At 35.8% G+C, this 120,427-nt stretch overlaps 3 protein-coding genes, 2 long non-coding RNA genes and 1 pseudogene across 9 annotated transcripts; 2 read left to right on the forward strand and 4 right to left on the reverse strand.

The window, feature by feature from the left end:
* The first annotated feature begins 4,786 nt into the window (after positions 1–4,786).
* On the forward strand, positions 4,787–10,659 carry LOC138328132 (heat shock 70 kDa protein 12A-like). 2 transcript variants are annotated; one of them, XM_069274781.1, is made up of 5 exons: positions 4,787–4,868; positions 6,371–6,647; positions 7,265–7,483; positions 8,712–8,847; positions 9,380–10,659. In XM_069274781.1, the coding sequence occupies exons 2-5, from the start codon at positions 6,378–6,380 to the stop codon at positions 10,435–10,437; spliced, it is 1,683 nt and encodes a 560-aa protein (XP_069130882.1). In that variant the 5' UTR covers positions 4,787–4,868; positions 6,371–6,377; the 3' UTR covers positions 10,438–10,659. The 2 variants fall into 2 exon arrangements, with proteins under 2 accessions (XP_069130882.1, XP_069130883.1); XM_069274782.1 differs by lacking the exon at positions 4,787–4,868 and adding an exon at positions 6,002–6,115.
* On the reverse strand, positions 8,839–84,900 carry LOC138328134 (uncharacterized). Its single transcript, XR_011209167.1, has 3 exons — positions 84,763–84,900; positions 84,139–84,258; positions 8,839–9,018 (listed from the first exon to the last, which is right to left on the reverse strand). It is a non-coding gene; the product is annotated as an uncharacterized lncRNA (long non-coding RNA).
* On the forward strand, positions 12,454–19,081 carry LOC138328131 (heat shock 70 kDa protein 12A-like; annotated as a pseudogene).
* On the reverse strand, positions 19,230–80,141 carry LOC138328130 (protocadherin-11 X-linked-like). 4 transcript variants are annotated; one of them, XM_069274776.1, is made up of 9 exons: positions 79,990–80,141; positions 79,373–79,466; positions 76,806–77,118; positions 51,480–51,577; positions 29,322–32,155; positions 25,864–26,019; positions 21,358–21,508; positions 20,265–20,483; positions 19,230–19,872 (listed from the first exon to the last, which is right to left on the reverse strand). In XM_069274776.1, exons 5-7 carry the CDS (start codon positions 31,362–31,364, stop codon positions 21,380–21,382), a joined length of 2,328 nt encoding a protein of 775 aa, XP_069130877.1. In that variant the 5' UTR covers positions 31,365–32,155; positions 51,480–51,577; positions 76,806–77,118; positions 79,373–79,466; positions 79,990–80,141; the 3' UTR covers positions 19,230–19,872; positions 20,265–20,483; positions 21,358–21,379. The 4 variants fall into 4 exon arrangements, with proteins under 4 accessions (XP_069130877.1, XP_069130881.1, XP_069130879.1 ...); XM_069274780.1 differs by lacking the exons at positions 76,806–77,118; positions 79,373–79,466; positions 79,990–80,141 and adding an exon at positions 64,279–64,436; XM_069274778.1 differs by lacking the exons at positions 51,480–51,577; positions 76,806–77,118; positions 79,373–79,466; positions 79,990–80,141 and adding an exon at positions 33,234–33,400.
* Positions 84,901–97,409: 12,509 nt separating the features above from the next.
* On the reverse strand, positions 97,410–105,983 carry LOC138328135 (uncharacterized). The gene is made up of 4 exons (XR_011209168.1): positions 105,830–105,983; positions 105,189–105,617; positions 97,684–97,747; positions 97,410–97,471 (listed from the first exon to the last, which is right to left on the reverse strand). It is a non-coding gene; the product is annotated as an uncharacterized lncRNA (long non-coding RNA).
* Positions 98,559–99,665, reverse strand: LOC138326756 (uncharacterized). The gene has a single exon (XM_069272764.1). It carries the CDS (start codon positions 99,663–99,665, stop codon positions 98,559–98,561), a length of 1,107 nt encoding a protein of 368 aa, XP_069128865.1.
* Positions 105,984–120,427: the final 14,444 nt, after the last annotated feature.

Consider the following 120,427-nt stretch of genomic DNA (forward strand, 5'->3'; position numbering starts at 1 on the left):
ACATACATGGGAGGCCGTCCTTACACGACCCTGGCTACACACCCACATACATTGGAGACCGGCCTTACACGACCCTGGCTACACACCACATACATGGGAGGCCGTCCTTACACGACCCTGGCTACACACCACATACATGGGAGGCCGTCCTTACACGACCCTGGCTACACACCATATACACGGGAGGCCGTCCTTACACGAACCTGGCTACACACCACATACATGGGAGGCAGTCCTTACACGACCCTGGCTACACACCACATACATAAGAGACCGTCCTTACACGACCCTGGCTACACACCACATACATGGGAGGCCGTCCTTACACGACCCTGGCTACATAAGCGAAAAAGTGTACGTCGCGAAAAAATACTGTTCTACAGTAAAAAGTTTAAGCGTTCTTTATTTGACTTGACATTGACATTACTAGTAATTCTCCTAATGAAGTGAAGTATACTTCTATATTCATAAAACAATACCAACCACCAATTTACATTCTACTCACCCTAACACACCACATACAAGGGAGGCCGTACTTACACGACCCTGGCTACACACCACATACATGGGAGGCCGTCCTTACACGACCCTGGCTACACACCACATACATGGGAGGCCGTCCTTACACGACCCTGGCTACACATGAGGCCGTCCTTACACGACCCTGGCTACACACCACATACATGGGAGGCCGTCCTTACACGACCCTGGCTACACACCACATATATGGAAGGCCCTCCTTACATGACCCTGACTACACACCACATACATGGAAGGCTGTCCTTACATGGGAGGCCGTCCTTACACGACCCTGGCTACACATGAGGCCGTCCTTACACGACCCTGGCTACACACCACATATATGGAAGGCCCTCCTTACATGACCCTGACTACACACCACATACATGGAAGGCTGTCCTTACATGGGAGGCTGTCCTTACACGACCCTAGCTACACACCACATACATGGAAGGCCGTCCTTACATGACCCTGGCTACACACCACATACATGGAAGGCCGTCCTTACATGACCCTGGCTACACACCACATACATGGGAGGCCGTCCTTACACGACCCTGGCTACACACCACATACATGGAAGGCCGTCCTTACACGACCCTGGCTACACACCACATACATGGGAGGCCGTCCTTACACGACCCTGGCTACACACCACATACATGGGAGGCCGTCCTTACACGACCCTGGCTACACACCACATACATGTACATAGGAGACCGTCCTTACACGACCCTGGCTACACACCACATACATGTACATAGGAGACCGTCCTTACACGACCCTGGCTACACACCACATACATGGGAGGCCGTCCTTACACGACCCTGGCTACACATCACAAACATGGGAGGCCGTCCTTTCACGACCCTGGCTACACACCACATACATTGGAGACAGTCCTTACACGACCCTGGCTACACACCGCATACATTGGAGACAGTCCTTACACGACCCTGGCTACACACCGCATACAAAGGAGGCCGTTCTTACACGACCCTGGCTACACACCACATACATGGGAGGCCGTCCTTACACGACCCTGGCTACACACCACATACATGGGAGGCCGTCCTTACACGACCCTGGCTACACACCACATACATGGGAGACCGTCCTTACACGACCCTGGCTACACACCACATACATGGGAGGCCGTCCTTACACGACCCTGGCTACACACCACATACATTGGGAGGCCGTCCTTACACGACCCTGGCTACACACCACATACATGGGTGGTCGTTCTTACATGACCCTGGCTACACACCACATACATGGGAGGTCGTTCTTACACGACCCTGGCTACACATCACATACATTGGAGGCAGTCCTTACACGACCCTGGCTACACACCACATACATTGGAGGCAGTCCTTACACGACCTGGCTACACACCACATACAAAGGAGACCGACCTTACACGACCCTGGCTACACACCACATACATGGGAGGCCGTCCTTACATGACCCTGGCTACACACCACATACATGGGAGGCCGTCCTTACATGACCCTGGCTACACACCACATACATGGGAGGCAGTCCTTACACGACCCTGGCTACACACCACATACATGGGAGGCAGTCCTTACACGACCCTGGCTACACACCACATACAAAGGAGACCGTCCTTACACGACCCTGGCTACACACCACATACATGGGAGGCCGTCCTTACACGACCCTGGCTACACATCACAAACATGGGAGGTCGTCCTTACATGACCCTGGCTACACACCACATACATTGGAGGCAGTCCTTACACGACCTGGCTACACACCACATACAAAGGAGACCGACCTTACACGACCCTGGCTACACACCACATACATGGGAGGTCGTTCTTACATGACCCTGGCTACACACCACATACATGGGAGGTCGTTCTTACACGACCCTGGCTAAACACCACATACATTGGAGGCAGTCCTTACACGACCTGGCTACACACCACATACATGGGAGGCCGTCCTTACACGACCCTGGCTACACACCACATACATGGGAGGCCGTCCTTACACGACCCTGGCTACACACCACATACATGGGAGGCCGTCCTTACACGACCCTGGCTACACACCACATACATGGGAGGCCGTCCTTACATGACCCTGGCTACACACCACATACATTGGAGGCAGTCCTTACACGACCTGGCTACACACCACATACAAAGGAGACCGTCCTTACACGACCCTGGCTACACACCACATACAAAGGAGGCCGTCCTTACACGACCCTGGCTACACACCACATACAAAGGAGACCGTCCTTACACGACCCTGGCTACACACCACATACAAAGGAGACCGTCCTTACACGACCTGGCTACACACCACATACAAAGGAGACCGTCCTTACACGACCCTGGCTACACACCACATACAAAGGAGACCGTCCTTACACGACCCTGGCTACACACCACATACAAAGGAGACCGTCCTTACACGACCCTGGCTACACACCACATACAAAGGAGACCGTCCTTACACGACCCTGGCTACACACCACATACAAAGGAGACCGTCCTTACACGACCCTGGCTACACACCACATACATGGGAGGCCGTCCTTACACGACCCTGGCTACACACCACATACATGGGAGGCCGTCCTTACACGACCCTGGCTACACACCACATACATGGGAGGCCGTCCTTACACGACCCTAGCTGTTAGTTGGACTTTAATTAATCAAACAAACATACAAGTTATTTATGCACATTAAAATGTAGTATAGAATTTTATTCTAGATGTCAGTACAAACATCATGATTACATTTGTAACACTACAGCTCATTTGTATAATCCACGCTGTGTATATTTATAAGGGTTTACTTCTAATTACTTCTACTTGGAGGAAGTATATAAGAAATGCGCTATTGTTAAGGAGAACACACTTTAACGTTATCCTAAAACTAAGTAGTGACCTTCGAACAAGTGTTGAGTGTAGACTTATAAATAAATATATTTTAAGGAGTTCCTTATTCAGATTTGATAACATGGACGCCTATCTCACCTAAGTTTGTATCATTATCAGTTATCCACACTGTTATATATAAACATTAACCTTTGACCACGACATACGCTTAAATACCGAGAACACTCTGGTTACATATTATTTTGAGATCATCTTTTGGGTTATGTAAATCGAAAGTACATTTGTATATCTTTCTACGCATTATATTTTAAACATTAAAGATGCTACACCACTGAAGACTGGTATTTTAACATTTACACCATTACCACCATTGAAACGTTCGAGCTTCTTATTTTAGTTTAATATCAAAATAATAAAAATACAATGTGAAATTTTGCGTCCCGAAAATATTCCATGGCACTATGCCCCATATGGAATCAAGTACAGATTGCGCTTTCATCAAAAGCAAAACAAATTATTTTGCATGTATTTTTTGTGTTCATTATGAATATATATACATGAGTATATATCATTTATTGTTTAAATGATGAGTATAGTTTATGCTCTGTCGGCGGTGGTGCGTCTTTAAAAAATTCTTTCTTTTTCCGTCGTTCTGTGTACTGCAATTTAGGGCGTTGGTATCTACTTCTATTACCACGATATCCTCGATTATATAACGTGATTATTGAGTATATAATTTCAACCATAGGATTGATTTGTATTGAGGTACAATACCCCAAAAATTAAAGAATCGGCTGTCCTTGAAGCGTTAGCGGTCTCCTTCTCAACGAAAACGAAGGGAGGACACTCTGGTAAAATGGCAGAATGCATGGCTAAGCAAAGGCAAAGTGACAACTCTAAATGAGAATTGCGATAACGGACTTACAAGACGTATGAGAACCGGTGGATACCTCTGACATGAATTCGCGTAGGGTAAATAACGGTGGTTATATTTATGCCGACCGAAAAGTTTCCAGCAGTTTCTATTAAGACGTCTATTGAATTAGTTACAGACCAAAGGCTCTACATCCAACCACCAACAGTTGACATTTACTGAAGGTTACTATTCAAAGATTTCACAGATGATATGTTAGATAGTCAATATCACGAAAACGAACACAGTTTAATTCCGCCGCTCATAACTTATCGCTCAAGTAAGAATTTTTAATTACTTAATTTCAGAAAACTGGTCATATTAACTTTGAAGAACGACCTAGCTTAGGCCCACTTTGACTCGATTGACTCTTTGCCATGTTAAAGGTTAAATGTAATTGGTTTATTTATAAATGTATGAATGTTCAAATGTCCCTGATAAAATGCACAAAGGTAAATAGCGTGCCGTGTAGACAAATATTTACTGGTGCCAAACCTTTGATAAGTCGGAGAGAGAGACTGGTCTGGTGGACGGCGTGGAGCGGCAGTTCAGGTAGGCTGCTTCACCATTTCAGTTTTCCTCCTCCTAATTATTAGTGAGGTGTATGAAATATGTAATTTTGTAACTGAAACTTTCTGAAACAATTTCTTTGGTATAAATGTCTTTTAATTATCATAGAATTTTCGATACATTTTTACATGCTAGCTTTTCTCCATGTCTTGGTAAATTTTTACATCTGTTTTATCTGCTTTAGCGTTTTGATATGTTTCTTTCGTAAAGTAATGAATTATGTACAAATCCGAATTCACATAATTGAGCATATAAGCTACATGTATAATAATTAGTGTCAAAACTACAGTTAATGATGTAAATATATATATACTTATGTAGCAATTGTACGTCTCGATTATATAAATAATTTGTCATGCGCATAGTTATTGCGCGAAGGGTATAGATTGTTCTTGTACGAACAACAGCTGATGATATACTTTCACATGTAGGCAACAGAAAATTTTGATTTATGAAAGTATAAAACGTATTTGTTATATTTCCAAATAAAACAGATGGTACTGTGTTTACAGAAAGTTGTATGTGGGGGGAAAGTCACGCTTAGGTCTATCGTTTTAAGTGAAATGTCCAACATACACATACATACTTATTTGAGTGTATTGATTTCAAGGACGGCAATTAACTATTTCAACAAGTTTCCCTGGGTTTAGCATTTAAATGTTATTATTTGATAGCATGAGCTTATATATTTAACATTTGGTAAATATCATTGGCTACAATTCAAGTACAACCAATTAACAATATAAACACTTTCATAGTTTTTCTATACACAGAATATATATAACATTTTTCAACTTAACGAAACAAATGTGGTGTCGATGCATTAACCCCTTAACTAAGTATTCAATATCAAGAGTTGCTATTTACACATTCATCATGTAAATCATTTTAATAGAACATTTGAACATTAGATATTTCATTAATTGAATGCTTCGTCTTCTAACACATATTTGTAAATTTGTGTATGATGGTGACTAATAGTTCTATGCAGATATAGCATGTCAAGTTGCATTATCATTGACAATAAGTTAAATTTAATATGCTTCTAGAACTTTCCAATCATTAATGTACCATAGATACATGTAAATACAACAATTATCAGATTACCACTATACAATGAACTATATATTAATGACAGGGATTTATATAAATATTTGCTTAATTCGACATGAAAAATGATAAAACTAGTAGACATTGTAGCGATTGATTAAAAATCGTCAACCCGATTGGTGAGTAATACTCTTTTGGCACTACAGAGTAAATATTTTTTCTTTCTTTTTTTTTCATTTTGTTTCATTTATACTAATACCGTTTGGTTTTATCATTTTATTCAGAAAACATAGCTTCAAATAAGCTTAATGGTATTATCGAACTTAATCATTTGAGCGTTTGTTAGAGCGTTAGAATCATTTATTGATCAAACCAAACTATGCTTAACGTTTGGGATACAATAGGATTTTACCAGCACCTGTTCAACATTTCAGAGACAAGATGGCTTCTGATCAGTTTTCCCTGGTTGCTGCGATAGATATCGGTACTACCTACTCTGGCTATGCATTTTCAACGGTCAATGATTTCCTACAGAATCCGACAAAAATTGACGACGTTGAATCCCAGACGTTCCAAACATGTGTTCTCTACACCCCAAGTCGATCGTTCGACTCCTTTGGATATGACGCCGAGGAAAAGTACATCAACCTCGAGGACCACGACGAATGGTACTTCTTCACACGTTTTAAAATGAGCCTTTATAATTCTACAGTAAGTACAAAATAGTATCTAGTATTATAATTTAATGCAGCCAAACCTTTCTTAACGACTTCCAGTATTCAACGACATCTTGCCTTATGCGACCAACGCTAATCCTCCCGACTCCAAATATACATGACTTGCATGGATGATAAAAAGTAAATATCATAACCGATTTTCACATAAAAATATACTTTTGCTGTCCCAATAATTTCAAATATTCTTACCTTACACTGAAATCGGATAGATATGGTCCAATGTAGGATACAATATCTTTATTACGTTCAAGAGGACCACCAATAAATATTTAAACATGCAAATACTATGCAAAACGCCTGAAATTACCAAGTGGTATAATTTTGACTGAAAAATGTGATTATCATTGTTTGATTTAAAAGAAAAGATCACTTTTGGGCAATCCTGTAAAAGAGTTTTATCAAAGCATGATATATATAGAGAGTAGATAAACTACTGAATATTTTTGTTTAACATCATTTCACAAATCTAAAATTACACAGGAATTTATAATGGGTTAAATGATAAAAATAATGAAAACTTGCGTATTGGAATATTCTTGTAAAATTTCTAAATTTGTACATGTCAATACATTTTCTTTTTCTTTTATCAAGCTTGACAGAGATGTTCAAATAACGGATTTTAGCGGGAAGAAGAGGATGCCCCTGAAAGTTATCCTATCTGACACAATTAACTACCTGAAGTTACAAGTGCTGGGGAAATGTAAGGAGAGGAATATAACAGTGGATGGGCCAGCCATCAGATGGGTTCTGACTGTACCGTCAATCTGGAACGATCAGGCAAAGCAACTGATGAGAGAGGCTGCACGGAAGGTAGGTGGTATAACACAACTGATGAAGGAAGCTGCACAGAAGGTATGTGGTATACAGTTTAACAGATCTGCACGGAAGCTAGGTGGTATAACACAACTGATGAAGGAAGCTGCACAGAAGGTGTGTGGTATACAGTTTAACAGATAGGATAACGAAGCTATCAATACGTACTGTAAAACAACAAAGTTTCACGTGCGATTTAATTTCGCGTATTAAGTCGACAAGTAGAATCGCGGAAATAAAATATACCCTTTGTATGGATACAAAAGACAATGATGACCATTTAAATCGCAAAATTAAACCGCCGGGGGAAAGTAGTAAAACATCAAAACGCTAAATTAAGTCACCGCGGGAATTAGTTGGTTACAATATATTGAACAATATTTAAAAAAAACAAGGGAAGATATTTGTACATGACGGCAATGACAGTGTCACATAGTGTATGAAATTCGGATAAAAGACATAAAAACTAAACTGTAACTCACGTTCAAATTCGATTAAGGAAAGACGTTTTCGGTTTTTCGGAGTTTGAAGTTTTGTTTCATTGATATCTGTAGATTTTGAAACTTCTTCGTTACACTTCGTATACGTGGATCTGGTAAGAGTGGAGATGATGGAGCATTTACTCCAAGTTTTCCGTGCTTTAACCAATTCTTCATCACGTCTACACGTCCCAAAAACTTACATAAAACTCAGACATAACACAACTCACAATTGTAAGAACCTTTACTTCAATCATGAACACAATTCACTCTGTAAACCTTACCTGGGATAACCACGGGTTCCTTCGTGCTATCTCGCTGGTTTACATAGCAAATAATATGAATCTACGATATTGCCCGAGGAATTACGAAATGTTTTAACAGTTTGTGATAAATTGATCGCTTACAAAGAAAGATAACTCGTACTAGTTTATACTTTTCTCCTCGCGAATTTACAGTACTTAATACCATGGTAATGAAGTGGTAACTTATTGTTTTTACGATTAAATATATTTAAGATCTTGAAAAACAGTTCAACATTACCCCTTTAATATGAACTACGATATAATAACCCAAATTGATATGCAATCTTAAGTTTATATCAGTTTTTGATATTCAGACTTTTTACCTGTATTTTCCCTTAATTATGTCCTCATAGAAGTTTGAACGGTTTTCGTTGTTGAAGCCTTATTTGGTTTAGTTTTTCGGGTAGAGTACTTTGATTTACATCCAAATCTTTGAAACAGGTGGGGATACGTAAACGACAACTCATTCTGGCACTGGAACCGGAAGCTGCATCCATCTTCCATAAATACGAAAATCTGGCGGGAGAGTATGGTGCAATTCAAGCTGGCATAGAATACATGGTGGTCGATGCTGGCGGTATGTTGTCACATTTTAAAGACTTGTAATAAAAGCAAGATGTGTCTTACCGCTCACATTGCTTAATTATATCATACTGTGACGAAAAGACATTAACGTTACGTTCGAGGCGTCTTGATCGGCCTAAATCTTCTTCCTTCTACATCTTTGTATAAGTGTTTTCCGTTTAGTCTGAAACATAAAAAAATGGTTTATTTGGTTAGGGTAATGCAAAAAAACGAATGCAAAACACAATTTTAAAAATATTTGTCGACCTAGATTAGGTTTGCATTTTGTCAGAACATCGAGCTAGAATGCATTGAGTGTCGATTTGTTTGCTTAATCTGGTGAGTCTCATAAAAATCTTCAGGGTTTCCGGTCGATTTTGCTTGCCTATACTGACGAAACGCGAACATATCGGTACCGAAAAAAATGGCTATGTCTATTATGGTATTATGAAAGCTTAAGTTAGAGATACATGTACTGAAACTTTTCTATTTATAATTATGCGAACGGGTCAATGTTCATAATATGAATTGCTGTGTTTTTACAGGTGGAATAGTAGATATTGTGGTACACGAAGTTCAAAATGATGGAAAGCAGGCAGAAGTGGTGGCGTCGACCGGAGGGGCCTATGGTGGCACCGTGGTCAACGATGCGTTTGAATCTTTGCTGGAGGACATTGTAGGGAAACAGACATTAGATCAGTTTAAATCGCATCATATTTCCGACTTCTTCAACCTCATGAGAAGTTTTGAAGTGGAGAAGATGGCGATTGGCGAAGACCCGACAGATATGGTGAAGTTCAATATTCCAGCAAGTCTCCTTTCAACCTACAACAGTGTGAATCCTGGAGAAAACATTGAAGAAAATATCAACAATCAAAACCTTTCTTCTCACGTTGGCTTTCATCGTGGACAACTTTGGATGTCGGGATCAAAAGCTGAATCGCTATTTAACGAATCAGTTGAGAACATAACAGGTCATATCAAGAAACTTTTGGAGGACCCAAACATCAAGGGGATCTCGTTTATAGTGTTGGCTGAAGGATATTCAGAATCCCCACTGCTCGTGAATAGAATTCAGGCTGCTGCACGTGGCATTAAACTCCATGTTATCGGGGAGGATATGGCTGTGCTGAAAGGAGCGGTGATATTCGGACATTCTCCGGGAACCATTTCCGAGCGGATATCCCGGTTCACGTACGGCGTGGACACTTGGTCACGATTTGTGGAGGGAAAACACAAGGAGGAATATAAGGTGACAGCGGCGGACGGTTCACAACGATGCAAATTTGCATTTTCTACCTTTGTGAGGAAGGGAGACTCGGTAAAAACAGACAAGATTTCGATGGTCAGGAAATACACGCCAGCAGCATCGTCTCAAAATGGTATGAATTTTACTATATATGCTTCCGAAGAAGAACCTGTGCACGTCACAGATCCAAGCTGCAAGAAAATAGGAAAGTTCACTATAGATCTTCCGGAGACAACCGGAGGACTGGATAGGACAGTGTGCGTTATGATGCGTGCTGGAGGTACAGAGATAGACATAAAGGCTATTGAAGAGGACACAGAGAGATGTTGTTCAACGTGTGACTTTCTTATATAGTGGAGCGTGTATATATTTCACGTATAACACGTGCAACTGTGTTAAGTTATAACTAAGTTAGAGGAGTTGGTACAGGGGATTAAGATAAATACACTTCTTATAAATATCATGGAGAAAACATCATTAAATGTGCATCTCTTTTTTAACTTTACAAATGAGTTTTACATTAAATTGTCTTAATATGACATATATGGTCTATATTGATGCCAAAGCTTCACAGACAATCACATATTGCTCAATGGTTTTATGTTTATTTTTGCTCATTGTGATTGTCTTTGCGCATGCGATTTGAAATTAAAACAAGACAGCTTTATGATGTCATAGGCGGGACAAAATATCGACAGTGACGAGTTGACGCTTCCATAACGACTTTTGTGACGTCATACATGTCCTTTCTTTGGACTTCAATTCGGCTTAGTTAGTTTATATACAGGGATATTAACAGGTGGTTTGAGGTAAAGTAAACCCATTTTCGATTGCGGCTACTAAAATAAAGGACAATGTTTGATTGATTTGTGCACGTTTGTCCTTAATCCAATTTCTAACTTGTTATCTGAAGTTTAAATCGTTGAATTTCAACGATCAAGTACATGCCTGATACAGCTAGATATGCATAAATGACGCAAATCCGAAACTTTTGTTCATTTGATATTGGCCAATTTTAGCTTTTCATGTAAAAACATAGAACTCATACTTGAACAAACTTTGTATTTTTACTAAAAATGACTTTTACACATATAATAATTAATTAAATACATCGAAATTCTTTCATGCATTCCTGTTTAATAAATATGGTGCGAAACCCTGTTTTAGTCTGCTTGTGTTGAAGCCACATTGACTGTTCTTCAAATACAAATACATATGTACATGCACAACGTTGACCCTAATTTTGAACTTTTGCTATATAAATGACCATTGGTAAGTTGAGTAGTGTTGAGCTCTATTAACAGCTAAGGTCATTTGACGACGACCTCCCTCTATATGCAATCTATATGTTGCGTGTATGGATGTCTATGTTTTTTGGTCTGTGGTATATTCGTGTTGTGTTGAACACATCTAATCCGGCCACGTCATACTGACAACAGCCAAAGCAGTCGTCTCACTCCCGTTATGCTGAGCGCAACGCAGAAGCAGAAACTACGAGGTATGGATATGTCAGAAAAAGTGTAAAGCATAAGTTCGCCGTGGTCATTTCCCAAGTACATAATTAGCAATGGCGCCTACTAGTTTGGAATAACTACGTGTTACGAACCTACTGATGAGTGCCTTCCAGACCCCGAGGTAAACCCAAAGAGTGATATATCCCAAAGTCGTTCGAAAACATCACTACCATCACACTCTAGTATGTCACATTGATGGGAAACCTTCTTACACTAGCTGTAGTAATTAATAATCGGTGTAAATTGTAATGGATAAAGGGAAGAAGCATGCTCACAGAACTTAAAATTGATCACTGGCACAATCCAAGTGCATGTATTGATTTTTATCAAACATAAGTGTGCAGTGATTCGACGGGTGTTTGATGATTTGTGTGGACATGCATACCACGTCCATACAATAAGTATACATCGTATAAAACATAGGTATACATGTTTTATCTGTCAAAGTTATTATTGTGTGCTGGTCCAGTATTTGGGGACATGGAATTAACATGGTGAACCGATGAAGGTAATTATTCGATTTGTTACTGCATATTAGACCAGTATACTGTAAACCGTCTTTCTTTCGCGTGCGATTTACATTTGCGAATTTCCCGATCATAGTAAATTTGCGATAAGTTTATCTTAGCAAATTGATATTTTCATCATTTATATTGAAACGAATTTTCATTTATCAACTTTCATTTCCGCGAATGCTAATTTTCAAAAAAATGTTTTGAAATGGAAATCATGAAATCATAATAGCGAATGAAAGTTGATTTACAGCGAATGAAAGTTGATTTACAGTAATAAAAGCCTTCTTTCTTTTTTTCTTTTGCAATATAAATACACTGCTATATGTAAAATAAATAGATAATGGTAATTCACTTCATCTCATGTGAAGTTATTGTGTCAAAACGCAGTTGACAGATCGAGTAACGTTGGGTCAACACTCAATTTATTAGAAAACGATTGAGACATATTTTTGTACCTCCCCGAACAGTTATATGGGCAAATCCTAACATGTTTTGTACTTCTACGAACAGTTTTATGGGCAAGTCTTCTAGCATTTATGTGCTTCCTGGAATATGATGCTTTCTTGATTTGGGGATTTCTAAATTTCAAATAAGAGCGATTAGCTTTGCATTTACAGCTGTGTAGCTAACTTAGATATAATTCTGTCAGAAGCAAAATGACCACCGATAATTATCTCCTGGTGGCTGCCATAGACTTTGGGACGACCTACTCGGGATATGCATTTTCCACGATACACGATTTTAAACGAGAACCAACGAAGATGTCCCTAGCACAATGGATAGCAGGAAGTGGTTCTATGATTTCTCAAAAAGCCTCTACGTGTGTTCTCTTCAAACCAGACCGGACGTTTCATTCGTTTGGTTACGAAGCTGAAGACGCATACCTGGAACTTGCACTGGACAACAAGCAGACGGATTGGTACCTTTTCAGACGCTTTAAGATGCATCTCTATAACTCAAGAGTGAGTTTATCGCTTCTGTCTTTGATCAGAGATATTTAAAGTTTGTTTTATTTATATCCGTTTGAATTGCAATAATGCGTTCAATAATGCTGCTCGCTTTCCTGAATTGACTTACGTAAAAATCAGAATTTTTATGTAGAAAATAATTTATATATGGTAATATATGCTTACGTCTTTTTGTTTGAAAGGTCAGATGCCACATTTTCTTAAGCAAACGAACACAAACCAGAAACACTCTGAGCAACAGCACGTGTAATGCCAAATATATAACGGTTAAACCAAGTATATCTGTTCTGTTTCCGTTAGCTGGAAAGAGGCGTTCATTTAAAGGACTTCAGTGGAGAGAAGAAAATGCCTGCGATATATGTTATATCTGCCACCATAGGATATTTGAAATCACATTTGACTCAGAGGTGCATGGGTCAAGGAGTTGAAGTAGAAGATTCCGACATCAGATGGGTTCTAACCATCCCAGCCATCTGGAATGACTCGGCTAAACAGATGATGAGGGAGGCAGCAGAAATGGTAATACTAAACATCTACAAAGGAATGTAATCCTATCCACGGAAAAGTCATAACAAAAAGTGGCACTTTTTAAATGTAGCTGTTTATATGGAGTTTTATTTTGTATATTTCCCCATTATTCTGAACATTTTGCCTTCTGTAACATATTTCACATTTATTATATTACTCAGTAAAAGACCAAAAATATATGTCTTCTGTCCCCATTTGTTTTTGTATGCGAATTGCATACCGCCTGAATTACTTTTTAAAGCAGTAACTTCAGGTTATTGTATCATCATGAAATAATGAGAAAAAACAACAACATTATTTTGTAATTGTTCTTTTCATAGAAGTTTCATTGACTCCTGTAGGCTGGAATAAAACAAGACCAACTGATTTTGTCTCTGGAACCAGAAGCCGCCTCTGTTTTCTGTAAAAATGTGCCACTAGCACAACTGAGAGATGGAGATCAAGGCAGCTTTCAGACAGGAACAAAGTACATGGTCATCGATGCTGGGGGTAAGTCACACACACTCACACACACACACACACACGCGCACACGCACACACACACACACACACACACACATATATATATATATTTTGTTTTTACTTTAAATAATTATGTTTGGGATTTCTGTAATGTAATGTTACGAAGTCTGAACGCGTCTGATCTAAAATACCACACACATACTGCAATCTTTGCCTTACATACCGGAATGTACTGTTGTATGCCTTATCCATATCTGAAGTAGGGTTTTGTGTGCACTTCCTAAATATTGACGATCGAGTTGATAAAGTGCTTCAGTATACTATTGATGTGACACTCAGATTTATATCAGCTAATATTTGTGTAAAGCAATTCCACAGCCCTTTTTCTGTATTAAAACGTTTTATTTATTTGTTGTCGTCAAATCCGATAAAACCTAGAGAGATAAAGCAAGATGTATTCTAATTTATGATTTGCCAACAGGTATTTTGAGATAAATCCTCGGTTATCTCCCTTTCCCCGCGTTTATGGACATGCAAATCCTTTGCCGAGACTTGTCTGCTTTGCATAATATCAAGGATATTATATTTTCCATCAGTTTTATAAACAAAAACTGATTTGCAGATGTGCAAAGTTGATTTTAAAAGACCTGTATTGTATCAATTATTATTTTGTAGACTTGCTCTTTTGTTAAAATTGGTATTGATATGACACAAATGGACTTCTTCCTACACAAGTGTGTCATATGAAATGGTTTCTAAATTCAACGGTAATATATTTTTTATTTATTTGGTTTTTTAAGTTTTACAAATTATAGTAGAACATAATAATACATAATATTACATAATAAAACATAAAGACAATGTTTACATTGAATATTAAATGACATACATTTTCACACCTATTCACACAAAATTAATAAATACAATGTACATGCACACATTTTATATAAAATGACCATTACATTGTGGTTTAAACCGAAAAAGGTGTTCGGAACACAGGTAAACTTAACAATATAACTCTTAATCACAAACTGAAGTTGGCCTAAAGTAAATGATTACAACAATACGGAATAACCTTTTTTTTATTTCTGGCTTGATCATCGATCAGTTCAATTTATTCAATATCTTCCTGATATCAATTGAAATCCAGAAGTCTTTACGCTAAACATGCAAAGATACATTGACATTTTATGTGTCGTCAAAGTGACCTCGGGTTCTGGACGATTATATTTGACCTAATAGAACAAGAGTAACTAATTGGAAAGTGCAGACTTCAAGACTAGAATAAAAAGAATTGACTTCTAGCTATAGCACTGATTCCAAGCTGCAAACTCTAACTCAAGTGTGCATTTTCAGGAGAGAATGTGTCGCGAGTACGGTAACGTTTTAGAAATTGAATAAAATACGCCCCAGATTTCCAAGGAATCACATTCATGATATAATACAGAGGAAGTGACATCCTCGATATTCCAGTAGTTCCTATCACTGTCGTTATATATATCCCTGGAATATGTCATAGCAAAACTAAAGGCAGCTAAGGAGAAGGAGAAAAAATAAATCTTAACTAATTTGCCTGCAGAAACTCCCTTTGAAGATCACAGAGAGCGATATCCCAATTCAAAACCACCATACAGTGTACCGTTATTTAACTTTTGATGTACATCAAGGGATTAAACTGCCTGCCTCATCTCCATTTTTGCACACGCAACATTCTGTTTGTCCAGGGACGGATTTACGAGAGTGAGTGTAGCCCGTGAAATATCGAGGATGGATTATCTTACTCTTGAAATACTTTGTGTAGAACCCGAGCTAAAACTGTATTCAGACGCTAATTCAGTAACAAAGAGGCGAAGAAGAGTAAAGAACACCGAAATAATTAAGATAATCGATTTCATGCCCAAAATGAATAAAGACTGTTTAAGATATCAGTATATAAGAAAACTTAAATCTGATTATGTTTACACTATTTCTGATGCAAATTTTCTTACCACCAGGTGGAACCATTGATATAACTGTCCATGAGGTGCAGAAGGAGGGACATTTGAGAGAGATTGTAGTGGCTAACGGTGGTGACTGGGGAGGGACCAGGGTCGACGATGCGTTTGAATCCTTACTGCAAAATATCCTTGGAGAGCAAGCGTTCAGCCGCTTTAAGTCTGAGCACTTATACGACTTGATGGATCTCGTAAGAAGCTTCGAGGTGAAAAAGAAGTTGATCAAAGAAAACCAGACAGAGAGGGTGACATTTAGTATTCCAGCGAGCCTTCTATCAACTTACAACAACTCCAGAACAACGCATTGCAGATAGCATTGCTAAAAACAAAGAATTTGTCTCTCATGTGGAATTTCGTCGAGATAAACTCCGATTATCACAACCAAAAGCTATTGCACTTTTTGACCAATCCATTGCGCGCATAACTTGTCATGTGCGAGCACTTCTCTGTCGTCCAAAAGTTAGAGACATATCAGCCATCTTGATGGTCGGTGGGTATTCGGAGTGTCCGTTACTCGTTGAGGCAATTCGACATATCGCATGTGGCGTTAGAGTCGTTGTCCCGAACGAGGCTGGTTTGGCCGTATTGAAAGGGGCAGTGATTATCGGACATTCCCCTTCTACTATATCGGAAAGGATATGCAAATACACATACGGCGTCGAGGCGCATCTGCCGTTCATAGAGGGAAAACACAAAAAGGACTATCGTGTACTTGGCGATGGCGGTAAAGAGCTCTGTAAACTTGCGTTTGACAGCTTTGTAAAGAAAGGAACATCAGTGAAAATAGACGAGCATTCCAGTGCTAAGAAATACGTACCACTTACAGCATCACAGAAGATTATGAATTTCAGCATATATGCTTCTACAGACGACGACCCAGCACACGTGAATGAGATAAGTTGTCAGAAAATTGGAAAGATTAAAATTGAACTACCAGACACAGCCAAAGGCCTTGAGAGAAGGGTTTGTGTGACCATGTTCTTTGGTGGAACAGAAATTCAGATCAAAGCTGTGGATGAGGACACTGGTCGGTATGTGCGCGCAGCTTGTGATTTTCTCGGATAAGCGTGTTCTTACCGGACAAAGTTACTAAGCGAGAGAAAGAAAAATCCTCTCAACACTTAAAAAATCCTAATTGAAAAATACCCCTTCTCAACTTAAGGTTTGACTAAAAGCTATCTAATATTAATTAAGCATCTTGGAACCATTATCATTCATATACATGCTGTTTATGTGTAATTATTTCCTTTGTTTAATTTATACAAAGGGGCAGAGCATGCTTAAGTTGTATTTTATTTTAATTTTACACATAATCATCAATTAGAATAAGATTTGTGGGACCATATTCATTGTGTATATCTTTACATTTCAATAGTTTGCTTAAACTATGAGACTTCTTTTATCATCATATTGTTCTAGTAAACAAATGTATTCATAGCGTGCCATTATTTTCCCTATTTGTGAAAACTTTTATGATTTTTTAATACTTATTTTCATCACAAAGTAATTTAAAGATCTTTTATAAATACAGGAGTGCATTATTGCAACAAAGGAAACATTTGAGTAGTCTCCCTTGCACTGATCAGTCGTTCAGCGGCAAAACCCCAAAACCGTTCTATGTTTTTATTAACATTTACATATAATTTCAATATTTTCCTGTAAAAATGATTTCAACGGGAGAGGGAATAGTCATTTTCGTGTTGAAAATTACATAAAATTTTTTAGCATTTTTTTATAAATCGTCTATTTTTATTGATTTGTTATGAAAATGTTCGCCTTTTACATGACATAATGTCTATAACGGACACTGAAATGGTGTCCAATTTATGGACAAAATCTGTATGATATGGTAGTGTCATTCCTTGACCGAAAAGTATGTATGTGTCTTTAAATATGTTGGTACCAATACTATATTGATCTTCTTGAATAACTTTGTTAGGATTTCATTATGGATTCAAAACCACATTATATCAATATTACAAAGGTGACACATATTTCTAGTAATTTGCAAACCAATTTTGAAGACTGAAAGTAAAAATTTCTATTCTCTGGACATTATATTTCTCTTCAATTTCTGGAAATAGCATATCATCGTTTTTTGCTTTTTTAAGCAAATTAAGTTTGTTTAATATATTCCTTTCATCAGCTACGAGGCGTATTAAGTGAGGATATACTGTCGCTAGACCTTATGAAGACCCAGAGTTAAAGGGCCATCACAAAATGTAATTAAAAATTTATTTACATGAAGAAATGGAGACTCACTATGCTGCTTTTGAGCAATTTATGTTAAGTGTTTTCGTTATATTGAATTGCAATGCTGCATTACTAAAAGGTGACTAGTACTTGTGTATATGATTGATTAGTACCGTTGGATGACCAGTATGCCATATGTTTGGTATCTGACAGCTTCTATGTATAGATACATTTGTATATATGTTTTAATTACAAAAAAATATGTATTATTTATTATCGAGCCAATTTTTTGATAATCTTAAAATCCAACTACTGTTCATATTCATATATTTAAAGGTTATATTATTTCAACGTTATTTCTCTCCCAAATTGTTATTTGTCGAATGACTTATTCCATGTGGGTTTTTTTTAAACTAAGAGCGTATACTGTTTTGACAACATTATTCAAATTCCAATTATAGTACTTTTCATCACATGTCAATGTTTCTATGATATGTTGTTATACTGTTAACCATCTTTTTTTCCCCTACTAAATATCGTGATTTCCGTGCCAAAACATTTTCGTGGAAATAAAGTTTCGCGGATTTAAAATTGAATACAGTGTACCTTTAAGTTTAATGGTGCAATTGAATTCGCGGAGATAAAACTAACGCGTAATTACCTTGATCGCAAAATTCCCGAAAATAAATTGCATGCGAAAGAAAAATTGGTTTACAGAAGTGCATATAACCAACTATGGTTTACCTGATCTTCGGTCTGTATATAGGCAACAATACCTCTTGACCTCCTCAACTTAGAATTAAGTCACTTGAATTTTCCTTGGTTGCACATACATAGATGAGTCACACTCATAGATGTCCACATACTTAATAAGGAGTTAAAAATAACTGTCCATGCTTATGTAAAGTGAATATGTTGGTCCCCAGGGATTCGTAATAATCGTTTTATTGTACATAAAACCACACAACATGATTATGTTTACTTTTTTGTTTATTACTGTTGTATACAAAACAATAACAAAATAAATATCAGTACAAAACAGGTTTAGTCGCGATAATAAATGTGTACAAAATGGTATTTTTACACGACTAGAAAATAAATAACATTTTATTGTGATAACAATACAATTGACAAATCATAATTTGTCCAAATTCATGAGCAGATCACTGATTGGATAATGATAGATGAGTAATGATTGGTTGGTGAGAAAAATGAAATATGACTGGTTGGTTTATGAGAGATGGGCTTTGATTGGTTAATGGATATTAGACCCTGGTTGGCTGATGACAGATTGGATATAATTAGAGAACAAATGTGAGATTTTAAGGCTTGAGATCATAATAATTTACATTGTGTCATTATTTTAGTAATAGGACGTAGTCATAGCATTTTGTAGAAAATCCTTTAAGTAAGAAAATATATTTTCATCACAAGCAGCGTCTATGGAAGTAAGTCATGTGAATCTCATGAAAAAATATATAAAGTTCTCCTTTTGAAGGAATATTTAAACATTTACGATGTACAATACGTCATTTTGACAGTGGTAATGCTTTGAGCATAATGATAAGCACAATCAGTTCCTGAGTTCTTTATAACATGGCAAGGCTTGACCAATCTGCAATGATACAAAGGTGGAATCATTAATTTTTTTATCATTGAAAATATGTAAAGTGTTAGTAATTGTATATGTGATACACGTACTTTCACTTTTACTTTCATTTTGGTATATTAAAAAAACAATAACACAATACTGTTCTGAGAAACGGTTTAACATAAGTTTGATAATGCATTCCTAAATCCTGTGTATATCTATAACACATTTAATTCCTTCACCCCTGGTGACACATTTAGACTCTCCTAAATCTAGGACTTAAGACCAGTCTATTATGAAATTTCAAACGTGAATGAGTTAAATAAGTCTTGTTACTGATTTATGCATATGACGGCTAAAACAATTGTAATTTTGGAAAATAATATTTGTACAGGTGAATAAAAGATGATAATTACCTGTCAAACAGACGTGAACCAAAATAACATCTTTGTGTCGGTCAGCAGTGGTCAGGTGTGGTCAGCTGGGGAGCTAGTCTGTAGGAACAGTACAGTAATGACCCATCATTAAATGATCTTTATCCCCAATTTTTGTCTGCCCTGACCTTTAGCTGTATTGACAGCCAGCTCATAAGTTCAATATCTCTGTATCGTCACTGCCATATAATATAAAATTGCCTGAAAGAAAAAAAAGACGCATGTAGGAAAATTGATGAAGTCATTTTGCCGGTAGGGTTTTACTTCAATTATTTTTTTAAAGTCAATTTCACAGACACATCCCTCTGGCACTATACATACTGTATACCTTATGTATTTTTGATAGTCTACAGATGGGATCTAGGAGAAAGTACTCAGATATGATTTTATAGTTTTACAGTAGTCTGGACCTACAGATGAGATCAAGGAAAAAGTACTCAGATATAGTTTTACATTGGTCTGGAACTACAGATGAGATCAAGGAAAAAGTACTCAGATATCATTTTAAAGTTTTACAGCAGTCTAGACGCATTTGTTTTTATTCAATAAATTTATCTAGTAAGGTTTTTGACACTACCTAATTGGGAGTGGAAGTCTATGATTCCAATCCTAGGGGAAGTAACCACAAATGTAGACTATACATGACCAAACAAGTTATAAGTGTGCTAGGGATTAAAACTTTAGGAATCAATTAAAGGTTGATCTGATTACAATTAGGGAACATATATATATATATGTTATGAATTTAACATCAAACAGACATTTTCAGGAAATGGCAAAATCTTTAATAGACAGGAGCTGTGTAACAATCGAAAACATTAAGGGTTAGAAAGGCCTCAGCCTTAGTTCTGATGATTATTTATTGCAAACCTTAATATCACCAGATGGACAGACATTGGTGTAGACATGTAAAATGGAATTAGAAGAAGTATGAACTTAGCTCATTCACACCTGAAAACACATTTAGGCTCTTTTAAATCAAAGACTAGACCAGTCCATTATGATAATTCATGGGTGAACAAGTTTAGTGAAGGTGTCATGTTTAATTTTAAAGTTCATTTTCTGTTGTATTTACCTTCTCCTATATGCTCTCCTCTTTAAATCATAATGCTTGCATGATGCATATCTTCCTCACTGCCTCCCCTTCCGCTGTCTGTAGTTATCTCCCCTGAATTATCACTGCGAGAATCTTCTAATCCTTTTTTCAGCAATAGTAACTGTCGATTCTGAAATAACACAAATAAAAATGCAAAAAATTTAATTTCGTTGACTAACATTTACTATAAATAACAATGGGATTTACATCTTACAAAGGTTTCAGTATCCAGTAATATTATTATTTTGCTACATATAGAACTTTAAAATACTGCAATTACAGCAATTTTATTGATTTTTCATTTATCACTTGTAATTGATGTTAATCTGAATAATTCAATAACGTAATTCCTAACCTATGTAAGCTGATATTTATCTTTTTCATATATTATGCAGATTTAAATACCCAGCCTGCCACAGATACCTGTTAAAAGTAGCATATAATTAAACTGGAATTCTGTAAGATCATTTGACAACATTTTCTACATCAAATGTGTAACTAATCTGATTCAGCTTCAATTTATTTGATAGATGCCTCATTGATAGAAATGTTTGAGGGAAATTTAAATGAGACGGAAATTAAAAAATTCTTTGGTTGTTTATCGAATTCATCTCCATATTCAATCAAGAAGGGGCGGGTCTTTGCTATTTAGGCTCGAGTCAGTCTGGAGTTTATTGGGTATTATAATAGTAATAGTGACTCAATCGCTGACACATGTATATATAAAGAACGATGTAGACGACCCAATCCCTATGATCAGGATCTGGCTGAACAAATATATATCTCCTGAATTTTCCATGTAATAATTTTTTATTCAAATCCATTTCTTCTTATTTTATGTAGACTCAGGCCCAAAATTATATTTGCTACAAACATTGTTTCTTTTTATCTCTTAAAGCTTTTAAAAATGTTTATGTCATATATTTAGAAAACAAAAAAATACTTAAAGTCTCTATCAACTCATCCACCCCTGAAAAATCTGAATGAATTATTCCAGCCATTGAAGCGGACAAGTTCAAATGCATCTTCAGGGGGTGAATGAGTTTAGTTAAAAGATGAGTATTTCACATAGATGCAATGCCTGGTTAAGGTGACAGGAAACATTAAGTAATCAATTAAAGAGAGGAATTTTAGAAATCCGGAAAAAAATCTGGAGAGGATGTTCATGTCCAAATTGACTGATCATCCTAGATTTGTTATGGACATATTTCATCCTGTCAAAAACCAATGCCTGTTGGTCAAGTTGCCATAAATGGAAAATGTTGGTTAGCCATGTAACTCTTCCTTGCTGGTAATATTTCATGTTTGGAGTGAAACATATCTAAGAACACTGGTTTCTGCATGTTAATACAAATAACTTTTGATCAATGTCAGATTTATAAGGGGCTTATAACCAAATGTTCTCACAACATTGACTTATTTCTTAAGAAATACATTTCTTATGGCCAGCTAGATACAAGGCTATGACTTAAATCATCGGTAGGTAAATTACAAACCTTAAATAATATATCATTTGCCTTCACACAGAAAACAGATTCACTTATTCATATTTATAGCATATTCACTTTTGACTTTTTTCTTTAGTTACTATACTGTTCTATTTGTTGCCATTTTTATATTATTTAAAACATATGTAATGGTATACGTAATTCAATACCTCCTTATGGTTAGAATATTGTATTTGTTATAAACGTGAGAATTGAATTTCTACCCTGAGACCTGTCCATTTGATCGCGATAGTAGCCAGTATTATTTTGGCCAAGCTGTGTGAACTTGACTTTTTTATTTGTTAAGTAGGTGGTGTGTCCGGGTTAAGTGCCAATGTTTGAGGACATCTAATCGGCAATGAAAGACGATGTCATAAATGTACAAAAAAGCAACAGATTGTAGCCGATGGGAAGTGGCTAGAACTAAAAATTGAGACCTCTGATTAAGCCCACTGTAACATTGTACCCCAATAGAGCTGTCATGTTCAGTGGTCAGTAGTGTCAGAGTCCTGGTCAGAGGTGTCGAGTGGACACTGGTCATCTCAGCAGTGACCGTCCCTGATTAGAGTCGTCCAGCAGGGTCACCACCTTTACTGTGTCCGCGGCCTCAATAACCGTTTTCATCCGGACTCAGTCGGAAATTATAACTTCTAAAAACTACAGTCCACCCCTATATAAGGTGGACATTGAAGTAAATTAATTACCCTGACACTTTCCCAGAGGGAGGCACAGAGCCAGAGAATTATTCGCTATTACATTATAGGACCCCTTACAGTTGTCATTGGTTTGCTGACTCGATAGCTATAGAAATATGACATTGCATATCTCTGTCTTTCATGCTGCCAACAATTGTCCAAATTCCAATCGGATCTAAGTGATTAGACTTTTCTAAATCATATTTGACCTTTCATATTCCTACCATCTGGTGTCTCAATGCTAAAATGTTAAAACTAGTCAAGATGTATTCCATTTTTTATAAACATTTTCATTAAAATTTTAGTACATCACAGTAAGAGCTAAGATTGCCATCAAAAATTATCATAACAGGTCAAGGTCATAAGTTGTATTCATATTTTTTTCAATCACATGAAACATCACAGATTCAATCCTGAAAATTTGTTTCAGTTGAGTGATAGCTGTGTTAAAAATAACCGAAATAAATTATCCGTAAAAAACAAGATTTCATATTTGAGATGTTGATCCCAATCACCAAAATGTTTGCACTGAACCTAGATGTTTATCAGGCTTTAACAGACCATGATTTCAAAGCATTTTTTATACAATCTAAATTTACTCAACCTCAAAAGACCGACTAATACTTTCATTCAGAACCTGGTTCCAAAGTTCACACAATTTTATATCAAATTAAATTGAGCATATTATTGAAAGTCTCAAATCATTAATCATTTGTGATTTTTTTCTGTGATTGAAAATTTCCATAAAAAAAATTCTCTCAATATTTTATAGTCAAATTATGTAAATGTTGATGTACTTAGGAAACTAAAATTATCAAACTAGGAGGATCTAGCTAAATTTCAAGTTTTGTACAATGAAGAAAAATTAGGTATTTATAACAGATTATTTTTTTAAACCATTAACTAAAATTTTAAATTTTAAACATTATAAGGCTATATGATTTCTATAATTTATTTTCTAACAATTTTTTTAATAATGTATATACGGTATGTTTATAATCTTTTTTTATTTTCTGATGTACTTAACATTCTCCTTTTTAAATTTTGCAGACAATATAAAGACTCCATATCAAAGAATTTAAATTGATACCAATAATCTGATTTAAATTAAAATTCTTTAAGATATTTACTTAAGAAGTCCTCACTTTGATCTTGGTAAAGATTTTGTAGGACTCAGTAACTCCCCCTTAATCAAACCACGATAATTGAATTGTGTCCAGTACGAGTCAAACACAATGAAATGTAGGTGGGGGTCTTCTGTATCGTCACACTTTCCCCTTGATTTTAACACATTTCAACAAAAGCAAAGCCTTGATTTAACACAAAGAATGACATTCTGTCTGTTTGGGAAGCAAAGCCGAGATTTTTATTCAGAGACTTGCGATGACTTCACAACAGGACTATCCTTACGTAAAAATAATCCGATTTTAATCCCGCTATTATTCCCAGTCCCCAAAAAACACAATAGAAACTAAAGGAAAGGAATTCGGTATTTTACCTCAAAGTGTGTCATTTTCACAACAAGGGTTTAGCTTAATACATCTAGTACTATCCACATATAGGTAGTGTTTACTGTTGGTTTGACAGTACAGCTGACTCACCGTGTCACGGACACGTAATTAACAAACTTACCCTCCCCAACCTGGCACGTACCTATACCAGGAACACAACTTATTGTTTACCTTGTGAAAAATATTGGCCCGATTATTAGCAGTTATTGGAAAACTTTAATCCTTCATTGAATTCAGTGATCAAAAATGATATCTCTTAATATTAAGTTTTTCCAATATGATCTTTTAAAAGAATTAATTGACAGAAAATTCAATTTCAAAAAATGAAAAAAAAAATGTAATTCATTACTAATCAAATGATTATCATTTTAATGGCAGATGAGTACTTCCAGACTTATCTTCAAAATGTTTACAATTCACCTTTGAATGATTTCAATGGATTGTTTTAACTCCAATTTCGGGATCCCATGAATTATCAAACCTTTATAATTTAACAGTATTTTTTCTTTATGAAATAGTGATTTTTGTCAATAGTTTAAGCATTAATTTAAAGGACTTTAAATATTTTATTCTTTGTTTTTCATTATTTTGAAAAAAAAATTTTTTTAACATTTTATATCATATGAACATTTGAAGAAAAAGACAAATTTGAAGCTCATGAAACTAACCCAGAGTTCCAAGAGGAAAATCAGAAACTAATTTCCCGTATACTATACCTCTTAATGTATAAACACATCTATCACTATTTTCAGTCCCATAAAATTTTTCCTTATGATAATCAATTAAGCATACCTCGTCTGGGTGGTAGACTAAAGGTTTGTTGTAAGAATGCATCAGTTTTTCGTGTAATCGTATTGAAGCCATGCGATGAAGCTCATCCTGTGCTGCGTCAAAATCTCCCCGCCGTTCAGGAATATCTCGATTTGAATTTTGTTGGGACATAAATGTCTGAAAAAATTTTTTAAAAAAAATAAGTACACTTTTCGGAATTCTCATAAAAAGTTTGTAAGTCAAGTAATAACTGAAGCATTCTCTTCTTAAAAAGTTTTTTTTTTTAATAACAATTCATATCAATCAACAAATGCCAGCTCCTGTAAAGTTTTATCAATATTTCTACTTAATTATTAGAACTGGAATTATTTTCAGCATGTAGCTGTAACTGCGACATGCGACATGAAGTAATCAGCATGAAATATCTAAAGTAGAATATCACTTTTCACACCTGTTTGTTGGTGTACATGTAATTAACACCCTTATTTTGAAGATAAACACATTTTATCTCATTTCAGAATCTAAACTCTTTGAAAATATTTTCATTCATTTTGAAACTTAATTAAAAAACAAACTCAAAAGTTTTTTGGTTGTTAACAGCATGTGTTAACTTTAAATTCAATCTGTTAAAAATCTGTTTTAAAAACTTTGAAAAAATTATAAATGTTAGATGTACAGTTTTGTGTAAAAGAATACGTTTAATACCATTACTGTGATGTAATATAACTTAAAGCTTTGAAAATACTCTCAAAGAAATAATTTGTCATACATATATATGAACAAAAATATATTCTCTTTTGTCCTACTGGCCCTGATATGTAAAAGGGTGTACTTTTGTGGAGTGAAATGTTTTTAAAAGTAGAAATGACAGTAGGAGAGGGTTTTTTTTAACATTACACCTCAGATTACCTATCGATGTCAAAATCACACCTGAAATTTTAACCTGTGGATGAACAAACTTCCTGTATATACACAATAATAACTGACATAATATCATTTTTACGGCCTTCAATCACTTAGCAAAATATCAGTTAACGAAAAAACACACAAAGGATTTAGGCTATCGCTATAACTTCTATTATCTTCCTTTATTTGTATAGACAAAGAGTGTTTTCGTGTGGAGGTTTTTAAGAAATATTTTGAAAATCATGCACAGGTCTGAGAACTTGAGGAGTCCATTGTTTACTTTCCTATAGACAAAACCTGTGGTGAGATACCATCATATCATCTTTGTCTGTCTATTATTCAACTATTGCTTACAGAGCTATAGAATTTGAATTATTCATATCCTGCAACGTTCGCTCTGCCCTGCTGTGCCTTGTTTAAAGAAGGGTAGGACTTTCCGTCGATGAGATAATTATTACGACAGAGATATTTATCCAAGCCTACTTCGCGTTCAGATTTCAACATGCCATCCCCTAAATGTTTGTCATTGATCAGGGATTAATGTTAAAGTTTGATGTCTCCTACTACATGATAATATTAACTTTAAACAACCCTGGTTACAATGGTGTGGAAGTTTGCCTAAATTATTTTCTATTTAGCTTGTTTGTCTATGTTCAACGAAAGAATTATCACAGAGTACTTTCCTATAGCTCCTCAATGTCAAACTTTAACTTCTGCCCATCCGATCTCCGGGCCGTCGAGATGTGTCCAAACGATAGAATCATGACCAAGTTTGTTTACTAGTGCTTTGCGAGTGTCAGTTTTGAACGATCCTTGGTGTTGGGTTTGTTGACAGGGAGATCCTCTGTCACCGTTGATAAATACACTTTTAATTTATTCATAGGGACTTAGGCGATGGGTGTTAGTTGTCAACATTAAAATCATACTCAGGGTATTTATGTAAACTGTATAATTTACAATCTAGTTCTACATCTAGATCACTAAATATTGCCATGTTTACATTTGTAAATACTCAAAGTTTTTATCTACGGAAGGTGAAAACTAAAGTTTGCAGAATAGGTGAAAATTAAAATTATCACAATTTTCTTCAGGTAATGGAATAAGCTTATAGGGAGCTATCAGATCGAAATGAAGGAAATTATTGCATCATTTTAGTATATAATCATTTTAGTAAGTCACAAAATAGATGTTTAATTTTTTTAAGTGATTCAAGACAAATTTAATGACAATACCGAGTTGAGATAGTACTTAAGACTGAAACAAAATAAAATAATGATAAAAAAAAATTCAACATTACAGCTCCATTTGTATCTTTTCAGAAACTGAAAAAATGACAACTACTCAAAAATTCAGTTAATACAACTGTACTGGTAAAATATTCACTAAGTATAGGAATTTTCCTGATTTTCTTTCTTTGTTCCGTCAGTGTGACAGAACAACAGATGAAATCTTAATGAATTTGTTGAAAAGTGTGTGTTTTTGATGAAATATTAATGAATCCAATTAACATTGGAGCCTGAGACTTTAACATCTGTAGCAATTTTCAGCAATTTATCATATATTAATAAGCATATCATGTTGTCATTTTCGCTTGGCTATGTCGAGCAACGAAATCTACATCTGATAGAAGCATTATGTAACACTTAAACGGACACAATATAGCTGATTACGAATATTACCTTAACTATCCCACATCTAACGATAATTAACAAAATCTTTAACGATGTCTCTTTGATTTATATAATGACCATCCAGATATTTAATAACCAAGATCAAATCATAATTACGATCTTGATGTTGACCGAGATCCAGACCACAGAAATGGTCCATTAGAACTACGATAATCACAAAGTTACGTAATTCTTTCAGTCACAATTTAAACACATGTTGATTTTCTGATACATTTAACTACTCAGAATACAGAGATATTGATGACAATAGCCCCTAGGGATTTCTGTAGCCAGTTCCCCATCTATCACCTGTATCTCGAACGATCTCTCACCTGGTACTAACGAGATTAGTATATATCTCACCTGTCGAGGTGATGATGGGTGATGACAATCATAATAGATACTTTTACGTGTAATACTTGGAGACAGAGAATCAAGATCTAGGTACAGCTTTGTACCAAGTACTTACTGACAACTGTAAATATAGCCTTGCGGTAACTAATTACATCAGTTAAAATGTTACAAAATGGAAAATTCTGTGCCCCTCAGTGTAACATCCTGTTTATATATATATATATGAATGAAACACCTGTTGTTTTTGCTTGTATTGGAGCAAATTTAGTTTTTTCCACTATTGTCATGGTTATCTCCCTTGTTCTCCACAATTTTTGATCTCATTTTCCTTTGATTGTTGGCTGAATTATCAAATATAACTTAAATTCTCTATGTTCTAGTAATGACTTTTGAACCATCTGTAGCTAAATAATTTTTTATCCTATATAAAAAGAGTTTAAAAATGTTTATGAATAAAAACAACAAATGCCACATACCCCCTTAAGTATGTGTCTGGAAACTATAATCACTCAGATAACACCAAACTTCTTCATGTTTGTAAGTACTCACCTGAAGTTGTCTTGTTTTACTCAGCTTTGTCATCGGGACGGGACTAGAATGGTCATTGGCAATCATAAATATCCCAGAATCCCTATGATCGTGATCGTCCATTGAAAAACTAACTTCCTTTTTCACCTCATATTGAACACTATTATTATTTTCTGGGAGAGGGGAGCGCGCCCCATCCCTGGCTAAGCATGGCTTTTTTGGAGGAATATGTAATGTCTCTGTCACTTTCACCTCCTCATGTTCTGTGAGACTTCCTCGCCCACTTCCTTTGGACGAATCTGCTCTCCGAATTAAAAATATTGTCACTAAGATCGCTAACGATAGCACTATAGTTACACATGCAATCGTTATGGCGATGAGCACATTTTGACCAATGCCTGGCTGTGATGCCTCCTCTGTAACTGTGAACTCAACTCTCAGCGTAATATCGGCACCACTTTTTTTCGGCACGATGCCCTTGTCACTGACCTCTATCATGAGGTTATAGTCTTTTATATCCTCTTTATGGATTTCTTTTGCCAGATAAATTTTTCCAGTTGTCTCTTCTATGTAAAATAAGTCATTAGCACTTGATCGGGACATTGAAAACACTAAAGCACCATTACGACCTTCATCAAGGTCATATGCGTCTATTTTTGTCACCTCGTTACCTGGAAGTGTGAGATGGGACACAATAACTGTACCATTGTTTTTAACAGGATAAATTATTTGTGGATAATTGTCATTTTCATCAATAACTACAACTGATACTTTGGCAGTGCTACTCAATGCTGGCACACCGCGATCCGTCGCCATGACAATGAAATCATAGCTACTTTTTAGTTCTCTGTTCAGGGGACGATTTGACTTAACAGTTCCGTTAGGAAACACAACAAAGGGCAAGGTCATCTGGTGTTGAGAAGGAAGTGAGTATGTCACCTGACCATTCATTCCGATATCATTATCGGTGGCGGATATATTCCCTAGTAGAGTATCTGCATTCTTATTTTCAGCGATCGAAAAATTAAAACTTTTTTGTGTGAATTCCGGGTATTCATCATTGTCATCGATGATGGTAAGAATCACTGTTGCGTTTGAAGTATACTGGATGTCAGCACCAGAGTCCATGGCCAAAACCTTGAATTTGACCTCACTGACCTTTTCACGGTCGAATCGCACGTTAGCTTTCACCACACCAGAAGTTGGCTCCACATAGAACATATCTGCGAAATCACTCTCTACAAAATATCGGACTTCTGCATTGATTCCCTGGTCCATGTCAGAAGCGGAGACGCGTGTCACCATTTTACCAGCTTCGTTATTCTCTGTCAGATTGCCATAATAAACACTTTGCATGAAAATCGGCATGTTGTCATTTTTGTCGAGAACTTCCACGATGAAGCTGGCGGAGTGGTTCCTCCGAGGCTGACCGTTGTCCTCACACACCACTGTGATTACATATTCTATTTTTTGTTCACGGTCCAGCTGTTCACCCGTGACTACCGTATACTCTGAATCTGAGATACGAAGCAAGTTAAACTTGGGACTTTTTATAGAACAGTTCACTTTTCCGTTATTGGAACTATCCTTGTCTTGGACCGAAACATATGCCACCAGAGTGCCAATGTTGGAGTTCTCCTCAACTGTTGCAGAGTTAGAGTTACTAAGAAGACGGATGTTAATTTCAGGGTCGTGGTTGTTGATATCAATGATGTGCACATCTACGACCGTGAGGCTAGTTTGCTGAGGGGTTCCCAAGTCATAAGCCCGGACGGACAACTCTAAAGGGGCAGCAGAGTAGGTGAGCTGCTGTATGATCGATATTTCTCCAGAATTTTCATCCAGTTTGAACAAAGTCTGGGGGAATGTGAATTCATACTTCACCTTTCCGTTATCATCAGCATCCAGATCAGAAGCGACAACAGTCTGTATGACGGTGTCCACAGCAACATCCTCACGAACCGTAGCGTTGTACCGATTTTGTGTGAAGACAGGCCTATTATCATTGTAGTCCTCAACAGTGATATCAACCGTCAGTGAACTTGAAAGCGGTGGGATACCCATGTCCGTGGCAACAACATAGATTTGGTAACGATCAAGTTTTTCTCTGTCCACTGTCCGTTTCAGAATAAGGTTGACATCTGTACTTCCCTGAGTGCTTGAGACAAGTTTTCAGGCCAAATGTCTCACTGTTGGGGTAAATATTGTACGATATTCTGGAGTTATTTAGTCCGACAGCATCCATATCTGTAGCACCAATGATTGGGAAGGTCAGATTCACAGATGATCTTTCAGAAATTGGCACCGATATTGAACTCCTCGAGAATAGTGGTCTGTGATCGTTTGTGTCCAGAACAGTGACATTGACTTTAATAGATGTGATGAACTTGTCAGATGAAGCTACAGCGATACTAAGCTGTAGTACACAGGTTACAGCAGAATTACACAACGCCTCGCGGTCCAGCTTCTCTCCGAGTTTAAGTACACCTGTACTCTCTTCGAGGTCAAAGTTGTTGGTGAAGCCCTCCGCCGTGTTTAGGATGCTATACTTCAGGTTCTGTTGTTGGTCCGTGTCAATTAGATTAAGAACAGAGCTGTCTGTTTCGACATTTCCCAGAATGACCGGCGGCGTTTGTTCTTCCTGTACACTGTAGGACAAGTCAATACATCCCGATATTGTTACAGCCGAAAACACCAACAGTATTCTCACAACAGTGTCTGCCATGTTTGGCACGGGTTGATAAATATTGCTATCAAATCATTCCATAAGTCACACTAAAAATCCCTCATAGAGATGAATTCAGTTCCTTCACTCTAGCTAGTCGTTAATGTTCAGTTACCTGACACGAAATGTTCTGAAAAATATAAGAAGACGCAATATTTAGATATATAGACAAGCCATGTATACTGTGTGAAAGTAAACTGGATTTGATTTGTCCAGCTTAGTCACTAATCGGTTGTGAATGTATACTGGTCAAGCCTAATTCTATGTACTGGTCACCTTCTGGTCAGTTCGGCAGAGTGTTAAATGCCTATTGTTACAACAAATCCCACGGTAAGTATTTGAACTCTTTCTTGACAAACGCTAGTCACCATTGTTAAATTAAGGAGTTTACGATGAAGTGTTTTTGATACGTTATATATTATTTTGGATAAACGACTTAACGAAATGGGATACAATTACACATATACTGCCTAGGGACAAATTCAGGTGACGGAAAACATGATGGAATCAAAGAAACTAAAAACTTTAAAGTTTTAAAAGTCACCGAACATTTTAATCCATTGGGTAACCTGAAAAGCACTTTACAACAAATCATTGCAATTCCTTTGTAATATTTCAAACAGGAAGGATGTGTATTGTTAAGAAATATTTTGAAATTCAACTTCAAAGGAAAACTCATTGCTAATCTGTAGCACTTCAAACCTTAGAGTAATTACATTATTTCTTGGTTCATTGATTTAATTAATTGATATCACTTTTTTTTAAATGTACTCTAATGGACTATTACTTTAGATTTTAATCAAATAAAAAGTATCTATCAAAGACATCAAACTAATAGAATTTAGCTAAAATATTTTTAAAAAATATTTTGAAAAATAATTAAAAAAATATTTAGAAGTTGCAAGCTTATATTACTGTAAGTACATGTATGTAAAGTTAAGTTTTTTTTAAATAAAATAAAAATGAAAATTATGAAAAAAATATTATTCAGACATTGCAGGTATATAAATTGAAAGTACAAGTGAAGGTATCTGTGAGATATAATATTTGTAAAGATTATAATGAAAATATCAAAACATGAAGAAATAAATCAATACACTGATAACTGTTCAATTGATGATTGACAAAGCCTTACTAATACCTTGATTTTGTGGGGTATCAGAGAAGAGCACATGTTATATCCCTCGAGTATCTGATAAACGTTTTACCTTGATCCGACTAGCAAAACCCTGCCACTCCATGCCTATGAGAGCGGTGACTTTAAAGTCCCCCAACACCTTCCTTCTAAATACAGTATAATCACAGTGTCAGTATAGCTGTGCTGTCAGTAACTCTACTGATCAACCTCGAAATACCCAGACAAAAAGGCCCACTAATCTGTCCGGATCTACCTTTCTAGTATTGATTACACACAAGAAGATAGAAGAGTGCTACACGGGCGTGAAATAATGCCCTCAGTCAGTCGACCAATCACAGTCAGCCGTGCGACACGCTACGCTAATGATATTCTTTCAGATGTAACACAAGGGGAGGGATCATGAGCAGTTAGATGGTTGTCACACGTAAAGCTGATTTTTTTTTTATCCGATGGCACCCAGCAATCCCAAACGATTATTCAGTAGTGCGGACGTCTCAAATGTGGTATGAAATTGTGTCGACGGAACTGGTATTTTGACACGATTAGGGAAAGAAATGTGAATTTAATTACATTAAAAATCAGTTATAGCCTCCAGGGATGAAGGATAAATTTCTGTGATTGTAATGTACGTCACAAATACATTTCACAATAAAGCGAGAATTATAGTACTTACAATGTGTACGCTCTAAAATGTGTATCACTTTTAATTCACAAGATAACGTTCTATATCTTTATGCCTCAAATTCCTTAAATTCTTTCAACAAACTTTTTTGTACAAGAGGTGAGTAGATCAAAATTTTAAAAAGCTTTAGAAGAAATTCTTAATAATGTTTCACATGCAAAATACAGATAAGAATCTTGATAAGCAATTCAGAGAAAATAAAAATCAATCCAATTAAAACTCAAACATTTTTTTGCATTTTAAAAGTTAAAGTTCATATAGCATTGATTTTGATTTCAAAATATCTAAAATCACAATTACTCACTCACCAAGATCCTTAAAATCCATATTGTTCCATAGCTTTAAATGAGAATAAAATGTTACCCCTGAATTATTTGATATTTGACACAATGATCTAGTTGTTTGAATCCTTTGTAGACACAAATGTTTTGAAACGGTGAAATTACAATCGTGAATTGAGGATCAATGTTCAATGTTAAACAGCAGGTGCTGTGTTTCATCACTCATCACCGCGTCCTGGTAAATATTGACTGATCATTCTGTAATTACCTCCCCTTTTTTACCTTCCTGAGTCTCTAATTGACACAACTCCAATTATACAAGTACCTGTCTGATCTAACAATAGTAACGGTCACTTTGTAGTAGTCAGTTTCCTGGTTCGAGCCTTATACTACCTCTTTAAACATACCTGCTGTTGACATGGCCAGAGGGTCCACTAGCAGAACTGACCAGTCAATATATTGTTAACACCAAGAAAGGGTCAAATGACCAGCCATTGGACCAATTCTTGACCAGGTTAAGAAATATTGACAGTCAGCAAACATTGTAACAAACAACTGTTAAAAAACCAATCAGTGTACAAATATACATTATCAGTAAATGTTTAAAATCAATAGGCCTTTTATTCAGATCTAAATTCAACAGCTAAGCCTAAATTGACATTAACATACAGGCCCTAATTACCACATTTGTTTAGATATTAATGTCAGGATCGGTAGATAAGTATATTTTATCTACCTGACAGAAGACACCCCCCTCCGGTATACCTACCCAGCCCCCAGTCCTTGCTATCTCCCCCCATTCAGTGACCTGGGCAGCTTTTATACCACTTTAGATAGAGGGACAATGATCTGTCCACAGAAATTACAGGTTTCAATGGGTGTCAGTTTGTGTAAATACGTCTTGTATCAGAGCAAAGGGAATTAGCTACCAAGTAGATACCACATGTAATTCGGTTAGCTACTGAGTAGGCATAGTAAATGTAAATCTCTGACGACACTGATCGTTGTCAGGTAACCTTGTGATCATGACGTAATTCTGGACATAAAATCTGACAGCTCATTGATTCTATAAGACATATTAATCTCTCATACACACACATGAAAAAAAAAAGATTTAAAAAAAAATGAAAAATACTGTTCTACTTTGTAATATTAAAACTTATCAGTCTTAAAATAATTTGATTTAATTTAGTTTAGATTAAAATGAACATCCACAGGTACATACAAAGTTTTGGTAGTGATGGAAAAGCCAGAGTAGAAAACCTAAAAAAAAACTTGACCATATTACTGACCTTAGCACATATGCCGATCATACAGAATTAACAAATAATTTATGCATTTGCATCTATATGAATTAATGCCCTAGAATAACCTTTGGAATGCATGAGTAACTGAAATATGATAACCTTAGGGGGTTGGGGTTGTGGTTGTGGTTGTGGTTGTGGTTGTGGGGGGGGGGGCTCTTTCATTTCAGCTCAGAACATAATGTACAGTGCAGAAGGCAATCATAAAGATGTCCAATTCACATCTCAACATAAAACTTTTATCAGATTACATCAGGAATCTTTTTTTTATAATAATGCTATTTTAATGCAAATTTTCATTTTTCAAACTTTAAATCTTGATAGATGTTCTATATCTTCCATTTTGGAATCCATAAAGAGATAAAGAGATCTTGTTGGGTTCTATAGCTATTGAGGTAATTTGAATATGATTACAAACTATACAAAGTGCATTTTTGTTGGAAAATACAACATTTTTTTCAATGAATTTAAATCAATGAATTGATAAATTTACATAAACAAGTCATAAAGCTTCAGCAAAGTTATTTCTTAAAAGATATTTTAATCTACGGGTGATATTCTATTCATTTTCATAAAACCTATTCTCAAACATATGTGCATTAATTTTGCTATAGAAAATTATTTTTGATAGATATCTCTATGAATTTTTTTTTCTGGTTTGACAATATTTTTAAATTGGAGGGGGTTTAATTTCAGGAAATGTTTTTATATGTATCTGAAGATAAATAATGTTTAAAATGTATACACACAGTCACTTGTCCACAAATCCTGTATACCGACAACTTCAACAATGAGAACAGGAACTCAACAATGTGACATGATCCATAAAATCTAAAATTCATATTAATTTACAATTTAAATTTACGTAGCACAGATATTTTATATAAAGAATCAAATAAAAGAAAACCACCACCATTTTCTGTCAATTACAAAAGTTCTTTCACTGGATGTCGACTATTTTTCACCAACTTTTTGAGATAAACATCTGTTTTTTATGTAATTTGTAATTGATGGCTTCTAATACAGTGACATTTTAAAACTTACATTAAGATCTGGGAAGGCTTCAAATTACTTTTTCACGCTTATCTTCAAACGTAATATATATTGGTTTTAAGTCAAAGTTCATATTCTTATGATAAATATCAAATATAATTCTACTTTTTTCATTTTAGATCAATCTTATTTTCGATAAATTACAATATGACATCATTTCAGCTATAAATCAGTAGTATGTCACAATCTATGCATTACACTCTCGTATATAACCAGATAAACCGTTACGAATGTAACAAATCTTCCCCCAAATCACACCCGAACAATACTTTATCCAATAGATCAGCCAGAGTTATATTTATACCAATACAAATTAAGTCCCCTTGGATCGACAATGATTACAACTTACCGTTAAGAATTCAATAATATCTAAATTCATGAATATTCATGAATCAAAAAATCCAAGGCAGTGGAATTTTAACTGGAGTAATTTGGCAGATGCTCCGTTCAACTGATTCTTCGTAAATGACCAGTTTGAATTATAATTTGTAATAAATATTTTCCACTTAAATGATTTGACCAATCGCCTTTCAGTTACATTCATTAGACAAGATAATTGGTGGTAAAGAAAACAAATTTGGGACCCGTGACTGTCATTATTCGTTAAGACTTAAATGCCAAATGGGAAATTATAGATTTAACATATAATCTTTAAAAAAATGAAATTATTTACAGATGGAACAGTTGATAATACCTCCAGGATAAAGAGATGTATTGTTTGTTGGTGTTTGTGTCATAATGACCGTCACATGCTTGATGGTCAGTTGTCCCCAGGGACTCGTGGCTAAAGTCAACAAGACCATGCCAGCCTGATGTCATAGCAGATCATATCTAATGATTGACCAGTGACCAGGATGTACAGGTGTAAATTTTACAGGTGTGTAATTATACAAACATACTTAGGGCACATTGTACCTGCATAACTGTACTTTTCTTTGTAGTGTGTAGGAAGTGAGTATTTATATGTAATGATTAATCTAGTATCATTAGGAGGTGATTAGTAAATAAGGTAAACCTATTTATCATGTTTTTCCGTAGGTTTTTTTCCAGGTTAGGATGTTAATTGTCAAGGTAAATATGAATCTTTAATGTTTCCAATAAAAAATTAACACTTGCAATTTTTTTTCACTTCTAAATAAAAAAAAAATTTCTCTATAAACAAATTGAATAAAAAACTTAATAATTATAAAGCTTTTATATATAATTAAAATTGGTTTGATTTTGTATCTATAATGTATTAATTCATTTTTCAATTACAGAAATTATCAGTATATTTTGTATGAATTTTGAGCTAAATTGGTGCTAATTTATAGAATCACATACCATTGCAATGAAAAGTAAACATTCTTATTAACTGATTATTGATTTTAAACCTCTATTTATTCTGTAATTATGATAATAAAACATGAAATTACTTTAAACACCATTATCAAACCACAAAAAAACTTTCTAAATTGATAATCAAACATTTAAACTTTAATTAAACCATTTTCAGATAGTTAAAGCATTAACACATTGAAGACTAGTCAACATGCCAGTTAAAACTCACCTGAGTGATTTTTACCTGTAACGATATTTATGTACCTTTAAGGTTTAGGAATATTTAATATCACTCGTTGGCCATAATAGGTACCAATTTTAATTTGGACCACTTGTTTGCTTGGGCAGGACAAATTTGCCCATTTCAAACACACACCATAAAATATAATTTTTACACCTATAAATTAATTTTCACCTATTGCAAGTCAAACGAAACCCTGAACAATCAAGGACAAAAATATCAAAACCCTGACTTCTATAAATACCCAATAAAGATCTCCTTTTAATACTTTATGAGTTTGGGCCATTTCAATCTTTTTTTTCCATGAAAGACTTCTCTTATTGCTAGATACATTTAAAACGCTTAATCTGTGAAATCCATTTTGCTTGACCCATTAAATCTGTACATGTCCAGTCGGAGCTATACTTAATCCCACTAACAGGTACATGTTACTACAGAAAACAATGACCTGCACAGGTAAGCACAGGTGACTAAGGTGTTTCACAAATTTGGCCGCCTGCACACGTCGGCTTTGGAAGTCAAACTCACGTAAAACATCTGGCTTGCTGACAGATTCTGTGCAGAAATTTCCAATCATTCTATAGCTTGTTTTCTACGAGTGTGAATTAAGATTTCGGAATTGTCCTTTTAAAGTTCTCCGCAGGGAAAACACGACAAAGGAAATGATGGACTTCCACAATCATTTCAGTGTTGTTTTGAAGGCCAGTAAAATCTTGGATGCCTAGCTAGAATTGTGGCCTAATGTTCAGCAATTAAAATTTATCAAAGACGTCGGATGGACCGCAGAGTAGCTAGACGGGATACCTTTAATTGGCTACATGCCTCACCTGTGCTGAATTAACAGTCGTACTTATAACATTAACGACCAAATTAAAGTAAATTGAGATGCATTCATATACCGATCGAGTGTTGTATTGATTTGTAACTTGGACAAAAACTTAACACCAAAGTCCTTGCTGCCAGCTTTTATGCTTTTTGTCCATTAATCATACAGACAGCCTTCCTCAATTAATCACCCAAGGTTTAGGTGTTATGTGGAGAAAAATGGATAGGATTTTTTAATTTAGATAAAAATGCGGTTATATAGATTTGAGTTATGATTTATCTGCCTTTTTGAAGATCAATGACGTTTATATCTTATAATGATTTACTTAGAAATTACTCGAGAAACGTAATGATGCTGAACAAGAAACACGATCGTACACAATAAACGGGAGGTGACACATCGACGAATTTCGCACTTAGTGTCAACCTGGCATTTCCAGTTGAGTAACACTGCTCCTCTGATCACCTGTTCAATCACAACCAAAACTTTCGTAATTTCCAGAAAATTATTTTAACAACTAGCCCATGAAACCCATATAATAGGAACATATCGGCATGTTTCACTTCTTCTGATATAAAGGGTTATGCTTGAGTGGCAAATTATTTCACACGGGAGTGGACGCTCGTTGATGCGAAACTCTCTAGTGTTCGGTTAAATATACGAACTCTTCTTCTTCTGGAGTTTCACACATAGGTGGCACGGAAATGGAGTTTAGATATAGATATGATGACCGGTTAATGGGTACATCCATACAACATTTGAAATTATTGTCAGCATATGTCATTTCCAGAACCTTTAAACTACGACCACAGGAACAAATTGTAAACTATTGGAACATGCCACCTTAATGGTGTCTAAATCAAATTTTTATCATAATTATAAAAAGTAATAATATTTTGGAGATTTAGGATGGTGATTTTTTTTAAGTTCCGGAAATGAGTATTGAGTATAAAACAACAATTGACCTTATGAGAGTGAGTCAAACCTCTCAGATGGTCGTGATACTCGTGAGCAAGTCCATAATGTCAATGGCCTCTTATACCAAGGATAGTCTGTAACTATAAATGGAAGTAATATTGTTACAAGAAAGTCTTAAGTGAAAGCATTTCAGTTAAGAGAGGTTCGGTCATATAATATATGTTTTGCTTCAATGATATTCTCTTATTTAGGTCTGTCCAGGAACAAACTTTCACAATTAATTCTAAAAACACTAAGTAACACTAAATAGACATATAGTCTCTTTATATTCAGTCAAGTCTCTTCTTTATATACAAATTATTAGCAATGATGTCTCTTTAAACACCAGTAAGGTGTCTTTTCAGCATTTATTTTCAACGGTGGTGTAGACACCATCTCTTTACATAGGTGTCTCTTTATAAAAGAGTCAGATACAGAGATAGTTTCTAGAAAATTTGGTTATATAGAAAGCAACGTTTATTAATATCATCATATCTTCACTTTATCATCGATATGATAGTAAGTTTTGTATGGAGGCATAAGTTTAAACTATTTTAAAAGAAAGTACATGTAATGACAAGTGTTGAAACTCATGAATTGATCTTTAGACAAGCCAAACAGTCGTAACTGGTCCTAATATCGTCTTGTCTGATAAAACTTTGAGTCCCAGACAGTTACTTTGGGTCAATATCGCACTCCAGAGTCCAGGACGCGGAACAAGGTGGGAGGAATGTCTTCGGAAATGTGTCAACATTTAGTCGTCACTATCCCGGACATTCACAGCAGATCACAGAGGTTACCTGTCAAATTACGGAAGGAATTCCCCACATTTTACTCCGACGGGGGGCACCAGATCTCACCTAGAGCGAGCCGAGATTAACAGAACTTTCTTTACTGATAAACAATTGTCAATATTTTTTGACGTGGATTATAATAAATGTAGAATATTTACAAAGGTTTAGTTTTAACGGGATTCCAATATTTTATCTCGGTCTCCATATAGTTCGCTGACCATTCATTGATCAAAAATCTAGACAACACAAGAATGAATTGACTGAGATATTGAACAAGGATTACTAAGAAAAATAATATGACATATGTTTTCTCAACAAACAGATCTAACATGAAGGCTATATATGAGAAAGCATTATTTCTACGATGAGATAAAAGACACATTACTCACATAGATAAATATAATGTGTATGAGCGTGATACATAACCAAACATATAAACTGATCTATACATGGTAGAGTAGTCAAACAAGGCTATGATGGATAGGCAGCTGTTCGGCGGAGGAAAACAAAAGTCCCCGCCGCTATTACAATCCATCGTAATAAACTACAAGTGAGTATATCAATCAAAACGCTTGGGAGTAAAAAACTTATCAAATAATAACCTGTCAAATCGGTGAGTTGAAAAACAAATTTACATAACCGCGATGATGAGGAATTTCAGCGAGGACTGCCCAGTGATGATTAAGATGATAATTGATCAAGGACTCAATCATTTGAAATGTCAGAACGCTGACGACAGATGAAATATTACGATCAGCTCCGACAGAGTAAAACCTCAATACGAACTCCTTTGTATTTAAAAGGTGATTTAGTTTTCAAAGAAAAACAAATTCAATTTATGATACACAGGATTATCTAAAATATTAAATAACATTTTATCATTTAATTGCCTTTTACAACATTTAATGTACCTGGGGCACCTGTATGAAATTCATAATATTTCTCCACATTGTGTACCTGTTTTATATTTGAAGTTCATGCCAATTTCATTTGGGTGTACATATGATATTTAAGGCAAGAGCTTTGTCATCTCAAAAAAACTTCTATGAATTAAGCTAGAGGAAAAAACTAAGATTGTTTGCTAGTGACGAAAACTCACCAACTTACATGTAGAACCAGCACATGACAATTACTCTAGATGACCCTAGTATATATGTGACCCAGAGTTGGAGGGCTCATATATAAAATAATGTTATACACATTAACTATTAAATTCTCATCTAATGACACCAGATGAAGAAAAACTTAGAGTAGGATATCAGACACCCTAACCATTCAGCCACTGCGATTCAGAGGTGAAAATCTATTAATTAAGCCACAAAATATCAGACATCTTAATCAAGCAGTACTGCGATTCAGAGGTGAACAGCTAACGTTCATGCCTGAGATACCTTAACCACTAAGCCACTGTGTCAAAGGCTTAATCAGGTTGATAGGTTTAGGTGTTTGAGTAAATCTAAAAAAGGAGGATTTCACACTTGAAGTTCAGAGGTGGCAGGCTGGGTGATGGGAGCATGACGCTTCAACATGGTTTGGCCACCCTTTAACCAAAAACTCGCCCTGCATTTATTTATTGTAACACTGCAAATTAAACAGATTTTAAGAATAATGAGATAACACCCAGGGTGATTGGAGGCCTTTAGAAAGTAAATGAGGGCTCCTTTACTTGAAACAGATGTTAAGTGAGCATCTGAAGGGAAAGAGGCTTCTAAACATTACATGTGGCACTTTGTCAGGACTAGAAGGGGTGTTATACAGGGACAAGATACTTAATTTATGAATTCCCAAATACTTCCTCTTTGTATCCACAATTTTTTATGTTACTAATTAAAAGTCAAAGAAATAAAACCTACAATCACATGCCCAGCTTCACAGTAACCCTGTGTGGGCACATGTCCGGTCAATCTCGGATCGGTCATAAACAGACCGCTACTAAAAGGCCTAATTATGGGCCTTGAACTGGGGCCCTGGGGTTCCAACAGGCCCAACACCTAGACAGTCCATAAACCTCAAGGTGAGAGGACATATCGACAAGGTCACACAGAGACTGACCTTTGGTCAATGGACAACAAAGGTGGCCGCTAATTAGTACGTCACCTTGTAACATTTACCTCAAATGTCATTTAAGGCAGGTATGAACTGTCGTAAAATAGTCTCACCTTGCCGTGTACCTAGGATTCAGGTGGAAATGGCTATAGCCATGTTCTATGGCCTCCCCTCGGATGTGTCACAAATACACAAAAGCAAGTTCTAGCAGATTTCTGGGCTAATAACAGACCTGTCTGACGCATCAACCTAAATCTCTGACTAAATATCCACCATGTTGGGGACCACTTGCATGAAATTAGCTTATGTTACACCAGTCAGAAATAAAATTAACCCTTAAACAGACACGAAATGTCCCTCCAAGATCGGGTGAGCCGAGGTCAGTCAGCTGATTAAGGCCTTGTTTCCAAGGTTGATTGTGTCATTCGAAAATAATTCCGGTTATTTCTGTTTCATTTCAAATTCTTCTACTAAAGCTTTACAAAAACTCTTCAGCAATTTTCTTATATTACATACAATATCATTAATATATTAATACATAGGTATGGTTCTTACCTTTTGCCGTGAAATGAAGTATAAAAAGATGTTGCATGCACATGCCTTGTGGATTAATTTAAACAAAATGCTTTATACAGGTAAGGCGATTACAGGTGTGACAAAGTCGTCATCAGTATAGGGGGCGCTACTGTTGGTATGTAGCATCTGTATCCGCGTGTTGGGGACACATGACAACTCAGTTACATTTTGCACCTGCTCCTGTGTGTTATGGATGGTTACCTTAATAACGAGTAATCATACAGGTACGCCGCCTCCGCCATTATCAGCTATGTAACTCGCCATGCGGTAAGGCTTAAAAAAGTCGTTAAACTGATTTAAAAGTTTGTTTAATCGGCAAATCCTAATATCACTATCATACCAGAAATCTTCTGTCACAAACATGTCAAAAGACTCCTGACACTAATCCATTTCTTTTAATCATTTACAGGTGTAATTATAGATCTTTTCTACATGCGAGATGCATGTTTTAGCACACCAAATGTGGGAGAATGTTAGATGTAACTATATAGATGGCTTAAAAAGAATACCCAAATTAAAACATCTAGAATTTTTAAGATTGGGGATTTTTTTTATTCAAAGAAGCTTTTGACAGCCTTTTTAAAAATTGTTTAAAAATGAAGTATGATAATAGTTTTAATATTGGATATATATAGATGGCTTAAAAATTAAAACATCTAGAATTTTGAAAATTGGGGATTTTTTTCCTGATGTACTTTTATTCAAAAAGAAGTTTTTATCAGAATTGTTAAAAAAATTCAATGTGGCATTTGTAAAAAAAGTATATGTATGACACTCCAACAGAGCAGAACAGGCACAGTCAACCAACCATGACAGCACAATACAATGATAATTATTATAAGTTGTTTTTTTAACTGCCAGTGTAAGATGTCATATAATACCGGTATCCTAAACACACATTTCCCCGACACAGTGGAAAGAAAAACAGCTGTAATATAAACATATGTTAGTGTTACTATTTACCAACCTTAATGTTTATCATCATAGATTATATATTTTTTTATTTATGATGTCAAAATCTGACATTTTTATGTTTTCTTATTACATTTCATACTTAGTGTCAATTCATTATTTGTTAAGTACACAGACATCGGACACAGGTAATGGTACAATGATTTTCAGTTTAAGAATAATTTTAACATTGAAGGACTAGGTATTTCCTGTTTTCTTAAAAAATAATAAATGAATACCTGTTTTCTTAAAAACAATGAATGAATAAAAAATAAAGTCCCAAAAAATCAGTTTTGTATCATGACATTTGTTACAATGATTGACATTATTTACTGACCATTTTATAAAGTATTTTGAAGATGCCATATAAAAACTTCACTCTAGGAATCAATTGGCAATTAAGTTATATAATATATAAAATAAAGGAGCTTATCTTTGTAAGTCAACAGGAAAATGGTATCCTTTCAGTGTATTTAAAATGATATATCATCAAGAAAATAACCTAAATCCCCTTGTGAATTCGATTTTTTTAAATTTTTCATTTATTTTTCAACATTTGTAAATAAGAAATACTTATCATGAATTCAGTAATATTTTTATGTAAAATCTATTAGTTGCATAACTAAATTATATGTATTTTTTATATAAAAAGATAACACTATAATTATGAATTTATCATTCAAAAACATTTTGAGTTCATATGATATATAACTTCACTTTCTAAGAGAGAGAGAGTTAAATGAAATCATAATTTAATTTTTAGAATTTTTTAGAAATGCACTTAAAGTTTGCCGACTGAATGAAATAGAATATGATGTAGTTATGGAGGTAGATAAAATATACATATGTACTTACATTCATGTTTTGATGAAATCATTGAGTTTCCTTTTATACTATAACAGCACTTTGTCTGCATGGTCATACAGTAAATGTTGACGACAGTTTTTAACACATCTCGAGAGATTTTACAAACAGTATATCATATTTAGACAAACATCTACCTGTGATGATCATCGTTAAGTTTACCTGTCAGGTAAAAATCATAAGAGGCTTTCTCTATCAGCACTTTATCTAGAGAACTACAGTGATATTGTAGGGTGACATTTATAGTATCTAAACTCCTACAGTATTACATAGATAACACATACAATGTATATAACTCACGTCTTATCACAGCGGATTCAAGCTCTCATTGTCAAACATTGAAGAACGTGAAAACGATTCAGTTATATGTGCTGTCCTTGTTGTACTACACAAAACTGTGAAATTCGTTTAAAATCATATCATTTTTTTATGAAGATCACAAAAATATTTCTTCCTATAATATTTGCTGTTTGTTCAGGTTCAGTGAGCCAATCACGTTTGATGTATCGCCCCGAATAGCCCTGATCACCCAACTGTGTCACAATATAACTTGGACATGAAAGTACGGAGAAGTACAGGTAAAGGGCTAAAACAAAAGATTTTTGACTGACAACACAACTGTGGATGACTCTAGCAGTACTTCACACCACTTTGTTAAAAGCCCAAATCAAAAGGCTCCATTTGTATTTATATCTAGTTAATTACCTCCCTTGTGGCGAGCTCTTTGATGGTGAATGTTTACCATTAGTACTTATTACACAGCACCTTAATCCCAACTTGGAATAGGTATATATAGAAACAGTGTTATACGGATACACTCTTCACTCAACGATTACATCCTCAATCTTATTGTCATTCTTAACAAAGTGAATCATACAAAAATCTTCATATTTTTTATACAAAGTATTTATCCAAATAGATACATTATTCATAACTCAAGAGGATGAGTATGGTGATAAAAATTCTTTGATGAAATATTTGTTTTACGAGCCATATTTTATTGTTGATTTGTTGCAGTTAGCTTATGTCAATAAATGAATAAATAAAAAAATGATTTGATCACTAATTTTATGCAGCATTAGTCTGCAAAGGTATCATATCCATGATTATTTAAAATATAACCATGTAAAAGAATAAAAAAAAGACATCATAAATTTTAGCAGAATTGTATACTTACAAGCCATGACTTTTTCAAGTTCTCTACTTTTTACTGATGAATTTTCTATTTCAGTTGTCACGATGAATTTTCTATTTCAGTTTTCACGATGAATTTTCTATTTTAGTTGTACCGATGAATTTTCTATTTCAGTTGTCACGATGAATTTTCTATTTCAGTTGTACCGATGAATTTTCTATTTCAGTTGTACCGATGAATTTTCTATTTCAGTTGTACCAATGAATTCTCAATTTCCATTTTACCAATGTTCCTGTTGATACAGGTGACTTATTATGAAGACCACAGGTAAAAATGTCCACTGATCATGAGAGCCTTTACAAATAAAGACTCAGTGTCTAGGGAGATAATCCCTGGATAATCCCATTAACCACCTACAGGTAAAAATCCACTGTATATTGCATCATTTACCTTTAAACCAAAATACACAATTTGGTTTTCTATTCTTTGTGAAATACCACAATGATACACATTCCTGGTTTTCTTTAGGTTTGCATTGTTCCTTTTATTTTACAGTGATTGTATCTGATTATGCATTGATCTAACCTTACCTAACATATGTGTATATCTCAGATTATCCCCCTTGAACATAATTTAATTATCTCCCTTGAGCATTACCTCATTAGGTCAATACTAGCTATTTATACAGATTTACTCACAAGATCAAAGTGTACAGTGGGTTATCTCCCCCGATAATCTGTTAAGTTTCATTGTATATTTCAAACTTACACAATTAATCCTTTAATTTCTTTTGAATGAACATTTAATTGAGATCATCTTCTTCTTTAAGCCAAACAAACAGCATAATATTAAAAGGTAAAAGTAAATATCAAATTTAACTTATGCTTTACACAATATAAAGCTCTAGCTTGTTACAGCTTAATTGGAATTTGAAAGTTGTGTGTGGATCAAAGCTTAAATTTTCTTATTAATGATTTACACATGTAACTTTCCTATGTAGATCAATTTACAGTATATATTTGGAATCTTTAAGACAACAAAAATTAAATGATTTGAATAATGTCTGAAAATCATTAAGCAAATGGAATTATACACCCCTCAAGCCTTTAAGTTATTGTATCTGTGGAAGGTTTTCAAACCTTAGGCAATTTATCTATATGTATATTTGGAAGGTATTTACCAACAAATGATTACGAAACAAATATCAATCTAAATGTATATTTGCATATTTAACAAACATCAATAACTCAAGGAACAACATTCTTACTCTGCATGAATCTTCATGATTGACAAATATCAGTTACCTGCAGTAATAGGAAAGAGCTGAGACCAATTTTAATTAATGAAAATTCCTTTTTCTTCAAAAGTGATTTTAAGGATGGTAAATCATTTTTTGATGAAAATGCCTTTCCTGACACAACTGATTTCTCGAAACAAATGAAAGTCAAAAACAGATTTAAGTCTTAAAACTTCAGTTACACAATGAAGTGACTTTCAAAAGTTTTAGAGTTAAGTCTGAGGCTGAACACTTTTTGTTTTGCTTGCTTAATGGTTCTCATTCATGTGAACAACCATATCTCCAGAACATCTAAAGCCTTACCAATGTATTTCCAGTTATCTGGTTAAAATTGATTAAACATACAATATGTTCTTAAAGCAATGGTAAACATTTGGTCGAAAACAGCTGGTCTGCAAAGTGACCACACAACAAACATAAACACTAATGTGTGACCAGACTGACCAATGCCTTTATGTCCAGTTTGTGTCCACTTCGGACTGACCAGAGCTGTGGTATTTGACAGGTACTTGGTATAAATACTCAGCACACAACACAAGGTTGTTGGATGTAAACGGTACTGACGCAACTGGAATGAAAACATCGGAAAACTCTGTTTGGTGTTTCAGTGAACGTTCATTCATTGGAGGCGCGAGTCAATTACAATGGGTTTCTCATGGACACAAAAAACTCCCAGAGCAAACGAAATGTATAAATATACCAAATGAATGGGTATTTATATGGAAAACATTTTGATACCACAATACTATACCTCTGTACTTAGCAGGGTAGTAAGTAGCATACAATGTCATAGGTTTAGACATGTTAACCTGTAAAAACATTCTTAGTAAATGATCAAGCTAGTACATGTATTATATAATGTTAACTCCCCCCACCATTTTTTTTTTTTTTTTTTTTACTAGATTCTTAAAAATACACTTTGGATTTGATTACTAAGAATTCCTGCATATAGCATTAAAAAAGAAGAAAATGTCTGTTTACATCAAGTTTGATTTAAAGTACAGTACAAAATATACTTAAAATTAAAGCATTTAAGATATGAAATCTACAATTGTTTCACAAGGTAAATTTGGGAATGACAATTAATTAATTTAGAAAATTTACAAGCTCATTTTAAGACCTGAAATACTTTGATAAAACTTCGGAAAGGAAAGCAGATCTTAGTAAATCTGTGTCCAACTGAGGGAATATCAAATGACCAATATAATGACCAAAAAAACGAATGCTGCAAAATGACGACACCTGTATACTGGAGCTCCTTTGTGTGTGAAAAACACAAAATTCCAAAGTGATCATCCCCCTTAAAATAAGATTTGACACCTGGTGACGGAGGTAGTTTGACGCCACATCAAGAGAAATATCAGATACAGGTAAATTGGATAGATCTACCACTCTAGATCTGTAGGTAAAGCGAAAGGTAATCAAAGCCATGGCCGCTGGACCATTAGCCGTTCCCTTATATAACTAAGTGTGATGGTCGGTACCGCCTACCTCAATACTCGCTCAGCCAACTCATCTTTTATTCATGCCCTCTGTTAACGCTGCATTGATTCTATTTTTATTTGTGACTAAAGTTTCAATATGAATTTCACCAATTAGGATCAAATCAGGCAGCAAAATGACGGGTTCGTCTGGCCAGAAATATGAATTCTAAAAGTTTTTCATTAATAAGGAATAATGTTGATGCACTTATGGCGAAATAATAAAGCAAGAAGAATTCTCAACATATTTACAAAAGATTTCCAAAAGGGGAGGTAAATTTCCCAGCTGGCTCAGTGATTGTAGGATTTTCCACATGATTAGTTTTCTGTCAGGTGATTTGTCATCACTTAAGCGAAACGATTTTCGGATCGAATCAAATATTTATCCTAACAAGCAACCAAGCTAAGAAAGACAGCTCCTGTATAAAGGGCACATTTGATGATAAATTCTTGATATTGGATTTTTGATGTGTCGCTACAGGTGTCTTCTATTAGGTGTAGGTGTGGAGTAGGTTGAAGAGCTAGGGTCCAGCTCGTTTGATCTCTTGTGACCTTATAACTACAGTCACCAAAATGTTTGATGGAGAGCTTGTATGAGTACATACCCTAGTCGAGTCTACTGAACAGTGATAAGATTTTAGAAAGAGAACTTGGTACCAACAATATGTTAATGCTTCTAAGAATTTTCAATTTTTTAAAAATAGAAAAAGTTATGGTTTTTGGTTATATCAAATTGATTTCAAAACAACACTTTAAAATTAATTTCCGTGCAACCTGTCTTAGCAACCACCTCTGTATAAAGACCAACTGAAAATTAAGACCATTTTTTTATGATCCAAAATGGCTATTTATAACACAATTTGACCTGTGTATAGAAACCACTTGGCCTCACAGATATCACTGTCCTTGTCCCTGAGTGGTCTTTATAGACAGGTGTGACTGTACTATCATTTTGATCTTGATTTTTGTAATACAGAATATAATAGCCATATATTATACCATGAACAATTTGAAATAGAAACAGAATAGAAATATCACAAAAATTATTGTTGGTACAAGGAAGAAAAAGGACAAATAAGAATGAAGGAAATTACAAACTTTTGCATATTAATAAGCGCACTTAATTCAAAGGTATATAAAAGTTCAAAGGATTTCCTAAAGCTCCTGGGAAAAGTTTGCCATATGTTCACTTACATATTAATTTTAATATACACTGTATTTAGATTATAATTATACTGAACTTCAATTCCCACGATCCCTAGGGGCACATTTTGCCAAGCCAATGACCGCAACTGACCGGTACTTGCCAAGACTTAATGCACAACATCCGACTCAGACCACTCAGGCCGCTCGGACCACCGATCCTTTAACATCTTAGGATTTGTACAACAACTCCATTAATATTATAATCTAGCACAGCTATACAAGTTTAATCTCCAACTGATTATACTTTTCATAATTTGAAATAGACGCCTGACAGGTTAATCAATTAATGCCTTTCAATGTTTATAATCTTAGCTGCCACTGAAATTTGGAAACATACCAAATAAATTTCCTAATCGTGGTTCTTGATGTCACCTACGAAAACAATGACTAAATACTGACAGGAAATTACAAAACAATGGGGAGATAATCTTAAGGCAACTATATACATTTGAGATCAGTCAACCAATGAAAAAGTCTGACACATTATACCCCACGAACTTATTCTCACCTTACTCATCTATAAAGCGTCGCAGAGCGTTAGTCTCCAAATTTTTACTTAACGATGTACAAATTTTTCAATTAGATGTAATTATTTGTCGAAGTTGTACCTCCAGAAATGCCTACATTGAATATGAAAAATGGGACAAGACAATTTATTTTTGACCAATTACATGTTTAAAGGATATTTCAGCGTTATCGTGTATCACCCATACTGTCTGCTAACCTTTAGATGTCCGCTCAAACGTATACATTTAATTTTTGTAATTGAAAAAGAAAGCCAGAAAAATCAAGATAGCGAGTCGTCAACGAATGGATTGGATCACAATCTTATAAAAATTTTAAAGGAGAACAATAAACAGGTCTTCAAAAATTATAAAAAAATTCACAAAAGCAGTTAACCTATATATAATGTACTTTACAATACATATTTATGATAAATCCAATTCTAAGGTATGGTTTGTACAATAATATAGTTTATAGATTCATTAAAATTTTCAAATTTGTTTTTATACTTTTAATTAATACCTTTAAAAGTTTTTAATTTATCTTAAATTGTTTTCAAAGACCTTAAACAACTATTATCTAATTGTAAATATTGAGAAATATTGTTTTCTTTAAAATTTCATTCAATAATGATGAATGACAGTTGATTTCATTGTAAACAGTGAGAAAATACTGTACAATAATAAGTAAATAACACATAACAAAAAAACATCTTATATGTGACAGTGGCATACAAAAATAAAATAATATACAAAATAATAAAATAAGTGTAAAACATGACAGATAAAAAAGACTTACCAGAGTTTTTGACGAATATTCCTGTGGTAAACGTTCCTACGCCTCTACAGCGACAAGGAAATCACTGGATACACACAGCTGTAGTTCTGTCCATCTACCTGTAATCAGAGATCACATTTCAGGTATACCTGTCAGGTAACACAGGTAAAAGTCTACAGCCAGGTGAGTGTTGTATTGGTCAGTGAGTAGGTATAATAGCGGGTGAGCTGTCCATATACAGCTCTAGGGAATACGATGACCAACAGGGCTGACCGTTGTGTAATGCGGACCGATTGTTTTCTATACGGACGAAATGGAATCATAATGTTTACAATGTCAATTTCATTATAGCTATGATTGGCATGCTAGCGTTCTGTATAAACACAATCTCGGTGACAATGACTCGGTGACATGCGGGAGAAAATCCAGCCGAGCGCTAAATAAATGTTTCAAAAGATATGATCATTGTTTTTATTGAGTTTCACAAAGGTCAAGGAAGACTTTCTACAACATCAATAGATTAATCATTTAAGATCTGGGAGGAATTAACAAAACTGTAATTAAACAAGATCAACTGTCAAGTGAAATCTCCAGACATGGCTGTGCAATAGTAACAATATTTGTTCAAAGTCAAAACAATTTAAATAAATAGTTCTTACATTTCAATATTTAGTCTGATTTTCCCTTACAGATCAACAAATTGTTCAGAGAATACCGCTATTTCCTAGCAACAATTAGTCAAAGACATGTTGAGTTTACCTGTGTAATTCACCTGTATGGGGCCAAAATACCTGCTGATTAGACTTATTGTATCCTTACAGGTAACCCTATTGTTAAGATACAGGTAACACTTATTGATCATAGCAAAGAACTGGAGTCGGCGATTACGAAGTTTGACTTCTATCACAGTACCGATTATATGCTACAGTTTGATAATTTGTTTACCATTGATCAAGAACGATTAGCTAATCCGTCCCACAGTCTCGGTAACGCAACTTCACTGGATGTTCGAGTCCCTGCAAATCCAGGTGATAATTACAGGTTATCTTGTCTGACGATAAGGTAAATCTCATCATACATGAATGAAATGAATATCAGCCCTCAAAACAATTCAACAAAATAATGAGATATGATCGTCGATTCAACCATGCTGTCTCCTTATAGGGCCTGTAGTAAGCTGGCTAAAACACTTCATCATTTCCACTAGTTATAACGAAGACAGATAGAAATACAGGCAGATAGATGTCAACAATTACTGTATAAAGAATGATAATACCAGGTGAAAAATTGTAATTTATACAAAACCTACCCAGCCAAATCTTAAATCATCCATTGTATTGGTCCAGTAATGGACCCCTCGGGGCTTAATTCATCTTCATAACCTCTGTCTATTTAGCATACCTATTTTTTTATCTACTTTACTGTTTTATTTGTAGTTTTTTCAACATTTTTCAACAATTAAAATGTTCCACCTGAAAGTTTAATTTTCAAGATGGTGGTTGAATAGATGGACGTTCGTTAATGGATGACCTTGACTCTGATTGAAGGTCATAACTTTTATAAGAGTTAGAGGTTACCTAAAGAGGGAGGGATATGTCCTACAGTAAAATATACCTTTGTGACTACCTCTGTATAAAGACCACCTACTTCATAAGACCTTCACCTTGACCAAGTGAGAGGGGTATATCCTACAGTAAAATATACCTTTGTGACCACCTCTGTATAAAGACCACCTGCTTCATAAGACGGTCACCTTGACAAAGTTAGAGGGGTATATCCTACAGTAAAATATACCTTTGTGACCACCTCTGTATAAAGACCACCTGCTTCATAAGACGGTCACCTTGACCAAGTGAGAGGGGTATATCATACAGTAAAATCTACCTTTGTGACCACCTCTGTATAAAGACCACCTGCTTCATAAGACTGTCACCTTGACCAAGTGAGAGGGGTATATCCTACAGTAAAATATACCTTTGTGACCACCTCTGTATAAAGACCACCTGTTTCATAAGACCATCACCTTGACCAAGTGAGAGGGGTATATCATACAGTAAAATCTACCTTTGTGACCACCTCTGTATAAAGACCACCTGCTTCATAAGACTGTCACCTTGACCAAGTGAGAGGGGTATATCCTACAGTAAAATATACCTTTGTGACCACCTCTGTATAAAGACCACCTACTTCATAAGACTGTCGCCTTGACCAAGAGAGAGGGGTATATCCTACAGTAAAATCTACCTTTGTGACCACCTCTATATAAAGACCACCTCCTTCATAAGACTGTCGCCTCGCCAAGTGAGAGGGGTATATCCTACAGTAAAATATACCTTTGTGACCACCTCTGTATAAAGACCACCTGCTTCATAAGACTGTCGCCTCGCCAAGTGGGAGGGGTATATCCTACAGTAAAATATACCTTTGTGGCCACCTCTGTATAAAGACCACCTACTTCATAAGACAGTCGCCTTGACCAAAAGGGAGAGGTATACCATACAGTAAAATCTGCCTTTGTGACCATCACTCTTTTGGCCATTTTCAGCACAATTTAGTCTATAATATCATATTGCAACTTGACTTTGTCCTTTGGCTGGTCCTTTTAGACAGACTGGACTCTATAAATTAAGGCAACAAAATTTGCTTCAATAAAATTGAGACATTTTCCCCAAAACTATTCATGGAATTAAAATTTAAGTATAATGACAAAATGTTACTCCATTTTGGAATTTCATGAAAAATTCTATCCAGCAAATTTGACATACCTTGAAAGATTTTTAAATGTCCATGCTAAATTCTTTGTGGTTTAACAATGAAGACAAAGAGATGCTAATCATGGATGGTCTGAACTTTATAAAAAGATTTAAACAGGGCCGTGCTTATACACCTATTAACCCTAAGCTATATATAGGTAACAACCTGTCGTCTGCTCCTACTGGACGTGAGATTTGCTCTGTCCGACATTCCCTGCTTTACACTGAGTGTCCAGTTGTTAGTTTCCAGATATTATCTAACCAGGTACATATACAATATTTTCTTTCAATTTACTAAAGACTCGCCTGATTTACCTGGAACAGGTGCCCCTGGGCCCCGTCAGGTACACGGGAGATGGAAGGTGATAGCCAACCTCTGATGAATCTTGATTAGCCTTCGCAGGCCTACGACAAATGATTGTTTATTCTTCCTGACCTGGTCACCATATACATTCCGAGGCAAAATGTTACAATTTGGTTGAATATTTGTATAAAATTTGTAGAACAGGTGTACGTCGATTAAACAGAAACGAGTCATTTTGTGTGACCCAGACAGAGGAAGAAGCTGGTCAGTTTATTATTGTCCTAATGTTAGCCAACCTCTGATGAATCTTGATTAGCCTTCGCAGGCCTACGACAAATGATTGTTTATTCTTCCTGACCTGGTCACCATATACATTCCGAGGCAAAATGTTACAATTTGGTTGAATATTTGTATAAAATTTGTAGAACAGGTGTACGTCGATTAAACAGAAACGAGTCATTTTGTGTGACCCAGACAGAGGAAGAAGCTGGTCAGTTTATTATTGTCCTAATGCGTACAAGTAGGAAGTGGTCAGTCTGTCATTACCTGTGTATGTAAGCGCTAATGTATATTTCTGAGATTGAAATTGATTTCGCTAGTTTAATGGGGCCGCGTACAAGATGGCTAAAATGTTTGCGGAGGATGACCAAAGAAGGGAATGTGTATTTAATTATTCTGTGATCAGACAATGAGTAATTTCCCTGTCCTCGAGCCAAGTGTGAATCGGCCATGTTCGTCGTAAACAAAGTACCCAGATTTAAATGTGTCCACATTTACTAGTGTCCTGAATACTTATTAATGACATTTGGAAACCTCAAATTATTGTATATAAAACTGATGATTCACCTAGGAATGGTTACATTGGCGTAACATTATTCATACCTTAAGTAAAATTATACAAACTAAAAGGTTTGCCCATCCCCAAACTTGAACAGACCCCAAGAATATGGTATATTTCAGTTACAGGTAACAGAAGATAGCCAGGTTTTCCAAATAAACTGGGTTAATTTAATGACCTAATGAATAGGGCAATTGCCCAATATTGCCCAAAACCTTGTAACCCATAGGTAGATGACCAATTAATAACAGAGATGTATAACCACTTGGCCAACATGTCAGTCCTCTCTAGCTGATCCTATAACTGGCATTCAACATCTTAAAATAAATTGGAGGAGATGGCTGTGAGTAAAAAAGAGTAATAAATTGCAATGTTCATTCATATAAATCAAAATTAGTTCCAATACAACACATGAGTTCAAAAACAACAATTGAAATTTATATAAAAAACATTGAAGATTAAAAACACATAGAGCCATTTCAGATGCATCAAAATTTAGGTTAATTAAATTACTCTGAACCCAAAATTGTATGAAAGTACTTTTAATTCAGACATCTTGAAAAAGGCAAAAATCTTGAAGCTGATTTCCTTTCTGGAATATTTTGAAAATACTTAATGCACCCAAGCTCATAGTTTTTAGGGACAACTAAACACAATGTCTCAAAAAAGTGTCTAAGGATATCACTGATAAAATCTCTTGTACAAAATTACAGAATATGCCAACCTGATTATAATTATCTGTGAGCAAGGACAAGATACAAGAATGAATGTACCACCCACATGTAACAAAATGAAGACCGCTAAATCAAGGTCACTTAACTCATTGGCCTCCATAATAAACAAGCCAAGACTTACAAGAGTTTACAAGACCCCTGGATTTGCTTCATCACCTGCAAAAATTACCTTTGTTATAATTCAATTATACACCAGTGTTGGACGTGACTGATTTTAAGCCTACTGGAGGAGAAAGTTGGTTCTAACCTTAAACAATGGGATATGGTTTCACAAACTCGCACGCCATAAAGAAGGCTTATTGAGATCACAGCGCCAGAGAAGGAGTTTGGTGCAGAAACGTGAAACCTGATTCCCCCTGTAATCATTTTCAACTCCGATACCACCAAACAAAGTGGATCTTTTCATCAGATCATTAAGCAGGCACTAGCAGAAAAGCAAATTCAAACAGAGATTTTTGTTTTTGTTTGAAAAAGTAACCACTAAGTAACGGTCCTGCTTCACCTTTTTATGGAAATTTGTACTTGTTAATCAGTAAAGCTAATCTACCTACAAGGTAGTAAACTATGTTGTGCCATTTAGGGGCAACAAAATGGAGTCATTGGCCATCATTAAACCGCCGTCCTCAAACTCCGTAAATGAAGAAATCATATGTATGTCTAGCTGAAAAAATTAATAAATTTAAATGTCAAGAAATACAATATATTCATTCTCATAAATTTCAAATCAGATTTCAATCAATTTCTAAGGGAACCATGTGTGGTCTATTTGAGTGGCTATCAGTTATTGGGGTGTCGTCTGCTTCGACCTGCAATATTAAACATTAACAGCACTTGACTAAACACCCATTTATCATAATTTTGTATGAATTGTCACCAGGTTTAATCAGCCAGTAAAAAGACATTCTCATTCTTTCATTATTTATCGCTTCCTTTCAATACACATTAAAAAATAATGTCCTGGTTTTTTTCTCAATTAAGTTTCAAGGTATGGAACTTTTAGGTGTTACAGCAGCATCTTAGAGCAAGATCAAAGGACTGACTCACTAGTTGATACTAATAAAAGTTCATAATACATGTACAATGTATACCATAATTATATATGATGTCTCCATTTTGCACAGTTACAAAATTAATGTTTTAATAAACTTGGAACGTTTGCATTATAAATGTTTCCCATCTTTAGAGTGAAATTTTGAACCAAAATGTTTCCGCCAAAACAACCAACTGACTCACCTAAAAATGCGAAAGGAAAGGCAATGGAGCAGCGACAATCCCAACAACTGACTCGGTAAACATTTAGTTCAAACGAGCACGCGGCTCCGGACCGCTACTGTTACGTACCTAGGCCTACTACCCGGTACTCCCTGCTCAGCTGATAGTGAGTGAGTCTTCGTATTTTGATCATTATGTAAATAGTCCCTAGCAGTATTTTTTCATAAATGAGTGGTCACATATGGTCACATGTTTCATACCTGTTCCCCAATCGCGTAAAACGTTACCCTGGGTAAATAGCGGTTCTTTAGTGGGGCCTCTTTAGGGGTAATGAATGCCCTGTATATTTATAAAATGTACCGTTGTAATGCATGTACAGTTAGAATGTAACCGCTAGTGCATTATCAAGCTAAGATTTGTTTCAATTAATCTATAATATTGTGCTACCGGTCAATTCATACAGTTCTGATGTATATATTTATAGATTTTTAATTTGTAAATTTTTGTTCTGTACATGTTCTGGTAGTGTTATACACATACATTGTATATAGGATTTACATTGTAGGTTAATTGGTAAAATTGTATTGTACTATGTTCTGATAATACACACTTATACATATGTACATGTAGGTTTTAGCTTGTTCTTTAGATATATTTGGAGGACACATACAGTATATATTTCTGGTCATAATAATAAATAGTGTTTGTACATGTGTATATGACAAACTTTACAGAGTTGAAATGTACTGCAGCCATGTATCATTTATAATTATTCTGAATTTTTGTTGGAACTATAGATAATGAATTTTGTATCTTTTTTGAAACAATATTTGATTCTATCAAATGCATCAGTGACATATTCACAACTTATAAAATGTTTTCTCTAAAATAAAAAAAACCCTGTAGAATGAACCTACATTTATTCATTTAGGCCTATATATATTTGAAATTGATCATTTCAATTTTTTGTCACATTCAACAGATATAAAAAAATTGTTGGTTCTTTTTTTTCAGGCACCATGCATGCATAGTGACATGAATACAGAAAGTTCATCCCTTGGACCTGTATACAAGTGTATGTATACATATACATACAATTAGCATCATATGAAGACTGAAGAATGTTGATTTGAGTGCTCTTGAAAGTAACTTTTCCAATATGGACCTAGAAGATCATGAACAGAACATTTAAACAGTATTAATTTATTTAAATGTTCCTTTCAACTGTAATCATTAAATAAAATTATGATGCAATACTTTTTCATTGTTTAACTTTGTAGAAATATTTGTTTATATTAGTCCTCTAGATCCAGTGATTATATAATTCTTGCATCCATATGCCTGCCCATTTGTTTGTCAGGGCTTGTGAGATAGCTTTTCAATTACTTTTAAAATATAAGGATTTTTTTTTACATATAGCAATATAGATACCATTGTCTTAGGATTTCTAAATTCTGCTTTACAAGAGAGTAGACTCAACATATAAATAAAAACCATAAAACTAGCAAGTTATCTGAAATGTTTAAAATCTTTTTGTCTGAACCAAATTTCACATTTATTGTCTATGTGTAACTTGTACATAGACCATTTATGTATTAATACTGTAGTAACAGTGATTACATAAACACATAGACTAAAGTGTAGTATGTAGTACTATGTACAACTGTCTTTGATTTGAGTTCTAAACAAAAAAAAGTGGTACCTATTGGGAAGTTGTGACTTGGGCGAAGGGTGAAATACAGAAGAAATAGCTACACATGGAAAAAAGAAAGATATACAGTACCATATGGATTCAAAGTTGCTTCAAAATCAATGAGACTAAATAACCAAAAAAAAAGCCATGTAAACCCCAAATATGCAATGACCAGATCAATGATAAAGCACCCTTCCACTTCCAGTTATCTGTAGCTATTCTATATTTCAACCCCCCACTCAAGTTACAACTTCCCAACCTCATGATTCTTCTGTCTTTTAGCCCCCCACCCTCCCCCCCCCCCACCCCCCAACACACACATACCTGATTGATTGTCATGTTATTTCAGGTTCCTATTCAGGTATTATTCCTAAAAACCAAAAAGGGTATACACACTGTGTACTCTCAAAATCTTAATTTTGAAATTTTCAATTAATTATTAATTACTGGACTATTAAAACAGTATAGAACCCCTCGGCTACAGACAAAGTACTATGGTACACATTTCTCTTAATTAATTACTTTTCTTCAACTCAATCATCTTTTTCTCCAGAGCACAAAAAAGAACAGGAAACAACAGAAAAGGAAAGTAACATACATGTAGGCCTATATGTTTTCTGGAAATATATATGATGTGTTAATTCTCACAGCATAGGCCTACATGAATGTAAAGAATTAAATATTATCAATGTTTGAGAGAATTTCCTAGTTGTAATTCTATAGCAGCTACATGGAATGTACGTTTACATATATACATTGTACGATACATATACATCATAAAAGTTTCTTTCCTTCCAGCTGGACATTCATGTCATCTCTCTCCAGAACTCAAATATTGTTTACAAAAAAAAACAACCAGAGACATAGATAATTTAATTAAATCTCTGCAAAAAACTACACGAATAATTGAACACATATATTGTACTTGTAAAATATCTATGTATGAGCTAATTTATTTTCACATCTTTGACAGCTACATGCATGGACGTTCTATGGAACGTTTTCGTGTGGTTTTAAATGGGAAATTATGTTACGATTATTTGTATTTAACCTTCATGATTCGGTTGATGTAAAATACGACGAATGCGATGCTGCAATAATTGCCCCTTGCCGGGGCCCCATCTCTGCATCGGCCGAATATTTGTGTCGATTTCCATGTACAAGATGCTTTTATCGAAAAATGATTACAAAGCATTGTCATTAATGTAAGAATACTTCATTTGCATCAAATGTATCATCTCAAAACAACAATTTGCATACCGCATTAGTGGTTTATCACACGAAACGGAACCGACACGACTGAGAAACACATGTCCATGTTGACGTTTCCACGCAGCCTCGTTTTCAAAGAGTTTGGCGAATTTATATTTAGAACTGTGCTAAATTTACACGGGGCTTCTCCCAAAATTTCAATGGTCAAAACTGGACACCGTAAGCAGAACTTGACCATCATTATGGTATGCAATGACTTTTGGAAGGCCATAGAACGCATTTAGACTGGTTTCCTTTGCCCGACTATTCACTTTAAATTATAACTCAATTATTAGATAATGTTAAAAACTCCCCATACATAATTCAAGAATGTTAGCAGAATAGGACAATCACAAAAAATTATAATTTACTTCATGACAAGAAATCAAAAATATTTCATCAAAAGAAAAGATAATTCATATACCTACAAGATACCCATTACTTCTATTTCCAACAGATGGTGTTCATGTCTGTGTGGTAATGGCCTTTGTTGGGTAACTAATACTGAATGTTTTTGGCTGTTCATCTGTTTGCATTTTAATTCTATCCTCCATTACAGGATATTTAAAACTGTGAATTACTTTACAAATCCTGACATTCGTAATAGAACAAAGAATGTTTTAGGGTATTCTTGCATCAAAGTAAAGGTTTATTTAATTGCATTTGTTTGAATAGGATTCGAATGAATTGAATGGTTGGATTCCCTAGACTAACTAGACCAAATCTCTCACAAGGAAAAATTGCATATATAAAATTAACTAAAATTAAAGATGCTCAATCCACTGACAAATGGTATTTTTTTTCCACTATACAAATAAAAGGAAAGCAGACAAACTATTTAGTATATTTACTTATGTTACAAAAAGATACTTTCTTTTAACACATTGACCACAATTGGATAAGTATTGTGCTTCTTAATGTTTAGACTTCTTGTTGAAGTTTTGTTCTAGAGGCACCATGGGCTTTGCAGGTCACCTGTAGTTCTGACATAGGAATGAAACAATAGACTTGCATATTAACGCTATTAATATACTATTGGCCAGCAGGCCCTTGAAAGTCAGTCGGTGATTTTATAAATTTTTAATCTATGAAGATTATTTGGTTCCATTCAAATCTGTGAATTCAGGAGAAAGATTTTTGAAATGTTATCCATTTTGACCCTTTTGGCCCCACCCCCTCTCGCCCCTGGGGGTCGGCCAGGGACCAATATGGATATGATGTTAAATGCTATCTCAGGCTAATAATTCTAACCCAGATTGACTAATTTCCTATGAAAACTAAGCAAATAATGTTCCTAAATGTGTTTTCCTATATAAACTATAGTAAAATTGACCCCCTCCTAGGGGAAAATTGAGATCCCAGGGCCATGAAATTCACAAATTTTTGTAAAGGGCCTTAAGACCTTCCAATCTATCAAGAGTATCTGGTTCCATCAAATCTGTGAATTCAAAAAGAAGATTTTTGAAATTACCATTTTGACCCCTTTTGGCTCCGCCCCTCTGGCCCCTGGGGGTCAGCCATGACCAGTATGGATTTGATGTTAAAATGCTATTTCAGGCTAATAATTCTAACCAGTTTGACTAATTTCCTATGAAAATTAGGCAAATAATGTTCATAAATGTGTTTTTCCTATATAAACTAAAGTAAACTTGACCCCTCCCCAGGGGGAAACATGAGACCCCAGGGTCATATTATTCACAATTTTTGTAAAGGACTTTAAGACCTTTCCCATCTATGCAGAGTATTTGATTCTACCAGTTCCAGAATTTCCGAAGAAGATTTTTGAAAGTTTTAGCCTATTTGACCGGTTTTGGGACCGCCCTAAGGCCCCTAGGGATCAGTCATGGAAAATTTGGTAATAAGATTCAATGGCCATCACATAGGGATAATTCTGACTACAATTGACTAATTTCCTATTATAATGACTAAATAATGCTTAAAATTGTGTTTTCCATATATAAACTTATATATAGTAAACTTAACCCCCTCCCTAGGGGGAAACCTGAGACTCAAGGGTCATATAATTCACAATTTTCATTTAAAACACTTTAAGACCTGTCCATCTATGAAGAGTATTTGATTCTACCATTTCCAGTACAGTATTTAAGAAGAAGATTTTTAAAGTTTTAGCCTATTTGCCCATTTTGGCCCCGCCCCTCTGCCCGAGGGGGTTGACCAGGACCAATATAGATATGATATTAAAATGTTATCTCATGCTTATAATTTTAAACAAGTTTGACTCATTTCGTATTAAAATTGAGCAAAAAATGCTCATAAATGTGTTTTCACTATATATAAACTATAGTAAACTTGACCCCCTCCCCAGGGGGAAACGTGAGTCCCCAGGGTCATATTAATTCACAATTTTGGTAAAGGACCTCAAGACCTTTCCATCTATGGAGAGTATGTGATTCTACCCTTTTCCAGAATTTCAGAAGAAGATTTTTGAAGATATAGCCTATTTGGACCCCTTTTGACCCCGCCCCTAAGGCCCCTGGGGGTCAGTCATGGAAAATTGGTTAATAGGATTCAATGGCAATTCATACTGATAATTTTGACAATATTTGATCTCCATCATTTCCTATTACAAATGATCAAATTAATTACTCAAAAATGTGTTTTCCCTATATAAACTATAGTAAACTTAACCCCCTCCCCAGGGGGAAACCTGAGACCCCAGGGTCATATAATTCACAATTTTTGTAAAGGACCTTATGACCTTTCTATCTATGAAGAGTATTTAATTCCATCACATCTGTGAGTGGAGAAGAAGATTTTTGAAATTTTAGTCAATTTTACCCCTTTTGGCCCTCCATAGCTCCCTGGGGGGTGGGGACCATATAATTCACAATTTTGATTGGCCTTATGCCTTAGAAGGTTTGTGCAAAATTTCATTGAAATTGCTTCAGCAGTTTTGGAGAAGAAGTCGAAAATATAAATTGTTTACGGACATACGACGGACGACGGACGACGGACGACGGACGACAGGACGACGCACGACGGACGACGGACGACGACGGACAAAAGGCGATTAGAATAGGTCACTTGAGACTTCGTCTCAGGTGACCTAAAAATATTTAATTGCATCCTGAAATAAAATTCCGTGGCACTATATTCTATATGAAATGAAGTCTAACTGATTGCGCATGCACCAAAGGGGAAATAAATTATTTTATATTATTTTATGTGTTAATTAGGTATTATACATACACGATTAAACACAAATTATTGTTCGAATGATGAATATTATTTATGCTCTGTCGGCGGTGGAGCATCTTTAAGCAAGTGTATATGTGTTAATGTGAATATGCTGACAGTTTTATTAGTGGGAAAAAAATTGTTTGAAACTATCATACTGATTCAAAGAAAAACGTTGACAAATATATTATATACATTTCAAGATATGGAAATAATATAATTTTTCTGTTAGGCTTCATACTACTGCTTGGACAGCAACATTTAAGGTGGGCTTATTACCAGCGCATGGGCTTTCATTATAATTATAATGAGGTATGCAATTATTGGTCATATTTTCAACATTTGTTTATTTTGTCAAAGTCGTACCTGATCCTCAATTACTTCAATGCCATCATGAAGTCAAAAAGACATATGTTGGTCTTCCAACAATTTCATAAAATAAAAAATATAGTCTTTGATTGATATCAAAAATGTCATTTTAGCAATAGATATAATAATGTCAATAACAAGTACTGTAATTTAACCAACTTTCTTTTGCGGCTATAAAATTTTGCAATTGCCGTATTAAGTTTCGCGGATTTAAAACTGAATTGAGATATCTTTGAATTTAATTGTGCAAGAATGGTCTAAGAAATTATTTCGCAGAGACTGATTAACTCTTGCAAATTTAACTTGATTGCAAAAAGAAAGTTGGTTTATAGTATAATAACATTAAAAGAATACCAAAAGAATTGACATTGTATTAGTTAAAGTGACTTGTAGACAAACAGTTGCACCAAGAAAACTGTATGGCCAGGTAAAGCATGATCTGTATGATATTTAGGTACTTGACTATACCTTATGTATTTCAGCATCTTGCCAGTAATCTTGTTGTATTCGCATCATTTAACGACAAATATAAGTCCAATGTTACAACAAAACTTCCAGGAAATCTCACAAACTGTCACACAAATCTCCAAAACAGCTGTCTACATAACGTCATATAACTACTACTACTACAACATCTCGCCAACATTAGCTCACACTGCGGTAGTTTATGTCGGGGTCAGCCAGCACACCCTACGACTGGTGCATTACACACGAATACAATGACTGTTTTGGCATAAAGAGGGACCAATTAAACTGAGCAACTTCACAGATCTTGAAATGAATAGATACATGATAGATATAAATCTGAGACAATCTACACTTGAGAACATTAATTATTTCATTACAGAGACTATAGGGGTCCATGCTCTCTGAATCGGTCATTCAAAAAGCCGACAAACTTCCCCAAAAGTTATCAGGGTATCGCCAATATTGGTAATAGGAAGAGTAGAGTTTGACTCATGTTGGATAAATGTGCGTTGTTTCTGCTCAAGTGGTTTGTGCGACTGTCGGATTCCGTTCAAACGGACCGTCCGCACAAGGCGATAGATGATCGACAGATAAAACAGCATAAACACAATAACAACAGCTAATGTTAAATGGTTTACATGTGTCATAAAACAGGGGAGATTACTCTGTGTAGCAATGTTTGGGTTCAGTGATCTCCCCTGACCTAGAACCCCTGCTTTAGTAGTTTAGGTATTCCTGCACAATCTTCACCTTGAACACCGATTGTTGGTGACCAAACATGCAAGCCTCCAATTGATTAAGATCCTTTATCAGTACGTCGAATCGTAATCCTGAAATCATCTGTATCAAAGTTATCAGATCACATCTACATGGATTCTGTCATGGCTAAATTAGACACTTTGTATCGGTGAAAAGTGCCATCACACCTCAGGTCAAAACAAAATCAGGAGTATTTATAGTCAAATGTACCATTGTCAACCCAATAAGCTCCCTAATGTCCCCATAAATGTTCCTCCCACTTTTTGAGGTCTTAATTTTATTTACCATACACAGACAAAAACTATGAAAACCATGATGATTTCTATGTTTGATTTGTTATGTAAATTGATTAATGGCTTATTACTCTGTGCAATATTTGTTTGAAAGATTAGCCCAAATTTGATCCAATAAGTGCCTCTTCAATTTTTAATGTTTTGAACACCCCTGGGTGCTCATTGGGTCAAATACAGTATTCAATGTTTACATCAGGAAAATTCCACTTTGGTGAAATAATTTGTTTGATTATTAGAGTTGTGTGTAGATGGTGGCTGCCTCACTCCACATTAAAGTTTGCATATGTCCTGGACAGTGTGCTATCCAAGGATGTCACCACTCAAATGTGTCAGTTATTGGCACTAAAATGTAATCATTCTTATTATTACACTTAATTAATGTTTTTCTTAAATTGAAGGAGTTTTTCCAAACCTTATAATAGATCAGTCACCAGACTATAATGTTTAATTAGTATGAGCAGTAATTATAATATCTAATCTAAAAACACCAAGTAATTGACCTAATGGTCATTCGAGTGACCTTGACCTTAGTTTAAACCAGCATTGCGTGTAACTGACAACTTAGCAATTACATGTATGTGCATTATAATTATATTCTACTGAATGAACGTTGATCACGATTGTCAAATATCTAAGTGATTGTATATAATCACATTGAATTGTCTTGTTATGTTGACTGCAAGAGCTGTATTTAGCTTACATTACAGTAAAACCTGCCTTACTGACCACCTCTGTATAAAGACCACCTGCTTAATGTGACCACTTTTATAGGGACCAAATTGATGATTTTCAACACAATTCAACCTGTGTATATAGACCACCTGGCTATCCCAGTATCTGTGTCCTTCAATAGGTGGTCTTTGTAGACAGGGTTGACAATATATTAAAACCTAATTAATGGAGAGTGCAAAGAGGGATGAAACATATTTTTAACTTCACTGAAATCAACATCTTAATATATCAATCCAACTTCCAGTAGGACAATATTGCAACTGTTTCAATACCAAATAAAGTAAAAGAGATCATGTTTCAACAAAATGAAAAGAAACTGATATTGTTATCATAAGCAAACATCATGTAGATTATTTTCTTAAAGATATTTCACAAGGAAGTGATGTAAGCCTCCAAATCACATAAAGTCTTTTTAAAAAGTGGTTTTGTTTAAATTTTCTCTAGATATCCAGATATGTAATGGTTAAAAAAACAATATGTATTCCTAATAAGAGCATCTTACAATATTTCTTTAGTATCACATCCTGTAAAAGATATGCCTGAAGCTGAATGTGTAAGGATATATATAGCCAATGTGTCAAATTTTCTTTATTTTTTTTGGTAAAACAAACTTTGAGCAATAATTCAGAAAATGTACTGTACAGGAAACGATCTGGAGACTGGTTTACCTTAAAACTTTTTTTTTATGAATTTATCAATTTCTCAAATCACATTAAGGGGACAAAAATGACTGCGACGGTAAAACATCAAATGTTTTGGACAGTGCCCTGAGCTTTCCTTTACAATGTGATCACCTGTACAACTTTTACCTGTATCTAAATTAGTATAGATATTTTTACCGTAAATATCAGCAGATTTCGAACGCCATAAATAGCCATAGATAATTGTATTCTTAAGAGAGTGACTCTATAGTACTACTCATAGAGCATCCTTAACAAAAACAAAAGATGCCCCCCAACACCTTGTGTAATTTATGTGAGAAATCTTGTTAGATGGTCACTTAAATAATCATGCTTTAATCTGATTAATCGACGTAACAGAGTACCGTTTACGGAATGGTGTGGGGATCAATCAAACCTTTCTATAAAGACCATCCAAAGTAAAAAGCATTTTTTATAGCCAAGAGGTATTCATACCCAGGTCAAATAGTATTTTTTTAATCTGAAGTCTTGGTTACAATATTAATTCTAATGATCAAAATTTTAGAGTATTTACATCACATAGAAAATTATCCTTTTGTGAACTCTCTCTGTCCATTTAGCCAAAAGCGAGAAAATAGAAATTGTTTTTCATAAACATTTCTGACATTTCAATCAAACAAACAAATAAAGTGTCTACTACGATAAACCTGTCATAATTTGCAAGCTCCGAGCCTTTTTAAGGGCTACAACAATATTCGCCAAAAACCATTAAATTTTATTGAGTTCTTCTGTGTTCAATTATATAGAGGGGTTTATTGAAATTGTGAATCTTCGATAAAACTCTTAAAAGCTGGAATTACATTTAACTCGCGTCCACTATGTAAAATTACGGAAGTTATAGGCAATTTTGTTTAGACAAGTTCAGAGTTAAGCACCTTGCAGGATAGTAATCGTTCTAATCATCGCAATAAAACGTATGAATAACCCTGATTCGACCTCGGGGTGGTATATGATAAGATGTACTATAGGCAGATACGGAATTGTAAGGTTCGATTCCTGTTTTTTACAAGTCCTCATTTTTTAATTTGTCTAATAAAAATATCCATCAAAATGAAGACCAATTTTTAATGATTCAATTCAATGAAAATCAAAATACTCATAATGTTTTGGCTCCAGAACTATTGAGTGTGTCAAGTTTTTATTTATTTATTGTTTACATGGAACATCGCCGTAAATATGCATGATTGTAGAAAACAAAACTGTTATAGACAATAAATGAGTAAAACATTATTAATGTATTGCTGATCGATATGGACATGTACACTTAATTAATATTTGATCTAAAATTGTGGTAATAAGTCTAAGTAATCTATTCAAAATTTTTTAATCTAAATCAAGATATTAAGACAACTTGTATTACACTTCCAGGTCTAATTAATTGCTTTAAAATGAAAATATTAGTATTCAATCTTTAATGTTTCTAAAAGATGAATTAATTCATCATTTTAGATTTGAATTGATAGTTGCATAACCATGGAATATCTCAAACCTCAGCTCCTAATTAAGAATCTTGCATCATTGGGGTATATTGAAAATCTTCCAAACCTCACTCATTCACCTATTATTATATGGGGAATTCATAATGAACTGTTCTAGCCTTTGAATTAGAAGATTCCAAACATGTTTTCTGGGGTGAATGAGTTAAAACCACAGTACTACATTGTAATATGCTATTTAAAGTAAAACCTAACAGATGAGTTTCAAGGTAACAATTTTCATCTTTCATACAATCAATCAACTTTGTTTGAAATCCATTTCATTATTGATTTATTTTATTTTTAGAGTCAATTTAATGTGACATGGTGTGGTCAGTTTAACAAAAGATGTGGTCAGTTTTACAGGTTGTTAGGTAAGGACAAGAGGACCAAACAGCTGGTCAGCCAAGGTCAAAAATTTATGGCCGACCAATATTGGATGTTAATGGCTGACCATGTGTTTGAAATGGGGATGACCCCTTGTGATGACCGGTAGTGACCATTTTATCTCCTGTATATCATAGTGTACATCATACCTTTTATCTCACAGCTGGGACAGATTTATACATCCCCGTTTACACCTGGTCGAATATTCTCTTTGTAGTTCTATTTTTTGGGGAAATCTATGGGAAAAATCTATGTATTTGTTCATTTATCTTGTTATCTTTTTTTGTTATGGCTTCATGCAAATTGAGACTACTTATATACGCAAGATTATCATTGTATTTTTTTTGCTGAACAAAAGGTAAATATATATATCAAATTTAAACAATTTTTTGAAGAAAGATATAAAAAGTTAAGTTCGGAAAACATTTCAGATTTAATATTTATATTTATATCTATTCTTTGCAAAAACTGTTTATTATTCATATTGCAATTAAGTTACATTGCAATTACAAACAATTGTAATCTAAGGTGATGATAAAATATAAAATATCTCCAAACATGAACTACCAAAAGTTGATGTGAAATTAACTTGGTATTTAAATTACGCAAAAATTCCCTTCTTGTTAAATAGCCATATCAAATACTTCAGTAAACCTTTCAGAAAAGTTTAATGGTCAAGGTTTGGGTAAAATTTGGACAAACAACTGATCACCCTCCCAAAACATAGAGCGGGTCACTTCCTCACAGATATACAAACTGGACATACAAATACAAGGGCAACATAGATTACATAGACACAGTAGTATTTTATAGGTATACTGAAGATTGGAATTTTATGGTGATGCTTTCAATTTGATACTTCAGGTTAAATCAAAACAAAATATTGTACCTTTACAATATTTAACATAATAATACTGGTACCGTTAATGAATAAATATGAAGGTCAAGAAGAAAGTATCTGCTAAAAACAACATATTTTCAGTTTCATATTATGGTAAGGTATATTTAAAATGTCAATTTAACTCTGAATTTGAAATTATACTGAATAAAAAAGTGTGGAAGTACTAAAAATCGTCGATCGCCAAGCTGCCAACGCGTGCATATTATAAGTTACCGGTAAAGTACAGACTATAACTATACATGTGTGTTTGCACATGTGTAACGTTGACGTATACTATTTTAATCTCTCGCGTCTAAAATTGCGCCAAAATTAGAAGCGGTTCAAACGATCACAGCCAAAATTAGAAAGCAGTCCTCAAACGATCAATTCGACATGTCAAAGCCACGAACCGATCTAAAAGTACGCGAAAGGGTAGTGAAAATGTACAATGATGGCATGGGGTTTGTCCTATGGAAATATATCTAAAGCGGCCGACGTATGTAAAAACCACCTGTCGTAAAACATCGCAAAGTTGTGCGAGGAACAGCATGGTTCTCGCTTCGTGTTCGCGCTATCATGACACCAAACAAAGGTCAGTGAAGAGTTGTTAAATTCGTTTTGAAAATCAGAAGAAATGTAACAAGCATGGGCAGGCTAAATAATTGTGTACACACGTTATTCTCTCTATTTAAGCTCAATCAACTCAATCCACCAATGCGTGTTACATAGAAACCTGTAACATGTTGGTATCGATGTTATTCTACTACAGTGAGTCGATACACTAGTTACTGTAACACAATCGTGCAATCTTATGTTAGAACGGCAGTAAATAGCCTTTATCAAATACAGTAAACCTTCAGAGAAGGTTTACTGGTCAACGGTTTGGGTATAAATTGGACAAACCTGATCACCCTCCTAAAAACATAGAGCGGTCACTTCCTCACAGATATACAAACTGGACATACAAATACAAGGGCAACATAGATTACATAGACACAGTAGTATTTTATAGGTATACTGAAGATTGGAATTTTATGGTGATGCTTTCAATTTGATACTTCAGGTTAAATCAAAACAAAATATTGTACCTTTACATATGATATCATGCAAGAGATTCAATATACGGCTGCACACAATTTGTCTGAGAACCCGACTGTTGTCACCTTTAACGATATAATTGGCTGGTAACATTTGCACACATTCTAAATATTAATTAACACAAAGTCATTCTGATCCCCCGCCAATGGAGATAACAAAGCTGAAGTAAGTTTGATTGTGGAGACATATGTGTATGAAAAAAACACACCAGGAAAAGGGATTGTTGAGCTAAAGAAAGATGGAGTATAATTCAAGTAGAGCGGTGCTGCAATTGTTGAATCAGGTATACAGCATTGACATATTATATTCGACTATTATACACAAAGATGGTGGAGTATTGCAAAAGAAACATTTAAGTTCCCATTTTACCATGCATATATTTTCAGCAATGTTTCCATGGTTACGGAAAAAGTGCAAAAAAATTTGAAAACCAAAAATAGCAAAAGGTACTACTAGGACCATAAACAGTAAAGTGTCTATGAAGTTTTGTGTGAAATATCTCTGCTTGGTTTTAGAGTTATGCTCCGGAAATGAACCTGCTACAAAAATATGATATTTTACAGCAATGTTTCTATGTTACAGAAATAATCACAAAAAGTGAAAACCTTTTTTTTTGGATAAACACATTTACCTAAGTATATTCAGTGACACCTAAATTTAAGTTACCTTTAAAAGCTACCAGTCAGTAGCCAACTCACATATTTTTTCATATTCCCTTAAGTTCCCATCATGCAACATTAACCCCTAGGATAGCATGTGATGCAAATTGATATATTTCTATATACAATGGCCTTGAGTCTAACACACTATAACTGAGACATCACCCTGCTGGGCTGATGAGAGTTTTATGTATTTTTTTATAAAAGCATAGACTATAACTATAAAGTGTAACTGCTTGACCACATTTCGCATAAATGTTAGACGCATTAAGTACTGTACATGTACCTCAAAGATATATTTTTGTCCCAATATTGTGTGAAACTATCAGGGAAAGTGTTACCTCAGAAGTTCATTCAATGATTTTTTAACAGTTATGAAATATCTTATGACTACATGCAGCCTATTCACCAAGGGTAGATAATTCTGTAATGTGCAAAATCAGAATGTGCCTGTCTCCCAGGAGTCTCCTCCATTCCCAACCAAACCCAACACTGTATGATGTTACACTCATAAAATCATGAAACATTAAAAGAATCGGTACTTATCCCCAAGGGCAGATAATTCTGCAATATGCAAATACAGAATATTCCCCTCCCCTCGATATCATCCTTGTTTCCTGACCCACTCCCACCCCTCAACCCAATTTTGGATTCCGTAAAATCAACCTACTGAGGGACCATATGAGATGACGTAGAGGTCACGTGGTTCAGTGCCTAGAGTGTTTTTGGTTCAACAAGACGTGATTTATCATCAGAGGAATTTACTTTGGATTTTTGGAACAATACTGCTACGATTTTACTTTTACGTTGCCAATTATTAACTAAATTGATGACGATTTAGTTGGCATTTTACGAACGTATTTTGGATTTTTATAACAAGGGCATAAAGATGTGCTAGGAACATAAACTCATAAGGGAGTTGATGATTCATGGTTACCATTTAAATCATATACAGTGGACTCGGTTAATACGAACTCGAAGGGACCGAGATAAAACTTCAAGTTATCTGAGATATGCATTTTGAAATGCTGTTCTACAGCAGATTTATGAAAAAAGAAAATCGACATTTTCGGCAAACTCGTTGTCCAAAAAATCTCATTTCGAGTTATAAGAACATTTTATGTATGATTTTTGTCATTCAGACCCGAAATTTACTTTGTATTATCTGATTTCTTCGAGTTATCCCGATGTTTTTTAACAATAATAAAAAGGGACTGGCAAAGTATTTCGTATTAAGCCCAGTTGTCGAATTATCAATTAACCAAGTTCTACTGTATACTGTATTTTCCCTAATGAGGGCACCGGGCGTGGGTAAATGGGGGGGGGGGGGGCGCCATTGTTTGAGACCATTTTTAGATGTTTTTTACTGAAACAGAGTATTTCGTATTAGTCATTTTGCTTTTAGTTTCATATTTTTCTGAAACTTACTATAACCAACTTACGAAATTTTGGCATTTCATGCTAGCCTGTTTGTTTACCATGCGTACACAAAATGGCGGACGGTGCTTTCGATCGCTACTTTCGTTTTGTGGCAGATGGAAAATACTGACAGTAGCACACAATAAAACACTTAGAAATGATAACATTCATGTTATTTAGGATCCTTTATCATAGATATACAGTAAGTATTCATAAACCTGTATAGACATCGCTAAAATGTTTTTGCCCGTTAGTCTTCATCGATACACGTGTGTGGGGCATTCAAGTGACACATTTTGTTTTGAACATGACTTCGCTGTTTCTATGTGTAAAACACTTAATTGGCAAAGATGTCCTAAGTTGTCCAATGCAATAAATTTAGTGCTTATACAAGGTGATCGGATATCTGATAAGCATCAGATTGATGTGAAACAGTATTTTATTAGCGTCTGCAAAGACAAATTGTTACAATCTGGCACAAAAATTGTATGAAATTAGTTGATTTTTTCAGCAAAAAACATAGGGGCGCCCTTATTAGAGGAGGCGCTCTTAATAGGGAAAATACAGTAATATGTTTTTTTCCAACTTTATACATCATGATACTCAGGTTGAATAACTGAAAGTTTTATCAGTAAATATATCTTCATTGTGACAGAATCTGCGGAATACAAATTCTAAATATACTTCCAAAACACTGTATCCATCTTTAAATACATGCAAGAATACTATAAAATAAACTTTGAAACACTTTATCAGAGTCTTGTAGGTACAAAACACTATAAAATAATTTGTTCATAGGCTATGATAAATTTTGATAATTTCAGCCATTTCCTGTTATAGTAATTGCTCCTACAGATGTAACATTTTAAAGGAATATATGGACAATTTTGATATATTACATTATCCTGTATATCTAGATAAAATGTCGGTTCTATCAAAGGAAATTTATCTGATTTCTTTTTAAACTTATAGACCCTATCATCACTTCCACACAGGTAGATGGTGTCTGTTTGAAGATCAAAAACCAAACTTTATGTACTTTTTATTTGTGACTTAAAAGAATTTATCTTATTTTGATAATCCACTGGTTCACAGAAACCACCACACACTATAGACTGATGGGATTTAAACATCTTTTCCAGAGAGGAATTGATTCTGTTTCATCTTCCTTCACTATTGATTTTTCCATTCAAATGGAACTGCTCGTAGAACCAAATGATAGGTGTGATATCTGAATATTTTACCTTAAATGTTTTTTAATGCTGGGACTCAGACACACAGTATTTATAGAACTTCCCCTGTTTTATACCGATTATGGCATAACTCAATTTGCTGTTTCTGTAACTGTGCTGTGTCTTTAGCGTTATTGTGTATTTGCATATTACAAAGTTATCTCCCCTTGAAAGTAAGTATTAATTATTACTTCATGTTTTTTTATGAATAAAATGTCATATATCAATAGTAATTTTTTTGCTATCACAAAGTGATGATGTCACCATTGATACATACACACAAGGGAGAGAACTCTGTAAACATAACACAAGGGAGATAATTCTGCAATATTCAAAGACAAAATATATCCATGTTCATCTCTTTGTAGCTGGTGTGTCTGCAAAAAATTACACATATAGATCTTAAGACACCACAATGTCACATATATTTGATAAATGTACAACCAGGTAGTGTGAACTCTGTCTTGATGTCTTTATCGTAATATTGTTGGGTTTTTTGGGGTTTTTTTTAACAGACATGATCAGATCAAATTAAAAATTTGATATTCATCTGGATGAGGTCCTTTGTCTACAGATCACATGCCATGCATCTTCAGGTGTGGGGAGTTTAACTAACTATACACTGGGTATATACAGCTTAAGAAAGAATGCTGTGAGCACAAAAAACAGTACGGGCAAAAATTTTATACAGGAATCTAGATCTAGATATATGCACTTGGCTATATAAATGCAACATAAACTGGTGAACCCAGAATCAAAGCGAGTGAAAAAAGACAAATATTCAATCCATAAACGAATCCATACTTAATATTCAGCAATTGTTTTCTGTGTTTGATTGTCAACAGATCATAGGACACTGCCCTGTGTACATATTGATTATTCCTGTAACAAACACCTGTCATTTATGATACTGTAACACGCCACCACATCAACCCTTACAACTATTTTTAAACTTTCAATACATTATATTAGTGCCCTATCATTTTACAGGAGTTGAGTGACTAGATTCAAGCTAATTAGTTTGATAGCAATTATTATTCTTTTCTTATATATATATATATATATTTCATTGCTTTTTTCTTATATTTCATTATAATTTTTTCCTAAAACTATGCAATAATTATATCTAGGAGGCAAAGTGGTATTAAGGATAATTATACTAACTACCAGTCACTAGAATATTCAAAACATCACTAAAATTAAACTTGAGAATTTTTGTCTAAATCACATATGTCTGCATGAAGTTCAAACTAGGGGGAGGTAATCTACTATTATGACTCTGTTGAGAAAATCTTATCAATAACTTAGGGTCTGGTGGCCAATCTAAAGGAGAATATTTAATGCATGTGTTAAATCAGACATGGATTTAGGGAGGAAAGTGGCATTCTGGGCCTTGTCATTATTCCCCTTCAGTGGAAATCCTTTTAATTTCCATCGACCCCCCCCCCCTCCCCCTAACCTTAAACATCTCCTGGATCCACTCCCTAAAAAGATAAGTAGTAGAGTGATAACTTATAAATTAAAATTACCAGAGGCTTAAATATCATTTAGTTATAGGTTTAGCTATTAACCAGAGAATCGCTGATGACACATTGATTATCAGACACATGCTTTAAAAATTGGTACATACAGGTCTCGATCATGTGTATATCACTGTACCATAGATTTACATTAGTGGTCAATTAATGTTCATGAAATTATCTGTGTATGGCTAATGAAGGACATAAATGTCTTATCCATTTCTCATAATATATCTATTTTATTTCAAAATATTTGACTTTAAATTACTTAATCTAAAAAGACACGGATACAATTTTATCCTTTCGGGGGCATATATTTTGGTATTCATTTGTTCACAAGCTTTACACTGAAAAACAGCTAAAATTGTTTTTCGAATCCCATTAATTTCTTTACAGGTAAAACCACTCACCTGTACAGGTAATTGCAGGTAACTACGAACATTAATGGTATCGAGTAGGACATTTAATTCCGACTTCAAGTCTCTTGATAATATCATATCATTTAAATCTCGTCAAGGAAATACAGATACGGAATATTAAATCTGGGCAAACCAAAACATTAACACTTATTAACACTATCAGATTTATAGTAAATTTTCATTTGAAAAGATTTTACGATTTTTGGTCGGAAACTGATTGCAAGTTTGAAAGGTTGAGTGTACAGAAATCATCCAAGTTTAAAACATGTTCATTATTTGGTCTGAATTATGGGAAATTTATTGAGAACTTAACAGGTTATAACCAAAATCTTTAAATGAAAAGAAAATGGATAAATGTAGTCTTATTCCCATCAATTAAGTCATTTTCAAATTAGAATAAATCAGATTTAAGCAGATGAATGGTTTCATATTCATCAAAGTTTAACACTTATACAAGATTACTATACAAAGAAATCACATTATTTGGTATATCATGAACCACATGGACAGTAAAATCTGCACATTTTCTGTTGGTGAATCAGAAATTGAAATATTATCTACTTAATGAATTAATACTTGAGGTTTTTGTACTGAAATGAAACTCGAACTAAGCCTGGGATAAGATTGAAGAACAGTTCAGGTTTCATGTCAGTCAGGTAGTCAGTTGACAAAAGCTTATAATGAAACTTGACCAGTCAAATTTAATATTTCTCAGTGCATGCATGACAAATGCCATCAGACTTGACCAGTCATTTGCCAAACTTCAGATGTTGACCATCGAAATGGGAGTTTTTAGATCTATATCTGTTAAATCCCAGTGTCACAGTAGGACTTGTTTCTAAAGCTGCCAGATGAAATTTGTTTTCTAAACTTCAACAACAACTCTCCTGTTTCATATAGTCCCACAGTCGATTAGGCCTAAAGTATACACTATCAAATTAAAAAGAAATTACCTGTCGCCCTGGAGTGACACCATGGATATCTGCAACGATGCTCAATTTATCATCAATAATGACCAGTTTTGTTTAAGCCAAGATGACAATCCTCGCGAGTGTCCACTCTGTCTGTGGTCAGTATTGTTTCTGGCTCCTTATAACACATCGGTCACTCTGTGGTCAGTGTGTCGTCCATTAAGGGTACTAGATAGGTAGGCAGCTGACGAGTTTTCACCTGTGACACTTCTTCTTCCGAAACACATCACATTGTTATTCGCGACAGTCAGTTGGTCGCGCCTCAACGAATCAAATGTCACATGATCCAATTGTCCTGCAGTCATACAAGAATCGCACCTAACACACATACATTCAATTCAAATCACGCTTAAAGACATTTAAAAAAGGTGAGAAATAAAACAAAGGGAGTTAAATGACCTCAGAATTTAACACATTAGCTGTCCATACAAATTGATACCAAATATCGATACAATACAGCCGTACGGATACGTGGAACAGATATCGTATAATTCGCATGATAAGTGTTTGATATCTCGATCAATATCTGACGCCCGATTGTTCCAACTACAAAGAGCTTAGCCCTGGACTGAGCCTGTAATGCAGTGTATCTCATTTAGATCTGGTTAATCCTACAAAGTAAATCAACATGTTGTGTGTAGATATTAAAATCTTGGCCAATTTTAGGGGAGAGAACTATAATAAGAACAGGATCAATTTTAGGAAGCTGACGAAATTTTGAAGCGTAATGTCAGCTCTCAAAATTAATCTTATGTGAAACATTGTTTATGTGTATCAGTCATAAAAATATGTTTATGACCTGAATATGTATATGATTAAAAAAAAACCATTACTAAAAAATAATATATTAATATATATTATTGTTTACTTTTGAGAAAGCTTTTCTATCTTTTTTTTTCAAAGCCAAAAAAATAATGCATAATTTGAATTTGATCCTACATATCTTACAACTGTTACCCCGGACCCCAATGAATTAGGTTACATGTATAATTAACAGTGACCTCGTTAACTGCAATAACTCTATAGCTCATGTTAAGTAATCTGTTGGCCCCAACCAAAGTATCACAATAAATTCTCAAATTTTATTTAACTCGGACACTCAGATCGTAATGTTTGACACACCGTACAGCCTACTTCATACCACCAACTTTGAGTTAACATTTTGTACAAGATAAAAAAGATCAGTAAAATTAATTAGGTGAGATATTGATTCCAAAATTAATGAACTGTAATTCAAATATACATTTTGAATGTACAATCAATATACAAATATTCAATATGGGAAACAAATAATTATTAAAATACAAAATTGCAAAAAGATGAGTACCCACATGTTAATACAATATTTTAGTGTTGGTGGAAAAGAAAACTCAACTATTTTTGAAAAACCATTTAAAAGTTACTCAAAACAAGAGATTTTTTTTCTAAATGTACTGCTTAACCTCAGAAAATCTGTCATGAGTAATGATATTTTCTGTAAACTCTAAATTCCAGGCAACTTTAATTTACAAAACTAACATTTTACAATGTAAACATGTTTGTTTAAACTGACAAGAAAGTATTGAACCTCAACCACACTGATTTATTTGATAAAGTTTGCTTGACCTCTGCATTCAACTTAAATGTAACATTTCAATAAATCTAATTACGTTTGTCCCTCCCTTTCAGATCAAATCTTCAAGCTGCTCTCATCACAAAAATCCTGAGTAGAAAATTTTCACATAAAGAAGCAAGGTCAGAAGAAAAAAGAAGTAGCTAAAGTTTCACTACAAAAATGTTACATTAGTATTTGTCAATTAATCTAAATAAGACCAGAAATAGAAGAAGTGACGAATGCCAATGAAAAAAAATCCAGAATAAAAACATATCTTTTTTTTCACATTTTAATACAAAGTTTCTCTTCGGGTCAGAATTGGTGTCCGGTATCCTGTTCTGTATTTTGTAGATTTGTACTTTAACAAAGAGTTTTAACACTAAGCTCATTTGTCCGTGTATGGGGGACGAGTTCACCACAATAGTGAGAGCACTTGGAGAATGCTGAAGCCTGCGGAAGTCTTGTACTGTCGATCAAGAGACTTTTTACCCAGCTCCTCAGGAGGTCTTCGAGAGGTGTTAAAAGTAAACACGGGATTCTTATAGAAGCTGAATGACAGCCATGTAATATAGAGACCCAAAAAATAGAGTTCAACCACTCAAACTAAACACTATCAAACTCGGTTATAATGCTGTTTGTTTTCTCGCAGGATGAAGTGTCGCGGTGAATACCTGCCATTGTTGCACACAAACAAATGTATGAACACAACAAATCTATATATCGGGAAGGATTTATTGATTTGGGGTCTTGGCGTAGAATGCAAATTTTTATGAGACAATTATTTACCATCAGGGAGGGAGGGGATGGCAAATTTTTTAATAAGACAGAATTGAATTGGTACTACAATGGAGTGAATTGCACCAGGTAGCGTTGCTTTAGTCGCGTATAAACCTCAGGTATTATGAGAATATGTACAGCAGGTGTAAAACAAGATTAGCAAGGAAAATTAATTTACCTGTTTGTATAATCCTTGTCTGAGGGCTCTGGCAAATATCGTTTTTTGTTATACGACGTCAGGAGTTCTTCCTTCAAAATCCTCCACACATGTACTGGATTTATAAAAGATTTTAAAAGATTAAAGTTCTTGTCACTTCAAATTTAAATTCAATATTTTTTTTTTATGTTTAAAAATTGCATGATAAAAGATGGAAACTTAAGCATTGAGACTTTGGCACAAAAATGAAAATATTTGAAAATATTCTAATCCCGTAGTTGTTACATGACTACTAAATATTTTGGCTTAAATTAATTTGTAAATTGTGAACAGTTCATCATACTGCCAAATAAATAATTTTTAAAATAGAAAGTACTACATATTACAACCAACACTTAACATGCATGAGTGCATGCTCATGCAACTATTTGAATAGAAATGATGCCTAATTCACTGTCTAAGCCTTCAAAAAAAATTTCGTTTGGTGATTCAAGCTCATGTATTATCAAGATATGATAAACAATAACTTAAACTCCAGTGTAAGCATACCCCCCTCCCCTTTTTTTCTTTTTTGCAGGGGTATAATAATTATAAAGCTTTACAGACAAAAAAAGGAAAATATAAAATAAGAATCTTACTTTGTATTACATAATTTTCTTTCTGTCAAAACTTTCTTTATTATTTCAATCCGAAGTCCCAAGACTTCTGAGCCATCGGATGGGAATACTGATGGAGAGACAGGTCACATGACCTTTTTCCATGACATAACCGTGGAGACAACTGATATCTCCTGAAACACAAAAACCATTTATCACATGTCCGTGTGCTTCAGTTCTCCTGACATTAACTTCAGGCAAACTTTTCAATATTGAGAATGTTGTGAGAGCACCGATTAGCAATGATCTATGGCGAGGCCATTTCTATTGAAAAGGATGTTACTTTTGAAGGTTTTTCAAATGGAAGACTAACAATTCTTATCAATTGAATCAAGGGAATTAATTTGTCATTTTCAAGATAAAATCCTTACCTGTCAGTCCTATTAAATTTCGATTTGATGTCCAGCAACTTGGCCCCTCACACTTGGCAAACAACAATGGAGATTCATATCTGGGTATTCACGGGAGTCGTATAATTGTATCGGGGTCGTAACTTTGTATATAAATAAGTACAGGGAATACACTGGTCAGGAAGGTAAAACTTCATAAACAACCCCAGTCAAACTGGACCTGATTGAACTTTTGACACAATACACATTTTAGGTAATGGGAAGTCTGAATTATCTCCCCTGGTTTTTTTTCAATGTCTTAACAGAAACATATACATTTTTTCTATACATGTTTCTGCTATAATTCATAACAATTTTCACATTTCTGATAAAAAAAAATGTACTTCATTTCTCAATTTATATTAACATCTCCCTATCCCACATACACACACCTTATCCAAAAATTATCATTTCTTTCATTCATTTCTATATAAATCTTATAATTACCTTCCCTTTTTATAAAATTCCCTTCCTGAATTTTTACATTTATATTACTACCGGTATTTCCTCTTTTCAAAGATTTTATCCCACAAAATTGGCACATACTGATTGATATCATCTGATCATAATATAACGTCATATGAAAGTCTCTGCTTGATCAACCTTCATTTGGGAGAATTTTTATATCTATTACTTTTTCGTCACAATTTCATCAAATTTTACTGGAGATCAACTTTATCCTAAATGTTTGGTAGGATTTTCTGAATTAGCATTCATCTCCAAACCTTTTATTATGTTGCTGATTCTACATGTACAAATCCTTGCAGTATAGGCTATAAAGAAGTTGAGAAGAATGATTTCCAGCTCTCTATGTGGCATTTCATACTGCACGAGTTTACTTTCTAGGTGTAAGTTTCCATTATTCAACTATAAAATTTCTAGTGCTTACCGATTTGAATAATCAATACCCCCGTCTATCTTTCAAGTGATTTTCCAATAAAGACAGGCTTTTGTAGTATTGAATGGCTGTATTTCAGCGTTATTGACAAATACTAACGCAACTAACTCAGCCATACACGAAACATACACCGTTATTAAATGCAACGTTTTATTTCTTTTTCAAACATCGCTGAGTTACCCTAGAACATAATACTGATGTTTTGTGACCCGTTTTTTATGAGAATTGAATGGCAGAGGTGATTAAAGATATTTTTTAAAAAGGCTTGTTAATCTGAGATCAGAGAATGATGGAGGTGTCTGTATCAAATACCTCTAACGACATAATTATTTGAAGGGGAATTTAAATCAATTTATATGATGCAACTTTATCACCTTTCTCAGATGACTTTCACAACCTTTTTAAATTTAGCTACAGGAACCAAACACATATGATACCTCTATATGTGGTGAAATGCATGAAAATTGATTTATTGGTAAATATTACACCTGTCTTTCTTTTCTTTGTGAGTTTTTTTATATATTATTACAGTATAAGTTTACAGACAGTTTTCGTGATTATAAACATCGGTAAGCATTACCGTACTTCAATAGAGATCGATCGTATCAGAAACATGAAACACAGATGGTTACGTGGGTGCATGGGCCTAACTTTTGGGTGCGGCTTATATTACGGTGCGTCTTTTACGTGTACAAAACCTGAAAAAATCATAAAAAAGGCCTCTGCGGCTTATACACAGGTGCGGTTTATTGTCCGGAAAATACGGTAGTTAAACGCCACCATATTGAATACACATTGTATACCCTCTATAAAGAATAATTATCATAGTGTAAATAGTAAAACTCACAATGATTCAACGAATATCATCTGTTAACACAGAGCTACGCTAATTACCTGTGACCATTTGTATTCAAAAGAGCAATAAAGAGCACAGAGAAACATACCAGATTTTGTTGATGTGTTTCTGAAACAGGAGCATCACACTTTAATTTCTAATGACATCACATTGAACATCCAGATTTATTTCAGAAAGGTATTGCCATTGTTTGATAAAAGAAATTCAACTTGTTCTCACAACAGCACTGCATACATATAACACCTATCTTGTTTTACCACTTATAATTCTTGTGTCAACCATTTTCAGTTTTTCTGTTACAGTAGTATTCATGTCTTTATTGCTCACCTTGCTGAAGTGAACACCCTCTACAATAATCATTTATCTAAAGTCTTCACCTCTCTATAATGAACACCTGTCAGTAACAACCAATCCGATCTAGTTTCCATCTCCACATCAACAGCAGTATGTGTTCTTACCCCAATGCCGTGGTCAACTGTCTATAAACATACAACAAAGTGTCCACTTATCTATATTGACCATATGTACCAAGTATCTACCTGTCTATAGTGATCACCTGTCTAGAGTGATCACCTGTACAACATCTACCTGTATATAGTGATCAGTCACCTGTACAACATCTACCTGTCTATAGTGATCACCTGTCTAGAGTGATCAACTGTACAACATCTACCTGTCTATAGTGATCAGTCACCTGTACAACATCTACCTGTCTATAGTGATCAGTAACCTGTACAACATCTACCTGTCTATAGTGATCACCTGTCTAGAGTGATCAACTGTACAACATCTACCTGTCTATAGTGATCACTTGTATAGCATTTACCTGTCTATAGTGATCACCTGTCTAGAGTGATCACCTGTACAACATCTACCTGTCTACAGTGATCACTTGTTTAGCATTTACCTGTCTATAGTGATCACCTGTCTAGAGTGATCACCTGTACAACATCTACTTGTCTACAGTGATCACTTGTATAACATTTACCTGTCTATAGTGATCACCTGTCTAGAGTGATCACCTGTACAACATCTACCTGTCTACAGTGATCACCTGTACAACATCTACCTGTCTATAGTGATCACCTGTCTAGAGTGAACATGATTTAAGTTAAATTTGTGACTCTCCCTTTACCTACATAATTATTTCACTTTATATTTTTCATACAGCTATGACAGAGTTTTAAACTTACATTATGTTCAATGTAAAAGAAAATTGACAACAAGGAATGTATTTGGACAGTTAAGTTTGATGACATAGCTAAACATGTCCAAATATTGAAACAAGACTTAGAATACATCTGAACATTGAAAAATAAAATGATATTCATTATTGTATTTTTCAGAGATCTTCAATTAAGATTCAATCAAATTTTGTATCAGATGTACAGTCTTTGAATCTTTTTTTTAAATTCTTTCAATCAAACATTTTGGGATTAAAATTTTTCAAAAAGAAAAATTGACCAGCACTTGAAAAATGCTTCAATATATTCAAGAGGTCTCTTTTGTATTTCTTGATAGGAAATCAAACAATTCTTGAAAGTTATCGGGTTTGTTGTTTTGTCTGATCTTAAAAGCACCTGTCGAAGATATTTACCTGGCAAACAAGTAACATACTTAAAAATAGATTACCACTAGTTCGGTACTGACAAGTGGATAAGCATTAATAACAGTTGCTATTTTATCAGACCGACACCGGCCTTTGAACTTGAGTTTCAGTATTTGCACAAGAGATTTACAAACTTTAGATATAAACCTCCCATCTAATTAGTTACTACTACTGCAAATCACCAGGTATTGTATTTAAAGAAAAATAGAAATATTGTCTATCAAATTGTAGACAAATATGCGGGAAATATCAGAATGGGTTAAATACATACCACATCCGGTTTGTCATTCTTATAAACTACTGACCACTCCAAATCTGACAAATATAGCTTAGGCCTCTGAATGATTCAGTGATTAGTTAAAATTTGTATTATTCCCACCTGTTGTCTTTTTACCTGCCTCCGGGGGTATGTATCTCTTTAAGCATAGGTAGAACACCCAAAGGTTATTCCAGTATCTGATTTCTGTGTAGGTCAGGGTCATCATTTCAGAAATGCAATCTGCAAAAACAAAAACAAAAGTGACAGGTTTGGAACATCAGCGGATACAGTGTCAGATTTATTTGGTATTTTTTGTGACCATATCCTGTCGTCTGCTGCACAGGGCGACAGGTGTGAGGTAAATATATCCCATCACCAGATGCACAAGTCGCTGAATTATTCAGTGCAATCAACTCAACCATACATCATTTCATAAAAAAAAAATAACTTTTATATAACTATTTCTGACTATAATCACAAGAGTTTGATGTTCTGTCAATACATATAGTATACATATATAAAAAAATACCCAAATATACTATATAAAAGTATATTGGGGTATCTTTTTATATATATATGTATACTATGTATTATTGACATCTAACGTCTAACTCCTGTGCTACAATTTCGAAAAACAGAGAATTCTTCGGTCGCGGATTTAGTCTGGCAACTGCAAACGTACTAACGCCAATACTTGTGATATGAATACAAAATAATAAGACTTCCTCGACCTCAGTATCAAACCTTTTTCTTAGGGTGGTGCAAAAGAACGTAATGCAGTTAGTTTCTGCCACCAACTTTCCGACCATGTGATACTGGCTAAACATGTTCTGCTTTTAACGCGTCCGAGTCATCTGCATGCTTGCGTCGGTTGGGTAATGCATGCGCATATTAGGCTATACGGAAATGACCTAACCACTGATTGACTACTTCCGTGTTAACATCAAATAGTACGAATGGTATCAACTGTACACCCAATGGCACCGACTGTATACCCAAAGGTGCCAACTGTATACGCAATGGTATCAACTGTATACATAAAGTTGCCGACTGTATACCAATGTAACCGACTGTTTACCTAATAGTACGGACTGTATGCATACAGGGAGTGGGACGACTGGTTCGCCCGTTGTCAGTATAATGTGACCGGGTGGGGTGTGTTGCTTGGTGTCTTCGGCGGCATGCTTCAGTGATATAGCACTATAAAAAGGGCAACAGTTCCACTATACAAGAAGACACAACACGAACATACCGCAGTCTCCCAGTACACTCACCTCGCACAACATACACGCAACACACCGCATACATGGGAGGCCGTCCTTACATGACCATAGCTGTTAATAGGACGTTAATAAATCAAACAAACAAACAAACAAACAAATACCATTGGCACCGACTGTACACCCAATGATACCGACTGACTGTACACCTAATTCAATGATACTGACTGACTGTACATGTATACCGAATAATACCGATTTTGTACCATAGGACTGTACATCCAATGGTATCGACCACATGGATCTGAGAATAATATAAGCTACAGATTATATAATTATGGTTGTAAAATCTACATAGTACGTATATATAATAGTACTGTGTAGAGTATGATTTTTACCGATTTTTGATCTAGCCCCTGAAATACCATATAATAGTACTGTGTAGAGTATGATTTTTACCGATTTTTGATCTAGCCCCTGAAATACCATAAATGGTCTTAGGGCATTCTGGTGGGTCCATAATTATATAAACTGTAACAACTTATTCTCAGATCACTGTGGTAAGTTTACCAATGGTACCGACTTTAATATAACTAATTGTACCGACTTTTTATCTAATTGTACCGACTTTATACCCGATGGTACCGACTGTATACCAATGGTACCGACTGTATATCTACCCAATGGTACCGACTGTATACCCAAATTTACCGACTTTATACCCAATGGTAATGACTGTATACCAATGGTATTATCGACTGTATACCAATGGTACCGACTGTATATATACCCAATGGTACCGACTGTATATATACCCAATGGTACCGACTGTATATATACCCAATGGTACCGACTGTATATATACCCAATGGTACCGACTGTATATATACCCAATGGTACCGACTGCTTACCCAAATTTACCGACTTTATACCCAATGGTAATGACTGTATACTCAATGGTACCGACTGTATACCCAATGATACCGACTGTATACTCAATGGTACCGACTGTATACCCAATGGTACCGACTGTATACCAATTGTACTGACTGTACGCCCAATGGTACCGACTGTATACCCAATGATACCGACTGTATACCCCATGATATTGACTGTATATATACCCAATTGTACCGACTGTACGCCCAATGGTACCGACTGTATACCAAATGATACAGACTGTATACCCAATGGTACCGACTGTATACCCAATGGTACCGACTGTATACCCAATGGTACCGACTGTATACCCAATGGTACCGACTGTATACCCAATGGTACCAACTGTATACCAATGGTACCGACAATATACCCAATGGTACCGACTGTATACCCAATGGTTTCGTCCTTATACCAATGGTACCGACTGTATACCAATGGTACCGACTGTATACACAATGGTATCGACTGTTCGCCCAATGGTACCGACTATATACCAATGGTAACGACTGAATACCCAATCGTACGGCCTGTATACCAATGGTACCGACTGTATACCAAATGGTACGGACTTTATACCTTATGGTACCGGCTGTAATCCTATGGTACCGACTGTACACCCAATAGTACCGACTGCACACCCAATAGTACCGACTGTATACCTAATGGTGCTGACTGTATACGCAATGGTATCAACTGTATACCTAAAGGTGCCGACTGTATACCAATGTTACTGACTGTTTACCCAATAGTACCGACTGTATACCATTGGCACCGACTGTACACCCAATGATACCGACTGACTGTACACCTAATTCAATGATACTGACTGACTGTACATGTATACCGAATAATACCGATTTTGTACCATAGGACTGTACATCCAATGGTATCGACCACATGGATCTGAGAATAATATAAGCTACAGATTATATAATTATGGTTGTAAAATCTACATAGTACGTATATATAATAGTACTGTGTAGAGTATGATTTTTACCGATTTTTGATCTAGCCCCTGAAATACCATAAATGGTCTTAGGGCATTCTGGTGGGTCCATAATTATATAAACTGTAACAACTTATTCTCAGATCACTGTGGTACGTTTACCAATGGTACCGACTTTTATAACTAATTGTACCGACTTTATACCTAATTGTACCGACTTTATACCCGATGGTACCGACTGTATACCCAATGGTACCGACTGTATACCCAATGGTACCGACTGTATACCCAATGGTACCGACTGTATACCCAATGGTACCGACTGTATACCCAATGGTACCGACTGTTTTCCCAATGGTACAGACTGTATACCCAATGGTACCGACTGTATACCCAATGGTACCGACTGTATACCCAATGGTACCGACTGTATACCCAATGGTACCGACTGTATACCCAATGGTACCGACTGTATACCCAATGGTACCGACTGTATACCCAATGGTACCGACTGTATACCCAATGGTACCGACTGTATACTCAATGGTACCGACTGTATACCCAATGGTACCGACTGTATATTCAATGGTAATGACTGTATACCCAATGGTACGACTGTATACCCAATGGTACCGACTGTATACCAATGGTACCGACTGTATACCCAATGGTACCGACTGTATACCCAATGGTACCGACTGTATACCCAATGGTACAGACTGTATACCCAATGGTAACAGACTGTATACCCAATGGTACAGACTGTATACCCAATGGTACAGACTGTATACCCAATGGTACAGACTGTATACCCAATGGTACAGACTGAATACCCAATAGTACCGACTGTATACCCAATGGTACCGACTGTATACCCAATGGTACAGACTATATACCCAATGGTACCGACTGTATACCCAATGGATACAGAGTGAATACCCAATAGTACCGACTGTATACCCAATGTACCGACTGTATAACCCATGGTATGACTGTATACCCAATGGTACGACTGTATACCCAATGGTATTGACTGTATACCCAATGGTACCGACTGTATACCCAATGTACGACGTATACCAATGGTAGACTGTATACCCAATGGTACCGACTGTATACCCAATGGTACCGACTGTATACCAATGGTACGACTGTATACCCAATGGTACCACTGTTACTGTACTGTATACCCAATGGTACCGACTGTATACCCAATGGTACACGACTGTATACCCAATGGTACCGACTGGTACCCATGGTACCGACTGTATACCCAATGGTACCGACTGTTACCATGGTACGACTGTATACCCAATGGTACCGACTGTATACCCAATGGTACTGACCCTGTATATACCCAATGGTACCGACTGTATACCCAATGGTACAGACTGTATACCCAATGGACAGACTGTATACCCAATGGTACCGACTGTATACCCAATGGTACGACTGACCCAATGTACGACTGTATACCCAATGGTACCGACTGTATACCCAATGGTACCGACTGTATACCCCATGGTACCTGACTGTATACCCAATGGTACAGACTGTATACCCAATGGTACAGACTGTATACCCAATGGTACGACTGTATACCCAATGGTACGACTGTATACCCAATGGTACCGACTGTATACCCAATGGTACCGACTGTATACCCAATGGTACAGACTGTATACCCAATGGTACCGACTGTATACCCAATGGTACAGACTGTATACCCAATGGTACAGACTGTATACCCAATGGTACAGACTGTATACCCAATGGTACCAGACTGTATACCCAATGGTACCGACTGTATACCCAATGGTACCGACTGTATACCCAATGGTACCGACTGTTTTCCAATGGTACAGACTGTATACCCAATGGTACCGACTGTATACCCAATGGTACAGACTGTATACCCAATGGTACCGACTGTATACCCAATGGTACCGACTGTATACCCAATGGTACCGACTGTATACCCAATGGTACCGACTGTATACCCAATGGTACCGACTGTATACCCAATGGTACCGACTGTATACCCAATGGTACCGACTGTATACCCAATGGTACCGACTGTATACCCAATGGTACCGACTGTATACCCAATGGTACCGACTGTATACCCAATGGTACTGACTGTATACCCAATGGTACCGACTGTATACCCAATGGTACCGACTGTATACCCAATGGTACCGACTGTATACCCAATGGTACAGACTGTATACCCAATGGTACCGACTGTATACCCAATGGTACCGACTGTATACCCAATGGTACCGACTGTATACCCAATGGTACCGACTGTATACCCAATGGTACCGACTGTATACCCAATGGTACCGACTGTATACCCAATGGTACCGACTGTTTACCCAATGGTAACGACTGTATACCCAATGGTACCGACTGTTTACCCAATGGTACAGACTGTATACCCTGGTACCGACTGTACACCCAATGGTGACTGTAACCCAATGGTACCGACTGTATACCCAATGGTACAGACCATGTATACCCAATGGTACCGACTGTACACCCAATGGTACCGACTGTATACCCAATGTTACCGACTGTATACCCAATGGTACCGACTGTATACCCAATGGTACCGACTGATACCCAATGGTACCGACTGTATACCCAATGGTACGACTGTAACCCATGTACTGTATACCCAATGGTACCGACTGTATACCCAATGGTACCGACTTATACATGGTACCGACTTATACCCAATGGTACAGACTGTATACCCAATGGTACCGACTGTATACCCAATGGTACCGACTGTATACCCAATGGTACCGACTGTTATACCCAATGGTACCGACTGTATACCCAATGGTACCGACTGTTTACCCAATGGTACCGACTGTATACCCAATGGTACCGACTGTATACCCAATGGTACAGACTGACCAATGGTACGACTGTATACCCAATGGTACAGACTGTATACCCAATGGTACCGACTGTATACCCAATGGTACGACTGTTACCCATGGTACCGACTGTATACCCAATGGTACCGACTGTAATATACCCAATGGTACCGACTGTATACCCAATGGTACACGACTGTATACCCAATGGTACCGACCTGTATACCTAATGGTACCATCTGTATACCCAATGGTACCGACTGTATACCCAATGGTACCGACTGTTTACCCAATGGTACCGACCGATACTAATGTTACCGACTGTATACCCAATGTTACCGACTGTATACCCAATGGTACCGACTGTTTACCCAATGGTACCGACCGATACTAATGTTACCGACTGTATACCCAATGGTACCGACTGTAACCCAATGGTACCGACTGTACACCCAACGGTACCGAAGGTATACCAATTTTACCGACTGCATACCCAACGATATAGACTGTATACCCAACGGTACCGACTGACCATTTTAAGAGACACAAGTTGCGCTTTATTTTAGTAAGTAATACCAAACCCAAAGTAATGCCTTAATAATTAATATTTATTCTTCCTTGCGAGTAAAGTGTCAATAATGAAGATGATTCAATGAAAAGTGTCAACCACGAGACATTAATAAAAAGTGTTTTCCCAGACTATAAAATGTTACATTGGAATATGATACAGTGATCCGATGTCCATGACTGTCAGAGGCGATGTGAGGGCAGAAATGATGCCTAGTGACAGAAATCAGTCAGCCGATTTTAACACCCCCGGACATCATTTCACGGGGGTTGAGTTTGTGTAGGATCTTGTTACAAAATACTCTGTTCAAATAACAAAAAACACTTTAACTTTAGACCTATTTTATCCAACTACAATGTAAGAACAGCATCGATCCCCGGGTTTCTCTCACTAAAATAGATTGTGATTCAAAACATGGAATGGCAAAGTCGTCAGCAACTTTGATGCTCATTTTTTTCCTTTATATTAATTAACATGTAATTAACACCGATAGTGTTCACGTAGATGTCACCAATTGTTGACGTCGATGGCCTGACATTAACAGGGGGCAGTCAGAAGGCATTGGTCAAGCTTGACCGTAGATATGACGGGTAGGTAATGAGTGACCATTAGGGGCGGAGTACCGCCCATCACTCACGCGTCCGGCGAACAATGGCGACTCCTATAGGCCACACTATGTAAACAATTGTGGGTTTTTTCATTGAATACGAATAAAGATGGAGTTCGGTGTCAGGTAAAAGCTTAATGGTTCAAATTGAGTTTATTTTGTTTGAGTACTCTAGTGGCTCCATCTCAGAGCAGGGGGTTCATTCCTGGTGCGACTTCAACACAAACGTCAGTTTGAAACGCGACCTGAAAGGTTTCATATCCACATTCATAAAATAAGGTTTTAAGGATGAAAAATGATGATTCAAAATAACTTTAAGTTCATTCTAAAAAAAACACAACTCATCATTTTTGCAATGGAAACATTGTTGATGCTTTCTTTGAGAAAATGACATAGTCAGATGGTAATGCTATTATATCAACCAATCAACCAACAAACAAACAAACAAACAAACAAATCCACAAAACTAATAGACGTAGCGTGTGATAATTTAGTTTTGGTAATTTTTGCGCTCTTTTATTTTCGGAGCGTAGAGACCAAAGAGAATCCGAACTTCCTAAAATGGTTATGGACCACAATAGATAGATACTTCTTATTTTCAAGAATCCCCACACTTAAGGTATAGAAACTTATCATTGGACATTTCTTGTCGTGTACTATATTGGATTTCTAGGTCTTGTGATAACATTCGTCCTAGCAAATTTAGAAAAATACGCAAACTGGCATTCTTTGTGATCTTTTGTTGTTGCTCTTCTTGTGTGTGTTTTGCGGACTGGTAGGTAGGTTTTAGAAGAAGAATAAAACAACTACTACCTAGCTATAAGTTTCATTAAAATGCACGTCCACCTGTCAACTGTGTAACTATCGTGATATACCCCTACGTCGTTGGTTACGTGATACAGTTAGATAGATAGGAGTACTACACCTAACACCTATCATTACCTAACTGTAAACCATAGCTGGGGGCTGACAAGTATCACCCAATACCCCGTATCATCCGGATAATTATAGCGTGTCCGGTCCCTAATTTAGTGCCTTTTAGGCCTCATTTATATAAGTTAATTATAAAGTTATTTTTCACAGAGTCACAGAGATTCCTGAGTGGTTGAGAAGTCTGACATTCTACTTCTAACCCCTCTCCCCTTTCTTGCCCCTACACGTATGTTTACAGTTGCTAGGTCCTGATAATGTACTACATTTTTGTAGCTCGTTGTCTTTTTCTCCGAAAACTTTGGCTTTCCTTCACCATCAAAATATGGTTAGAAGTATTAAAGAGGCCAAGGACTATGTTGGAAATAAAAACAGGTTTGAATTAAACATCATAGTTATTTTTTAGCAATAGAATTTTGGTTTATTAGTTGAACGTCATATAAACAGCTAGGGTCATGTAAAGAACGTGTCATGTATGTTGGTGGCGGAAAGCCGAAGAACCCGGAGAAAAACCACCGCCCAGCGGTCAGTACCTGGCAACTGTGCCACCTTAATCGAACTTGCATCCCAGAGGTGGAGGACTTGTGGTAATATATTGGGACATCTAAACCACTTGGCCACAACAAACAGAAGAGATTATGCCGAAGTTATTTCAGCGTATCATCGCAAAATAATAGCAGGTGTGGAGCGGTGGGGATTTGCAATAACGAACCTTCCTAGTTCAGTCCCTGTACCTTTCAATGAAACACAACAATCAATACGTCCCCGAATAAATTCTGTTTAGCGGTAATATCAAACTCCAGCGCTTTTCGCGCCAGAAACTGCGCTAAAACATGATAACGCTAACTATTACAGCAATTATTGCGAATTAACGAATTCATCATTTTGGTAATCCGTTCAAATCAAATTTTACGCCAAACATTGATTGTGCCACTATATAATATAATGATACAAGTAATAACCGATGATGTGTGATTGACGATGAGAATTAAAAAATATCTTATTTTGAAATCAAATTTTGTCGTGCAGCCATGATGGAATGAATTCTACAAAACATGTCTTCACTCGGAGGTGGTGAATATCTTCCTGTAGAAGTCAAAGGTGAAACAGTGACTCAAGCTGTCAGTATTTTATCACATTTCTACAGAAGCTTTTGTCGAATTCGATACGATCAATTATATAAATCCGGGTGTTTAATTTAAATGGGGAGTTTTGATCGGGAGCGTACTGTCTGTACAGATATCCAGTAACACGTGAAACCCAATAGCTGTCAACTATTACACCTATTTCTAATGTCTTTTGTAAGGCACACATCGGCAGATTTAACGCTGGATTGGGTTACTTACTTCTGTAAATTAATTTTATTGACTCCGCAGACCTCCTTTGATAGAAAACTTGTTTAAAAAACAGATACAAATCTAAATCGTTTGACTATTTTGTTTAAACCGGCCGTCCTCTGCATTTTCTTTAATTTTTGTTATAGGCACCCGTCTACATTAAGGTCAACGAGTAGACAACACGTCCCGCTAGACTCTCCCTCTAATTTCTCTATCTGTAAGCCTTTTAACTCACTGTGCTGGAAAAATCATTATCACAAAAAAAATAATAGTAGGAAAACAAATAATGATTCACGTTAAAATATTTGCATTAAATTCCACATAAAATAATTTATTAATTAGGCGTTTAAATTAATTTGTAATTTTGTCACATTTAATAATACACATTGAAAGCCATGATAACGCTAACTATTACAGCAATTATTGCGAATTAACGAATTCATCATTTGGTAATCCGTTCAAATCAAATTTTTACGCCAAACATTGATTGTGCCACTATATAATATAATGATACAAGATGATGTGTGATTGATGATGAGAATTAAAAAATATCTTTTTTTTTTAAATCAAATTTTGTCGTGCAGCCATGATGGAATGAATTCTACAAAACATGTCTTCACTCGGAGGTGGTGAATATCTTCCTGTAGAAGTCAAAGGTGAAACAGTGACTCAAGCTGTCAGTATTTTATCACATTTCTACAGAAGCTTTTGTCGAATTCGATACGATCAATTATATAAATCCGGGTGTTTAATTTAAATGGGGAGTTTTGATCGGGAGCACACTGTCTGTACAGATATCCAGTAACACGTGAAACCCAATAGCTGTCAACTATTACACCTATTTCTAATGTCTTTTGTAAGGCACACATCGGCAGATTTAACGCTGGATTGGGTTACTTACTTCTTTAAATTAATTTCAGTGACACCACGGACCTCCTTTGATAGAAAACTTGTTTAAAAAACAGATACAAATCTAAATCGTTTGACTGTTTTGTTTAAACCACGTCCTCTGCATTTTCTTTAATTTTTGTTATAGGCACCCGTCTACATTAAGGTCAACGAGTAGACAACACGTCCCGCTAGACCCTCCCTCTAATTTCTCTATCTGTAAGCCTTTTAACTCACTGTGCTAGAAAAATCATTATCACGAAAAAAATAATAGTAGGAAAACAAATAATGATTCACGTTAAAATATTTGCATTATATTCCACATAAAATAATTTATTAATTAGGCGTTTATTTAAATGTATTTGTCATAATAATACACATTGTACATATATGATATATATTATACAAGTGAGAATGAGAATTTGAGGTAGATTCCATAAACCGTATGAATATAGGCGCTGAATACAAGTATAATATTATGCGCCTGTTATCGTACAGTTTTTGAAATCTATACATACATGTGTCCCCTTTCTTTCGACAAGAATTTGGACCACAGTTCTTCTGACCAGAAGATGAACTTCTGGAGACGGATTATGTCTAGGTTGTGATTAGTAGAACAATGCATTGGGGGAACCACTTTATTGACACGATATTAATTGTTAGTAAGTTTCCTAAAATAGACTATTAATAATTAAAAGATTTCAACACCATGACTGTCGCACACGCATTGACTAGTTCTTATTAAGGAAAGACGAGTTGTTTCCCCTCGCTCAATCATACTTTTCCGCTGGACCTCCGAAATTTTAAGAGTATATGTTATGGGAGGTAACTCTTACTGAACAAATATACTCTGAGTTATAATTTACTGCGTGCAACAATGTCACAAGAGTTATCCCCCTTGTATTATGCTATTTTACAGATGCATAAGTGCATTTTGACCTGGTAATTATGACCAATTAGATAATCTAAGAAATATGACAGTGTTTTTGAAGATTTTTAATCTGTACAGTCAAATCATTTGTATACTTAACTAATTCTCAATGGTTGGCAACCAATGCACGGTCATAGGGAGCTTTTGAATTTCTGAAACCTATCAGCTACAGTGTATAAAGAAACGCACACATACACACCCTCACTCACTCTCTCTCTCTCACACACACACACAAGACAGTAAACACAAAATTTTCAATGAGAAATAAAGTTTTTGAAGAGTTCAAATTGTTTCAGGTTATGTATATTTTTTCCAATATTGATTTATGTCATTACAATTAATCAAATTCAAAGAAGATCTTTCGATTGATTTTACAGTAGGAGCATTGTTTTAGCCGTTTTTTACTGCTCAGTTCCTGAAGATCTTTGTGTTTGTTTTTCACTCTTGGGACCTAAAACCTACCAATATCACGAACGCAAAACAGAAACATAAACATCCCGGCTTTAGTAACTGTACCCATGATTCCTTGACAAGAAGGTACAAGAGCTGTTAGAGAACAGCAAAGCTCGCCTCTGGCAGCCATTATAGACATAAGGGATTATTATGCAAGAAGACATTTACCTATTGGGCCTCTTGTAATTCTCAAAATCCTGTGTTTTACCCCTAAAATGAATGCCCATGTCAATAACATAATTATATAAGGCTAAGAAAATAATATGTCTGCATAGTGTTAGCCGACCGACTTTAATTTTTTTTACCCCTGACCCTAATTTTTTTCCACTTTTCTACGAAAAAAAAAAATCAAAATCGGAATTTCTCAGAATCCGGTTCCTGCCATTATTTAAGAGTGATAGACACTCAAAAAAATCCTCCCGACCTACCGACCTTATTTTTTTGCCAATGTAACCCTAAACAGACATAGTTTTTGGCCTAATCGTAAGAACCTATGTAAACCAAAGCAGAAACCAATGTCAATGGTCAAGTAAAATACATATTGGCATCTTAGCCATTTTGAAATTCTTATTACTCTTAATTTTTCATCCTTAAAGATATTTACCTTAGCAATAGCAAAACAAAGAAACCCATATCAATGTAGAAATGAATATCAATTGTTATGGATAACATTTTTTCAACACTTACACCAAACAATAACCTGGTGATTTTGGCCCTTTGGGCCTCTTGAAATTCTCAAAACCCAGAATGTTCTCCTTTAAACTGATAGATCATACCCATCACTACACTTACACAATCCTAAATTGATAAAGAAATCAATACCAGTTGCTACAGATAACAGTTTTTCAACACTTGCACCAAAACCTTTACCTGGTGATTTTGGCCCTTCTGGCCTCTTGAAATTCTCAAAACCCAGCATTTTCTTCCTTAAAATGATAGTTAATTCCCATCACTACACTTATAATCCTTAATTAATGAAGAAATAAAAGTCAGTTGCTACTACAGATAACAGTTCTTCAACACTTGCACCAAAACCTTAACCTGGGATTTCCAATGTTCAGCAGGCCTACAACTTAACTCAAACAACCACATGCATTGTGGCGGCCATCTTGGATTTCGGATCGATCCGAAAAATAACAACACTTTATCAGGACCATGTCAGGATCATTTCATGCAAGTTTCAGCCAAATCGCACCGGTAGAACTTGAGAAGAAGTTCAAAATGTGTTTTCAAGATGGCGGCTGTGGCGGCCATCTTGGATTTCGGATCGACCCGAAAAATAACAACACTTTGTCGAGACCATGTCAGGATCATTTCATGCAAGTTTCAGCCAAATCGCACCGGTAGAACTTGAGAAGAAGTTCAAAATGTGTTTTCAAGATGGCGGCTGTGGCGGCCATCTTGGATTTCGGATCAACCCGAAAAATAACAACACTTTGTCAGGACCATGTAAGGATCATTTCATGCAAGTTTCAGCCAAATCGCACCGGTAGAACTTGAGAAGAAGTTCAAAATGTGTTTTCAAGATGGCGGCCGTGGCGGCCATCTTGGATTTCGGATTGACCCGAAAAATAACAACACTTTGTCGGGACTATGTCAGGATCATTTCATGCAAGTTTCAGCCAAATCGCACCGGTAGAACTTGAGAAGAAGTTCAAAATGTGTTTTCAAGATGGCGGCGGTTTCAAGGAAGACACCAATGCTGTTGTCGGGTTCACTTCATTTATTCATTAAAATAATACCCTGTAACATGAATTACATCATATTACCATTTAATATACAGTTATCTATATACATACAATTATACGGCTATACTCATATGTTCAATATTACTTTACATGTTATAACGGATAGTTAACCAGTTCGTTATCAGAACATATATAATAGCAATTAACAACATCTATATGCATAGATGGCAACTATTACATAACTATAGCATATATAAAAATACCCACCTCTTCAGTGTGAAGAGGGTTTCACCGGACCGTCGTCCGACGAGCTCAAACCACTCGTTTTATACTGTTGAAATAATAAAACAATACAATTAATTAAAACAATACGAATACCATCGAAATCACTCTCCGTCTGAATAATTATGCCCGATATTAAAATTTATCGATATTCCAAAAATGATAAGTTACTTTTAAATAAACGATTACCATAATCAAATATATTAAATAGATATTATATTATATTATGTTAATAATATTTAAACTACATACAGGTACTTACAATTATGTATTGGGCTAATTTCCTATGAGTCTGCAATCAGTTCATCTACTAGAGATCGATGTTGCCTCTTGGTCATCCAAACCCCAAGTGACCAATACCCCAGATAAACTACCCAACATTCACTCGACGTAGACAATAGACTAATACCATATAAGGACACAAATATGATTGACATACACATTACGTCACATTCACATAACTCATCGCTCTCACTTACACGTGCCTTTTCCGCGCGCGCGCCAACGATCTTGTCGCATTGCGTATCCGCGACCCGCGACTATCGCTACACGGACCATACGCGAACGCGCACTAAAATATAACGTATACAAAATAAAAGTAGTAAAATAACACTACTACATTCTCCCCTCCTTAGATGGAAGCTGTCCCCATCTATATGTCAAGGACAAACTATAAACAAAATAAATGAAATTACAATACGATAAAAGAATATACAACAAAAATCTTAATTTCAGCCACAAAATTTCATCCCGTACTCCCCCGCTCGTAAAGAAGATGCCCTCATCTTCCACAAGGGTTTCCAAAATAACATTACAACATGATTACAAGTATCCAATGACAAAAGAAAAAAAAAACACAACTAAATGCTTAAAATTTTTAGCATTGCCTGTTGAGCAGCCGAAGGCATATCCCGAAAGGACGCTGAAGATACCATGTCCACCAGAAATAAAGCCTTCATTTTCCAGTCCGGCACTGTTTCAACAGGTTGCTGAGAACACACAAACTCGCCAGAGGTCATCCAATTAGGCGGTCGTCTGTTCCTTGTCGATCTCCTTGACACTGGAATCTCCGGTTCAGGCAAATTAACATTTCCCTGTACTGCATCAGCAGCTGCATTCTCCGGTTCAGATTCCGACGTTTCCACATCAACGACACCAGTGCGAGGTCCAGGAATATGTACCGTGTTATTGCTCGACCGGATACTATCCTGCGTGGGTGGCCGCTGAACATCAGAATTAATATCCATGCCCACAACATCCTCATCGGAACTGTCGCTACTATCGTTCCCGGACAGTGGTTCGACGAGTTCCGCCACAGATTCCTTTCGAAGTGGTTCACGTTCGAGCCTCGACCTCCTTATACGTGGAACTGGTCGAGGTGGAAGTTCAGAAAGTGGTTCCTTATCTATTTCCACAGGTATCGCTCCAATGGGAAGTAAATGGTTTCGATGGAGGGTTTTTGATTTCCCCTTCCCGTCTTCCCTCTGTATTGTGTATACAGGAATGTCTCCATTGGGCTGACTCTTTACGATGTACACGTCAGGTTCCCATCGATCCGCTAGCTTATGTCGTCCCTCAAAGGCCAGTACTTTGACAAGAACTCGGTCTCCCGGTTCCAAAACGGCTTCCCTACTACGAAGATCGTAGTCTGCCTTCTGTCGACTCTGCGATTCCCGAGCCTTCTTACTTGCCAAGCTAAACGAATGAGACATCCTGTTCCTTAAATTCTTAATATAATCCGGTAAAGAACGTGAAGTGGATTCCTCAACAAATCCACACAAAAGATCAACTGGTAAACGCGGTTGTCGTCCGAACATAAGATGGAATGGCGAATATCCAGTCGTCTTGTGCCTTGTGCAGTTATAAGCTAACGTTAGAGATCCTACGTAGCTTTTCCAATCCTTTTTTTGATGAGGCTCCAGTGTTCCCAACATGTCAATAAGGGTCCGATTAAATCGCTCACACATCCCATTTCCCACTAGGGTGGTATGGCGTCGTCCTTGATTTGGCGATGTGTAGTGTGTCACATAAGCTCTCGATTACCTTCCCCTCAAAGTTAGCGCCTTGGTCGGAATGTAACCTCCGTGGAATTCCGTAGTGCTCAATAAATCCTTGAAGCGCCTCAGCAGTCGCTTTAGCAGACTGGCTACGGGTAGGTATCGCTTTAGCGTACCGCGTGAAGTGATCAGTAATTACCAACACATCCTGGAACCCGCCTTTGGAAGACTTCCAATTTCAAGAAATCCATACACACCAAGTCCATGGGCTGGGTGGTGACAATGCTTACCAACGGTGCCTTGACATCAATCTTAGACTTCCTGAAGAGACATCTTTGACATTCCTTTAGCCACTTCTCCACGTCTTTGGTCATGCCAGGCCAAAAAAATCTATCCCGCAGCAACGATAACGTTCTATCGCGTCCTGGGTGGCCCGTATCATTATGTAGCGACGTCAACACTTGCTCGCGCATGGAAGCCGGCAGTACAAGTTGGTCTACTTCGCCCTCCTTCATCAGACATGTGTCTATACAGCACCCCACGTTTCAATTTCCAGCTATCCCAGCATCTCTCAAGGGTGGCGCTGTCTGGAATAGCGGATAACCTCTTTCGTGACGGCTTCAGGTTCTGCCTTATGACCGGCAACCATTCCCCAATGACATCATCATCTGCCTGTAACTTTCTCCATTCACGTGCTGTCATCGTGCGGAAACCATGTTCGTCTTCAACTTCAAATGTATCCAATGCCTCTGCTGACAAACTCAAACATTCTACCAAGGGTCCACTACAGGTAACTGCTCCCTTACACACTGCTTGCACAGACTCTGCCGAAATGCTACATCCCAGAAGTCGTGACAAAGCATCCGCATCGGCATTGTTCCTTCCTGGTCGATACTTTATCTCGAAGTTGTATGCTGATAAAGCGGACAGCCATCTATGCCCCGTCGCATCAAGCTTAGCCTTAGATAGGACGTAGGTCAAAGGGTTGTTGTCCGTTAAAACTGTAAATTTCTGTCCATATAAATGATCATGAAACTTCTCCGTAATAGCCCATTTCAACGCCAAGAACTCCAGTTTATGAGCTGGGTAATTCCTTTCCGATTTACTTAATCCTCGGCTGGCGTAGCAAATAGGTCTCAAATGTCCATCCTGCTCTTGATAAAGAACAGCTCCTAGTCCCTGGGTACTCGCATCCGTGTGCAGCTCAAACGGCTGGCTGTAATTAGCATAACCAAGAACAGGTGGGTTGCACAGTGCATCCTTCAGACTCTGAAATGCAGTAGCCTGCTCAGACGTCCACATCCATTTAGCGGTACCCACATCGGACTTCACTCTACCCTTTTTCTTCTTATCTCTTGTTGGTGGCAATAAGTTGGTTAAAGGCCGCGCAATCTTTGCAAAATCCTTTACGAACTTTCTGTAATATCCCGCGAACCCTAAAAACTGACGTAATTCCTCAGGATTAGTTGGTGTCGGCCAATCTCGTACCTTCTCAATCTTCTTTGGGTCAGCCTCAATTCCATCTGGTGTAACAATATGTCCCACGTAGGCAACTCTGTTCATGAAGAACTGACATTTCTTAGATGCAAGTTTCAATCCGTTGTCTCGTAATCTCTGAAAAACCTTTCCTAACCTCTCCAAATGCTCATCATAGGTCCTTGAGAAGATAATTAAATCATCAAGATATATCAAACAAATGGCAAGGTGTAGGTCTCCCATACATCGTTCCATTAAGCGCTGAAACGTCGCAGGAGCATTTGTAAGTCCAAATGGCATCCTTGTAAACTCGTAAAATCCTAATGGGTCAACAGAAAACGCAGTACGCTCCTTGTGTTCATCCTCCAGCTCGATTTGATGATAACCCGATTTTAAATCCAACACGGTAAAGTAATGCGATCCAGCCAAACAATCCAGAATATCCTCCACTCTTGGTAAAGCATATGAATCCCGTATGGTTCTCTGATTCAACTGACGGAAATCTACACACATTCTCAATGACCCGTCTTTCTTTCTTACCAAAACAACGTTCGAAGACCAAGGACTGTGTGATGGCTTAATGACTCCTGCAGATAGCAATTGTTGAAGATGAGTCTTGACTTCATCGTACATAGAAGGCGGTATCCTCCTGTGACGTTGTTTAAAAGCAACTGCATCCGTCAAATCGATTCGATGTTTCACGAGACCAGTACATCCAAGATCAGTGTCCCCATGTGAGAATATATCCTCGTAGTCTTTAATGAGTTTCTTTCCCATACGCAATTCACCTTCGGTAACAGCTGAATTTGAAAAGTCTATCTTGTCCATAAACGACTGAGGTATTCCCATCTCGTCATCAGATTTAGGCAACTCTTGTACAACCACGGGCTGTATTTCACACAAAACGGCCTTAGGAGGAATCACAAATATCCTTGTGGTTAAATTCGAAAGCTGGATATCTAGCGGTTGTGTGTTATCACAATCGTAGGAGAATACAGTAGGCGTAACGTCTATATCCTTCGACAGTTTAGAACGTTCCGTAGGCTGAATGATAGCGCAAGTAGTCGGATAAGCACTTCGCTGATCTATGTATCCCTTTAGAGTAACCGTAGAATTGGGCTTCAAAATACAATCCATGTTTCCTGCATTCTTTACAAGACCAATGCTGTTACGATTCCTCGCTAAATCCCGGTCCCTCAACGTCATACAACGAAACGCTAAAAACCATGGCGTATCCAACCCTTTCTGTAGATACTTCGGTCCTTTCCTCCTTCGACAATCTCCTAATAATACATCCAAAACATTTGTCCCGAACAAAACTGGTACCTTCGAGTTATAATTGCTGTTAGGAACAACCAACAATAAACAGCTCTGCTCACCTGATCCAGGTAATCCTTCAAACTTGACATTCGTCTCAATCAATCCCGAATACGGCAACTGTTGTCCATCTGCACACTCAATAGCAAGTAGTTCACCAACAGACTGTAATTCCAGATGACTCAAATGGCTTTCATAAAATCGTTGACTCACCGTAGACACCGTCGCGCCTGTATCCAGTAAAGCTCTGGTTCCAGTGCCATCTACTGTGACATCTACCTCATTAGCATTGCCAATCATCTGTGCCCCAGTAGTCCTCTTCCGTCCGCCCGGACCTTGTATTCGGAAATCTATGAGCGGTCCGTCTTCATAGACTCCTTCCCTTTTACCGAACTCCGCGAGTGATCCAATATTACCCTGCATCGCGCTCTAATATGTCCCGGCTGCTGCCTGCATCTCCAGCAGATAACATCAGGTTTCTTTTCTAATGACTCATCATCCCCATCAGTCTTATCCTGAGATGGCCTAGAATGGTAAACAGATCCCTTTCCATAATTGTTTGAATTCCCTCTATTCCGGTTACGATGATCTCGGCTGTTCTTCCAAGATACCGCGCCTCCGTCAGACATCTGTTTCTCTAACCTCTGAATAGCGGCAGACAACTGGTTTACCATGGATTTCAAGTCCTCCTTCTCATTCTTCGTCTCTCCTTCAACCACAGAATGAACGGTAGCTGTCGCCGTCGCAGATGTACCACCATCTCTTGATCTCTCTATAGACCTGACTGCAATGCACAATTCCTCAAAGTCAGAAATAGAATCATGTTTGTGGCCGGTTATGTCTCTCAACTCCTGTCTCAATCCAGACCAGAACTTGTTGTGTAACATCTTATTACGCTCTGCGGGTCCTATAGCAGCATCAGCCCTCAGCAACAAGTCCTCAAGCCTACAAGCCCACTCTGTCACGGTCTCTTTAGGTTGTTGATGCGCTGCATAGAAGTTCTCCAGCAAAGTCTCCTGATCATCAACAATACCATACAAGCTTCTCAATTTGGCGATCAGCTGGGCTGGCGTCGCATGAGCTCCAAGTCTCATAGCTACCTTAGCTGCAGTTCCCTTCAACGACCTCCGAATCGACTGTCCAATGATATCCTGAGACTTACCCGTATCGATGAGACATTGTACCTCATACTTCCATAAATCAAACGAAGCCTCGCCTTTCCCATCATCTCCGGAGAATATAAGTATCTTATAGAACCTCGTGTCCACAGTAGAAGAGCTAGTACTTTGAGTATTACTTACCCCATGACCACGTAACGATGGGTCGGCAGTATCCACTCCTCCAGTATTGTTGAGAAAATCCATCATCTGACTCCTCAAAGTAAGCAAACTTTCACCCTTGGGCCTAGCACCAAGCTGAGAAAATAACTTCGTCGCCTCCGCAACAGGATCGCTATCCTCGGGTGGAGGTATCGCTTCCGCCTGAGCGAGTTTCTCTTTCGAATCCGACATAACAAAGCAAGGGTTACAACATAAACAAAATAATAAAATGCTAATGCAAACAAACACCAGTATCATCTACGTGTCCTTACCAAACACGGAACAAGTATTCTACTCTTGTCCTCATAGATGCAAACACTTACTGAATATATCCAGCCAAGTCAGCAACATCCAAAGCAACTAAAAAAACATATATACACGATCGCGCGCAGTCAATATATATGCAACACGCGTACGAGACCGAAGCGTCAATCCAAAATAGCAAAAATAGCACCTAACGCACACTCATATACTCAACATAAATGCAGAAAGATTCACTCCGTACATATAACATACATGTAGAACACACCAACATTGACCCAGTAAGTTCCCACAAAAGAAAAAAAAATATAAATTCCACTGAAAAAAAACAACAACAAACTATCCTACATGCTAACTCCTAAGTGTAAAAAAAAATAAACTAGCGAAAAGCGGCAGAGAAAAAAACAAGTACACCTATGGCAAAAATGGTCTGAAAAGATTAAAATAAAAAAAACTAAGTTTAGAAGCAAACAATCCTAACAAATGTTAAAGTAAATAAATTCGGGCAAAAAGAAAAAAAAAATATCAGAGGCGAGTGATTTTTAACAAAGTACACAGCGACAACCAAAATATAAATGTACCAACAAAACAAAAGTATCTAAACTTCAATGCAAAAAAATAATTAATTCGCTCGCAAACAAGACTAAGTAATTGTAGCAAACAAAAATCTAAATTAAATAAGTATCCAATAAACTCGTGTAACAGCAAAAAAAAAAAAAAAAAAAAATCAATTACTCCATACTAATATACTATCGTGAAAATAAACAAGATTCTGAAAGCAAGTATTTTTTATATTTAAAAAAAATGTCAAAAAGTTACCGGAACTAATATGCCACAAGTACAGAATAACCGGAAGTACATAAACAGGAAGTTCACAGCCGGAAATACAAATTTAGAAAATACACATCTTATGACAACGAACGAAAATAATAAAAATACTGAATCGGTAGTTGAAATCAAGTAAATATTCACAAATTTTAGAACAACGTTATCGAGAGAAAAAAAAAACTTTTGTGAAATACAGAATGTCAATTTACACTATTTAACTGAAGATCACAGAAGAAGCACAAGATTTATGGCAAGATATATGAAAAGTCAGTGGTACACAAATGTTATTTACCGTGTACGGTCTCCTCCGGATATTCCTTCGTCCAGTTCTTATCCATTCACTTTCAGCTTAGAATTCACTATAGATACGCACATATAGGAAACGTGCCGTACACGCGCACTCGCTGGTCAAGGTCATCTGTAGGTCGTTCAAACGTAGACGCGTGTCTTTCCGATACACAAACATACACAATGGAAATCCATTCATTCATTCACCAGGTGAATCGTCGATAGGTATACACAGGTGACTTTACCTGTCGGGCCTTCATGGTCGCTATTCTACTTGGTAGGAATCACAACGTATCCCGTCATGCGTGTCGACTGGCAGTACACAAAGGTCATCAATCCAACGATACATGGGCGCCAATGTAGTAGCTATGGTTTCAAGGAAGACACCAATGCTGTTGTCGGGTTCACTTCATTTATTCATTAAAATAATACCCTGTAACATGAATTACATCATATTACCATTTAATATACAGTTATCTATATACATACAATTATACGGCTATACTCATATGTTCAATATTACTTTACATGTTATAACGGATAGTTAACCAGTTCGTTATCAGAACATATATAATAGCAATTAACAACATCTATATGCATAGATGGCAACTATTACATAACTATAGCATATATAAAAATACCCACCTCTTCAGTGTGAAGAGGGTTTCACCGGACCGTCGTCCGACGAGCTCAAACCACTCGTTTTATACTGTTGAAATAATAAAACAATACAATTAATTAAAACAATACGAATACCATCGAAATCACTCTCCGTCTGAATAATTATGCCCGATATTAAAATTTATCGATATTCCAAAAATGATAAGTTACTTTTAAATAAACGATTACCATAATCAAATATATTAAATAGATATTATATTATATTATGATAATAATATTTAAACTACATACAGGTACTTACAATTATGTATTGGGCTAATTTCCTATGAGTCTGCAATTAGTCCATCTACTAGAGATCGATGTTGCCTCTTGGTCATCCAAACCCCAAGTGACCAATACCCCAGATAAACTACCCAACATTCACTCGACGTAGACAATAGACTAATACCATATAAGGACACAAATATGATTGACATACACATTACGTCACATTCACATAACTCATCGCTCTCACTTACACGTGCCTTTTCCGCGCGCGCGCCAACGATCTTGTCGCATTGCGTATCCGCGACCCGCGACTATCGCTACACGGACCATACGCGAACGCGCACTAAAATATAACGTATACAAAATAAAAGTAGTAAAATAACACTACTACATCACTAGTACCAAACCCAGGCTTAAAACCAAATTGTGCATCGGTGACAATATCTTCACGAGCACTCCACTTTAACAAGCGCTTATTTAACAAGGATGTAAATAATTTAGCTAATTGACTAATTAACGTTATACCTCTATAATTGTTAACATTATTAATATCCCCCTTTTTATGCAGAGGAATTATGACACCTTGGGCCCATGACTCTGGAAAATAACCAATTTGTAACATGGTATTAAATAATTTTAACAAAACTGGTAGTATTCGTTAAGAACCATATCGATGCCAGCAGCTTTGCCCTTAGGCAGAGCCTTAATTGCTTCAGCTATTTCCTCAATACTAAAATCTACATCTAACTCTGGATATACACACTCACAAGGTTAAGTGTCATTTTATAACGAAATCTTATCGTTTGGTTGTTTATGCAAATAAAATGAAAAAATTCGGAGGTGTTTAAAATATAAATGAAATTGTGATACATGTACGTACTATTCTGTACTAGGCAAATGTACTTATATAATTTGTAACACAATGTTTTTTTTCAGAGTAGATTATCATGTCAAAGTAAAATTGCTGAGTGAATCTGCTATAATATATATTGAAACCACTGAAGCTTATAATTTTCGTAACTGTAAAGGAAATTTTAGAAATATCAACCCATTTCAAATGATTCGACTGAACTAATTAAGTCTTCCCATCTTTTCCTCCCGGTAGGAGTATGTTATTTTTTCATTACATTGTACAGATCAATATGAAATATTTAATGTAAGTAGGAAACAAATTTGACATATTTCAGAGTCAGCCGAATTCAGGTATTCTCTGATAGCAGATAATAAAACCGTGATATTCCACAAAATTAGTACTAATCTGATAGATTTGTATCAATTCATCAAAACAGTAAAAAGTAAGCGTGTCACTATCCTTCATTAAATCATATACTACAATTATGTTTTTCTTGAACCAAGCTTTATAAGAACTGTTTTTCTACCAATATTCATATTTCAAAGTAAATTATCATGTTCAAGCCTTATGAAAAACAGTTTTGGAACCAATAGTCAAATTTCAAAGTAAATTATCATGTCAAAGTAAAATTTCTGAGTGAATTTGCGATCCGAATTTTGGACCTATCCTTGCTCCAAATTTTGCTGAACAACTTTCCATAATGTTTAATAAGAAGATATTTACAAATTGTAGTTAGAAAAGGACACTGATGACAATATCTGTCATTTAGGTAACTGGTGCCGTTACCGTTTGTTAGAATATATGTTGTAATGTACTACAAACTTGATAGACATAGAGAAAAAATATTAACATGTTTTGACAAAAAACATCCTTCGTGCCATTTACACGTCGTTTAGTTAATTAACTCAGGTTATTTAGTTTTATAGCTAATATATATACATTCATGTACTTGAAACTTGATAAAGCATATACCGGTAAACAGCTGATAGCTGACAGAGATTTTTTTCTCTCTTTCCCTCTCTTTCCCCTCTTTCTCCCTGATATGTTGCCAAAGTAGTATTAGTGAAGTTATGAAGCATGAAAGTCATCCTTTATGACAATATACGTTAGTTATATATGTTACACGGTCTGACAACCATTAATTTTTGTAGTTATAGATAGTATGGTGTTCTTAAACTTGCTAGATACATTTTTGTTAAACAGGAAATCCTTGATGTCATTCATTAGTCATTAAAGGTCAAATACGTGTACGGTATTGCGTAAACATTATATGAGATTTTATATAATATAACCAGTAAGTTTTTTCTTGATATCTGAAGAATGCCTGTTTAGTTTTTAACAAAAGAAAATCAATTTAATTTGACATTACAAGTCACCATAATGCTGAAACTTTTCTTTATATAAACTTGACAACATAAATACTTCCTCTTTGATTGAAGGTTCTGCACTGAAATGCATTATGTGTATTTAGAATAACTTGACCTGTACAAAATGTGAGAAAATAAATCAATGTGATAAATTATTATGACCAAATAAAAAAAACAATCATTTGTATTAGTTTTTCAGCCTTAGTTTAAGTCCTGTTTTCTTTGGATCGTTTTCCAATTTGCAGTTATACTGAAATATAACCATTGACTTATCAATCTTTAACACTCGAATGAAACTCCTATCATCCAGAAGTTTTCCCGCAGCAGTACTTTCAGTACTACCCATCATTTCTACACTTACACAATCCTAAATTGATAAAGAAATCAATACCAGTTGCTACAGATAACAGTTTTTCAACACTTGCACCAAAACCTTTACCTGGTGATTTTGGCCCTTCTGGCCTCTTGAAATTCTCAAAACCCAGCATTTTCTTCCTTAAAATGATAGTTTTTTCACATCACTACACTAATAATCCTTAATTAATGAAGAAATCAAAGTCAGTTACTACAGATAACAGTTTTTCAACACTTGCACCAAAACCTTAACCTGGGATTTCCAAAGCGGACGCCGATACCGGAGTGGAATTCGAGTATAGTTGTTTTGTGTTTAGCAGGCCTACAACTTAACTCAAACAACCACATGCATATCACAATATTAGGGGAAACAATCAATGCATACTTGCGAACTACAGTTACAACTTAAACCGTTTTGAAGGACCATATAAAAGTATGAGTTTAGCAATAAGATGTGTTATTTTTGTCGATTTTTGATTTAGACCCCTAAAACGGCAAGGAATGATCTATGCATACTACGACATCTGAACCGTACAAGAACATATTAGGCTCACATTAAAATATTTTCCAGGATAACGAAAATGTTTTATTTGGCGGCCGCCGAATAATTATATGGCGGTCGCAACTTAATTTATCTGGCGGCCGCGACTTACATACATGTATGTACTTTATCTGGCAACCGCGAGATAATTTAGTGGCAGCCGCCACTTAAAGATGCTCCACCGCTGACAAATGGTATTTTTACACCATCAAAAACAGGAGCAGACGATTTTGTATTTTTCTTCGGTTAAAAAAGTTACTTACTTTACACCATTACCACCATTGATAAGTTTGAGCTTCTAATTTTACTTCAAGTTAAAAATATGAAAAATAATCAATTGCATCCCGAAAAAATTCCGTGGCACTATATCTTATATAGAATGGAGTAATGATTGCGCATGCACCAAAGACAAAACAAAAATAATTTTATGTTAGTTTTTGTGTTAATTAGGCATATATATACACGATTAAACACCAATTATTGTTCAAATGATGAATATCGTTTATGCTCTGTCGGCGGTGGAGCATCTTTAAATTTCTGGCATAAAGTTATCCGGTGGCCGCCACTTAGTTATTTGGCGACCTTCAGATAGTTATTTTGCGGTCTTCAAATAAAACATTTTCGTTATCCTGAAAAAATATTTTCCTGTCAGCCTTATACGCTTCCGTAGAACCGTAACTAATTCTCAGGCCTTTGTGTTGCACTGTAACCTTATTAAAAGTTTCGCCAATATTCGGAAATTTCCGAAGAATGCCGGAAATGTTTCCGAGATACTGCGTTTGCCACGGATACCACGATGTCGACGCTCCAAGCTACGTTTCTTACAGACTGATCACGTTGACAACCGAGAGGACATCAGTACAGAAAAAATGTTGAAAATTCAAAGTACAGAAAAAGTATCACAATTGTTTTATGGAGTTTTAATAAGGTTTTAAGTGGTTTAACTCCCTTGTAAAACAGTCTGGCGAGAATGCCTCCGGAGAAATAAACATGCCAGAGTTGTCTTTGCCAGACGACACTTGTTTATATTTTTTTATTCTTTATAGCTAATTGTCTGAACGTCATCGTATAGGAAAGCGACGACAGGTCGATAAAGTAAGTAACTAATAAAAAGAAAGTCCATGTACTATGCCTACTCAAAGGTACACGTAACTTAATACATACATTATCATACCACAGAACTGTTGATAATATATATATATATTTCTAAAGTTGTTTAGAAAACAGGTATTGAAAGATATCAAGGTTTCAACGGAATGTTTGTTTTTAGGAGACTACGGTAGACGTGTTTTTAGACGACAACGCAAAACCGCTAAATTAAACTGAAAACTTGTTTAAAAACATGTTTAAAAACATGAAAATAGTAAAAGTATCAAACGTTCTAACACTTTTGTTTAAATGGAATACCTGACCACAAGATCGCGGAACAGTACAATACGTTTGAATAGTGCCCAATTAAAACATTGCTTTATATAAAAGCGTTACGTCATTTTTATTCACTAAGCAAACATGATTTTGAAGCCTGGTCGTTAGTAGTCATTTATCAGTCACTATTTAAAGTCTTCTGTTAAAACCGTTCGTTATTTTTAATTTGCTTAAATTTGGTTATTGATGTCGTTTTTTAATAAAGGCTGACTGAACACTTGACATTTGGCAATCTAGCTTTCAGTATATAGCAAAACATTTGTTTTGAAATCTTTTTATAAATCGAAATATGTTTAATTAAAATATAATTTCTTAGAGGAAAGCAAACGTTTGGAGAAACCCATTTACATGTACATAAAATGTAGAATGATATCAATCAATAAAAAGGGCTTGCTTTGTTGTTGTTATGTATCTACCTACCACACAAACCCTTGTTTTGACAAACGGTAACCTTTCATAGGATATTTAATAATTCATCCCAGATATTTATTTTAACAAAAGTTGTCCTTCTTTAGACACCGTGTTATCACTGACCTACTAAAATAGAAGGTCACTGATGAGATTGTGTAACAGTATACACACCATTGTAAGTCCTATCATGTGCTGTTAGCCTAAACTATACAAGTAATGTCTTCCATCTGATTCAGTACAACATGTCCTTTTAAATTATTGTGTTAGGTTGTTCTGTCTAATGTTACACACACTTCTACATCGATATTAATAAGTGTGCAAAACGCATAGAACATATATAAAACAAATACTACAGGATGCAGATTTTCATCATCAACAACATAGAAATTAACTTCATTTATTCATAAATTATGGCATTATGAGTTCACTGACAACAACATATACAGAAAAATGATTTTGTCTTTAATTTGTTCTTTATTTTACATGTACAAAGAAACACATTTGATAAGATCGTAGAGAATAAATAATAAACCATCGGAACAAAGTAACTGGTAGGTATTTATTATTGTGTAAGAGTTACTTCCCCTACTACAGAGTTATCAACTTAATAGATGATAAGTATTATACCGATATACCAACAGACCAAGGTACACAGCCGAGATATCTTTACGGGAATCTCACGTTAATCAACGTAATTTCACGTGAAGGTCTGTTAATGTGAAATATTTCATGTGAAATTCACTGGGTTTTTTTTTTAATTTTTTCTTTCATTTTTGTGAAATTAATGTTTTCTTGCTCGAATCACGTAAAATTCACGTGAATAAATATTGATTGTGTAGATATATTAACCATTCTTCAAATAGTCCAAATTAAACACTTAAAATGGATTAGGATTATCGAGACAAATTACAACGTCGTATCCTGATTTCAGTCATAGTCAATGGTACATAATATTGTTGATGAAATGCTATTGGAAAGCCTGTTTCAAAAGTAGAAGTTGATAGTGTAATAGTAATGTTAGGTATGTACTGGTGTGTATCCTACAGTTAGGTATTACTTCCTCGACAATCTCTCCCGGTAGTTATAAGTAATTATCTAGAGATACATCATTCAAGTATCATTTTATCGGTTATGTGTCGCACCTTCTGTAATAAAATGTGTTAATTTACTGTCATGTCGAGTAAATACTTTGTGTTTTAAAAGATATTACCTGATCCCATATGACATACAATGTACATAATGCAATTGTATTTCCTGCTGACAGACATAATGTATACAACATTTAGAGGATCACAGCCTTGAACATGTCATTGAACCCATATTAGCATACAATACTACGAAAGCTTATTGCTCACATAGGAAAATATTTTTTAGGATAACGAACAATACTAAGATAGTAATAAAATAAAATTATTTTCTTGAATGATAGTTTATATAAAGCTATTAATCCCAAGTTTTGACAGATGCCGACGATGTTTGGGTTTGACAAAGAATATATCGGGACCATAATACCAATCATTATTCCGGTAAACTGGTCTCAGGATGGTGAACCAGTCCAAGAGTTTTGAATTGTAACTTAAATTACGATATCGTTATTTTAACTGTTCTGTTGCACATGTCTTGTCATTGTTTTCAAAATCTGCTGTTTGCACGTAATACATTTGAAAATTTAACCATCAGTATATATTAAAACATTAAAAAGAAGGCCTTCTTTTCATACATCGAAATGGGTTTAATCGACAAATCGTCAATAATATTTTGTTAGAGGAAAACAAAAAAAATCTTAAGGAAACGTAATGAAACCTTTATTTCCTATCATTGAAGTAGAACTTTCTGTTTTTGTTCGTTTTTCTTTCTTGTTTTGATAAAAAGTGGCATATAACATTTTCTCCCTATCTAAACCCTTCTGGTATTAGAGAAAGATGACTTTTTAGATTTTCTATCATGCATACTAGTTTATCAGATTTGTTAAAATCAAAGTTGGCCTCAATTTCTCTATAAATACCCTTCTGATACCAGTCATGGTAAATAATCATAACTGAAAAGGAGATATTTAAGGAATTCTCCCAGATGTTAGTTTTAACAAAGGGAAATTATCCTTCTTCTCACACTATGTTATCACTGACCTACTCACATGTAAGTAGAACGTCACTGATGAGGTTGTGTAAGAGTACAGGAGTACCACATCCACACAACTTGTACTCTTGTTGTTAGGCTGAATTTGATTCCTCCATCGGATATAGTATAACCTGTACTCTTTATTTGTGTGCTTTTTTGTTCTGTCGACCGTTACGAAAACTTCAACATTGCTCTTGATATTTTTCAGATGCATAAGATGAAGAATGAAAAATATTGGTTAATTAGCATATACGGGCTTTTATGGTCATATCGAGTCAAAAATCGACAATATTGAAATAAAACTGTAATTATTAATTACAAAAAATGAGTTAGTTTTAATAAGGTCTATGGTGTATTTCATATGTGTTTTTTATTTGCATATTTTTTTTTAAATATTGACAAAGGCAATCTTCTGTCGTGCACGCTGATAGCCTGTTACTGTTATCATGTGAAACCAATTTAATTCCATATGTTACGCTATTAAAAACATCGCCTTTGAAGTGAAGAAACATAAAGGGTATTATATGGGAGCGGAGCAATTTAGCGTTTTGAAGTGTGATGATAAAAAACATACAGAAAAGCAATATTCCAATGCACAGATACCAATACTTCCATATTTGGAAGCAATATCAAATTCATACAATATTTTTAAATTTCTTGAAAGGCATCTTATCAAAATACTTTTCAGGAACAAACATCACTTAAACCAAAAGCGAATATATATTGCATTAAATTGTAGTATGTACATATCAATGTTTACTTTGACCTATAATCAAAAGTGTAAACTTTTCGACGTCCTTCAATGATTTAGGACTCCTTGACTTCATAGGTTATCCATAGCGGAGGCAAAACTATTGTTCGGTACATTGATTGGATTTGTATAACGTCCTATTAACAACCATTGTCACTTAAGGATGGGCCAGGTTTGGGACTTGAAGGAAAGTCGGGACACCAGATGAGAAAAAACCTGGCAAATGCCCCGTATGTGAATTGAAATATTGTTCCATAACTCTTCCGATAAACATCTCTGATGTTCAAAGAATATGCCATATTTTTGTTCTGGAGGTATTCCAGCGTTCCAAGGAGACAAAATACAGATCTGTTATCAGCAACTGTGCAATACCGTCTGGGCCCTGTTGTCACAGAGACGGAGACAAATTCTTTAGCCATGATCGGTAACTAAGTACTCAACACTAATGATAAATCTCCTGAAGACTTAATGTTTTACTTCTACTTCTACTTCTACCGGTTATCGACCTATTTTAACATGGTGAAGATTATGTCGAGTGGTTGTGGAGCATGAAATATGGGACTTGGAAATTAATATTTGTGTTTTGAGATTGCGGATTTGAATGAAGGTACAGTTTCAGAAGATATAATTTGTGTAGAGAGGTGGTTCCATTCTTTTATTGTTCTTGGGAAAAAAATCTTTTCTTGAAGTTGTTCTGCATGATGTTAATTCGAATGATAAGTGGTGGTTGTGTCTTGTGGGTCTTTTGATTGGAATGATGTGCTTTGTTGCAATAGGAACCTTCTGGTGGATGATCTTAAACATATGCATGGTCATTCTCGCGTCTTTACGGCGATCTTTGAGACTGCGCCAGTTTAGTAATTTCAACATACCTCCAACGCTAGATGTGTTATGGAAGCGGTTGGAAACAAAACGGGCAGCTCGTCGCTGTACCATTTCCGCCTTATCTATATCTTTCTTGAAATAGGCGTCCCATATTGCGCTAGCATATTCAACCTGAGGGCGGACCAGGGACTATATACTTGATATTTTGAGGTTCCGCCTCAGGAAGCCAAGGGTGGAATTAGCTTTTTTAACTGATGTTGTTAATATGGGTGTCCCATTTTAGATCTGAAGTAATGTTGACACCCAAGTATTTCACCTCAGTCACATGTTCTAGTTCTTGACCATGAAGTACATATGGGTTGATGGTGGGTTGGTGTTTTTAGTGACAGTGAGGACTTGGCATTTCCCAGGATGGAAAGCCATTTTCCATTTTTCTACCATTGGGCCAACTTGTCTAGGTCTCTTTGCAGGTATGTGGCATCCTCTGTGGATGCAACTGCTAAATACATAATGGTATCATCTGCAAAGAACCTTATGGAGGAAGAGATGTCATCTACAATGTCATTGATATAATAAAGAAAAAGACTCGGACCGAGGACCGAGCCCTGGGGGACCCCGGATCTTACCGGGACAGAGTTGGACATTTCCCCCTCGACAATGACACGTTGGGATCTTTCATTTAGGAAATTTTGTATCCAGGTGTTAGTTTTTCCTGTAACACCTCCCAATTTATGAATAAGTAGGTCGTGACTCACCTTATCAAATGCCTTACTAAAATTTATTATTAGAATGTCTGTTTGTTTACCATGTTCTAGATTTGTTGGAATGTCATCTATGAATTCAATGAGTTGGCTTTCACATGATCTAGACTGCCTACAACCGTGTTGCAAGGAATTTACTAAGTTGCTTATGTCAGCGTGGTTCATGATGTAACTCACTATGACATGTTGTAATCGAGTAATTTGCAACGTATGCAAGTGAGAGAAATTGGACGGTAATTTTCTGCATTGAATTTCTGACCTTTTTTAAATACAGGGGCTATGTAGGCTCTCCTCCAGTCTGATGGTACATGACCTGTGTCTAGTGATCTTTGGAAGATGAGACAGAGAATGGGGGAAATATCTACAGCTAGCTCTTTAAGTACTTTGGGTTTGATTTGGTCAGGCCCAGCAGCTTTAGATGTGTCAAGATTTTGAAGTAGTTTACAAATACTTTTAGATGTTATTTGAAAATCAGGCATTTTAGGATATTTGTTTCGAGTGTTGTTACAGGGAGGAGCTTTTGAACTATCAGTGCTGGAGAAGGCAGATTGAAATTGTTCATTTAGGATGTTAACTTTTTCTACAGGATCTGTATGTAGTTTGGCATTACTTTTAAGTGCGCCTACTCCATTGTAATCATATTTTTTGTGTTTAATGTAGGTCCAAAACTTTTTTTGGTTGGTAATCTTGTGAATTTGGATTTGTGTCTGAGTTTGGGGTGACTACATCTTAAATGTATTTTCAATAGGCCTGTTTCTGGAGTTTTTGGATGTGGTGTTCGAGTGATCTAAATTTCTCTTTGATGGACAGATTTCCAGATTTTTTAGCTTTCTTATATAGACGGTTTCTTTTGTTTATTAGTTTTCTAATTTCATGTGTTACCTTGGGATTCCCATCCTTTTTTCTAGCCTTTTTGTGTGGTATATGTTCCCTAACCAGATTATTGATGAAGTGTTTGAATGTTACCAATAGCCCTTCTATAGTTAGGACCCTATTACTGGAGAGTTCAAGATGGAATTCCTGGAGCTCGTTTCTCGTATGTCCCAGTTTGCATTTCTGTCTAAGGGAATGAGTCGGGGTTTCTGTGACAATTTCCGTGGTACAGATTTAAATTCTGCAAAGACAATGTCATGGTCCGAAACGCCTGGTAATGGTTCAATTCTGGTGACTAGGCTGGGATTGTTTGTGATCATAAGATCTAAAGTGTTGTTATTTCTAGTTGGGAATTTCACAAGTTGGGTTAACCCAGTGTCATCAAGAAGATTGCCGAAATTATGGTGTAATTTGGGATTAGTAGTATGTGGTTTTACTATGTTTTTGTCCCAGATCCAACCTGGAATATTGAAGTCACCTCCAATGAAAAGTGACGAGTTTAGGATCTGGCTAGCTCTACGTAGGGATATATAGCACATTTCTGCGCTAGTTTCGTTGCCTGTTTTTGGGTTGTAGTAAGAACGGTTATAAACGGAGTTGCTTCCGACTACTTTGATTTTTGCCCAGATAGATTCACAATCTTCAGAGGGGTTTAATCGTAGACAGAGTCACTTATATAATCATCTTTGATAGCTATAAGGACACCTCCTCCCTCATTTGTAAGTCTATCTTTTATATAGACCTTGAAGTTAGATGAAAGGACTTCATTACTGGAAATACCTGGTTTGAGCCATGTTTCAGTTCCAATTATGATATCGGAAAGGGTACTCTCTATGAGGTTGTTCACCAGATGTTATTTGTTTTTCATAGATTGAAAATTTATATTTTTTATTCTGAGGGGTTTATCTCTAGTTTCTGGACTGCACCGTCCTCTACGTATTGGTGTTGCTGAATGAAGAGGTTTGGTTTGATTTGGGGTGGTGGGTAGGTTGTAGTCTCCACTAAGACAGTACTATAATTGGGCTGATTACATATAAGACTATGCCTACTTATCATACTGTCTTCCAGTTCTTGATATGATTTACAGTGAATGTTTTGGCAATCAATATGGTACCATTGGTCACAGGTCTCGCAGACAGTGCTTCTATGCTCCCATGTAACTGTTTGGTAGCATGTGCCACAAAAGAATTTTGTACTACCATTACTGGGCCCTGGGTTTAATTCGATGTCATTTGATTGGATGATAATAAGCAGAACAAGGAAGTACAACATTTTACCCGGTCTCACTACCCGCATTTGCTTGTTTCGACGTACAAAGCAAAGTAACACGTGACAGGCTGGCAGTTCTCGCAGGGAACGGAAAGACATGAAGATATGGTTTTGGCTATGGGGATGGCATTCATGATTACTGATTAGGTTTGCTGGAAATGATGTTATCATATACAGAGATGGGGTTATAATGATGTTGATATGATGGAGTGAATCTCTATTATACATGTACATGTATACACCCAGATTGTAAACACACGGCCTATCTGCCCTATCACAGGAGTAAAGACTTCCTCGTGATTGTCCATGTGTCTCTAGTAAGGAAACATTACTGTCATGTGATTTTGGTACTTGATTATTTATCAGCGTGGTGAATACCACGAGTAAAGATAAAGCCTAATTTACGTACGACACTGATGGTGTGACTTACGATGTGTGGGTGGATGGACCGGTGAGGACAAATTACGCCTACAATGGATTATAGACAGATGTTGGGTTAATGTCGTCGTCCCTAGGGCGACCCTAGGGCACAGATGATACACAGCACGAATGAGCAATGTTAGAGATGAATGTTAGAACGGGGAAAAATATAAGGTACCCGGGGTGGAATCGGAAGTCACTCCTCAATGTTGAGAAACGTGTACCGGCATGGGATTCTGAGTATTACACAATCCTTTGAGTAAATTGGTATAGACTAAACGTACTTCTACTCTCAGAAGGAGTTTTTTGTTACTAGGAACAATAAATATGCGGGAAAGACCACCAAGAAACGATGTTTGTTTACACCGGAAGTCAAATATCGCAGGGATATTCTCGTGCAGAACGAGCATAGCTGACATACAAAATTTGCGAAAGATGAATGAGTTTTTGACCAAATAGCAATCAGAATTACCGTAAAAATGTTTAATACATATTTTCCTAGGTCATATACATTTTATAGCATAATTTACCAAAGTTATGCTATATAAAAAACCATTAATTTCCACTTCTGATCTCCGTTATCACAGAGACGGATGGTACGGTATGGTAGGTCATTCCCATGAAAAAGCCAGGTTTATGTCTCCTTAAATTGATCTCATTCAATTGAGTGTCAGACTTAAACTAATCTTATGTTGATTGGTACAAGAGAACATTGGTGTCACACCATCTTGATGTTTTACGACAGTCATATTGCCTTTCTGGTAGCGGTCACAACTGTCTAAGGTAACAGTCAACTATAACACTGTAGCGGTGAAGTAGACAATTTCTTGGTGTTTTATAGACAGAAATGTAAGAAAACAAGTCACTAAAGAAACGTGAATAACATACCATGTTTAACAGTACAGTTACGTAAAACGCTAGCTTGGTACGACCGAGTAAGGACTTTAACACACTAGGAAACTAGATTATCCTTACCCTAACGCAATAGCGTTGATGTAATCAAGCGTAATGATTTCATTTGATGATCAGTCCCAAAGAGACGAACAAGGGGCACTTTCACATGTTATACAATGAATAATTATCATTTATGGTTTTAGGGGTTAATGACATCGAGTTAAGGTCAAGGAGCTCGCCGTTGGAAGGTCAAAATAACAGAAGGGTTGCTATGGAGACACAAGACAAATATGACATCTGAAGTAAAACTAAAAAATCGGAGTGGTCATTTAATCAGGTTTTTTTCTCCTAAAATGCTTTCAGCTTTACTACCACATATAGTCCAGAAATGGATAAAACGACAGTGATAGTAACCCCTGGGGTATCGACGATGCTCATTAAAGGGCGTGGCAATTGTAGGTGAAGCAGAGACGTCAGAGTTCAAGGAGACAAAATACAGAATCGCGGTTGGTAAATGAGAAAAAAATCCTATGATGGAGATTCAGAAGGAAACCATCAACTCACCAATTCTCATAGAACATATGGATTGCATGGCATGGTATGGCTGGTCATTGGCTTTCTCATGAAAACGGTAGGTTCATGCTTCGTGAAGTGAACTCATTCAATTGACTGACAGACTTCATATAATTTTATGTTGATTGGTATAAGACAACATTGGTGTCACACCATCTTCATGTTTTACGACAGTCCTTTTGTCATTCTGGTAACGGTACTGTCCGGAGCAAAACATAAAGGTTTCTTAAAAAACATTAATAACATCAGAATATATATACCGATGGCCTTAGATGAGGTTACAACACCAAAGTTTTCCTCCGTAATATATGATAACAGTGGAAAGTAATTTCGGTGTTTTGCTGCTGGCACAGTAATAGTCAACTACCACGCGGTATTTAGGACGACGGCGGGAAACATAAGACGACCCGAGTTATGAAAAGTAACAATCTATTTATTTAATCAAATTGTTCAGAAGGTGGTGATACGTAAAGTATTAACGGTAAGCTAATAAATTTTGCGACGCTACAAAATTATCGATCTCGTTTTACATTTCCATTTTAAAAAATAAAAGCCATTTCGGAAAGGTCTCACAGTGGAGACTACAACCTACCCACCACCCCAAATCAAACCAAACCTCTTAATTCATCAACACCAACACGTAGAGGAAAGTGCAGTCCAGAAACTAGAGATGAACCCCTCAGTATAATAAATTTAAATTTTCAATCTATGAAAAACAAACAACATCTTGTGAACAACCTCATAGAGAGTACCCTTCCCGATAATTGGAACTGAAACATGGCTCAAACCAGGTATTTCCAGTAATGAAGTCCTTCCATCTAACTTCAAGGTCTATAGAAAAGATAGACTTACAATTGAGGGAGGAGGTGTCCTTATAGCTATCAAAGATGATTATATAAGTGACTCTGTTGATGATCTAA

This window comes from Argopecten irradians, chromosome 7 (assembly GCF_041381155.1).
Source record: "Argopecten irradians isolate NY chromosome 7, Ai_NY, whole genome shotgun sequence".
NCBI classification, from domain to species: Eukaryota; Metazoa; Mollusca; class Bivalvia; order Pectinida; family Pectinidae; genus Argopecten; species Argopecten irradians.

What these genes read in the sequence shown, in the direction of transcription:
- LOC138328132 (XM_069274781.1), top strand. Translation starts at nt 6,378, where the DNA reads ATGGCTTCTGATCAGTTTTCCCTGGTTGCTGCGATAGATATCGGTACT. An exon ending in TGAGAGAGGCTGCACGGAAG is followed by an intron (nt 7,484 to 8,711) that starts GTAGGTGGTATA and finishes TCTTTGAAACAG; the next exon opens with GTGGGGATACGTAAACGACA. An exon ending in CATGGTGGTCGATGCTGGCG is followed by an intron (nt 8,848 to 9,379) that starts GTATGTTGTCAC and finishes GTGTTTTTACAG; the next exon opens with GTGGAATAGTAGATATTGTG.
- LOC138328130 (XM_069274776.1), bottom strand. Translation starts at nt 31,364, where the DNA reads ATGGGTATCCCACCGCTTTCAAGTTCACTGACGGTTGATATCACTGTT. An exon ending in GTAAAACAAGACAACTTCAG is followed by an intron (nt 26,020 to 29,321) that starts GTGAGTACTTAC and finishes AAATTTTTTCAG; the next exon opens with ACATTTATGTCCCAACAAAA. An exon ending in TAGTCTACCACCCAGACGAG is followed by an intron (nt 21,509 to 25,863) that starts GTATGCTTAATT and finishes GTGTTATTTCAG; the next exon opens with AATCGACAGTTACTATTGCT.
- LOC138326756 (XM_069272764.1), bottom strand. Translation starts at nt 99,665, where the DNA reads ATGTGTGAGCGATTTAATCGGACCCTTATTGACATGTTGGGAACACTG.